This window comes from Hyperoodon ampullatus, assembly GCF_949752795.1.
Source record: "Hyperoodon ampullatus genome assembly, chromosome: 5".
NCBI lineage: Eukaryota > Metazoa > Chordata > Mammalia > Artiodactyla > Ziphiidae > Hyperoodon > Hyperoodon ampullatus.
The window spans coordinates 143,392,177-143,535,163 of NC_136918.1; the positions used below are offsets into that span (position 1 = coordinate 143,392,177).

At 50.3% G+C, this 142,987-nt stretch overlaps 1 protein-coding gene across 1 annotated transcript; it reads left to right on the forward strand.

Moving 5' to 3' along the window:
• Positions 1-3,288: 3,288 nt before the first annotated feature.
• PDE9A (phosphodiesterase 9A) lies at positions 3,289-101,924 on the forward strand (the record flags this gene model as incomplete). Its single annotated transcript, XM_079704369.1, has 19 exons — positions 3,289-3,357; positions 29,697-29,767; positions 31,051-31,128; positions 37,763-37,806; positions 63,898-63,952; positions 64,845-64,915; positions 72,383-72,467; positions 86,268-86,349; positions 87,881-87,955; positions 90,529-90,615; positions 91,213-91,317; positions 91,508-91,590; positions 92,773-92,929; positions 95,977-96,090; positions 97,057-97,161; positions 97,622-97,750; positions 99,134-99,229; positions 100,909-100,981; positions 101,709-101,924. 19 exons carry the CDS (start codon positions 3,289-3,291, stop codon positions 101,717-101,719), a joined length of 1,590 nt encoding a protein of 529 aa, XP_079560495.1. The 3' UTR covers positions 101,720-101,924.
• Between the last annotated feature and the right edge of the window lie 41,063 nt (positions 101,925-142,987).

Below are 142,987 nucleotides of genomic sequence, written 5' to 3' on the forward strand. Positions count from 1 at the left end.
CTGAGCTCCTTCACCTCCGCCCCGTCCCTGCGAGATTCAGGCAGGGTTTCACACCCTGACACCCCAGACAGCTGGAAACTTCGCCCCCTGGACCCCCTCAGGGCTCTGAACTCAGTGGCCAAGTTGCCACAAGGCCCCAGGCCTCCTGCCCCACCCGGGCTCGTCAGTCACCCGGACCCAGCCCTCCTGGCAGAGGCAGGCAGTTTCCTTCCGCTTTATCTTGGCTCTGGGAACTTACACTGGCTGCAGTCCTGGTGGCCAAGCCAGGATCAGGAATGCAGGTCAAGGACGCCAGGGAGCCTCTGGGTTGATGTGGTGCAGGCAGAGGGGAGGGGTGGCTGCTGGAGCCTAACCCCAGGGCCCGTCCAGGATGGAGGAGCACGAATTTAGGCAGAACCCCACTCCGCGGAAGGGAAGAGGAGCAAAACGCAGAAACACTGTCACCGTAAGCACTGAGCCTTCATGAAAGAGCCGAACGATCTCCAAATCAGATGCAGAATCCAACCACTCCGCACCCCAGTAGCCCAAACCACTGTGGTTCTTTGCAAAGATTACGGAGGCAGCTCCTCCTGGACTCCCACCACCCCTCCCGTTACGGCGTCCCCACCCAGCAGCGGCTGGACCCGAGGGGGCCGCGTCTCTCCTCTGCTCAGCCCTCTGCACGGCTCCATCTGAAAGAGTGGAACCACGTCCCTGGTACGGCCCTGCCACCCCTCACCTCTCTGACCCACAGCCCCTGCAGGCCCCCACCCCCCCGTACCACCCCCGCCCTCCTCTCCTGTGGGAGGGGCCTCGGCCTGAGGCTGCTCCCTTTGCTGGAAGGCTCTCTCCTCCGATGGACACGGGGCCCCCTGCTCCCTCTCCACCCCTGCGTGTTCCTACCCAGCCACCCCGCCGACGTCAGCACTGCACACTCCATGGCGCACCCCTTTCCCCACGTGACTTTTCTCCTTGGCACTAATTATTATCCAACATGCTACATGTTGCATTTATTTACACCATCTCATCTGGTTCCCACTAAAATGCCGGCTCCTCCAGACGAGGGATTTCTGTTTATGCTCCACTTAATTCCCCGGGGCCTAGAACAGCACCGACACACAGCAAGGGCGGCCCTGATGAAGGATGGAACCTCGGCTCCTGGGGGCAGGGTCTGCTGGCTCAGGGATGGAGAACTGGACAGCAGCCTAGCTGGGCAAATACTTATGGGGCGATTATTATTCTGAATGCAGAATGAGCCAGACAGCCTAAGGGCCACCCTCAACACACAGTGGTACGGAATGCACCGTCACAGAGCCTCACCCTCTGATCGGTGGTAAACGGCCCTGAAGAGTTGCATTCGGTGTTCAGGCGCTCGAAAGAGACGGTCTGAGCGAGCAAGGTCAGATGACAACGAGACACGGAGAATAAATACGCACCAAGCTAATGAGCCATCTGCCGGGCGGTGAAGTTTCCATGCCAGGCAGCACAATAGCTCTGCAGATTGGTCACCAGATGAGCCCCCAAAACATCGGAACGTTCGACAACAAAAGTGAGCTGTAATAACAGGGCTCCTTCCAATTTTCTGGGGATACATTTTCACAACTGTGAGTCCAGTGGCCAGCTGTGCCCACCCAGCAGGGTTGACCCTCCACCCCAAAGGCCTTCTGGTGCCTCTTCTCGCCTCCAGCCACGTGTAAAGCAAATCTCGTGGTGCCCAGGTTCTGACGTGGTCCCGTCACCACGCTGGATGCCAGAGCAAAACCATCATCATTCTTTGAGGGCCCATCGGCCCCCACCCCACCCCAGAGCAGGCAGGGGACATGAAGCGACACGGGCTGCACCGTCCAAAGGCTGAGGGAGACCACTTCACCTAAAGACGATGACCCCACGTTCCCCAGGGCTCCAGCCTGGCCAACTCTCCAGGCAGCTGGGAAGAGTCTGGAAAGCCAGTGACTATCCACCAGGTGGAGGCCAGATGGCCAGGGAAGGAAAAGCAAAGACCATTGGCCGTGGCCGTGGTCAGCCAAGCCTGGGCGGACCGGCAGGGAGGAGGGAGCCTGTGTGCTCCAGCCACTCTCTCAGTAAGCAAGCCCCAGACATTCAACAGATGAAAAGCAGTGGCTTGGAATTCTCTTAGAACGAAACAATAAGTGCATTCTCTGTCTGGTTTCTCGACACCAGCTTCCAAAAGCAACAGGCCCCGAGAGCCATTCAGCATCACCGCCCTCCCCAAACTTGTTCCCGCCCCCTGAGAGAGCTGGGGAGCTGCAAAGGCAGCCCGCGCTGTGATCTGCAGGTCAAGAGCTGCCTGCAGTCCCTCCCTTTTTTCCCACACTCCCTGTGGCAATTAACAAGGCGGGTGGGGACCAGAACAGTGCTGAAACCAGCAAATAACTGGTGCCTGGGTAATCCTCACTCTGGCTACATCAAGGACAGAAATAAAATTGCCATTTCAGCTCTGGGTGCAGCGGGAAAAAGCTTCCACTCTCGAGGATGTACAGAAAACTTAGGGGAAGGAGGTACACGGAGAAGAAACTTTTCCCATCTCCTGTTGAAATTAAATGAGAACGGCACTCACAGCAGGGAAAGCAGGAACCCAGGGGGATTCTCCTAGCCTTAAGTGGTGCTTGGGTTTAGGTCATGACCACAAATAGCTTACGGCCCCATGCCAGCCAGGTGCTTGCTGATGATGGAGTATCCACCTGCGGCAAAGGAGTCCCAGCTGGCAACTGTCCACTTGGGGAGGTGACCAGCCCTGTGGCCAGAGGGGGTTGCTATGGGAATCTGGTCCCATGGGGAGGTGACCAGCCCCCTGCAGCCAGAGGGGGTCGCTATGGGAATCCGGTCACATGGGGAGGTGACCAGCCCTGCAGCCAGAGGGGGTCGCTATGGGAATCTGGTCACATGGGAAGGTGACCAGCTTTGCAGCCACAGGGTGTCGCTCGCTATGAGCACCTGTCCAGAGGGCACTTGGAGACAGGCTGCTTGGCCCTGTCCCCAGGGCGGCTGGACTCAAAGGGAAGATGAGGGGGTGTTCCTTAATGTGGGAGGGGGAGAAAAGGGAGTGAAGATAAGGGAGAGAGGAGAAACGGGGAGGGAAGGGGAAGGAGGGAGGAAGGCGGAGTGGGGCAGAGGAGGACGGGGCGGGGAGAGGAGGGGCCGAGCCGGCGGCACGGGCCACGGCGGCGCGCTGGTTGGCTGGTCCCCGCGTCCTCCCGCTACCCGCCCCCTCCTCCCACTCCCCGCCCTCCCCGCGGCGGCTGGCGTCGAGAAAGTACAGTAAAAAGTCCAAGTGCAGCGCTCGTCAAGATGGGAACGGGCTCCTCCAGCTACCGGCCCAAGGCCATCTATTTGGACATCGATGGACGCATTCAGAAGGTAGCCCCCTCCCCAAGCTTCCCAGCCCGGCGCGGGCGCCCTCCCGGCGCGCGCCCTGCGGTGCCAGCCCGGCGGCGGCCCCTCCCCAGTGACAGCGCGGGGTCCCGGAGGCGGGTGGGGGCCGGCCAGGGGGTGCCGGCGGGGGAGGGGACCGCGGTCCAGCGAACCGGCATCCGTGGAGCCTGCTGCGGCCCTCGACAACTCGGGCCGGGGGTTGGTGGGGCTCTGCGGGGCAGGTGTCCCCACGCGCGGCCCCGTGGAAAGGCGCGACTGCAAGGGGGTATTTTTTCCATTTCGTGGGCAGAGCTTTCTTTGTAACAGATATGATTAGGCTGAGTTCCTTCGTTCAGAGGCTGGTCCGTTAAGCCTTTTACTTCCGGTGGAACACTCCCCGGGAGCCGGTGGGCAGACCTGCCGGGCAGAGTCCTCAGACAGGGAGGGTGCCTGGAGCTCGCAGCCCCTGTGGGGACCGGGCACTGCTTCCCGGCCAGCAGGGAGCAGGTTGGTGGCGGTGGGGGGGTGGGGTGTTGGTAGAGGCTGGCTCAGCAGGGGCTGCTCATCCCCCCACCTCCTTCAGTTACCCATCCCAGCAGGTGGTCGGCTCTGACCGTCAGGGGTGACCCCGGGGCTGCGCTACCTCCTGGGCCTGCGGAGAGACTGGGTGACCCTCTGGACCAGCTTTACATTCAGAGCATCTCCTGCTTCTCACTGGCAGAGAGGGACAATAAGAAAGCTGGCTTGGAGCGGGCTTCTCTAAGCTCCCCCTAAGGTCCTGGGTGCAGGGGGCAGGAAAGGCCACAGTGAGGGAAACGCTCCCAGATCTCAGCTGGACGTTTCAGGGAAACCCTGCAGCTGCTGCGGCTCACTTTGCTCTTCTCAAGGTGGCGCACCCAGAGCTGGGAAGCAGGGGGGGGTGCCCCAGCCAGGCACGGAGAAGCCTCGGGGGCTCGGGTGTCTCCAGTTCTCACACAAGCCTCTGCCAGCTGCTTCACTCTCAGCCCATCCCCTGCTTGATCCCAGGAAAGGAGAAGTATGGGCTCCCCTTGTCCCACTATAGCCCGCTTCATTGGAACCATATAACGGGGAACAGGAAGCAGCTGAGACAAGGGCAGGTGGTCCACCCCTCTTATTTCATCAGCACAGGGCAGGTGGTGACCTGATGCAGTACTTCCCCCAGGTCCCCTGACTGCCAGGGCTGGGCACCTGTGACTGCACAGGAATTTAACAGCCTCCCCAAAGGAAGAAAGTGCCCTCCGCTGAGTACTTCCCTGCTCCAGCATGGACACACATGCACAAACATGCACACACCTGGGCACATTCGTGTGCACATGCATTCACACACAGCATGCACATAAAAATATGTGCACGCACCACATGTAAACACACACAAGCACAAACACACACGCATGCACACACACAGACAAACATGCACACATGTACACAAGCACACACGCTCTTTCTACCCCAGCAGAGGAGAATTATCAAAGATTGGCCCTTTTTTTCTTTGGAAAGAGGCGCGATGAGATGCTGTCACCATCAGAAGTGACAGTTCCTTCCCAGGAACTTCCCAAAGGTTTCCCGGAGAAATTCAGTGGGATGTGGGTGAACAGTGGAAGGGGGAGGTGACGGTGAGTGGCGAGCTCGGCTCAGCTGTCATTGTGGGCATTTTGCGGCTGAGATGCTCAAGGTTTGGGTGACCTCCACGAAAGCAGCCCTGCAGCTGGCCCTGGGAGACCGCGGGCACCTGCGCTCAGGGGTGCCAGATCTGATGTTGAGTGCTGGTTCCACCACTTTCTGTGATCCTGGGCATCTAACCCTTGGCTCTTCTGAGCTGGCCTCCTGGTCAGTAAAGTGGAACAAAAACATCTGCTTCATAGACTCTCGTGCACAGTGAAGGAGGCCATGCAGACAGAGTGCCTGGCACACTCTGGAACACCGCGGGCGTGATGCTCTCTCTCTGTTTCGTCCATGCCTTTAACTGATACAAAACGGGGGAGGCGGGCTGTGGTCCCCAGACCTCTGCCGTCTCGGTCAGTGCTTGTTGACCTCGCTCTGTGCCCTCTGCCTTTGCTGCCGGCCCTGCTGGGGGCTCCTGGCTGCACCTTTAGCCCTGGGGGAGAACCGGATCATTTGGGCTTCCAGGCGTGTGCTAGAAAGTCATAGCCCCGCGCTCACCTCACGCTCGATACCCAGCAGCACTGCCGGGACTTTCATCCTGGGTTGAGAGCTCCTGCAGCAGTGCTTCCAGCAGCTGCGGTTTCTCTTCTTAAAGTCCCAGGCACCGGATTAATTCCTAAAGTTCCCAGCATGCAGTCGTGTTCTCTCTCCCTTTTATCCCCATCCCACCTCCTTTCCGGGGAAGGTCACTCTTGAGGGGAGAGCCCCGCGGAGTCTGAGTCAGGGGGTGAGGCAGGTACCGCCTCTGGCGCGTGTGCTGTTCTGTCTGCCCATCGTCCCTCCTGTGGGCCCCACGTTGTTTCTGCTCCCTGTCCATCCAGTGCCCCGGCTCCTGGTCCTTCCGTGCTCCAGAGAGGGCCCCAGCGGGGAAGAAGAAGGTAACAGTCAAAACAGTGGCTTCTGCAGATGGTGTCTGCTCCAGCAAAGCTTGGGGTACAGACGTAACGTCGTCCGTAGGGACAGCCAGCCAGCGTCCCCGTCTGAGGACGTACCGTAGTGATCGTACCGTAGGTGTTCCAGGTTCCTAGAGAAACCGTGGCGGCCCTCGGGAGGCTGGTTCACTGCTTCCTTGGTGTGAAGGAGACTCCAGCACACACGGTCACTTCACCTGCTCAGGTATCCAGTGGGAGGCCACCACGGGGATCTGGGGTCCACTTGAGGGATCCGTGTTCCATCCGCCGGATTCTCCTGCAGAAGCTGTGCAGCGGAGGCTCAGAGGGCAGACGTGGCTTATCTTCCCGGGTCTGGCTCCTTCCTGGGTCTACACAGAAGCAGCATCCCAGGCGGCTGGCAGCCATGCCAGGAGCCAGACGGCGGTCCTGTCCTAAGCGCCTCCACTACCATCCCCATGGCCTCGGGTTAGTTACCTAACCTCTCTCTGCCGTGGATTTCTCCACTGTCATGCGGGGATGCCAGTCATGCTGCTTGTTGTAGGAGTCAAAGCAGACAGGACAAATAGCTTAGTTATCCAAACGAGTTTACTGAGCAGCTGCTGTGTGCTGAGAGCTGGGATCCAGCTTGGTGAGTCCCCCTGAGCCATGGCCCCTCTGCCCCCTGCTTCCCCTGGGAGGGACAGATAGTAAACTGCCGCTGTTGCAGGGTGCCTGGTGCCGGGCAGGACACCGCGGGATTCGGCTGGCGGGAAGGGGCTGTGATGCCGGCCGTACATGGGGCCCAATGAAGAGGTTTCCTTCCTCAGAGAAGACTGGCGTTGTGGGGAAGGAGCCCTTCTCGCAGACTGGGTGGCCTCAGGAAGACCCAGGCCGGGAACTGCCGTATGGCCAGGGCTGCGGCCTCACGCAGCCAGCAACACCTCTGCACACCTGTCCCCGTCGCCTGCGCCTCCACCTGCCAGGGGGGCAGGTGGGACCTGGCACCTGCCAGCCCCAAGTGAAGGAGGAGGGAGTGGGAGCCCCCAAGCCCAGAGAGCCGGAGCCGCAGCTCCGAGGACTCTGCTCCAGGAGCTGATGCGTCCTGTCCCTACCCAGAGGGCTTGCTGTTTCTCTCCGCAGCTTCCCTGACCTCAGCAACTGCTCCTTTCTCCCACCCGTGTCCGGAGCAAGGATAAGCTCGGCTGGGTTGCCCGGGGCATGACGGGACGATGCCCTTGGCATCAGGGAGCTTGAGGGGTCCTGCCTGGTGGCACGTCCGGGCGTGGGTTTGCCCACCTCCTGAATGAGGCAGAGAGAGGCCTTTGTGGGACCCCCGGACCTGGCCTTGGGCTTGGGTCTGGTGAGAGGCCTCATGTGGGCAAGACTGACCATCCTGGAGACCAGGATAAGTGCCGTTGAAAGGGACCGCCTGTTGGTGCATCACCCTGGTCTAGCGGCCCCCCCGGGGCACAGCCCCTTGTCAGGGGGACCACCTGGCTCTGCTGGGACCACCCTCGGCCTCTCTGAGTTGCCACGTCCTTGTTCCCGCCTCGCTCTGCAGCTGGAACTCAGGTCTTAATGGGCGATCAGCCACTTGAGTTCTACTAAGTTGTTTCTGCTCTAAAATAATGGAACAAATGAGAAAAATCCAAAAGGAAGAGCAGTTAGAGCATTGGAACGTTGTTAACATGTCAACAGAAGGCTGTTCCCAGGTCCAACGCCTTGTCGTGGTTGGTTCTCCCCGCCCTGTGACTGTGCCCCCTTCCCCGCTGGGGCTAAGCCCCCCTCTGCCGGGCCTTCTCTCCACCCTGCTGCCCTCCCCCCAGCCTGGCCCTGTTGACACCTGGGACCCCGGGCCACGAAGCCGGCATTCAGCCCCCGTGGAGCTGCAGGGCCGGGCCTGCCATCCCCTCCCCAGAGGTTCCCCCGGGGCTCAGGCCCTCCCTCCTCCCTGCGCTGGGAGCCCGGCTCTGCCCGCTCTGCCGCAGTCTCCCTGTGCCCCCCTGCCCTGCTCTGGCTCTGTGCCCTCCGAGGACGGCAGCCTCCGCTGCCTCTGGCACAGACACGAACCAGCGCTTCAAGCTGGCTGCTCGTCTTCAGCCTGTTTGTTGCAGGGTGCACCTGCCCCCGTCTGGTCCAGCGCGGTCTGCATGGCGGGGCCTGGAGTCCCTCCCTGGCTCATGGAATGTCTTTCCCCTCCTGGAATGTCTGGCTGGCTGCCTGGTGAAGCCTAGTGGAGATTCCCTTCTGCCCGCAGATGTGTGCCCCTGCTTTGCCCCACGCTCAGAACATCCCTGGCCTGCCGACCGGAAGGGTCTATGCCCGTCTGTACAGGGATGCACTCCCTGGCCAGGCAGACCCAGCGAGTCCTCTGGGCTTCTGCGCTGCCAGGTGGACAGCGACTCCCCTTGGTCGCCCTCCGCAGTCCCAGCCAAGTCGTTTATCCTCCTTTTAATGTTCATAATATAAGAGCTTTAAAAAGATATTGAAATGGTAATAAGCTAATTGCAGCCAAGGGAAGGTGGAGAAAGGGGGTCATTCCATGCCCTTTCAGGGATTCCGGTGCAAATGGAGGTATAGGGCTGGTCGTGATGGGGAGAAGACCCAGCCCCTGCCTGTGATGACCCTCTGTCTGCAGCTGTGCCAGAGCTGGGCTGTGAACATTGACGTCTCCATTTTCAGTCTCTTTTTCAACAAGTAGATCAGCCACTACAGTAAGTCAGCCTGACTCCTGAGATGCCGTATCAGATGCTTCCAAATAACACCTCTTGGAAACTCAGTCTCTCAAATTTTAGCCCGAGGTCGTGGAGAACTCAGGAGGCTGCTGGACTCCCTCCTTCCCACTAGCTACGGTCGGAAGACCTCTTAAACCAGACGCTTTCTGACATCCGGACGCCCCAGCACGGGGTTGGCTGGAGGCCCGAACCTCACTTATGTCATCAGCGTTGACGGATAATGACACGGAGACCTTGCCGGCCAAGTGCAGGGGGGCCGGAGCTGCTCTCGGCGGACACGTGGAGGGGCAGAGGCCGTGGTGCTGGACAGACAGCCTCTCAGTGCCCGGCTCTGCCACGGAAAGGTCACCTTCTCCTCGGTGAGGTGGGTGCAGTGCTGACGCCCCACACGGGGTGATGCAGATGGCGCTCAGTAGTGCTCATGCAGAGCCCAGGGCAGAGCCGGCCACCCGGGGGGGCTCAGTAAGCATGTCCTGTCCCCCAGCCCCCTCCGTCTGCCCTGTCCACTCGGAGACTCTGGAAGAAGACTTGGCAGTGCCTTGGTGTCCCCGGTTTCATATCTGTGAGCCAGCCCACTGTGACAGACAGCCACAAAGAGGGGGGCAGTGCCAAGGCCCCGAGACCCCGGGCCACTGCCCAGGGCACCTCCCTCTCCGACCCGGCAGAGGCGAATCTCTTGCCCTGAGCAAGAGGGCCAGTGGCCTCACCAGAGCCCTTGTGGGCTGAGCGGCTGCTTGGCCTCAGAAACGTGCAGAGTACGGCTCTGAGTGTCAGGGAGGAAAAGCAAGGGCAGGGCGCCCCGTCAGCTTCTGGGAACCCTCATTTGCACACTCAGCCAGGAGGCTGAGCCCTGTGCCAGCCACGGGGACCCCAACACAAGCCCAGCAGTGGGCAGCAGGGGCTGGGCAGACAGGCAGCCTTGGGTCACTGCAGGCTGGGTTTGTGGTTTGCAGGTGGCAGGCTGCACTCCTGGGGACTGGGGGAGGTCTTTGGCAAGAAGAGCTGAGAGGGTCCCCAGAGGACACAGAAGGACCTCAGGTGTCCTTGTCAAGACAGCTGCAGCCCAACCCTGCCCCAGTGAAGGATTCCTCCATGTTCCCATCCCCTCCCCTTCGGCCGGACAGGCCATGAGATGGGAGCGGGGGCCCCGGCAGCCCCCGCCCAGGTGTGGCAGAGGATGGGCTCCAGCCTGGAGGACGGCTCGCGGCCAGTGCAGGAGGCATGTCAGCCGCCCAGCTCGAAAGACGTTGAGATGGAGCCATAGCCTCTAGGTCAGCTCATTGGGCTAATTCCTCCCACTTCTGTGGTTAAGTGTTTGCGTTTCCAGGGTTCTGAACCTTTTTGAGAAAAAAGTATTCTAAGGTAGTGCACGCTTAAAGATCCAGCCGTGGGAGTATAAAAAGTGCACCCGTCTCTCCCTGGGCACCGGGTTTACAGCCGTGCTGTGGGTCACTGTACAGTGCATTCAGGTGCCTTGGAAATGGCACCAAACATTTTCAAAAACATAACCTCTGCAGTCGATGGTGTGGTTATTTGCCTTGGCCGCAGCCCTGCCTAGCTGTCCCCCACCCCATCAGCCCACCAGGCACCACATCTCCTTCTCAATTCCCAAAGCTGATCGCCCGATGGGGACTTCTGCCTGAACAGAAACTCACAGCACCTCTGAAAACCTGGTCTTGACACAATTAAAGAAGAGCCAGAACGTTCTGTTCAGTTGGCTTTAGATGCCCTGCCTAACACTTTTTTGAATTTTTTGTTTGTTTGTTTGTTTTGCGGTACGCGGGCCTCTCACTGCTGTGGCCTCTCCCGTTGCGGAGCACAGGCTCCGGACGCGCAGGCTCAGCAGCCATGGCTCACGGGCCCAGCCGCTCCACGGCATGTGGGATCCTCCCGGACCGGGGCACGAACCCGTGTCCCCTGCATCGGCAGGCGGACTCTCAACCACTGCGCCACCAGGGAAGCCCATTTTTTTTTTAATTTTTAAAAATTGTAGTAAAATACACGTAGCATAAAAGTTTACCGCCTTCGCCATTTTCAGTGTACAGTTAGTGGCGTGGATACATTCACATTGTTGTGCAGCCATCACCACCATCCGTCTCCAGAACTTTCTCATTTTCCCAACTGAAACTCTGTCCCCACTAAACACTGACTCCCCGTCCCCCCTCCCCAGCCGCCCGGCAGCCACCGCTCTACTTTCTGTCTCTGTGAATCTGAGTCCCTTAGGGACCTCCTATAGGTGGGATCATACAGGATTTGTCTTTTTGTGACTGGCTTATTCCACTGAGCCTAATGCCCTCAAGGTTCATCCGTGTTGTAGCAGGTGTCAGAATGTCCTTCCTCTTTAAGGCTGAATAAGATTGCATTGTGTGGTTGGACCACATTCCATTTATTCGTCAACGAATTTGCCTGCTATCTTTTAAACCTGAATCATTTCCGCTCTTATCACCTCAGTCTGCAAAGTGTAGGTCTGTCGCAATAGTGAATTATTGTGTCTTCTGGAAAACTTTGTGTTCCCAAAGCCCTCCCCCATTTACTGGTCCTGGTCGTGCTCATCTAGGGCGGTTGTGTGCGGTGTGGTCGATGAAGTGAAATGTTACAGGCGGGGACGGGAGTCCACTGTTCAGGGGAGACAGATGCTTTTCAGATTCAATTACACTCAGTCCATTTACCAGCAACATGACATCACAGTCGAGAGCACCGATTCTGGGGCGGGTTTGTCTGCGTTTGCACCCGCGAGCGTGTGGGCAAGTTACATGCCTCGGCGTCTCCGTCTGTGAGGTGGGGGGAAGCCAGGGTCCACTCCACAGGGCCGCTGTGATTAAATTCAAGCATGTGTGCTGAAGCGGGGTGGCATGTGGTGTATGCTTAGGAAGGTCGTGTTATTTTTACTTGTTGTTTATTATTTACGCACGTCATGGATTCAAGCCGCCATATCCCCGTGTCTGGCTGGGGGAACCTTCCCGAGACGTGTGGCCCCGTGTGTCCTGCCGTCGTTCCAGGCACAGGGTCGTGTGTCCAGGAGTGCTCTGTGGAATGAGGGGGCCGGCCCAGCCCCTCGGGTGTATCCAGCTCTGTGATACCCGGTGACTGTGTTCCCCAGGTCGGCCCCCAAACCTCCCTCCTTCCCCCATTCTTCCCAGCAAAGAAAAGGCTGCCAATGCCTTTCATTTCTCCTCCGACTGTTTCGGAGGTGGCGCTCCATCAGGACAGCGGTGAGGAGGGAGGGCAGGGGAGGGGGACGTGACCACCCAGTGCAGACTCTCGGCTTGGATGCACTAGGACCACCAGTCCCGATGGTGACGTGGGGCAGCCTGCATGCCCGCATGCTCTCCCGCTGCATTAGGATTTCCAGGCTTCTGGTTCGTTTGTTTTGCTGAAGGGGATGGTAGCGGTACCCACAAGCACTTAACAATAATTTTACAGGCGAAATCAGCCTTGCTGTGGAAAGGAGCGGTGTTTGGAGAGTGCTCGGCTGGTCGCTGTCCCCTGTGGCCCCAGGAGCACTCTGCTGTCTCTGTCCCTTGGATGCTGGCTGTGCTCCCCCAGCCCCCATGTGCAGCCTGGGAGAGCTGCTCGGCCCTGGGCGATCTGTCACAGGCAGACCCTCCTCGGTTTAGCCGAGAGGGAACACGGCCGCAAGGAAAAGCGGCCACTGCCCTGCAGTCACCACCGCCCAGCTGCAGGCTCCGGGAACCAGGGTGCTGTCCAGGTGGGGTCAGGCATCCCCGAGGCCAGCTGCAAGGTGCATTGATTCATTCTGTAGGCGGAACGGTTAGCAGACCCAGTGATTCAGGCTGGCTTTATCCCCGCAGCTTCTGCCTTGGGGATTTTTTTGTTTTTACATTTATAGCCTTACAAATAACAGAAAAAGAGGCAGTACATTTGACATCATCATCTAGAGATCTTCAATAATCTCTCCACCTGCAATTCCCATTTGCAAGAACAGCTAACCCAGAGCATCGTTCCTTGTTACGCAAAGGCTGACTGCCGGCAGAAGCAGCCGGGCGTGGCTGGCGGCTCGTCTGGAGCCCGTCTGCCATGCGCACCGGTTCCAGAGCGCTTTGGGGAGCAGCCCCCAAAATGTTTGCGCTCAGAGTTGTGTTATATAAGCTTCACGGGGGAAAAGTCAAGATGTGGGCAGTGCTTAAAGGCTCTAAATTCATGGTCACACATACTCTGAGATCTCTCAATGAAGCTTCTTACGTAAGCCTCAGATGCCTTACCATCACTATTAATAACAGAAAAAGAGCAAACACAAGAAGCAGTGGAACACGTGACTCAGAGGTGGCTTAAGACGCCCCCCTGGAGCTGACAGGATGTGCAGCGGTGGTCCCGCATGTATTTGAGACCCATTTTGCAGGGGGTGTTTTGAAGGCTGAGCCCCAAAGAGCAGAGATGAGAGATGGCACCTGTGCCCTCCTGGCAAAGACGGCCCAGAATATTCCAAGGGGTGAGGGTCGGAGAGGCACTTCCTGTGGCAGAGAGTTATAAAGGGGCACATGTAGGAGCAGTGAGTTTTCTCCGGGAGTATTTCTTGAAGCAGTGCTGCTGGCACCAGGCAGAAAAGGTGGATGAGATGGGTCCCAGCCTCAGGGACAGAGAGGACACTCCCGTGCAGGTGATGCCTGGGTGATGCCCGAGGGTGCTGAGGTGGGTGGGCAGAGGGTGAGGGCGGCCCTTCTCAGAGTCAGACTCGCCGGCCTGTCCTGGGCACCTAAGACGTTAAGCCTGATCGTCAGGGCCCGATTCTCAGGGCTCCCGTGAGTGAGCCTGGAGGGTGCGGGCTGCGTGCACCGGCGGATGTGGCTGATATTCTGAGCCATGGACACGTCCAGACCCCGTTCCACCTGCTTCCCTCGCCCTGCACCCCATATTCCCCCCCCGGAACGTGACAGCATGCCAAGCCCTGCACCCTATTTTTTCCGACTCGTCCTGTGCACGGCATCTCCCCTCCCAGGCCTTTCCCTGAAGCCCAGCGCCTCTCCAGGGATGGGGGACTCTGGGCCTCTTGGGCACTGGTGCTGGAGCAGCGGGGCCCCCTCTACGTCTGGGGTTTCTGACTCGGTCTGTGGCCCTGTGGTGACCCCTCCCCACACGCTCCAGAGGGACAGCTCAGGCAGCTCCCAGCGGACGCAGGTTGGGTCCAGACACCACAGGGCCCCCCTCGAAGCCTCCAGCTCCCACCCCCCCGCCCTTGGACGTGCCAGGCTTGGCTTCTGGAAGAAGAAGCCAGGGTTTCATGGCTTTAGGCCAACCGCTGTGAGCCCCAGGCATCAAAGTAAAACTAGTGAGCCCCAGAGGGATTGTTTGGTTCGGTGCAGAGGCTGCACGGGTGACACGGCCTCCACATGCTGGGTGGCACGGGTGCCGCACGATGTGGGACAGTGGGCGTCTCGGTGTGGCCCAGGAGACATTGTGCCCGGTTGACGTTACATCAGGGATGAGCACCCCCGAAAGTGCACCCTCACTGAGCAGAAACCCCGATCTTTGGAGGCGCTTGTAGCAGCCGTAGAGGATGCCCGGGGGGGGTTTCTCCCAGCGGTGGACGCCAGCCTCCGCCTGGATAAGACGCAGGACGGTGGGGCTTGGACCCGCTCAGGGCCCCCAGCGTCACCCATGCCCAGAGACATTTCTTTTCTGGCAGAAAAACTGTGCTCAATTTTTCTAATGAAATTTCAAGCAATAAAAAGAAAAGGAAGGGCTTCCCTGGTGGCGCAGTGGTTGGGAGTCCGCCTGCCGATTCAGGGGACACGGGTTCATGCCCCGGTCCGGGAAGATCCCACATGCCGTGGAGCAGCTGGGCCCGTGAGCCATGGCCGCTGAGCCTGCGTGTCCGGAGCCTGTGCTCTGCGACGGGAGAGGCCACAACAGTGAGAGGCCCGAGTACCGCAAAAAAAAAAAAAAAAAGAAAGAAAAAGAGAAGGAAATACAGGAGGTGATGGAGGGAGGTAGGAAGGCCGCCCCCACTGCAGATGGAAGCCTCTCGGCTCCCCCGCGCCCCACGGCCAGCTCAGCTCACTGGACTTTCTCCCCGAGTTCCCATCTCAGTGCACACGCCACTGTTCGCCAGGGCGCCCGCGTGACGTCCCCAGGTGCCTCTGGCAGGTTCCCGCCTGCCTGCGTTGTCACCTCGTCCTGTCTTTGTTCCCGTGGGTCCCCACTGTTTGGGGTGAATTGTGTCCCCCCCCAAAAGATATGCCCACGTCCTAACCCCCAGTACCTGTGAATGGGACTGTGCTTGGAAACAGGGTCTTTGCAGATGTAACCAAGGTGAGACGAGGTCATGCCGGTCGAGGAGGGGCCTTTATCCCACGTGACTGTGTCCTTTAAGAAGAGGGAAATGAATGTGCACATACAGAGAACAGAAGGTGGAGGTGGAGACCGGGGTCATGTGTCCACAAGCCAGGGAGCCCCAGGGGTTGCTTGCCGCCACCAGAGCTTGAGAGAGACGAGGATGGACTCTCCCTGAGAGCCTCCAGAAGGACCCAAGCCCGCCCTCACCTTGACTGCAGACTCCCGGCCTGCATAAACTTCTGTGGTTTTAAGCTGCCCGTTTGTGGCACTTTGTTCCGGTAGCCCCAGAAAACTCATATAATTGCCTCATTTTAACTTCATTACCTCTTTAAAGACTTTCTCCAAATACAGCCCTCCCCCGAAAGCCTTGATCGTTCTCTGGAAAGGGCTGAAAGGCGCAGCTTCCCTAGAACCCTCGGATTCCCGGTTCATTCCCACTGGGACTGACAGTGGGACGTGGACGCTTGCTTTGCAGGACAGCCGAGCCCTCTGGCCTGAGCTGGAGAGAGGGGCCCTTCCCGCCTCCTGGTCACAGGTCTCGCTTTCCCGCGGTTTCTTCTACACCTTGTCTTTTCGCCCTTCCCCGATCCCCGCCACACTCACATTCTACCTTGAAACAGGGCCAGAGGGACTGCATGTTGGGGGAAGGCTCCCCATGGGTGGTCCCCGAGGGGCTTCGGCGCCAGGTCCTCTCCACCTGCCCCCTCCCAGCCGGGGCACCCAGGAGCCCTGACCCCAGGATGGGTCCCCCGGGACCACACTCGGAGTCCTGATGCAGCAGAGCTGAGACAGGCCTGGGAGACGCAGGCAGGGTAGCAGGACGAGGGCCCATCGAGGGGAAGTGCAAGGCTCGTGGACCACGAGCCACCTCTTACTGGGGTTAGATCTCAAGAAGTAAAGCAAATTTGAAGCAGACAGACGCCCTCAGCCACGTCCTAGCGTCAAGCAGCCCTCCGAGTCGAGCTCCGCCTCAGGACATTTCTTGTTCTTCTGGCTCCTAGCTTTGTGCATTTTCAGTCCCCTGGGATCCATTATTTATAACAATGGAGCTTGGCCTCAGACACTAGAAGCGAGAAAAAACAGAAACAAAGCAACCCCAAAAGATGACAAGAGCGGTGAGTGGACCAGCCATGACAGATGGATTCAGGGTGGAGGCTGCTGCAGACCTGAGCGGGAAAGTGGGCCCTGAAATCCCACTGAGCCTCAGGGCAGCCCAGAGTCTGAGCAAGTGGGGGTTTACAGAGTCCGGGTGGCCGCGTCCTGCTAGGGAACATGCACACATCCAGGACAGTTCCCACGACTGGACAGTTCCCGGGCTGTTTCCTTCCAGCCTCCCCGCCTCACCGTCCCCCAGGCCCACAGCAGCTCTTAGGGGCTGAATCACAGCTTTTGACCCGCTCCCGAGCTTCCAGTGTCTCCGCCCTCTAATCCGTGCTTCCCTGGCCCCGTCCTGCAGTTTGGTCCGAATCCTACAGACACTCCATGCCTCATGCAGCTTCAACGACTCCCGTCACCTGCAATAAAAGATTCCAGCCTTCTCAGAATGGAGGCCAGGGGTTTGTTAGCTCCCTGGGACTGCTGTAACAAATTGCCATGAACAGCGTGACTGAAAACAACAGAAATGTATTCTTTCACTGTTTCGGAGGCCAAAAGTTCTAAATCAGTATGACGGGGGTGGGAATCAAGTTGTTGGCAGAGGCCCTGGGGGAGAATCCGTCCCTGCCTCTTCGGCCTCCTGCGGCTGCCATCATACCTTGGCTTGCGGCCTCATCCCTCGAGTCCTCAAGGCCAGCCTCTTCCAATCTCTCTCGTGGACCTGGAGCACAAGAACCGGGGGCCAGACTGAAATACTCTTTGAGGGTAGACAAAGCCCTATACAAGCTTCACAGTTTATAAAAGCTATTAAAAAATGAATCATGGTCTGATAGACAAAGGAAAAAGAATTTGGATTGGTTTATTTTCTTCCAAGTGTGGGATCCAAATCAATATTCATTCCAGTATGCAATCAGAAATATCAGTCATTTGAGAACAAGGCAAACAGAGGATGCATACAGTGTTATGGGAGAGTGACAGTGGCAGAGAGGCCAAGAGACCACCTCTCGTTCCCATGTGGGCCACCACTCAAAAGGCTGATTTCAGGCACTGCACGCGTCTCTGGGCTTGGAGCCGGGCAGGCCGAGTTTGTATCCAGGACCACAGGGACCCGGCCAGGCCAGGTTCTCTCTCTGTGACTCAGAGTCCTCCTCTGTGAGGAGGAGGAGGATACCCCAAGCTTATGAGGTCCTTCCAAGGACCCAGGGTCATAGGGTATAAGATGCTTGGCTCAGGTTCTGGACCAAGCATGAGTTCAACCTCACTAGTTGGTGGTGGTGGTGATGGTGATCGTAGAGGTGATGGTGGTGGTGATAGTGGAGGTGGTGGTGATGGTGGTGATGGTGGTGGTGACAGTGGGGTGGTAGTGGTGGTGATGGTGATGGTGGTGGTGGTGGTGACAGTGGAGGTGGTGGTGGTGATCGTAGAGGTGGTGGTGATGGTGATGGTGGTGGTGCAGTGGTGGTGATGGTGATCATAGAGGTGATGGTGGTGGTGACAGTGGAGGTGATGGTGATGGTGGTAGTGCGGTGGTGGTGATGGTGATCATAGAGGTGATGGTGGTGGTGACAGTGGAGGTGGTGGTGATGGTGATCGTAGAGGTGATGGTGGTGGTGACAGTGGAGGTGGTGGTGATGGTGATCATAGAGGTGATGGTGGTGGTGACAGTGGAGGTGGTGGTGGTGGTGGTGATGGTGATGGTGGTAGTCCTGGTGGTGATGGTGGAGGTGATGGTGGTGGTGACAGTGGAGGTGGTGGTGGTGGTGGTGATGGTGATGGTGGTAGTCCTGGTGGTGACAGTGGTGATGGTGATGGTGGTAGTGCTGGCAGTCTTGGTGGTGATGGTGATGGTGATGGTGGTAGTCCTGATGGTGATGGTGGAGGTGATGGTGGTGGTGACAGTGGTGGTGGTGGTGGTGCTGGTAGTCATGGTGGTGACACTAGAGGCAATGGTGGAGGTGGTGGTGGAATTGGCATCCTTAGTGGTGTAACCTAAAACCAGCAGATGCAAAATTCAGCCTCAGCCTGTTCACACAGGAGGATACTTGGGCACCGGTGTCCCGTGATCAGATGCACAGGCCCTGTGCTCCCAGACGGAATACAGAGGAGCTGAGCAGGGTCCTGCCCACAGGGACCTCGCTTTCCAAAGACTGTCCTCCGTGTTTACCAGAAGAAAACTGACATTAACCACAGTGAGGTCGAATTGATCATTTAACCCATCAGAGTCTTTTAAATCCCATGTGGTGATCCTGTTGACTAACACACATTGGTATTGACACCATCCTGGTCTTCACTGCATTTTGGTCGTGGCTGGGTGTGGTTGGTAACACAGGGAGGTCAGTTAGCGCGTCAGAGCGTGCTTTGTGGTGGCCTTCCCAAGTTAAGTTATCCTCATGTCCTGACGTATGAACCACCCAGAGATGCCAACATGTTGAAGTTAAGACTGTGCGTCCTGAGCGCCTCTTGCTTGTGAAATGGCCTTGGAGGGGTCAAGGAGGAGCCTCTCTGTCTCTAGCGAAGACATCCATAAGTTTCAAGGGGCCCCCCTGTCATCACAACTGCCGCTTAACTGAGCTTACTATGTGCCAGGCCCTCTGTATGTCATGATGAAACCTTCTCTGGGGTATGATAATCCTCACTCTGCAGATGAAGAATCAGAGTCTCAAAAAGGTGAGGAAACTTGCCCTGGGTCAAGCTGGTAGGAAGAGGAACTGGAAGTGGACTCACGTCCCTGACTCCTCCCTTCCCACCCCTCTGCCCTGCACGTGCCTGGAGCAGTGGGCGACTCTGGCCCCAGCCGAGGGCAGTCCTGGGATGTGAGACAGCGGGAGATGCATGGGCTCCAGCCAACCCAGCGCCTACCCGTCAGCCGTAGCCCGCTAAGGGCAGTCACTCACTGACTGTCCTCGCTGCCAGGCGCCCCTTCTGCCTGGATGGCCAAAGAAGTAGTGCAGTGATTGCATAACTTGAGCAAGTGAACTGTTTTCTTTCTCAAAAAATTGGACATACAGTCCTACTATATAAAGCTTGGATAAACAGTTAAGTGCCATGTATTAGTACCCATTTATTCTGTAAGTTCAAATCTACGGCACCCACCGGAGAATTACTGGGAACAGAGCGGGTCCCTGTGTGAGCACCGCGTTTGGAATTAGGGTTCAGAATGGCAGCCGCAGGCTTGCATTGGCCTCAGCATCAGTTACCCTCAGCTCGTTTTACTGGCCCCCAGAACGCTGCCTGAGGAGGGCCCTGACCTGCACGGTCCTGAGGCCGTGGAGAGGCCCGAAGGCCCGGGCAGTGCGGCCCTGCCACTCGCCGGCCAGGAGGCATGTACAAGACACTCAGGTCTCAGGACAGCAGTCGGGGGCAGCCTCGTGGGTACCGACCCCAAAGATGACATGTCCCTCCTCAGCTGCGTTGATATTTATGTTATTACAGCCGAGTACTCGCTTTATCATTAGTGTCTAAAGGAGCCTTTACGTGAGGAAAGCTGAGCCCAGTGCTGGCAGGCCTCCACCACCTGCCCCTGCTCCTGCCCCAGGGCAGTGCTGGTCAACCAGATGCCCCCTTCCCATGTCTGGGGCGTGGCTCCCCCGCCCAGGCCGGTCTCACCCCACCTGCTGGTCTGGACCCCTTGGGGTTTCTGCCCAGGCTCACTACAGCCCCCTAGGAGGACGCCACGCGCATCCTGATCACTGAAAGCCTCACTGGGGTGAGTATGGAAGATGCATGATGTGAGGCACAGCAGGTTAGGGTCTGAAGCCGTAGAACTCCTTTAACGGGAAGTTCCAGCGCGTGGGCCGTGAGTCCCGGGTGGGCGGGACGGCGGGAGGGGGAGGAGGATGGGGGATGCGGCTTCTCTGTGGCCCCTTCTGTCTGCACGGCCTCGGGTCCCCTGGGGGCCACGGCCAATCCCTCCAGCCCCGAGTCAGCTGTGTCCCTGCAGCTGGCACAGACCCGTGGGACCTGCTTTCTTGTCTGTCCCGGGAGGCACCCAGCTTGCCCTTCGCTTCCCATCCGCAGGGTCCCTGCCTCTCCGTCGCCTCTGATTTTCTCCCGGTGCCTCCGGCTCCGCACCAGCTCCCCCTCCTCCTAGCCAAATGCTATTTAAATTCTGATTTTTGTCCTCTGGTTAACTTGTCATTTAATTTTCTCATCCGCTTGGCTTAAAGCCAATGAGTATTCGTTCCAAATAAAAATGGTAAAGACCTTTTTTTCCTCTCCTAAGAATCTTATGTAAATGCAGCGCAGCCCGCTGTTAGGAAGAGATATCCACAAGCCAGTTCTCTTATCAGTTATTAACCTCAGCTTCCAGATCTAGGTAACCTTTCTCTTGGTTATAAAAGCCCTGCGCATGGGCTTCCCTGGTGGCGCAGTGGTTGAGAGTCCGCCTGCCGATGCAGGGGAAGCGGGTTCGTGCCCCGGTCTGGGAAGATCCCACATGCCGCGGAGCGGCTGGGCCCGTGAGCCATGGCCGCTGAGCCTGCGCGTCCGGAGCCTGTGCTCCGCAATGGGAGAGGCCACAACAGTGAGAGGCCCGCGTACCACAAAAAAAATAAAAATAAAAAAAAAATAAATAAATAAAAGCCCTGTGTACTCATCGTAGAATATTTGAAAAATACAGAGCAGCATAAAAAAGAAAAGAAAAGAACCCGTTATTCCACCAGACAGTGCGAACATTTCAGGACCTCTCCTTGCTGGTGTTTTCTTTTCGGAGAGACGGAGGGAGAGAGAATCGCTTTCTTTCACATAATTTTTTATTTTGATCATTGTCACTCAGCATTACATTAGCGGTATTCAAAAACATGATTTTAATGCTTATGTAATGTTCCATCGTTGAGACTTACTAAGATGTAATCATTTCATTGCTTTGAGATATTCATCTTAATCCCATTTCTCTGCAATAACTAACGCACAAGGAACAACCCCACTAGCTCTTTGCTTGCAAAGGGGCCATGCAGGGCAGTGGTTTGGGCCTAAGCCTGGGAGGTGACTAGAACACTGCCTGGCACTTCATAAATGCTCTCTTTATTATGTTTGCTGTTATTTTCTCTTTTTTTAATTTATTTATTTATTTTTGGCTGTGTTGTGTCTTCGTTTCCGCGCGAGGGCTTTCTCTTGTTGCAGCAAGCGGGGGCCACTCTTCATCGCGGTGCGTGGGCCTCTCACTGTCGCAGCCTCTCTTGTTGCGGAGCACAGGCTTCAGACGCACAGGCTCAGTAGTTGTGGCTCACGGGCCCAGTTGCTCCGTGGCATGTGAGATCTTCCCAGACCGGGGCTCGAACCCGTGTCCCCTGCATTTGCAGGCAGATTCTCAACCACTGCGCCACCAGGGAAGCCCCGTTTGCTGTTATTTTCTTAAGAGCAGTTCCTGGAAATGGGATTCCAGGTCAAAGGGCACACATATGGCCACACTGTTTCCCAGCAGCACTATCTGGACACACATTCCTGGAAGGGCATCCCTCTCCCCACTGCCAGCCAGAGTTGGTGCCTTCACTTGATTCAGATAAGCTCTTGGGGACAATGGGAGATTAGCGTGCAGTTGTGAGCAATACTGCAGAATGATCTGTGTACCCTTCACCCCGTTTCCCCCAGTGTAACGTCTTGCAAAATCACGGTACAGGGTCACTGCCAGGATGTAACCGTGAGACAGTCCCCGCCTTATGCAGACTTTCCCCGTTTTGTTGTGCTCATCTGAGTGTGTATGTTGAGTTCTGTACAATTCAATCACATATGTAGGGTCTCTTATCCACCACCACAGTCACGGTAGAGGACAGTCCTGGCCCTTTTGTGACCACGCCCACCTCCATCCTCCCCCCGGAGCCCCACCCTCCTACCCCCCACCCCCATCCCTGACACTGTTCTCCATCGCTATATTTTGTCGTTTCAGGAATGTCATGTAAGTGGAATCATACAGCATGTAGCACTGTTCTCCATCTCTATAATTTTGTCATTTCAGGAATGTCGTATAAGTGGAATCATACAGCATGTAACCTCTTAGGGTTGGCTTTCATTCATGCAGCATAAGTCCCTTGGAATCCGTCTCAGTTGTGTAGATCAGTAATTCATCCACAGTATGGACAGACCAGAGTTTGTTTAACATTCACCTGTTAAAGGGCACCTGGGTTGCTTCCAGATTCGGGCTCTCCATCACTTTTTCGTTCCTACCAACGTGGTGGTTTGCCTTCCATTTCTTGGAGGCCAATGTGGCTATTTTTAGAAGTCAGTACCCTAGTTTGGCTGGGTGGAGATTTCTGATGCCGTGTGACGCATAAAATTCATCATCATCAAGTAAATACGAGTATGATGAAGTGTCAGTGCTGAGGTTTAAGATGCCGGGGGGCTGAGATCAATAGCCGACGTGGATGGAGCGAGGAGGGGCCAGAGTGCACGTCGCTGGAAGAGGCGTCGAGTTCTCATTAACAGAGGAAGGAACCGGAGCCGGGTGCCGCGTGGAGGAACAGAGCTCGCCATGTGCCCTCAGGAAGGACAACTTGCTGGGAAAGGAGGAGTGCCTTTCTTCCCTGCCCGCTTCAGGACCTCGGCGTCCTGGTGTCTACGCACCCCGGCTCTCAGCTTCAGCTGTAGCCATTTAAAATCACTTCGGGGAAAAACTGCAGAAGAATTAGAATGAGGAAAATTTTGCTCGAGATTCATTACTCCCAAGTTCAAAGACGCTCTGTGAAAATTGTTGCTAATGCAGTCGAATGAAAAATTTCACGTGCGGTGTGAGCGTAACAGCAAGACGAACGTAATTGCATGTTTTACAGCAGCCAACCCCAAAAGCACAACTTCCCTGACATGGATAGCTTTTAATGATTTTGAAAGGGAACTAATACCATCCTGGTTTACGAGCTCCGTGAGCTGTCTCCCTGGTGAAGAAGATTGTAGCCGGCCTGGCCGAGAAAATTCCCGGGGACACACTGCAGTCTCAGGAGGCCTCTGACCGTCCCCCTCCCTGCCTGGTCCCTGGTCCCCTTCCAGCATCCACAAACTGAACTTCTCTTTTGTGATAGTGGTGGGTTTTGTCTTTCTCAACCCAAACCTAAATTGCCGTTTGGTTATCTTATTTGTCCAGGACTGGAAGCATTTCGCAATATACAGCCACAGATGTCTGAGTGAGAAACCCACAGCTTCCAGTGGTCACTGACTCCATGCCAGTCCAAACCAAAATTTGACAAACCCAGCAAGAAATGTTCTCAGCAGCTGCAAGGAAGTGCCTCAGATAGAAATAGGAAACCAAAGTCAGGTTCCCCTCTCCGAGCGCAGGCACAAAGGGTGCTCATCCCAGCCCCCGAGGGTGCTTAGAGGTGCGGGGTCCGGGGACCGGGGAGCGGTGCTGTCTCTCTGCTTTCTGGTTATCTCTGCTCTGTTATCACTGCCCCTCCGGGGCGGGCTCCCCATTACTCAGCAGAGGAAATTGTGTGCTCAGCAGCCACTGCCGACAACATTTGCGCTGAACAGATGCCTAAATGACCAGCGTAAATGGGGCAGGGACAGTGACAAGTCGCTTTCACCTGTGGAGCCCAAATGAAAGGATGCTTTACTCGAAATCTTTCTCGTGCCTGAGCACCGCCCCCAGGGTGGCCTTCCCCCACCTCCACCCACTTCCAGCAGCCAGGCTCATCCTTTGCCTAGACTGCGGATGCCCAGCACCGGCAGCCAGCCCCCCACGACTTCTCCTCCATCCACCGCCTTAAAGCGGGGAGGCAGGAAGGCAGAGGACAGCGGGTGATGGACATCAACACCAGCACTTTTTTGCAACTTTCTTTTAAGAAGCTTCACCTGCATGAATCCATACGTGGATTTTAAGTCCTGTGCGTCAGGGGTCATAATCCTCAAATGCATGCTGCAAAAATCAGAGCTAATATCTGGCAAAGATGGAATACAGCATCTTTGCGCCACCTGGGCACCCACCCGGGCCAGCAGCCCCAGGCTCTGGGCCCACGGATAGAGCGGGGCTCAGCCTCCAGGTCTGAAAACCCACCAGCATGGCAGCCACAACCATCGTGGGGCAGACATGGAAGCAGGTGCTGGTCAGCCACGTGCCACAGTTGCGGACACATGGACGGGGGCTGGGAGTGGAGCCGGGAGCAAGGGAAACGGAGCCTGAGCCGGTGAAACCGTGTGTGTCACGGTCCGGGCAGCCTCCCCGTGGCGGAGTCCGCTGCTGAACTGACGGACTGGTCACCAGAGGTATCTTGCTGAACCAGCCCCTCCAAACTAGAGAATGGGACACATCGGGCTTAATTCTGCACCTTTTAGATTCGCAAAAACACGGCAGGTGAGCCAGAGCACAGCCTGAAAGGAGAGGCAGACTGGAAGGAACCCTGGAAGCTTCTAGGGCCGAAGGTGGGGAAGCCGGATGCAGGGCCCTCACAAGAGGTGGAAGACCCTCCCGGGAAAGGTCCAGCAGAGGCGGGGCTGCCCCCATCCGTGGATGAACATCTCAGGGCTTCTGCGGGTCTCGTTGAAGCCTGGGGCCCCAGTCCCGCCCCCGTCATTGCTGGATTGCCTGTGTCCTGTCTCCCGTCCAGTGTACAGCCCATCGGGATTGGTTTCCAATCCAGAACATCTCAGCCGCTCCCTGCACGCTGTCCTCATGCTGAAACACGAAGCTGCGTTTCCCAGTGAAAGGTCCTGGTTGGAATCTCTCCCGAGGAATGTGGAAACCCTTTCATGCTGGGTTGGTTTGCAGAAGACCAGAGAGTGCCCTCCAGGAGCCCCGGCTGGGCGATGATCGAATCTCCATCTTCCTAACCTCATAATGGGAAACTCGGTGATCGATTACCTGAGCTGCCTGGCAGCCTGGAGACCATCTGTCCTCCTGCTTTTCGACAGGCAAACAGCAGCGTGTGGCTGGAACACGGGAACTCAGCGGCTGCTTCCTGCATTCTCCCCTCCATGAGCCTCTGAATGGGGGGGTCCAGGGGGAGAGAGGAAAACACAATAGAATCCCGTCCCGGGAAGAGGCCTCTGGACTCAGAACGGACAAGTCACCCCCAGGCCTTTAGAAAGTGCCGTCCTGTCTCTTTAAGCCTGGACGCGAGCTGGCAGTGCTCTGACCATCTGCTCCACGGTTACCAGCCCTGGGTTCTAAGTATGTTGATGCAGGTGCTTTTGATACCAAGAAACAGAACCGTGCGTATCTGGCAACTCAAGACACTGGGCTCTCCTGCCCCCAGCCCCTCCCCTCTGCCCGCTGTGATCCCGCCTCCCTCCCCCACTTCTCCGGGGGCTGCGCCTCCTTAGTGATCTCGTGGGTGGCCTGGTGTGGTCAGCCCAGGTCAGACTCCCCGTGACCCTGTGACTCACCCCAATTGCCACCAGCTCCGGATCGCTTAGTGAAGTCCTCCCGAGGAAAGGAGACTGTGTGCTGGCCCGACAGTTGTAGGTCAGGCTGCAGGCAGGGGCAGGGTCCCCAGGGGCCAGGGCTGCCCAGCCAGGGCTCTAGGGAGGCGCCCTGTGCTTTGAGGGCTGTGGCTGGGCCACGGCAGTCCCCTGGCTCTCGCTCCCAAGTCCCGACCTGTAAGGACAGGCCTGCAGGATGTCTTCAGAAAGGTCCCCACCCAGCAACCCGCCTGGGAGGGCAAAGCCCTGACCAGAGCCCTGGGCCCATTTCCTGGGCTGCCCGATTGGGATGGCTCAAGGCCAGTCCCAACCATGCACTGAGCCAGAAAGCCCAGTCAACCCGTGTGTGCCCCGGGACACTCACGTCTCTTCCTCGTCTGCACTGACTGTTGGTCGCTCCCCACAAAGCCCCAGCACCGTCCTGCTGAGAGCCTGCGGCCTGGAGCTCCCACCCGGGCTCCATCCCTGCCTTTCTGGAGCCAAGGGTCCCCCGCCTACCAAGAAACAGTGGAAACGGAGGAGCTGGGTTACATGTCCTTTCTTCACGCTCTGGAAATCCTGCAGTCATACATTTGAGGTCCTCCTGAAATAAAATTGGGTGCCAGACAAAGGAGGGCCACAGGCCACTTTGGGTGCGGTTGGCAACTTGAACAGCCCCGGAGACTTCCATCCACAGTCAGGATTTTAGAGCCAGTGGGGACCAGGAGATTCACAGCAGCAGAGCTGTTGCGCAGCTGAATCTTGTGTCAGAGCGGCAGCGTCCTGAGGGCTCTGTTCAAGCACGTTCCCCCACATGTTGCCCACTCAGCCCTGAGAGGCAGGTGCAGCTGGTGTGATGGACCCCATTCGCAGAAAGGCAAACTGAGGCTATGGGGTGGTGGCGGTCTTGCCCACGACGCGGAGGGGTGGGCAGGGCACTGGGAGGGAGCCGATGGATAGAAGAATAACCGACGGGGAGCGCAGGACCCCCTGCTCTTGCCAGGACACCATCGCTGGGTGGGCGGGGGGTGAATACAGATATTTCACGCCACGCAGAGCCTGCGAGTCAGAGCTGTTTGGGTCACGTGTGTCTGCTGGACAGAGGGAAGCCTGGACTGTGATCCTGACCCCCTGACCCCCTGACCCCCTGACCCCTCGCGGGCTGGGCCCAGGGGAGTTTCGTCCAGCTCTGTGTGCTGCTTCCTCTGGGGACCCCTCAGAACACAGCTTGGCGGGTGGCTGGTTTCCATGAGTATCTGTTACCCAGTTCTGCAGGCAGCAGGAAGGTTCCAGATGCCGAAGTGCCCTCTGGCATTCACAGGTCCCAGCTGGATATGAGGGAGCACCAGCATCCAGCAGAAGGGAGGCCTCTGGGCTCGCCTTGTTTTCTCTTGTCCTGTTTTAACATCGCGGTGCTGCCGACCAAGCCATATGAAAGGGTCTGGGGTGACCTGCCGTGCTTACTGATTAGCCGCAGCCCCGGGACAACATAAGACCCTTATTTCTCTGTTAATCATGCTGCCTCCACTTTTCACGTTTAAATTTCATGTCACCAGCGCTTTTTTCCCCCGCTGTTTATTTCTGGATAGAGGATAAAGGATTTGCAGAATGATTCAGCCTGGGAACAGAAAGCCTTGTGCCCTCCTGACCAGGCTGCCTGGTGACAGGGTTGGGGGAGGGCTTCTTCTCAGGCCAGCCAAGCCTTTGTGCTACAGGGGCTGGTTTCCCACACCAGAAACAACCCATCTAGGCTGGGAGCTTCTCCTGACACCCGGCCGAGAACTAGGCTGTCCAAGCACTTCCGATGTTAGGGTTCACAGGATGCTTCACCCCAGCCTCTCACCTGCGTTGGCCCTGCTAAAGGCTCATTGACTAACTAACTAAATAAGGCAGAAGCCTGACTCTCGCACAGATGTGAAATGGCCACGCGTCAAACTAACTTGTTAGCTGAACAAGGGAAACGGCAACATGTTACAACCAGTTCAGAAGTGCAAGCAGAGAACCCTGCATTTCTATACAGTAGAGCAATGTTGAAATGGATTTACAGATGGACACGGCATGGTTTTCCATTGTAATGGAAGACACCCGATGCAATCTTTTCTGCTTATTTCTGATTTCCTTCCATCCCCCCGTCCCCCGGTCAAAAATAATCTCAAAGACTCTTCTGGACCCAGAAGAAGGCCAGCCTCCCTCACTAGGTTGGGCTGGATTGCTTACAAAGGGGCAGCGAGAATGTCAGGGCGCCCTGTGGGCCCTTCTGGGTTTGTTTTGCTGCTTCATAACCGGACTTTTTAAAGCTTCTATTATTTGCTATCCCGAGGCTAAGAAGCCATCACAAAAGACTCGCTCCTCCAGATTTCATCTGCAGTGCTTATAAAGTTGGGCAAACTCACCTCTTGTCAAGACCCCCAGGATATTCCAAGCTCCTGGTCTTTCTTCCCACCTCCCTCCCTGGGGAGGGCCTTGTCAGCACTGACTTGCTGGGGTCACGCTCATCTCCTGACCAGCATCTGGTCGTGACCTGCCAGCCACCTCGCCCTGTGCCGGGATCTCCGGGCAAATCGAATGTTCACAGACAGAGCTGTCTTGTCCTCTGCCTCGGCCCACCCTTGCCTTTTACTGGGGTCTGGAATAAACCCACGCAGTCAGCCTGCACCAGGTAGACACGAACTTCACAAAGGCTTGAGTGGGAAAGTCAGAAATGGTCCCGTGTCAGTGGGCGAACGGCCAGGACCCCGCACCTCACCTGTCTTGGGCACAGCTGCAAAGGTCGAGGCGTGAGCTAAGGCCTGTGCTGGGGGCACTGGGACGCACTGTCGTAAAAACGCGGGGGAACGAAGGCGCAAGACTCCTCTGGCGGTGGGGTCGGGGGGCCGTGTGGAGAAGCTGCCCCTGAGTCCCGAGGGCTGGGAGGAGGGAGAGCAGAGGAGGGTCTCTAGGAAGGGGGGACCCAGAGCAGAGGGCGAGGGAGAGGCACCCGTGGACCGGAGTGAGGCAGGGGCGGGAGCTTGGCGAGGGCACAGCCTCGAGGGACACACCCCAGAGCCTCAGGTGCCCAGCGAGGAGGTGGACCTTCTCCGGTGGGCGTGCGGGGCAGCAGAGGTGTCTGCACAGAAAAGCGGTACAACCGGGTTTGAGTTCTAGAAACCAGGGGTGGGTGCTGGGCTGAGACCCAGCAGGGCCAGTGCAGGGGCTGCTGCAGGGGTCCAGGCAGGACCAGCTCCGAGCCAGGCCGGTGGCCGTGGGGTGGACAGTGCTGAACAAAGGTCCTGTCACCAAGGGTGCGAATACCACGTCGGGGGACAAGCGGGCAGCCCGGACAGTGGTGTTGGCTGAGTCTCAGCGTAGCCAGGCCAGTAGCACACAGGAGGCCGTGGTAGTCAGGGAACAGCTACGTTTGCGGGGAAAAATCTCTGCTTACTCTGTTTTACTGTTTCCAGTAAAAAAAGATGCAAACTGATCTGGCTGAAAAAAATAGCGCTCTGGGCACTGAAAAATACCCACTCTCCTCAGCTTGGCTCTCCGCATGCCCACAGGCTCCTGGTGAGCAAGAGGGGCCTTACAGCAATTAGCCAGGGGAAATGGTGAAGGAAAACCTCTGTTATGGTGAAAACGGGAGCCTTGGCGTGGACTGTCCCGTGCGCCGTCCAGCCTTGGAGAGCAACCCCCCTCTCTGTACGTGAAGCACCCTCTCCCAGGGAGGGGTTCCGGAGCCCAGATTCACAATCGGGGCCCCTCGGACGAAAGATGCTGATGTGACGTGTTTCTCTCCTGTCCAGCAGGGACTGGACACCCAGGCCGTGTGTAAGATTGCCTCCGGTGAAATTTGTTCACTATGCAGACCGACGGTTCCAATCGGACCCTTTCTCAGGGTGATTCCCTCTTGGATTTGGTCCTGCACCTCAGCCCCCAAATCCTAGAAGGCAATCTTTTGTTTTTCAGCTAATGATCTTAAATTTCTTTTGCATAATGGCCCCGGAGGTCGTTGGAGACCCCCTGTGGTGTGATATCACTAAGCCGAGGTTGTCGATGGTGCGTCGGACATCGCCATGAGGGGCACGAGGCAGCGCGTCAGCGCAGGTGTCCTTACATGGGTGATAGCGTTGTTTTTCACAACTCTTTTCAGCGAACAGAAGAGTGACGTTTTTCTCAACCTGTATAAATGGACTCAGTGAAGAGACGTGCGTGTAACATTCCAGTGCCCATGGTTATTTCGTTTTTTCTTTGTAAAATTAACCTGCAGGTCGGGACCAGAGAGAAAGCTCTGGCATCTGACGTCACCACGGAAACCAGCTGCCCTGGTCCCGCCTGTCCCTCACGGCCTTCTGCTTCTGTTTTGCAGGTGGTCTTCAGCAAGTATTGCAACTCCAGCGACATTATGGACCTGTTCTGCATCGCCACCGGCCTGCCTCGGTGAGTGACCCGGAGTTGCCCCTGCCAGAGGGACGCCTTTAAATTCACCTGGAGGGACAGGTACCTGGGAGGGCGAGTGGCCGAGTCTAGGGGACAAGAGGTGTGGTAGGGCCCGTGGGCTCACCTTGTACCTTGCACTCGGGACCTTTCGAGTCAGTGGATGAGTCCCTGGAGGTTTTTTCAGCCACCGCTGGGCTACACAGAAGGAACCTTTGGGAGGAATTAGGCAGAAACTACTGTCTTAAGAGTTTCTTTCATTTATTCCTTTGCTTTGGGAGAAAGGGTAAAGGACAGCGGTAGTGTTTGGACTTTGGTCCCCCAGCCCCAAATGATCCAGCAAGGGGGAGAGAGAGGCTCATCACAGATCAAGGTTTAGGGAAAGACTGATGTCAGAAATAAGTTGAAAAGACCAGAAATCTACCTTATAGAACCATAAGAATTCCAGAAGAATTCTTTTCCCCAAATCAACAGTTTGTTCCAGCAAGTGGATTTTCTGTCCTAACTTCCCAACTATAGAGAGTGACGAGGAGCAGCTCTGGCCTGCAGTTAACTAAAGTTATGACCCAGGTCAAGGAGGGTGAGAGAGGAGGACAGTGGGAGCCTTTCAGAGTCAGGTGAGAAAAAGGAGAGTCAGGGATGAGATCACACACCTGAAGTTACAGCAAGTAGCGGTTTGTAGCAGCAAGAAATAGCCCACAGTTCGGGGCATCTTTTAGTAAGTAATGTGCTAAGAAATCAATAAATGTTATTCTTTAGAACAACCTGGGTTTCGGGTGTCACCCCCATTGTACAGATTTTGATATACGACTGAAGGCCAGAGAGTTAAGTCTCGTGGTTAAGGCAACACCTCGCGTGAAAGACCCCACAGATGAGAAGTGAGAGGAAGATTCAATGTATCCACTTAAAACTGGTAGGAGAGCTTTTTGCCCGTTTAGATAAACTCCCACAGGAAATGAAGTAGAAAGGCAAACCCTGAATTCATCCCTGGCTGATACAAATGTTCATTTCTACTTTACCACAATTTAATCTCCCAACTCAACCAATGACACTTTCTCCAATTCCCATTTCAAATTACTTACACATCTACTGAGCATTTAGAAGTACACACACAGCCCGTAACGTGGTTTGCAAGCTGAGGGCCAGTGTCCTGAGGCCAACTCCTCATGGCCCCTTGGGCAGGACGGGCCTGCTACCCAGGCTCCTACCTCATGGGAGGCCCAGATTCAAGTGTGCACCCAGGGGACAACAGCGGGGTGAAGACACTGGCTTCTGCTGTCTTCCAGGAACACGACCATCTCCCTCCTGACCACGGACGACGCCATGGTCTCCATCGACCCCACCATGCCTACCAATTCGGAACGGTAAGCGGCTGGTGGGCTACGTCAGCTCCTTCTCGTGGTGTGTCTGACAGCTCTCTGCATGCACGGCAGGGTCTCCATGGTTGTTTTTTAACTTACTGCTGCAGGAAAATCTGAATTTAAACCAAAGATGGGAGGGTCTGGGAAGGAGGCTGCTTGTTCCTTTGCAGAACTTGTCACTTTCCAAGAAAGTAGCAGCTCTAAGTGTGACCTTTCCGAGGCTCCACCAGAGCCCTCTGAGGGGGCATTTACAGATGGGGAAACCGAGGCACTGAGTGGCAGTAGCAGAGCTGCCCCCAGTCCATCCGGGCAGGAGATTCCCCGCCCAGATTCCCTGGGCAGTGCTGGGCGTTGACCCCCTGGGGCAAGTCCTGGAGTTGTCAAGCACTGTCCACCGGCTACTCTGCCCAAGACGGCAGACGTTGGGGAGTGGGAAGCCTGGGGGCCAGAGGACCGAAACCAGGAGAGACCTAGAGAGGAAAAGGCTTGGGCAGTAAACGCACCTGTGAACATCTGTAAAACAGCCCGGCTGCATGTGGCCAGAGGGAGGACAGGGGCTCAAAGCAGAGCCTCTCCCCTTCACGCCCACCCCTCTGCCCAGTGGCTGGCGAGGTCCCCAGTGGTCCACACTTTGTATTTGCAGCCGGGCCAGGCAGAATCCAGCCCACGTGCCCTGCAAGGCCAGAAGCAGGAGCATGATTGGGAGTGGGGTGCCCCTCGGGACCCCTGGTACCCCTGCCCCTCGCTGCATCCCCTTGCGAGGGACACGTGTCAATCCGGCCATCAGGGTGTGCCCCCCCGACTGAACCAGGCCAGCTGCTCCAGCCGCAGGCGAGAGCATGCCCAGGCAGACCCTCGAAGTTCCCGGCCACTGGAGGGCCCTGGCCCCCTGATGGCAGCCTGGGAATATTTGGGCTCCCATGATGGGGTCCCTGGGACCTCCGCTGTAGATGCCCAGAAGGTTCCCCCGACCAAAGGTGTGTGCACACCTGAGCGCCCAGGGATGGGCACCAGCTCTTCTTCCTCTGTCCCCCGAAGCCACCTGTCAGCCATCCACGCTGGCCTGGGTGCAGGATGCCTGGCCCCAGGCAAGGGCTCAAGACCTCGCAAAGACTGCCAGGCTTTGGTGCAGGAAGCCCGGCAAGTAGCAAACCCTTGGGAGGTACAAAGTCCTAGAACATTTGAACAGCCTCCAGTGTCCTCCAAGCTGTGTGGTGAGCGGCCAGCACTGTCCTTCCCCGAGCATCTGGGTGCTTCCGCCCGGTCTCCCCTCCCCCTCCACTGCATCCATCAATCTCCTGAATTTTTTTTTCTCCTGAATTTTTAATTTCATCATCAGGAGCTTCTGGCCCCACGCATTCTGGCTCTGATTACGCTCTGATTATCGGTTCCGGGCTCCCCGGAAGGAGCGATGCTAATTGAATCCCCAGAGGCTCCAGGAAGATTGTCGTAAATTGTGGCATAAGCTCCAGCCTGACCCAGATGTGTACTCATAAGGAAAGTCACGAGTGACCTGTCACCCCTGACGTCCACAAGATACCACAATGTTGTCAGGGGGAAGCGCCCTGTCCGCGCAAGCCGGTGTCTGATGGGGCAAAGCTGCGTTTTTCCCGAATTAATTTCAAGCAGTTTGTAGTTTGTCGATTCTGTTCTGTCACCTCATCGTATCTCCTTTGGCTCTTTATTCTGTGCCAGCCCTTCTCAACGGGGGGCAGTTTGGTTCCCCAGGAGACACTTGGCGAAGTCTGGAGCATTTTGGCTGCCACGCCAGGGGATGGGGTCTCTGGCATCCAGCGGGCAGAGACCAGGGCTGCTGCTCTACGTCCCGCAGTGCCCAGGACTGGTTCCACCCCAGACTCACCTGCCCAAACGTCAGTGGTGGCGAGGCTGAGAACCGGTGGATGTGGTCCCCACTGCTTTCTCGTCGCAGAGCTGCCCGGTGTCCCCCAGGCCACCAGCCTCACGCACACCCCGTGGGGCTGGCTGAAGCAGAGCCCCCTCCCTCCCTCTCCCCACCCCCTCGGGGCCCCAGAACTGGCACTTCTTCAGGTTCCCAGGTGGCGATGCTGTGGGCCGGGACCTCCTTAATCACTGTTCTCAGCACTGGGCATCCCCTCCCCTGTCTCTGTCTGCTCCCCGCATTTGAGATCATGGATTTCTCCTTTTACCAGCTGCCTCCATCACCTTCCCCCACTCTGCGTCTGCTTCCCACTCTGCCCCTGAAAGGCGGCGTTCCCCAAGGTCCCCTTCCCGCCTGCTCACCTCCTTCTCCCGGGTCACGCACGAGCCCCAGCACGGCCTCCGATCTGTTCCGTTTGCTTCTAATTCTCCGGTCCCACGGTTCCAGCTGCCGTCGGGGGTCCCGCCCCCTCTAAACATGCGTGGTATAACCTAGTCCAACCAAACCAGTGACCGTCAGCCCTGCCTGCAGGTTCAAACCACCAGGGATCATCAAAAAGACTCTGGTGACCAGAGCCCCACTAGGACCCAGGAAATGTGGATTTTTGAGGGATTTTTTTTTAAAGCTCACCGGGTGATTCCAACATGCAGCAAGGGTGAGAATCACTGGTGTAAAGTGGACAAAACCTAAGAAACTACTCTTGACCCCCAGGTGGGTGCTCGGCCTGCCAGTGACCAGAAGGTCACCTCTACCAGACACAGGGTTTCCCCTTCTCGGAAAGCGCTGGATGAATTTTGTTTCCTCCCGGAAGATGGTCAAGTCAGGTCATGTCCCTCCAGCTTCCTCCACCACTGAAGACCCTGCAGCCCTTCGGTCCAGCCTTGTCAACACCTGTACCCTGCCCCCAGCCTCGGATTCAGGAACCGCCTCCCGGGAGAGGCTCTCCTGCAGGTGCCAGCTCGTCCACCTTGCCTGCTTCCTGCCCAGTTCACACTCGCAGGGGCCACTTTTCACAGCCTCTTCTCCAAATTACAAGGGCTCTTGACTGTGACCACCTGGTTACTGATCAGAAGTCGGGGTCCTGGGCTTCCCTGGTGGCACAGTGGTTGAGAGTCCACCTGCCGATGCAGGGGACATGGGTTCATGCCCCGGTCCGGGAGGATCCCACATGCCGCGGAACGGCTGGACCTGTGAGCCACAGCCGCTGAGCCTGCGCGTCCGGAGCCTGTGCTCCGCAACGGGAGAGGCCACAACAGTGAGAGGCCCGCGTACAGCAAAAAAAAAAAAAAAAGAGAGAGAGAGAAAGAAGTCGGGGTTCCAGTTTTCCCATCTCTTACACTAAACTTTTCGGCTCATTTCAAACCAAATCTCATGACCTTCTGACTCTTCCTTCAAAATGCTTCCTCCCTTAAGGATCAGAGAATGTTCAGACCAGCATTTTAAATAACCTGGTACATATTTACCTAAGTCAGAGAGGCTCTAACCTAGCAATGGGCTGAGTAGCTTCCTCTCTCTTTTGGAGCTGATAAGAAAGGTGATTGATTGCTAATCACCCTCATTCCTAAAGACTAACAAACACAAGTAGACACATCCCAGCTTCGTTCATGTCACGCTCGGCGGTACTGAGTGTCTGGTCCCAGTGCTCCTTTCTGGACAAGGGGACATTGTGGATCCCATGGTGTCCCGCTGACCAGCGTGTTGCTTCTTGACCACCCTTCCGTCTCTGCCTCTGCTGCTTCAAGATCCTTGTTGAAGGAGAGACACAGACCCTTAAGTAGTATGAGGAAAAATGGGGTGTGTGGAGAGAGGGGAGAGCCAGGACGGCACGGCACACACGTGATACAAATGCTCCTTTATTTCCAGTTTTAGCCAAGTTATGATATGTGAAGCTGTCCACCAGATGAAATGGCTGAGCACTTACAAGGATGGTGTGTGTGCCCATCCCCTCAGCTGGGGAGAAATGCTTCCTGGATTCCGGCGCAGCTCCCACTAAACGTGTTTGAAAAGAGGCATTTTGGAAAAAGACACATACAGGTTCAAGGCAAATGAAAAGTGGTTTATCTCAATTCTGTTGTTGAGGAAGAAATGATGAAGCTGCAACTCAATTTAGGCTGAGGCAGGAGTTTATTCAATCGTGGAAGCAACATAACTGGTTCTGAGAACATTCCTGCTGCTGAGTGAAGAGGATTAAGGAACCAAAGGCCAAGAGTGACCCTGGGGAGCCTGCTGTGGTCAGCGCCTCTGACACGGGGAGCGGGGGCGTTTCGGGACGCGCGGCTCCATCTCTCCCCATCCACACCTCCGGCACCTCCTCTGTGCCGTCACTGTCACCTCCCGGCCAGCGCAGGCCTGTGGGGAGCAGGGGAAGACAGTCCTTGTGGCTGCAGGGGAGGGAGAGAGAAGAGAAAGAGGGGAAGGGAAGGCCCCTTTCTGTGCCCCTCGGGCCTGGGATCCCTTCTCTCCACCCACTGCCCCAGCATCAGTGCTGCTCATGGGGCTGAGGGAGGAGGAGAGACGAGAGGTGACGCCCACCTCGCCTTGGTTCTCCGCGCCCCTCACCCCATCGCCGCAGCCCTGGCCCCCCAGGCAGCACCGACACGTGCTCTGGATACGCCCCTGTTTCAAAGTCAGCCCCACACACGCAGTGGGCTTCAGGGAGGTCCCCCGCTTCCCTGAGCGGTGGCTCCTGGAAACCTGCAAGCTGGCGAGGCTGACGGCCGCTGAGAGGGCCCGGGGAGGGTGGACTCGCCCTGCTCGCCCCCAGTGTGAGGACAGAGGCAGCTAGTGCCGCCTGGGCCAAGCCCCGCCCCAGCCGGGCATCTCACCTGCTCTACAGGTGGAGCCACACTTCAAACCGCGTGGATTCCGAGCAGGATGTTCTGTGATCTCCCAGGACCCAAACACCATTACGATGAAACCTCTGTAGGGAATGTTCCCCAAGTCCCAAATAGCCAACTTCCGGGGACCTTTCCCCAAGCAAGGTGCATGCTCCTGTGGGAGAGATGGGTGGGGGTGACTTGCCCCTCACGGGCTCCAGCAGGAGGAAACCCTTGTGGGAGGCGGGACTCGAGACCACCGTGGGCTTGTCCGTGCCACGCAGTTGTTATTTTTATACTTTATTGGCATTTTAAATGTAAACAATCTTCCGTGTGCCCTATAACTGTTAAACCTCAGGTAGGATGCCCAGTTAGCCACTGTTAAGAGCCTGGTGTTTGATGTAACTCCTTCCAGAGTCTCTGTACTTTCTTTCCCCATCGCTGAGCTGATCTCCGTCTGTGACCCTGTAACTGGCCGTGTCTCCCTAACGAGATGCTGTGGGCCTCCCTCCCCATCAGTTCTTGATCACTCATCTCCATCTTTTGGACAACTGAATGACACTCCACAGTTCAGCTAATGTGTCATCCGGCCCTGGCGGAGGGGGGCCCGGATATTTCTTAGCCATTCAGACGGCAGCATTCATGTCCTTTCCACGTGTGCTTGACCATGGAACGTGGGATCTGTGAGGGCAGAGTGTTCTTGTCTGATTCACTCTTTTTTTAAAAAAATTAATTTATTTATTTCTGGGTGCATTGGGTCTTCATTGCAGCGCGTAGTCTTCTCACTGCGGTGGCTTCCCTTGTTGCGGAGCATGGGCTCTAGGCGCACAGGCTTCAGTAGTTGTGGCACGAGGGCTCAGTAGTTGTGGCTCACAGGCTCTAGAGCGCAGGCTCAGTAGTTGTGGCGCTCGGGCTTAGTTGCTACACAGCATGTGGGATCTCCCCGGGCTGGGGCTCAAACCCATGCATTGGCAGGCGGATTCTTAACCACTGCACCACCAGGGAAGCCCTGATTCACTCTTATATCACCAGAACCTGACCACACTGAGCACTCAGTGTAAAATGTGTTGAATGAATGAGTGTCATATGAAGGTATCCCTGTGTAAGATAACCAGAAGAGTTAATACTTTCATTCCTAGGTTCACATGCTGAGACAAAGGATTTTACATTTGAATCAGCGCTGCTGGGTTGCTTTCCCCTAGGTGATGGCAATCCGTACTCCCACTAGCAATACCTGTGAGACCCTGAGTCCCTGTGCCCTCGTAGCATTCATGTTACCAGGTTCTAAAATTTGGGTAAAAAACTAGCCTCTTTCTTGAGGTCCCTCTTTCTATTTTTATTAACTGTTATCAATGATGGCCTGTTCCTATTCTTTGCCTATTTTCCATTGACTTGTCTCCCCGCCACCTTTGCCAGAGGTCCTTGTATGTCAGGGACAGTGACCTTTACTCTGTCTTTCCTATCACCAGTATCCTCTCCCCACCCTCTTTGGGTCTCATGATTACTGGTGGTGACATCACCAAGGTGCCAGTACATTTTCGACTGAGTTATTGACATCATCCTCTCTTGTGCACTTGGGCGATGCAGTCTCCAGGAGCTCAAAGCAAAAGAGGGAGAGCCTCCTGCATCAGTCAGGTGTCAGGACAGACCAGGACAATTCTGTGCCTTCCCAGCTGCATTCAACATGTTTATTTTATTAACCAAATATGAACATTATAGAGGAGGTCCATTGTTTAAATGCTATATTTAAAGTATTTAGATTTCTTCTGAATGAGAAAGCTCAGACCTGCCAAAGAAATTCATTGTAAAAAGACCTAATTCACTGAATTCTAATTCAGCCCCAGTGCTTCTCTCGAACCAGATGTACATGAACATCTTTGACAGCATCTTACAGTGGAACTAACTGCCTTCTCTCTTGCAGGACTCCCTACAAAGTGAGACCTGTGGCCATCAAGCAGCTCTCTGGTAAGGCCTTGCTATCATTTTTTAAATTCAAAGAAAAAAAAAAAAAGCTCCAGGCTGAGCCTGTGATTGACTATGTATGAGTTAGGCGTTGAATCTGAAGCCCAGTACTGTTACAGAATCTAAAGCCGCGTACTGCTGCAGAGACAGCCATGCTCTGCCCTCCACAAACCCCCAGGATGCCCAGCCCCACCCCCTCCCACCCGGTCCTGACGACTTAGCAGACACTGGGTGACACCCCACTCTTGTCTCCCTGGGCCCAGTATCTGTCCTGACCATTCAGACTGTGAGGCAAAAGGCCAGCCCCCAGGATGCCTCATACAGTCAGGTGTGTTGTTTTCTTAAAATCCCATTTCCTTTTGGATCTTTGATCACTCTTATTTATGTATGATTTGTGCATAATAAAATGCTCCCATTTAAGTGTATATTTTGATAAGCTTTGAACGTTCTATACATCCTTGTTAACTACCACCAAAACCAAGACCGGGAACATTTACATCACCTAAAAAAGTTCTCTTGTGCCTCTTCCCGCTTAACCCCTGTCCCTCTGCTCCTGGTCTCTGTCAGCCACCAACCGCTCTTTGACACCATGGATTAGATTTGTCTTTTTGAGAGTTTCATAGAACATGAAATTACGTAACATGTGTACTCTTTTTTTGACTCGACCTGATGTTTTTGAGACTCGTCCATGTGTTGTGTGTGTATCAGCGATTCTCTCCTTTTTATTGGTGAGTAACGTTCCAGGTATGGCTGGACCACAGTTTGTTTATCCATTCACCTGTTGAAGGACATCTGGGTTTTTTCAGGTTGGGGACTTTTATGAATAAGGCAGCTGTGAGCATCCAAGTACAAGCATTTATAGGGACATATATTTTTATTTCCCTTGGAGTCAATGGGATTGAATGGGATTGGTGGATCACATGGTTAAGTGTATATTTCACTTTATAAAAAGTACTGCCAAGCAATTTCCCTGCACATCTTGCATCCCCACCCATAAGGTGCGAGCGCTCCCGTTGCTTCACAGTCTCAGCGGCACTTGACATTGTCAGTCCTTTTTGTGTTAATCAATTCTACTGGGTGTGGAGTGGCACTGCATTTGGTTTTAGTTTGTGTTTCCCTAGTGATTAATGATGGTGAGTATCTTTAACGTATTTACTGGCCATTCTTAAATCTTCTTTTATGAAGTATTTGTTCAAATCTTTTCTGATTTGTTCGTTGTGGTGGTGGTGGGTAGTTTTCCTTCTTACTCTTGAATTGAAAGCATTCCTGGTATATTTGGGATACACACCTTTTGTCAGGTAGATATTGTAAATATTTTCTCCTGGTCTGCAACTTGCTTCTTCATTTTCTTATGAGTGTCTTTCAATAGCCAGAATTAAATTTTGATTAGGCCCAATTTATCAATTGTTCTTTTATGGTTTGTACTTTTTGTGTCCAAAGAAATCTTATTTTATCCCATAGTTGTGAAGTTTTCTCCTCTGTTTTCTTCTACAAGTTTTATAGTTTTAGCTTTTGCATTTAGGTCAGTGATCCATTTTGAGTTAATTTTTGTGTATGGCCTGAGGCAAAAGTTGAGGTTTATTTTTCTTTTTAAAATTTAATATTAATTTAATTTTTTCAAAATTGATGTCTACAGAATAGAATTTTGATGCCACCCATACTGCACTGGATGGTGTGTGAGTGAGGCCCTGATGTTTCTGTGTCTCAGGGTCTCATCTTTCAAGTGACAATGTTTACATAGGAGCGTTGCTTTAAATATTTTTATGCCTGAGTAGCTCTTTATGAAAACTCTTAATTCAGTTCTTTTGATAGTAGATGCTAGAATAAAATCTGAGTTCTAACTTTTTTTCATATGAAAATAACTTTCTTTTTTTAAAATATATTTATTTATTTATTTTTGGCTGTGTTGGGTCTTTGTTGATGCACACAGGCTTTCTCTAGTTGCAGTGAGCAGGGGCTACTCTTCATTGCGGTGTGTGGGCTTCTCATTGCGGTGGCTTCTCTTGTTGCAGAGCACGAGCTCTAGGCACGTGGGCTTCAGTAGCTGTGGCACACAGGCTCAGTAGTTGTGGCTCGCGGGCTCTAGAGCACGGGCTCAGGAGTTGTGGCGCACGGGCTTAGTTGCTCCACAGCATGTGGGATCTTCCCAGATCAGGGCTTGAACCCGTGTCCCCTGCACTGGCAGGCAGATTCTTAACCCCTGCGCCACCAGGGAAGCCCAATAACTTTTTATTAACATAAAAAGCACTTATCAAGCCCTTGACTTAGCAATAAACTTTTTATTATTGTTTTTTGTTGTTGTTATTAACTAGATCCTCGACTTTATTCAGGCTTCACTAGTTTTTTTCCTGATGTCCCTTTCCTGATCCAGGATCCAATCCACACTTAGTCGTTATGCCTTCCAGTCTTCTCTGGTCTGACAGTGTCTCGGACATTCCTTGTTTGTCATGACCTTGGCAGTCTTTAAGAGTCTGTAGAATGCCCTTCAATCTGGGCTTGTCTGATGCTTTTCTCATGATCAGCCTGGGGATGTGGGTTTTTGGAAAGAATACAAGGAGGCCATAGTACCCACATGAATCACTGGCTTCTTCGCTGTAAAGTCACTATTTTCCCCTTTCCTTGCTCGATTCTTTGGAAGCAAGTCCCTAAGTATAGCCCGCCTTCAAGGGAGGGAGAAAAGAATTGAGGTTCACTTTCTCAGATATCCATTTGTTCCAGCACCATTTGTTGAAAAAAACGATCCTTCCCCGCCATTGAATTATCATGGCACCTTTGTCAAAAATCAATGGACCATAAATGTGTGAGTCTTACTGTCATGCTCCATTAATATCCATGTCCATCCTTACCCGATGCCTCACTGTCTTGGTTTCCTAGGTTCATAGTAAGTCTTGAAATCTGGGAGTGCAAGTCCTTGTGTTTCATTCTTATCTTTCAAAAATGTTTTGTTTACTCCAGGTTCATTTTATTTTCAAATAAATTTTAGAATCACTCTGTCAGTTGCTACCCAAAAAAGTCTGCTGGGATTTTGATTGAAATGATGTTAAATATATTGACGATTTGGAAAGAACTACTGTCTTAGTAATGTTGAGTGTTCTGATTCGTGAATATGGTCTCTCTCAATTTATTTGGGTTTCCTTTAATGTCTCTCACTAATGTATTATAGTTGTCAGTGTAAAGTTCTTGAATGTATGTTGATAAATTTATCATGAAATATTTCATATTTTTAATGCCACTGTCAGTGGATTTTTTTAAATTTCAATTTCCAGTAGTTTTTACTTTATAGAAATACAGTTGGCTTTTGTGTATTGACCTGGCTAAACTCACTTATTAAGTCTAGTATCTTTTTGTAGATTTCCTATGATTTTCTACATATGCAAAGGTAGAATTGCTTCTTCCTTTCAAATCTGATGCCATTTATCAGATTCTTTTTCTTGCTTTATTATACTAACTAGGATATCTAGTACAATAGAAGAATAAAAGGTGTGAGTGAAGATTCTTGCTTTGTTCTCAATCTCAGAGGGAATGTATGAAGTTTTTCAACATCAATTTTGATGTTAGCTATAGGGTTTTTGGTGAATACCCTTTATCAAGTTGAGGGTTTATTTGTTGTTGTTTTTTAATTTCTCATCCTAATGTGTTGAGATTTTTAATCATAAATTGGTGTTGGAATTTGGAATGTTGTCAAATGCATTTTCTGGCTATATTGAGATCATCATGTTTTTTTCCTCTCTCCAGTTAGTAGTGAATTTTACTGATTGATTTTAAAACATTAAACTAAGCTTGCATTCCTAGTATAAACTCCATTTGGCCATGGCATATTTTCTTTTTGCTTTGGATTAAATTTACAAATATTTTGTGAAGGATTTTTGCATCTATATTAATGAGGGACTTTGGTCCATAGTTTTCTTTTCTTATAATATATACATCTAGCCTCATAAAATGAGTTGGGAAGTGTTCCACCCTCCTCTATTTTGTGGAAGAGTTTGTATAGAGTTGGCATTATTTCTACCTTAAATGTCTAATAGAATTCACCAATGAATCCATCTGTGTTTGGAGTTTCTTTTGGGAAGGTTTCAGATTATGAATTCAATGTAATAGGTACATTCAAGTTTTCTATTTATTTGGGTATTAATTTTAGGAAGTTGTGTCCATTTCACCTAAGTTTTATCTAAGAATATACTGGTATGATGTAATTTGAAATATGTCTTTGTTATCCTCTTTAGGGGATTGTAGTGAAATTTGCCCTTTCATTCAAGATATTAATAATTTATATATTCTCCCTTTTTAAGTTGATCAGTCTAACTAGAGATTTATAAATTGTATTGATTTCTTTTTCCAAAGAAATAGGTTTCGTTGGTTTTCTCTATTGTTTGTCTGCTTCCTATTTCATTGATTTCTTCTCTTATGTTTATTATTTCTGTCCTTCTACTCATCTAGATCTATTGTGTTCTTCTTTTTCTAGCTTCTGAAGGTGGAAGCTTGGATCATTGATTTTAGATCTTTCTTTTTTTATATAATAATATAAAGCTAGAGATTTCCCTCGAAGCATACTTTAGCTGTATCTCATAAATTTTGATGTGTTGTGTTTTCATTTTTATTCACCTTCAAATAATGTCTAATTTACCTTGTGATTCCTTTTCTGATCCATTTGTTATTTAGAAGTATATTATCTAATTTTCAAATATTTGGGTATTTTCCAGTTATCTTTCTGTTACTGATTTCTGTTCATTCCATTGTGACTATGTAACTTAAGTCTTTTTTGATTTATTGAGATACATGGTGTATCTTGGCGACTGGTCCGTGTACACATAAAAAAGAACACGTACTGTCATTACTGGATGAAAGATTCTATAAATGTCAATTAGGTCAAGTTAGTCAATAGTGTAGTTCAAGTTTTCTGTATCTTTACATATTTTTTGTCTGCTCGTTCTATTGATTACTGAAGGATGAGTATTAAAATATGTAACTCTGTTGTGGATGTGTTGTTTCATTTCTCAGTTCTCTCAGGTTTTGCTTCATGATTTTCAATTTCTGTTATTGGACACATACTTATTTAGGATTGTTGTGTCTTCTTGATGGATCAACCCCTTTATTCTTATGAAAATTTGCCATTTATCCTTGGTACTATTCCTTGTTTTCAAGTCTTCTTTATCTCATGTTACTATAACCACTCCAGCTTGCTTATACTTAGTGCTCCTATGCTATATCCCTTTCCATCTTTTTACTTTTAATGTCTTTATATTTGAAGAGGATTTTTTTATAGGTTGCATTATCAATTCTGGCAAATTAAGCTTTTTAATTAAGTTTTTAAGCCATTTACATTAAATGTAATTATTGATATGGTTGGGTTTAAATCTACTACGTTGTTAATCATTTTCTATTTTTCTCATTATTCTTTTTGATATTTTCCACTCTTTCTGCATCTTTTGGATACTGAGCATTTTTTAATTCCATTTTTTCCCTCCACTCTTGATTTATGAAGTGTACTTCTGTGTCTTTTATCTCCTTGTGGCTGCTCTTGGTGTTCCAATATGTACCATCGACTCATCACAGTCTGCCTTTCAGTTCCATTACCCCACTTCACAATAATGCAAGACTCTCAGAATAGCATGATTCCATTTCTCCTACCTCATTCTTTATGCTTTATGTCATACATTTTACTCCTACATATGTTTTAAACCCCATGATACACTGTTATCAATTTTTGCTTTCAACAATTATATTTTTTTCTTCATGTCTTTGTATATTCATGTTTGCCTCTTTGTTGTGTTGTGGATCATCTGGATTTTGTTTTCTTCCATTAAAGAGCATAGGCTCTGTCCTGGCAGACAGTTAAGCTACTTACAAATCAGTTTGATGCCTTTGAGACCTGTCTTTTAGCTTTGGTAGGACGGTTCTAGAGAACCCCTACTCCAGGGAGAGTTCCATCCTGCAGCTGAGGCGCCATCCCTGTGGGGTCTCCACTGACGTCCTGGTGACCACCAAGCATTCCTGACTCCAGCTCTTTGGAGCTCAGACATTTGGAAATGAGGTTTGAGGTTGCTGGGGGCAGGTCATGTGGGACCTTGAAGGTCCATGAGGAGCTGGTGCCGTGATTCCCATGTGGGAAGGGCAGGGGAGGTGGTGAGGAGTGATCAGATCCTGGCGTGTTCTGAAGGAAGAACCAGACTTATTTCCTGACTGAGTGGAAGTGGGATGTAGAAGAAAGAGCAGTCAGAGAAGACTCGGGGGTCCAGCCTGAGCCACAGAAAGGATGGAACAGCAGCCCCGTGAGGATGTGAGCTGAGGGTGATGTGGGCTCAGGGCGGCAGCGGGGCTGGGGGTGCGTGGTTTGCCTGTTGGACATCAATGTTGGGTAGATGGGTCTGGGGGAGCCGTCACACCTGAGCTGGGGAGGTGATAACATGACACTGGACTGTCAGTGTGGGTGGTGTTTGCAGCCATGGGCCTGATGAGCTCCCCAGTGAGGGAGGGACCGAGGACTGAGCCCTAAGACGCCACACTGGGGGACAGCATTCCCTGCAACGGCCGCTGACGACTTCGCACCATCCAGAAGAGGGTCCCTTTGAAGAACAAAGGGGAAAAAAACAAGCCGAGCAGGTGGACAGGACAGGGATGAGCTTCCAGAGAGGAAGACTGGGGGACGTGGCTGCGTGATCAAATGTTTGCACGGTCCTTGCTAGAGGAAGAAGAAAGAGGGTTTTGTGTGACTCTCTGCCCTTTGGGAATTGCTCGTAGGAGTCTTTAACTCTTTGAGCTTCTCTCTCTGGAAATAGCCTTCCGTCTCCCATCCATCAACACCTGGCCTGGCTTCCTGGAGCCTCTCGGCCTTCACCCCCGCTCAGTAACCGGTTCTGGCCATGCAGCCCTGAGTCAGGGCCTGTAAGGAGCCCCACCGGCCCTGCAGTCGCCAGGCCGCATTCACAATGGCGGGAAAAACAACCTCAGGAGAGGACTCAGGAACCTTGTGTCCAGACTTACATGCAGCTGCCGGGGCCCGTGGGCCTGGCCTTTCCTGGGGGCCCCACCGTCTCTGCTGATTCTCTGAGCCTCACGTGTCAATAAATGCCCCTAGAGGTCCTGGTGGGGCCGGGCAGTGCAGAAATGCCCCAGTCTTCCTGTTTTGCTGTTTAAATATTAGGAAACAGGGGAAAGAAGAGTATTGTGAAAAACATGACTTTTCATAGAAGAGAAGGACGGGCCAGTCCTGACCCAGCCACCACATGTATAAGAAGGCCAGCCACCGTCCAGCTGCAGATGTAAATGCAAAATACACACTGAATTTTGAAGACTCAGCATGGAGAAAAGGAATGTAAGATATCTCATGAATAATGTTTATATTTCATGTTTTCTTGTTGAGATGTAATTCACACAGCATAAAACCCACCATTTTAAAGTGCACAAATTCAGTCATTTGTAGCGTATGCAACTTGTTGTGCAGTCATCACCATTCTCCAATGCCAGAAGGTCTCCATATCCCCAACAGAAGCTTCCAGCACCTACTCCCATCCCCTCACTCTGTTCCCTGGCAACCCCTTGTCCGCCTTCCGTCCCCGTGGGTAGGCCTGTCATGGACGTGTCGTGTCACAGGGTACATGGCCCTTTGTGCCTGGCTTCGTTTGCTTGGCCTGATGTAGGCAGGGTTCCTCTGTGTTGTAGCGAAGGTCAACGCTCGTCCTGTTGTGTGGAAGAGCCACGTGGTGTTTTCCACTCATCAGCTCGTGGACAGTTTGGGGGTTTCCACTTTTTGGCTAATGTAAATGATGCAGTTGTGGACAGGTGTGGGCGAGTTTTCCTAGGAATGATACATGTTGAAATGAGATATTTTTGAGATAAGTTGGGTTAGATAAGATATTTCAGTTAAAAAAACAAGAGCCCAGCCACCTTGGAGGAAGGGTCTAAGAAAAGAGCACATGCAGACTAAGGGCTTCCTCCTCTGAGTCCCCTGCCTGTGGGCTCCCTCTGCACGGGAAGCTCTGAGGGCTGACGCCCCGAGAACAGTCCTCCTGCCAGAGAGGGAGCCGCGGGCAAGTGTTTGGCTTCCTTGCCCCTGGGTGGAGCGGTGGGGACCGTTCACGCATCGAATATGCAGTTGCCCAAAGGGACGCCAGAACGATCAGCCTAGATGCCCCTGCTCATCGGCTCACACTTCCCTGCTTTTCCTCCGCTCCCCGCGCCCCCCAGCTTTCCTGGGACCACCTCCACGTGCCCTGCTGGCCCCTGATTCCTTGTCTCCAGGTTGGCTTTGGAAGATCCAAACCTAAGAAGCAGGGACCGTCCAGCTGCCTTCGTTCAGGTGTCAGTTGGGTGAGTGGTCTCAGGAAAGCGACTGACCACGCTACACTGCAGTTACCCTGCGAAGTAGGAATTAGGATGCACACCCGCATGGTTCTTACGAGGATAAATGAAATAATTCATACAAAATGCTTAGCACGGGGCGTGCCGCTTGGGGAGTGCTCGCTAAATGGTTCTATCATTTACAATGACCTAGAGGACACGTTTGCATGGCTGAAGCTGCGTCTCTCTGGAATTGCTGAATTTTCATGGAGCCAGGACTGCTTCCTAAGGTCTGAGCCTGCACGTGGAGGGCTGGCTCCCTTTTTCACTTGCCAGTCGAGTTAATGCTTGACATTTGAGCACAAGCATGGTGCTTAGGAGAAATAATAATGCTTCTTAATAATATTTTCTATTTTTAGTGCAGTTTCATTGCCCACAGCTTGGTCATCGTAGCCTTAGTCATCTTTACTTGTATTCTTTTGAAAACAAAAAGGGTTCAGTGTACAAAATGAAAGCTCCTATTCTCCTGTGATGTCTCTTAGGGGCTTAGCACACTTTTGTTTTCTTTAGCTTTATGGAATTGCGTGTTCACCTGCTACTTGGGGTGGTCTAGGCGACAGCAGGAACACTGAGCACATCACTGTCAGGGAGGCGGGTGGCAAACGGTAATACCGGACACAGAATCACCATGTGATGACTACAGAATCTGGTCCAGTCGGCCCTTGGTGTCCGCGGTCCCACATCCACAGATACGGAGGGCCGACTAAGGGTACCAAAATCATCAGCAGATTTTGCTGTCCTTGGGGGCAGGGGTCTTGGAACCAATCCCCTGCAGATACTGAGGACTGACCATACCTCTAGGAAGCAAAGCAAACGCTCTCCGCCGCTAGGCATCTGCAAAAACCAGGCACACACATATTCATGTCCCCTCTAACTGTGCAGTGAGGTGCACAGACATAAAGGGTACCATCTGATGAACTTCCATAAAAGAGCACACGCGTGTAGCCACCACACCAGTCAAGACAAAGAACGTTTCCATCGCCCCAGAAAAATTCCCTTGTGCTTGTCTTCGAATCTGTTCCCACGCACCATGAGAAACCACTGCTTCTTTTGCCGCAGGCAGATTGCTTTTTCCTGTTCTTAGATTTCATGAGAATGGAATCACACAGAGTGAGCTCTTTTGTGTCTGCATTCTCTCGCTCAGGATCATGTTTTTAAGGTTCATGCATGTCGTTTATTTACTTTGTATCACTGAATAGTATTCTATTTCATGAGCACTCCACCACTGGTCATTAATTCTCCTGTGGATGGACATTTCCTGTTTAGGGTTAAGCTACGGTAAGCATTGTACACGTCTTATCATGGACATATTTGTCAGTATCTTGGGTAATATCTAGGAGTGATGTTGCTGGTTCGTATGCCAACTGTCTTCCCAGGTGGCTGTACCATTTATGTTCCCACCAGTAATGTATGAGTGATCCCGTTGTCACATCCAACCCAACACTAAGCATTCTCAATGTTTTTAATTTTAGGCACTCAAGTAGGCGTAGAATCATATTTCACTATGGTTTTAATTTTACATTTCTCGGATGACTTAATAATTGTTGAGCATGGTTTCCTGTGCTTATTGGGTACTTGAATATCTTACCTCGTGAAGTGTCTGTTCCAAGTATTTTTGTGCAGTTTTTAGACTGTTGTATTAGTGTTTATCACTGGTTTATAAGAAACCATATATTCTGCATATAATTCATTTGTGAGATGTATATATAGCAAGTATCTTTTCCCAGCTTGTGACTTACCTTTTTCATTTTCTTAAAGAGGTCATTTGATGAGCAGAAGTTTTTAACTTGATGAAGTTAATTGAACAAGTTTTCTTTTATGTGTAGTACCTTCTGTGTCTTCTTTAAGAATCCTTTCTCTACCGCAAGGTCATGAAGATACATTTTCAGGAAATTTAGGGTTATAGCTGTTATATTTCAATCTGTGATCCATTTCAAATTAATCTTGTGTATGGTGTGAGGTAGGAGTTGATGGTCTTTTTTTTTTTTTCCCATACATATACCCAGTTGTCACAGTATCCCTTGTTAAAAAAGAGTTTCCTTTTGCATTGAACCATTCTGGAATGTTTATTGAAAATTAATTGACTCTCTATGTGTGAGTCCCTTTCTGGACTCCATGTTCTGTTTCATGGATCTGTTTGTCTGTCCTGACACCAAGACCACACTGGCTTAATTGCTAGAGCTTGGAATCCGGTAATCTTCCACATTTGTACTTCCTTTTCGGTTGCTTTGGTTCTATGGGTCCTTTTTTTTTCCCTACAAATGTTAGAATAAAGAATCAACTTGTTAATTTCTTTCAAAAAGGCTTCTTTACTTGAACTGGGATTGCATTCAATATACAGATTAATTTGGGAATAATAAAATCTAAACAATATTTGAGTCTTCCAACCATGAGCATGATACATCCCTCCACTCAGCAACGCTTATAGCTTTCAGAATAGAGGTCCTGCATATCTTTTGTTAAATCTGTTCCTCAGCATTCTCTGTCTTCTGGTGTTATTGTAAATGGGATCTTCATGTAATTTTCCATTTGTTTGCTCCTCATTTATAAAAATACAACCGATATTTGTGTATTGACATAGTATCTTATGACTTTGCTTATTAATTCATGTGTTAGTTCTGGTAGTTGTTTCATAGAATCTTAAGATTTTCCATAGAGACAATCATATCTTCTAAAAATAAAGACAGTTTTACTTTGTACATTCCAATCTTTTTGGATTTTATTTCTTTTACTTGTCTTGTTGCATTGGTTGAAACTGCAATACAATTAAATAAGACTGAGAGCAGACATCCTTACCTCATTCCAACCTCAGGGGAAATATATTCACTCTTTCACCATTGGGTGTGACGTGAGCTGCAGGTTTTTTTGTAGATGCCCTCTATCAGATTGAGGATGCCTTCTTCTCCCAGTTTACAAAGAGGTTTTTTTTTTGTCAAATCTTCTTTGACAAAATTCTGTGTTAAGTTTTATCAGATGTTCTTTGTGCATCGACTGAAATGGTTTGATGGAGTTTCCTTTTATTCTTAGTTTTCTAATGTTTTTTTCCATCATAAATAGGTGTTAGATTTTTGTCACATGTTCTTTCTGCATCTACTGGGATAACATATGATTTTTCTCCTTTATTCTGTTAAGACAGTGAATTATACCGACTGATTTTCGAATGTTAAAACAACTTTGCATTTCTGGGATAACCCCACTTGTATTCCCAGGAAGTGTTCCTAGGAAAATACTTAGGAATAAATTTAACAAAGGGTATACAGGACCTCTACCCTGATGTAAGATGTAGTCCCTTTTTATATATTGCTAGATTTTATTTTTTAATAATATGCTAAGGAGTTTTGTGTCCATGCTCATGTAGGATGTTGACTTATAACTTTTTTCTTGTAATGTCTTTGTCATGCTTTGACTGTGGGGTTATGGTGGCCTTATAAAACATATTGGGGGATTTACTTTCTTCTCTGTTTTCTGAAAGATTTTATGTAGTTTTGGGGTTACTTCTTCCTATATTCATTTACATGTAATGTATTTCTTGATATGCTTGAGGTTAGATCTACCATGTTGCCATTTGTTTTTTTATTGATCTTGGGTTTGGTTTCCTGGTTCCTCCTCTTCTGCCTTCTCTTGGGTTCATTGGATAAACTTTTGTATTCTATTTTATTTCTTCTGTTGACTCTTTTTTTTTTAACGGAAGAAATTAGCTCTTTTTTAAAAAGTCTTTATTGAATTTGTTATAATATTGCTCCTGTTTTATGTTTTGGTTTTTTGGCCACAAGGCATGTGGGATCTTAGTTTCCCAACCAGGGATCAAACCCATACCCGGTGCACTGGAAGGCAGAGTCTCAACCACTGGACCACCCTCTTCTATTGACTCTTTTTTTTTTTTTTTTTTTTTTTTTTTTTTGCGGTATGCGGGCCCCTCACCACTGAGGCCTCTCCCATTGCAGAGCACAGGCTCCGGATGTGCAGGCCCAGCAGCCATGGCCCACGGGCCCAGCCGCTGTGCGGCATGTGGGATCCTCCCGGACCGGGGCACGAACCCGTGTCCCCTGCATCGGCAGGCGGACTCTCAACCACTGCGCCACCAGGGAAGCCCTCTATTGACTCTTTACCTCTGCTTTTTGCATTATTTTTAGTTGGTTGTTATATTTCACCATGCATCCTTAACCTTTTTTCTTAATTGCAGGCTTTATTTCTTGGAGATCAATAAAAACACAAAATTCAGTGAAAAGTACAGAGTTCCCACATATTCCCTCCTTATACACTCGCTCAGTCTCTCCCACCATCTGCATCCTGCCTCCGAGCTTTACATTTGTCCCAGTCAGTCAGCCAACACTGACACGTCATTGTCAACCAAAGTCCATAGTTTACATCAGGGTTCACTCTTTGTGTTATACAGTCTGTGGGTTTTCAGATGCATAATGACCTGCATCCACCACTACAGGGTCATACAGAGTAGTTTCTCTGCCCTAAAAATCCTCTGTGCTCCACCTGTTCATCCATCCCTCCCCCTAGACCCCTGGCAACCACGGATCTTTTTACTGTCTCCATAGTGGTGCCTTTTCCAGAATGTCCGTAGTTGGAATCATACAGTCTACAGCCCTTTCAGATTGGCTCCCTTCACTAGGTACTATACATTTCAGCTTCCTCTATGCCTTTTCATAGCTTCATAGCTCATTTCTTCTTAGGGCTGATTTATTCCTTCCCCTACTGAAGGATGTCTTGGGTGCTTCAAAGTCTGGGCAGTTATGAACAGAGCTGCTGTAAACATTTGTGGGAAAATTTTGTGCGGACATAACTTTTCAGCTCCTTTAGGTAACTACCCAGGAGTGCAACTGCTGAATCATACATTTAATTTTGTAAGAAACCACCAAACTGGGACTTCCCTGGTGGTCCAGTGGTAAAGAAGCCGCCTTCCAATGCAGGGGACATGGGTTCGATCTCTGATCGGAGAACTAAGATCCCACATGTCGCGGGGCAACTAAGGCCACATGCCACAACTACTGAGCTCACGCACCTCAACTAGAGAGCCTGCGTGCTACAAACTACAGAGCCCACGTGCTCTGGAGCCCCCATGCCACAACTAGAGAAGAGAAAACCCACACGCCACAACTAGAGAGAAGCCCATGCGCTGCAACGAAAGATCGTTTGTGCCGCAACTAAGACCCAATACACCCTAAATAAATAAATAAATAAATATTTTTAAAAATGTTTTAAAAAGAAAAAAAGAAACCACCAAAATACCTTCCAAAGTGGCTGCACCATTCTGCATTCCCACCAGCAGTGAATGAGAGTTCCTGTTGCTCCACATCCTCACCAGCATTTGGTGTTGTCAGTGTTTTGGATTTTTGCCATACTAATAGGTGTGGAGTGATATGTCATTATGGTTTCCATTTGAAGTTTGCTAACGATATTCAGCATCTTTTCATGTTTATTTGACATCTGTATATCTTTTTTTTTTCTCAAAGTGTCTTTTCAGATCTTTGCCCATTTTTAAATCATCCTTAACTTTTTAGCCTAGTTAAAATTAATGTTGTGCCACTTCACATAAAAAGTAAGGACTCTGCAGTGGTAAAATCCTCCCCACAACCTTTGAGCTATTGCTGCAATACACTTTACATCTATGCTTCACACTGAATGTTTGCGTCCCCAACCCCCGCAAAAAAATTCACATGCTGAGATCCTAACCGCCAATGTGATGGCGTGTGGAGGTGGAGCCTTTGAATGGTGAGTAGGTCATGAGAGCAGATCCCTCATGAATGGGATTAGGGCCCTAATAAAAGAGACCCCAGAGGGCTCCCTCGCTCCTTCTGTCCTGTGAAGACACTGAAAAGATGGCCATCTAGGTACCAGGCAGTGGGCTCTCACCAGACCCCGAATCTGCTGGCGCTTTGATCTTGGACGTCCAGCCTCCAGAATTGTGAGAAGTAAATTTCTGTTGTTTACAAGCCCCCGAGTCTCTGGTAGTCTCTTAGAGCAGGTGGAGCAACCAAGATCATCTACATCCAGTATAAACTCCATAATACAGTATTAAATTTTTTACTTTAAACAGCCAGCTGTCTTTTGGAGAAATAATGAAAAGAAACTTAAAGATAAAATTTTTGTAGTTACCAACCTATTTGCCATCTCTGGTGCTTTTATTATTTTTTCCCGTAGATTCCAACTCCTGAGTGGTGTTACAGCCCTTCAGCCTGAAAATTTTCTTTTTTCTCTGAGCATCTCTTGAAGCGCAGAACAGCTAGTGACTAATTCTCTCAGCTGTTGCTTCTCTGAACATGTCTCTGTTTGCCCTCGTTTGGAAACATATTTCAGGGTGTAGAATGCTGCATTCAGAGCTTTGTTTTGTGTTTGTTTTTTAAAAGAGGTCTAAAGATGTCCTTTTTTTTTTTTTTTTCCTGGCTTCCATTGTTTCTGCTGAGAAGTCAGCGTTTATGGTCTCTTTCCCCTGCAAATGAATCATTTCATTATGAATCATATCATTCCCTTTTTTCCCTCTGGATGCTTTCAAGGTGTTTTTCCTTTATATCTGGGCTTCAGCACTTTGACCATGTCGTGCCCTGGTTTTCTTTTTGTTTATCCTGCTTGGTGTCCTTTGTTGAGCTTCCATGGTATATAAATGTGTTTTCATCAAATTTGTAAAATTTTCCACTATTATTTCACTAAGTGTATTTTATGCACCATTCTCACCCCTTTCCTTCTGAGACTAATTACATGCATGTTAGAAAGTTTGCTCTTATCCCTCATGTGACTGGCTCTGTTGTTTTTTAAAACTTTTTTTCTTGTTGCTCTTCAGATTGGAGAATTCCTAATGATCTGCCCTCAATTCCCCTGGCTCTGCTGCTCACTCCAAACTGCTATAAACCCATCTGTGAATTTTTTGTTCCAGATACATTTTTAAATTCAACAATTTCATTCTGTTCTTATTCATGGATTCCTCTTTTAAGATCCCCTGTCTGTTTACTACTTACTAACATCTTTTTTCTTTAGTTTTTGGATGTACTTATATTTGCCACATAAAAAGCAATCATAAGGACACACTCATTTTAACTTCTGTGTCATGTGGGGTTTTTTGTTTTGAGTTTATCTTGTGCAGCCTCTGCAATTGTGCAACATTAACGTCCACAGATGGTTCTCAGAAAGGGTTCAGTCTCTTAATAGAGCTTTACAGGCGCCCTCCTGTCGTGTGAGCCACCTTTGATCATCTTATTGGATCGGAGTTGATCCTGACAGAATTTTCCCTGACACCGGTCTTCTGGGGTCATGTGACACACCGTCAAAGCCCAGACGCAGTGAACCAGGCTTGACTCCCTTTGGTTTCACCGTAATTAAATGTTCCCACAGAGTGTCCCCTCACTGAGACATTCAAGGTTATCACCTAATGGACAGAGTCCCTCCAGCTTGTACAGTCAATCAGCTGCTAGATCTCAAATTCAGATTCCTCTGAGGGCATCCTCAAGAGAACGTCACACCCGCATCCTCCTCCCTGAAAAGTCCACCCCCCGACCACACCATGGAGGAGGGGTGGCTCTCAGGGAGGGGGCCAGTGTGCAGAATATCTTTGCCCCCTGGGCTCAGTGCGACACTGCCCATCTTGGCAGTCCTACGTGGGAACATGCCTGGTGGGGGGCGGGGGCAAGGTGGGTTTGGCCGGGTCATGCCATGGCTGTCTCTCTGCAGCCACTTCGAGCTCTTAGGAGGCTTACCTGATCAACATGGGCAAACCACTCAGAACAGTGCCTAGCACCTAGAAAGTGCTCCATAAAGATTGTTTTGGTTGTTGCAATCCATAGAACAATAAAGAAAAATTGCATCGCTAGCTGTCCCAGAAGCTTCTCCCTCTGAGGCATTTTTCTCAAAACTAAGCCTAAGCGGACAGGAGGGCATAGGGAGGAATTGTATCCAACACCTGAGATCAAACTCAACTGTGCAGAGTACAAATCCCAGCTCCAAAAGCGAAAGGGGAAAAGAAAACAATCCAATCCCCGCCGCAGAGGTCCGGCGAGTCTGCGGTGATCCTGCGAGGACTCGGCCAAGACAGTTATGAGACATTCTCCAAATGTCAGATGTGGTCGCCAGGGCCCTTTGGTCCACTTGGCTTTCTCTGTCACATCTGAATGGCTAACAGGAGGCGAAAACATCTAGTCAGAGTCACACACCGTGGGTCACCTGGGACGTCCCTTTGGCCGCTGATAAACAAGGGTGATTTCTCGACAGGACAGACCGTGGAAAGGGCACCTGTTCCTTTAAGGAGCGAGGCCAGGTCACTGTTAATCATATCATTTTATTGTGCTCCTGGGTTGTAAAGGAAACGTCCTCCTTCTGCACATCTACTTTATGACATCCATAAACAGTGAATTGCCGATGACTGTGCCCAGGGCTGGAACATCCTCTCTGGCTGCAGAGGCCCGGAGAGCACAAGTGGGGCAGAGGTGAGTTCTCCGCTTCTTCCCTGGAGAGGGGCAGTGCCACCTCCCACAAGGAGGCGCAGGAGGGGACAGAGAGGGAGTCCCCTCTAAGCCCTTCCCACACAGCCCTGGAAATAAACGCACCCCCAATCTTCAGGGCCTTGGGGTGTCTCTTTGGGCCAAGTAAAGGGGGTGATTTTCCCTAATGCAAAGCAAAACACCCCTTTCTGAAGGGATATCCATTAAAAAAAAAAAAAAAAAAAAAGCTTTGGGCTTCCCTGGTGGCGCAGTGGTTGGGAGTCCGCCTGCTGATGCAGGGGACACGGGTTCGTGCCCTGGTCTGGGAAGATCCCACATGCCGCGGAGCGGCTGGGCCCGTGAGCCATGGCCGCTGAGCCTGCGCGTCCGGAGCCTGTGCTCCTCAGGAGAGGCTGCAGCAGTGAGAGGCCCGTGTACCGCAAAAAAAAAAAAAAGCTTTGGGAGGGTGTCTGTTAAGTATGTATTTTTTGAAGGATGCTCAGGGCTTCAGGTGAGGTGGATCAGGTCGGACAGCTCACACATCACATTCACAGCATGGAGACACAATAGCAATATTGTGCAACAGTTGCAGACGTATCAGGAGAGATCAGGACCCACCGTGGACTCCAGGCGGTCCACTCATTGCACCACTGGGGGCTGGGCTTCAGGTGCCCATGCCAGTGTCCCCATGCAGGGTGTCCCCTCCCTGCATGCACAGGTGTGGAGCCAGCATATTACTAGGGCTGCGTTTGCTTCCATTTGCACCGGCAGAGGAAGGTATGCGTGTGCAGAGGAGAGAGGAATGGCCATGGCTGTCATTGTCTTGTCCAGCACGGGGTGGGAAGAGAGGTGCCCATCAGCTGGCTGGCCTAGCCAATCAGGGCATCACCTTCAAGCGGACCTTCAGGGATGAGAGGGCCGGGCTGTCCTGTCGATCAGTTAAACCAGATTTTTATGTCCTTCTGTGCTGCAGAGACTCAGGATTTGTCTGAAACAAGGAAACAGTTCCTGGAAGGGTTGGGAGAGGTGGAGGCGGGTTCCTCGAAGCGTCTGCAGCAGGCCAGCACGGAGTCAGGGAACAGCCGCGGGCATCGGGGAAGGGCACGACGGGGCTGAGGGGGTGGGTGCTGTCCCGCCAGCCCACGGGCGGCATCCTGCCCACAAACCCCAGTAGGCGGCTCTGCATCCGTCTCCACAGGGTGGGCTGCTCCAGACCCCTTGGTTCTGTTCCAGGGGAAGCTCCTGGCGCCACCCTGGTGCAGATCCACGGCCAGAAGCTGGACTGATCTGGCAGCATCCTTACAACAGGACTCGGATTCTGCCAGACTCCAAGATTGTCCTGGAACTAAATTAAACGCTTCTGTAATGTGTGGGAGACCCTGCCAGCCCCAGCCTTTACCCGTCGGGGCCTGTCACCTGAGAGGCCAGCCAGGTAAGGCCCCCAGAATATCTAGGCTAGACCCATCCAGGTGGAAGCAGGGAAAAAGCAGCCCAGACCTGAAGAGGCTGATGATAAGCCTACGGAGACCTCTGTGCTTACGACTGACCATTTGGCCTTTATTAAATCTTTTGCTTTTATGAAATCTGTGGGTGCCTAGGAGCAAATCACGGTGAGCTTGGAGCAGTGTCCCAGATGTTCGCTAGCACGTGCTAGGTTCAGGGATGCTTCTGATGGTACGTCAGCTGTTCTCATGGAGCGGAGTTTTCTCTGGAGAGCTCATGAGTCACCCATGACCGGCTGGCTCCCTCTCAGCCTCCATCCTGTGGCCCGGCAACCATTCTGCTGACTCCCATTCTTTCAGTCGTACTTCCTGTCTCCCAATTTTCTCAAAAACTTCGAGATCCAGAGAGACCCCAGAGACCCAATCATGTCCAACCCTGAATTGCCAGCATCCCTGGCTGTGGCTGGTTACTCTTAAAGCTATTTTAAAATTTGCAAAGCAAAAACACTTGAATATGCTTCGATTTTTAAAATTCGATATATGCCACGTAGCATCTAGGAAATAGATGGGTTTCCCACATGCTGTCAGACTTTTCTGATAGGGTGTGGTTTGGCCACCAAGGTTGGGCATGACTAATATTTGTGACTGAAAACTGTTTGTTGCCCCCAGATCCAGGGGTTTAGGGCTATCTGAGGCTTCTAGGGGAATGAAGAGCACCTCCGGGACAGTGCAGGAAGGATGCGGCTGCTTCTCAGCCTGGACCTGGTCCCCGCCAGAGCTCTGCCTGTGACCCCAGGGACAGTGCACGCACCGGGGAAGACACTCAAAGCAAGAGAAGGTGTCAGAGAGCCTGTGGCTGCCAGCGACCCTTAGTGATGTAATAACAACTGCTATGGCTGTTGGCAACCCTTAGTGATGTAATAACAACACCTGGGTCTGTTGGTGACCCGTAGTGATGTAATAACAACACCTGTGTCTGTTGGTGACCTGTAGTGATGTAATAACAACACCTGTGGATGTCAGGGACCCTTAGTGATGTAATAACAACACCTGTGGGTGTCAGGGACCCTTAGAGATGTAATAACAACACCTGTGGGTGTCAGGGACCCTTAGTGTTGTAAAAACACTTGCAACATAATAGCAGCAGCAACAACCAACAGCCAACATAGGAGCACTCGCCACGGGCTAGGGACTGTCCTGAGTACTTTACACACATTAAGTCAATTAATTTTAAATTCGGAACTCCCCTGGGAGGAAACAGTGGCCTGCGACAGGAATGCCAGTGCTCTGGGGTGCAGGGGGTGGAGGCACCCACTTCCTGACCAGGCTCTGTTTGTGGTTGTGTGGGTGTGGCTGGCCTTTCGCATAGAGGCATTTTTTCGCTCTTTTCCCCTTGCAAAAGAATGCAGATGGTGCAGTGTCTAAAGAGGCGGCTCAGGGTGAAATTACATACATGGCAGGGGTGTGAGCCCCGCAGCCTGGGCAGTGGCGCTCCGAGGCTTTCTGGCCGCCAGCTCACCTCTGTGCCTGTGCCCTTTCGGAGGACATCGGATTTGTTGTCACGGGTGGCACATGGGCTGAGGTGTAGCTATTACGTGGACCGGAATATGAGTGTCCACGCCTTGGACTGAGCTGGGAGCAGGAAGGTATGGGATGAAGTAGCGAGAAGCATTATTACTGCTTGGGCTGGAAATTAAATTTCAGCATCAAAATCCTATAATGCTCAAAGGAGCCCACCTCAAAAGTCCAAGGGAAAATTCCCCCTTAAATTTTTCTTTCCATTCTATCTATTAAATTTTTTATTAAACCATTTAAAATGATTACAGAGTCACATACAGTTGTAAGAAAAAAGGCAGAGAGACCCAGGCACCCTTTACCCTTTTTCCCCCAGTGGTAACATCTTTCAAACTGTAGTAAGATATCACCCCTGGGCTGTTGACACTGATGCAGTCCAGATACAGAGCATTCCATCCCCCCAACGCACGAGCCCTCCTTCTATAGCCTCCCCCAGATCCTTCCCTTCTATTCCCCACCCCTCCTTAACCCCTGGCACTCACTAATCTGTTCTCCATCTCTATATACTTTTGTCATTTCAAGAATGTTCTATAAATGCATTCATCCAGTGGGTGAGTTTTGGGATTGACTTTCTTCACTCAGCATAATTCTCTGGAAATGCATCCAGGTTGTTACGTGTATCACAAGTTCAATCCTTTTTATTACTGGGTAATATTTCATGGTGTGGCCGGAATACAGTCTGTTTATCCATTCACCTATTGAAGGGCATCTGGGTTGTTTCTGGTTTGGAGCAATTAAAAATAAAAGCTGCTCTGAACATCACAAAAGCTGTGAGAACATAACTTGTCATTCTCTGCCCCAGAGGGCAATTGCTAGGTCATACGTACAGTAGTTACATATTTAGTTTTTTTTAAGGAATTGCCAAACCATTTTCCAGAATAGCTGTACCGTTTTACATTCCCACCAGCAATGTGTGAGTAATCCAGTTTCTCCACATCTTTTCCAGCATTTGGGGTTGTCACTTTTTGTTTATTTTAGCTTTTTTGATAAGTGTGCAGTGATATTTCAGTGTGGTTCTAATTTGCATTTCCCAGTGACTCATGTAGCTCAGCATCTTGTCATGTGCTTGTCATCCATCTATATATGCTCTCAGTAAAATGCTCGTGTGTTCTGCCCATTTTTAAATTGGGTTGTTCTGTTTTTCACTGTAGGGCTTTGACAGTTCTTTTCATCGTCTATATTCAAGTCTTTGTCAGATACGTGGTTTGCAAATATCTTTTTCCCAGACTGTAGCTTTTCATCCTCTTAACAGGATTTTTCTCAGAGGAAAAGTTTTACTTTTGATGAAGCCCAGTTTATCAATTTTCCCTTTTCTGGATTGTGTTTTTGGTGTGAAGTCTGAGAACTCTCTGCCTAGCCCAAGAACCTGAACATTTTCCCCTATTTTTTTTCCTAAAAGTTTTATAGTTTTCTATTTTACATCCAGGGTCCACTTTGCATTAATTTTTATATAAACAGTGAGGTTTAATTCGAGGCTTATTTTTTCTGCCTGTGAAAGTTCAGTTACTCCAGCCCCATTCATTGGAAAAACAGTCTTTCCACCATTGAATTGCTTTTGCTCATTGGTCAAGCATCAGTTGGGCGTATTTGTGTGGGTATCATTCTGGGTCCTCTGTTCTGTTATCTGTGTCTAACATTCCACGAACGTCACAGTCTTGATTATTAGCTATGTAATAGGTCTTAAAATCAGATAGACTGATTTGTCCCATTTTATCTTCTTTTTCAAGATTGTTTTAGCTTTCCTAGTTCCTTTGCATTTTCATGGGAATGTTAGAATAATCTTGTCTATTTCTACAAAAAATCTTGATGGGGTTTTGATAGGAATTGTGCTAAATCTATATATTAATCTGGGGAGAAATGACATCTTTACTATGTTGAGTCTTTCAAACCATGAAAATGGTAGGTCTCACCATTTGTATATCTTTTTTTCTTTCAGCACACAGCTTCTGCATATGTTTTGTTATATTTACACTTAAGTTGTCTGAGCTTTTGTAAGTGTTTGTAAATGGTGTTGTGATTTTAATTTCAGTGTCTCCATGGTCATTGCTAGTATATAATCAATTTTGTATATTTATCTTGTATCCTGTGACCTTGCTGAACTCCCTTATCAGTTTTACTTTTATATTTTGCTGAATTCTAACGGCTAATATTTTGTTAAGGATTTTTGCATCCACATTAACGAGGGATATTGATTTGTAGTTTTCTTTTTTTGTTGTCTTTGTTGGATTTGGTATCAGGTTAATACTAGCTTCATAAAATGAATCGGGAAGTGTACCCTCCTCTCCTGTTTCCTAGAAAAAATTGTTCAGAATTGTATTACTTCTTCTTTAAATGTTTGGTAGAATTCTCCAGTGAAACCATTTGCACCTGGAATTTCCGTGGGGGTGGGGGGAGTTTTTAAATTAGAAATTCAGTTTCCTTAATAGATACAGACTGTTCAAATTACCTATTTCATACTGGATGAGTGTAGTAGTTCATACTTTTCTAGAAACTGGTCCATTTTCATCTAGGATGTCAAAGTTCTGTGTTTAGAGTTGTTTGTAGTGTTCCCTTGTTATCCTATTGATGTCTGCAGGGTCTGTAGTGCTATCCCCCTTTTCATTCCAAATATTAGTGATCTGTGTTTGTCACTTTATTGATAATTTTAAATAACCAGCCCTTTGTTTCATTGATTTTCTACTTGTTTTTCTGTTTTCTATTTCATAATTTCTGCTTTTTATCATCTCCTTCCTTCTGCTATTGTTTTAGGTTTATTTTGCTCGTCTTTTTCTAGGTTCTTAGATTACTGTGTTGAGGGTTTTCCTCTCTGCTAATGCAAGCATGTAGTGCTATAAATATTCCTCTCAGCACTGCTTTAGTTGTGTCCCACAGCTAAATTTTGATGTGTTGTATTTTCATTTTCATTCAGCTCAAAGTCTGTTTTTGTATCCCTTGAGACTTCCTCTTTGACCCATGTATTACTTAGAAGTGTGTTGTTTAGCTTCACAGTGTTTGGAGATTTTCCTGCTATCTTTCTGTTACTGATTTCTAGTTTGATTCTCTTAAAGGTCAGAGACCATACTCTATATGGTTGCAGTTCCTTTAAATTTGTTGCAGGTTTTTGTGTCTGTGTGTGGACAGCATGTGGTCTATTTTGGTATACGCTTCGTAGGCACCTGAAAAGAATCTGTGTTCTGCAGTGATTGACAGACTTTTTTTTTAACATTTTTATTTAAATGTATTTATTTATTAATCTATTTATTTTTGGCTGCATTGGGTCTTCGTTGCTGCGTGTGGGCTTTTCTCTAGTTGCAGCGAGCAGGGGCTGCTCTTCGTTGCAGTGCGCAGGCTTCTCATTACAGTGGCTTCTCTTGTTGTGGAGCATGGGCTCTAGGTGCATGGGCTTCAGTAGTTGTGGCACACAGGCTCAGTAGTTGTGGCTTGCAGGCTCTAGAGCGCAGGCTCAGTAGTTGTGGCGCACGGGCTTAGTTGCTCTGTGGCATGTGGGATCTTCCCGGACCAGGCCTCAAACCCATGTCTCCTGCATTGGCAGGCAGATTCTTAACCACTGCGCCACCAGGGAAGCCCCCGTTGATAGACTTTTAAATATATCTCAAGACTTTGAGACAGATTACTAACTCTTGAAGGTTATGTGATACATTACTTTTTTAAACTTTTATTTATTTATATATTTTTTTATTGGAGCATAGTTGCTTTACAATGCTGTTAGTTTCTGCTGTAGAACAAAGTGAATCAGCTCTATGTATAGCTATATCCCCTCCCTCTTGGACTTCCCTCCCCTCCTCCCCCCATCCCACCCATCTAGGTCATCACAGAGCACCGAGCTGAGCTCGCTGTGCTCTACAGCAGGTTCCCACTGGCTATCTATTTTACACATGGTCGTGTATTTACGTCAAACCTAATCTCCCAATTCATCCCACCCTCCCCTTCCCCCACCCGTGTCCACACATCCATTCTCTACATCTACGTCTCTATTCCTGCCCCATAAATAGGTTCATCTGTACCATTTTTCTAGATTCCACATATATGTGTTAACATACGATATTTGTTTTCTGCTTCTGACTTATTTCATTCTGTATGACAGACTCTAGGTCCATCCACATCTCTACAAATGACCCAATTTCTTTCCTTTTTATGGCCAAGTAATATTCCATTGTATATATGGAATATATGTACATCTTCTTTATCCATTCATCCGTTGATGGACACTTAGGTTGCTTCCATGTCCTGGCTGTTGTAAGTAGTGCTGCAGTGAACATTGGGGTGCATGTGTCTTTTTGAATTATGGTTTTCTCAGGGTATATGCCCAGTAGTGGGATTGCTGGGTCGTACGGTAGTTCTGTTTCTAATTTTTTGAGGAACCTCCATACTGTTCTCCATAGTGGCTGTATCAATTTACATTCCCACCAACAGTGCAAGAGGGTTCCCTTTTCTCCATACCCTCCAACATTTGTCTCTAGATTTTTTGATAATGACCATTCTGACCAGTGTGAGGTGATACCTCATTGTAGTTTTGATTTGCATTTCTCTGATGGTTAGTGATGTTGAGCATCTTTTCCCATGCCTCTTGTCCATCTGTATGTCTTCTTTGCTGAAATGTCTATTTAGGTCTTCCGCCCATTTTTTGATTGGGTTGTTTGTTTTTTTGATATTGAGCTGCATGAGCTGTTTGTATACTTTGGAGATTAATCCTTTGTCAGTTGCTTCATTTGCAAATGTTTTCTCCCATTCTGACGGTTATCTTTTCATCTTGTTTATGGTTTCCTTTGCTGTGCAAAAGACTTCAGAATAAGTGATCTAAAATCCTGCTGAGTTCACCGAGGAGGGCTGTGAAACCTTCTCTCTGGTGATTCTTGTCAGTGGAGTCACCACCTTTCTTCCCTGATAGGTGTGGGCCTCTCTGAAGGATAGAACTTGGATCAGCTCAACATACGGCTCAATGAAGTTTCCTGGCTGAGATTTTTACTCTTATATTTCCAAGAGATACAACAAGACATTGTTTCCCTTCTTCTCGTGAAGTTATAGACTGCTAAAGCCAGAGGAAACCTTGGGTCATCTGGTCCACCCTTTCACTTGGCAAGTGAAGGAATAAAGTCCAAGAGGTTAATTTAGATTAAGTATTAAAACACTTTTATGAAATTAACATATGTTTATTATAGAAATGTATTAGATATAGAGAAACAAAAATAAGGGAAAAAAGTGTATATATAATCTTCCAACCAAAAAGTAACCACAATTATTATTTTGGAATGTATCCTCCCAAGTTTTCAGAAATGGGATCACACTGTACTACAATTTTTTTTTCTTTAACAATAGACATGAACATTTTCCAAGATGTTTTTCCTAATAGCAGAATATGTTTCCACAGTACAGATAAACCATCATTTATATGCTGTAAGTGATGTGCATTTGATGGGCATATAGGCTGTTACAGTTTTCACTGTGTTAAATAACCTTGGGATGAACATCTTTCTCCTAGAAACGAAGACACTGGATCATTTTTAGCTTTTCAGCCCTGTTGCCAAATTGGATTATCAAGGTTTTTTGTTTGTCTGGACAGGCTTGGTTTGGTTTTGACTTGTGCTGGTTTTAGAGTCAATATAGAAGATGACATGAGTTCAGGAGGAGGCCTTGTTTAGGTCCCCAACCTTTCAGGGCGTGAACTAAATGGCCATCTGGATCCAGGAGGAGAACCCTCCCTTCCTCAGAGGGTGGAGTTGCTGGAACAGTGCCATGCAATCGACACCGTCCTATGAGGCATCCCGCCTTGGGCCCGGTCAGGAAACAGGAAAACAGTCAGGTTATATTCAGCCTGGGACCTGAACCTTGTAAAACCAGCCACCCAGCCCGGTTTTATGTGCCAGGCAACAAAGGGACAAACTTGCTCACCCCGGCCTGCTTCCTCTCTCTGGGACCTGCCGTGAGAACACTGTTTTGCACTCAAAATATGCCTTGAACTCGCTTTGTCATACTAATTGCCCCCATAAAATGGACCAGGGCACCACATGAAAATGTCCCGTATTTAGAGACCCAGTCCTGCCTGCTTTTTATGGCTGGTGCTGACCGCGGGAGGACCTCAGCCCCGGTCACTCTGCCCAGGCACTGCTGAGAGCAGTCCAGGAGGGAAAGAGCATCTGAAGGTGGACAGGAAACCCCGGGCCCAGGAGAGGCCCTGCTGCTGAGAGGCGGCCAGAGCAGCCCTCCAGGTATCCGGGTGGCTCCCTGGCACGGTGTCAGCGCCACTGCCCACAACGTGCGGGTTCAGCCCGTGGTCCGCACAGCGTGCCCTTTTCCATCAGTCTTTCTTTCTTTGTCTGCAGAGAAAGAAGAATTGATCCAGAGCGTGCTGACCCAGGTGGCAGAGCAGTTCTCAAGGTACAGAATCTTCTAGATACATCATCTCCAGAGCTGGGTGCTTTTTCTCTTCGTGGCTGGGGTGGGCCACTTGCTCTGAGGCTGTCTTGGCCGGCAGGCTCTGATACATCACTTGCCCCCAGAAGCTGCCTCCCCAGTGGAATCCTTTGGGGACTTACGTACCTAAGCCAGCTTGGATGGGGTCCAGGAAACGCTCGCCAGGTGCCACAGACCATGTCAAGTGGGTGTTTTCAGAACGAGAGCCCGTGTTGCTGGTAATCTTCCCAGCTGGCTCTTCTGGGGCTAGGACTTCAACCTACAAGAACTGACAGCTTTCACAGAGATCCTGTGTCGCTGTGCGGCTTCCTCTCCATTCTGAGTTATCCTGCCGGCTCTGGGTCAGTGCTTTCCATTTCTCAGTTACCTCGCGGTGGCCTCTTACTGCCCGAGGGTAGTTAAAATGGGGAAAGCCCGTAGGGTATTTTCTTAAAGCCCAAGAGTTGTTGAACTGAATGGGTTGGAGCCCGGAGAAGGGCACCTCAGGTCCCCTGAGGTGGTCTGTGCCCAGCAGGGAAGGGTGTGGGGCTGGACCATGCCCTGTGTGAGCAGAGGGCCCGGTCCTCCCCGGAGGGCATCTGCTCACTGCCCACGTATGGGGAAGTAAGCATACGTGCTCTACGTTCCCATCTTGGAAAATACACCTTTGAGATAATTCAAGGGTGTGTCTTTCTCCTCCTCCCCCTCACCACCCCTCCCCAACTTCCCTGAATTCCTTCAAAGCAACTCCTCTGTTCGAGCCCCTCACCAGCCCACCTGTAGGCCTCACCACGGCAGGGAGTCAGCAGATGTTGGCCGAACCCATTTTAACTTGGAGAATTTGATGAGTTATGTTGTTTTGTTTTTTCCTTCCTAGAGCGTTTAAAATCAACGAACTGAAAGCTGAAGTTGCACATCACTTGGCAGTGCTCGAGAAGCGCGTTGAATGTGAGTGGCATGTTGATTCCCTTTGGCTGGTTTGTCTTTTACCTCTGCTTAAAGTAACCACTTAAAACCGGGGCGCTTGGTGATGGCAACCGAGGTGAGGCTGACAGCACATGTCTTTTCTTTGGGAAATGCGCGAAAGTTACCTTTGAAGTTAACAAGGGCTAGAACAGTGATGAATCTTAAGTGTTTTATTTCTATTTTAAAAGTAACTCAGTAACATGTGACGTGTTATAAGTGCCATCTTATAAGTATGCAGTAACTTGCAACATGGTACTTATCGTAGCACAGCCCCTGGAATAGGGTCTCTTCAGTGCAGGAGAGAACAGAAGGAAACCGTGAGGCCCCCCAGACGTAGCCCCCTCCAGAGAAGAACTTCTGCAGAATAACTTGTGTGTGTGTCTTTTTACAAAAATGAGAATGCACCGACCCGTACTCTGCGGTTTCACAATTTTGGGGGAGGATGTCTACTAAGTCATTACCGAGTCTTGATTCAGTGACCAAATAGCTGAAACTCTGGGAGGAAAACAGCTTCCAGTCACTCACCCTTTGTGTTCCCATCCATCAAATAAGGAACAAAGCTTGAATTCCACGTGACCCACAATTCCCCATTCAATGCACAACGGGAAGGCTCTTTGTCAGTGTCAAGGCCAAGGTTAATGGCTCATAGGCACCACATTTACTGACTTCCGGAATGAGTAAACAAACTCCAAACCTGAGGCCATCAGGGTCGTGGCATCACAGCCTCTACCTGGCTGACTCACTGAATGTCACTTTTCATATCTTGTATAAATTGCTTGGACTTTTTACGAGAAAAAAAATTCAGGATCATGTCCAAAACCAATTCACCTAAATAACTTGAATCATGATTTATATAGTTACCCTTTTCAAAGTATGGCAACATTTAAAAAATCCATTTGGTCGTATCACCCTGGGAGCTTTGTTTTTCTCCCCCAAAAATCGTGGTACCCAGAAACTGCTGTGAACTTAGCTTTCTGGGAGTGGTACTGATACTCTAAAATTAAAGGGGTCGGAATATAGCACATTGTTTCTGCTGGATGTTTTTTCAAAAGAGAGAGCTTCATAATAAAGAAACTTTGGCTTGGGTAAAAAAATAAAATCCATTTGGTCATTAGAGCTTCAGAACAGCTTTCTTTTCCCCGTTGGTGATGAAGGAGCCACCAGGAGATTAAGTGACCTGCTCAAGTTCATTCAGCAAATTGGAAAAGTAAATGAAACTGGGACCAGCCCCGGGGTCCTGGTGGGGCCGCTCTCACCACCCCTTTTCCCCATGGGCAGCCAGCGCCACAGCGAGGCGGGGAAGGCCTGAGGATGTAGGCTAGAAAGCAGCTGTGACAGCTGACCTCACGGCTACAGCCGCAAACACTGGTCATGGCTGCACTGAGCAGAAAAGAGGTTTTGTCCTAAGGGATTGGGGGAGCTCCCCTGGGTGTCAGGAGGGCTCAGGACCAGGGCTCAGTAGCTCTGCAGCAGGAGCGATGCTCCAAACCCCACGTAGAGCTGATGCTGTGAGGATGCTGACGGGCGGATCTGAGCCGCAGATGTACAGTACCCACCCGGCACCCCTAGATATGTGCTTGGACCCCCGTAGCCCCTGTGGCCACTGCTGCATACATCAGGCTGCTTCTCTGTACACGAGCTACAGATCCAGAGTCTGGACAGAGCTGGATCAGGTGCCCACACCCTCGCTGCAAGGACGGCCAAAGAAAGCAAGTGTTAGTGTCCTGTGGCTCTCATGACAAAGCACCACAAACTGGGGGGCTTAAAACAACAGAAATGAATTCTCCCACTGTCTCGAGGCCAGAAGTCTGAGATCAAGGTGTCGGCAGGGTCAGTTCCTTCTGGAGGGGAATCTGTCCCAGGCCTGCTCCAGCTTCCAGGGCGCCCACGGGCCGTGGCGTGTGGCCTCATCTCTCCAGGCTGCCACCGCCTGCACATGGCCTCCTCCCCCTGCATCTGCATTCAGGTCGTCCTTCTATCAGGACACCTGTCTGTGGATTTAGGGCCCAGAATGATCTCATCTCGAGACGCTTTTTCTAAACAAGGTCACACTCTCATTCCCTGGGGGTCAGGATGTGAGCCTGTTCTTTACAGGGGCGCAGTTCAACCCACTGCCGTGAGCGATTGGGGTTTCCATCTTCTGCCGTGGGCGGCAAGCTCAGCTTCCCACCAAGCCCCATGGAGTAGGGAGCTCTCTGGACGTGGGAAGAGGTTCAGCCAAAGAACACAAAAAACGTTCACTGCCGAGTCACCACCTACAGTCACAGAGATGAACAGTCATACAGTCCCCACCTGGAGAGCAGACGCCCGGGGGTGGGGGAGGCTGGGGGGTGACAGGCGCCTCCTGCTTCCTCCTCCTCTCCCTCGGCGCCACGGACCACTTTCCCCCGCCCCACACGGAAGCCAGCTCCAGTGCCGCCGTTCCTTGGAAACAGGCAAGTTGAAGAGGCCATTGATTAATTCTCAGAACTCCTACAGGGAGCTGTGTTGACTTCAACTTGAGAGGCTTCCGGTATCTGGCCGAGGGGACACCAATCGGGCCGAGAAGTGTTTTTATTTTGCCTTCAAGTGGCTTGTGGATTGAGGACCATTAAAGGATGGATCCCCGATGACGTTCTCCCCAGCACGTCCTTGCCTGGAATCCTCCGGAACCAGCTCGCATCTCCTCCTGGGGCTCTTGTGTAAAGCAGATAATTCATGCACATGCGCATAAATTACCTGGAGGATGGCATCACCCCTTCATCCCCCAGCTCAGGCTCAGTGCACAGACCAAAATTACTAGTGTTTTTACCAGTGGTGTTAATTTCTAGCACCAGAGACCTGGGCACTGAAGGAGTGGGATGGAGAGAGCTTGCATTTCTCAGGAGGAAGAGGACGTTAGGGTTAGGGTTCCAGGGGCTGCGGTCAGGTGGCCAGGTGTGGGCAGCGGTCAGCCCCTGGCCTCCCCACCTCCTCCTGGCTGCCCGCTGCCCACAGGAACGTGGCTGTGGGGACCCACACACCCCCGGAGGTGGCCCTCATCCTCCCTAACCTCCACCTGGCTTTGGGCACATCCTTTCCTGGCGCTTGTGGCTGACCGCTCCCCGGGCTCCACCAGCCTCTGCGTTAGTGCGAAGTGCTGAGCCCCGGGGGGTGTGAGTTCCTAAGAGCCACCCAGACACAGCAATCAGGGCCTCCCCCGAAGACATCGCAGGGACCTTGGAAATGGACAGGGGAGGCCTTTTGAGTTCAGGGGTTCTGCAGCTGGACCTCTCCCGCAGGTCACTTGGGGAACTGGTCATCCCAGCCACTCAGAAGGTCAGCCCTGACCCTGCAGAGCTGCCAGAAGCAAGCCGGCCTGCGCTGCTGGCCTGGGAAGGCTGCCGGGAATATGACTGCCAGGCTGCTCCGCTGGGCCCAGCCAGATATGGACACACACACACACACACACACACACACACACGTAAGCACACACAGAAACGTAGGCACATACACTCGCACACATACACGAACCCCCATGTACACTACACACAGAAACACACACACACATACCATGCTCATGCACACACACTTTGTCTGGTATGTGTTAGCTGTTCGGAGCTGTTCTCTGCTTCTTGAATTCAAAGAGGCACCAGCTAGAACTGCCCATCTGTAAATCACATTACATTGATTTGACTTGTTTTAAATGGAATTTCCTGCCTTTTTTTTTTCTACCCTCTCAAGTGTATAATTCTTTGGAATCAAATGTAAATTTTGCCTTAGCTCTTAATTCACCTTAAAAGCTTTCCTTCCTTTTCTACGAAATGTTTTCCTTCTTCGGGAGGCTGGGGTCTCGCTTAGGTGAGAAGTCGTTTCCTAAACACAGGCCGTCCAGGGCCTCCCCTCATCTCCCGGTTGGGGATGGACCATCCCGGGGAGCCCCTCCCTCCCTTCCTTCCTTGTTTGCGGGAAGGGCCCAGGCACCCTGCGGTGGGCACAGGGCAGTCCTGCCCCTGTTCAGCCTTTATCCCTGCCGGGGCCTGGCCCAGAACCTACAGACTAGAGAGCTGGCCCCATGGGGCAAAGTTTACAGCCAGGTCATGCAAACAACCCCAAAGACTGAAACCAAAACTTGCTTTTCTTTCTGTCACTGGGGAAATGTGCTTTATGCAAATTCTTTACCAAAGTCCTTGGAGGAAGTGCTGAAACCCGAGGCTCTATTCCTACGTGGCTATAAACAAGTTTCAAAGCTCTGCAGCCTAACTAGGGCCCCGCCTGCCCACAGCCGGCCTCTCGGGAGAGCCCAGCGGGTCAGGGGGAGAAGAGAGTGGGACCGAGCTGCCCTCGTGGCCTGACCGTGACCGTGCTGTTACTCCTGCCTGCTGAGGCCCCGTCCCCGAAGCCAGCGTCCCTCTTAGAAAATCATTCTTCAAAGTCCTCTAGGGTGGCCCTGACCTACGGAGGCCCGCAGAACCCCTTCTAAAGTCTGAGAGAACAGCGGTGCCAGGTGGCGCTCACACTGCCAGTCAGCCTGGGGCTGCGGAGCCTGTGCTTTAGTTTGGGGTTCTGGTCTGCACCCGCCTGTGTTTAAAGTTTGAGACTGACAAGTGGGAAACTGACATCCGTCTCAACCCTGAGTCCTCCCTGGTGTCAGTGCAGGACCTGGGGGTGGCCCAGCTCGGACGGCCTTCTCCCTCCCCCAGGATCTTCCACAAGGCAGCCTGGTGTCCAGCAAGGCCTGGGAGCGGCAGCCCTGGGTCTGCTGGTGCCTGAATCCGCCGAGCGCCCTCACTGCCTCCTGGCTTCCTCCCGGCGGTCTGGCTCTTCAATCCCGAGACGCATTGTTTTTCTCTTCCATTGATTAATGCACTTTTGCCATCTCATTACTCATTATCAATCTCCTTGGCAACGAGGCTCTATTTCCTAAACATCGCTGCTGTAAATTCTATCATCCCGTGTTGCCCAAAAGGCTTAATCTTAACATCACCCCCAATAAATGGCCAAGGAACCTGATCTACATCAATTTCAATATCCACACCATGAAACATCAGGCAACCACCAAAAACCATGAGCTAGGAGGCAGCTGCTAACAGGAGCATCCTTGACTTGTTGATGATGGAGAAAAGCAAATGAGAAAACATGATCCCAATTCTGCCTTTTTTAAATTAAGAAAGATAATAGATATTTAGATTGCATGGGGGTGGGAGAAAAATGCCTGGAAGGATACACACCAATATATACAATATTAAATGAGTTCTCTGGGCCAATAGGATCATGGATAAATTTTTTTTTTTTTTTTTGGCTGCGTTGGGTCTTTGTTGCTGCAAGCGGGCTTTCTCTAGTTGCGGCAAGCAGGGGCTACTGTTGGTTGCGGTGCGCAGGCTTCTCACTGCGGTGGCTTCTCTTGCTGCAGAGCACGGGCTCTAGGCGCACGGGCTTCAGTAGTTGTGGCACGCGGGCTCAGTAGTTGTGGCTCATGGGATCTAGAGCGCAGGCTCAGTAGTTGTGGCGCACGGGCTTAGTTGCTCTGCGGCATGTGGGATCTTCCCGGACCAGAGCTCGAACCCGTGTCCCCTGCATTGGCAGACGGAATCTTAACCACTGTGCCACCAGGGAAGTCCCATGGATAAATTTTTAAATACCCTTCTTTGAGATACTCTGTATTTCCTCCATTTTCTACAATGATCATAGGTTATTTTGTATTCAGAGAGGTGATGCTGGAAACGTAATGAATGGTACCCGTGGACCCTGACAGGCAGGGCACCGCTACCCTGTTTGGACTCTATACTGTGTGCTCCATCTCTTCCCCAGCTGGATCCACTCTTTGGATCCAAGTCTATGCCACATGCCAGGTCTCTTCTCCAGATCTATTCAACTTTCCAAGATTTTCTGCCCTTTACGTGTTAACAGCCCCTTCCTGGGCCCCTTCCTGACACTGATGTTGAATCTACCATCTGTGCCATTAGCAGACCCGCAGACACAGCTCCGCGGTGGGCCTCTCCTCCTCGGGGTAAGCATCCTGCAATGGGACGGAGGCCGAGAAATGCCTGGGAGGCCGTGCACGCCTGGTCCAAATGCAAACTGTAAAGGGTGTGTGCTGATGTGCTTTTTCTTGGAAGAGGACCCATGGTTTCATCCACCTCCTAACGGGGTCCGTGATGCAAGAAAGTGCTGAAAGCACCCCACCCGAAAGGAGGGTGTGGGCTCTTGGTGGGAGCACAAAGTACCGATGTCCAGTTCCCTGGCGTCCCCACCTCGCTGGTCCCGCGTCCTGGTACGGGAGGGTGGAGATGGTGTTTGAGCCTCTCCCTTGGTATCCCGCACGGCACAGAAGCAGGTCACTGGGACCAGATCCTCCAGATTCCTGCCACTGGGCGGAAAGAAGCAGTGGTTTCACATAGTCTTGCCCCCGCCTGGCCCCTGACACTGAAATGCTTAGAAAACCCACCCTGAGAGGTTGTGGTTCCTGGCGGGCTGCCCGGGGGCTCGGCGCTGGGAGAGTTCCCCCAGCCGCGAGCTCCAGAACTGCTGACAGTTCCTCCGGATGGGAGATGGATGGAAGCCCGCGGAAGTCGCTGAGTTGCTTTGTTTTTCTTTTAGAAATCACCTGCATTTTATTTTTAGCCATATCCCGAGCCGCCTGATGGAAAGGGGAATGAATGGCATCGTGGGTAGTATCTTTCTGCATAAAAATCAAGGTGTGATTACCAAGTAACAAAGCTAATCTTTTTTTATTTCTTATGAACTGACTCTAATCTGAAAGCCATCCCAAAACTGGCAGCATTTCTGAGCTAAATATGCACCTGCCAGAGTGAACGTCTTGAAGTTGAATGCTCACTGGCAGGCATAAGCGCCAGTTCATCCTTTGATGAAAACAAAAATAGTGTTCTGACTTAGGGGACCCCGAGCTGCAGGACCCTGGGAATGTGACCAAGCGCAGGTTCCGCCCGTCCTTCACCTGGCCCGATCATTTCTCATCCATTTCAAGTCAACGCTTGTCCCGGTTAACTGCTCTACCCAGGACCTTCAAATGCAAAGCTTTTACCTTAACGAAACTTTCATCCTTGCTGGGAAGGCTGTGGTTTTGCTCCCCGAGCCCTTCATTGCATTTTACTACCCTGGGAACACGTACCCCCTTTTTCTTTGGGGGATAAAAGATCCGCTGTCCCGTGCCCTCAGCTGGCGCTTAGGGGTACAGAGAAGAAGCAAGAAGTAGGTGCGGGAACAGTGGAGATTCTGGAAGCGGGGAGGGGGAGGGGCTTCTGTCCTCGAGGGCCCGTGTGGATGAACGTGATGCACAGGCTGTGGCTGAGCTACGTGAGGGGGGAGGCCTGAGAAGCAGCGGCATGGGCGGGAGTGGGAGCCAGTGTCTGAGCCAGCTTCCACCCCCCGCCCCCGGGGACATGGGAGCCACGGGCGAGCCCCCAGTCACCAGCCTCCCCAGCCTCCATGTGTATCCATGGTAACCCCCTTGTTTCTCTTGGTCTCCAGTGGAAGGACTGAAAGTGGTGGAGGTTGAGAAATGCAAGAGTGACATTAAAAAGATGAGGGAAGAGCTGGCAGCCAGAAGCAACAGGTAAGGTCTGCGCTGGGAGAGCGCGGCAGACGGCCAGGGGCGAGCGCGGCAGATGGCCAGGGGCGAGCGCGGCAGATGGCCAGGGGCGAGCGCGGCAGATGACCAGGGGCGAGCGCGGCAGACGGCCAGGGGCGAACGCGGCAGACGGCCAGGGGCGAACGCGGCAGACGGCCAGGGGCGAGTGCAGCAGATGGCCAGGGGCGGGCCCTGCGCAGCCGTGCAGAGCTGAGGGGGGCCCTGGGGGATTTTTTCCCCAAAAGCAAAGCTGGAGAATCCCAGCTCTGGCTGGGGTGGGCACCGTCTGGGATTTGCTTTTCAGTTACACAGCTTTCTGATCATAAAAGAGACTTTATGGCGGAGGGAGGTTGGGAGGATGACTTCACAGAAAAGGAGAGTAATCTGCTTGCAGATCTAAGTGTTAGGATTCACGGCCCCGACTTCAACAAAGTTGGCATCGATTGTTTGAAAAGGGGAACAATAAAAGGAGAAAGGCCTTTGGCTTCCAGGGGACAAGCGTCCTGGTGTCCCGGAGGCCCCAATCCCGTGCGGACGTCCCCATAGCACAGAGCGGCCCGTCAGGGGAGCGATGCACGTTCTGGACACAGAAATCACTTGTCCCGCGGAATAAGGGTCCCTCCACACACGCCCCTGGGGAGCCAGGGTGAGGTGGCCCAGGCTGCCGAAATCCAGGAAAAACATGCCCCAGGCATTTTTTGGAAAGTGGGGTTTGGGCTACAGCCAGACCCTTGGCCGAAAGCGTGGTTAAAGCAGATGTTCAGGTCAAGGGCAGAGATGCAGCATGTCCGCCAAGGTGATGCTGGATGTTGCACACACTGGGCGCTTGCTGTGTGCGGGGCTGTGCCGAGTGCCCTGCTGACAGGACCGGCTTGCACCTGTCTGCTCTCCCGCGTTGCTGCACACCCGTGGTCACCTGTCCAGAGACCGCGTGGTGACGGTGTGGCCTGTCACCCCCAGAACGCCACTCCACTAAGGAGGCTGAGGTTACAGCTGGGGCTCAACAGGATTTAACGGGACTAACGAACCTGCGAACGGCCCGGTGCAAGCGCACCAAACTGGCTTACGAGGCCACCCGACATCTTGAAGATCATTTCCTAACTTTTCAAAATTGAGGACAACCTGCTTACTGCAGAGCGTGGCTGCATGCAAGGGCCTTCGGTGCAGGAGGCGAAGGGGAAGGTGGTGATCGCAGGGTTGGGGCAGGGCTGACGGCCTCAGGGCAGCTCGGGGACTAGCCTGACGGGCTCCAAGCCTGTTGGTGCGTGTCTTCCGGGGACCACGCCACTTTCGTGGCCTGCTCACTTGTCAAGTGTTTTGGACTTCAGGATGTCTCATCCCATTGGATTTGGGGGAAGTCGGGCAAAGGAGTTCGTGACGACAGAAAATTGTGAGTGAATAATTCGTCCTCACCGTCCCTGAAGCGGAAGGTTCTACGGGGTCAGGAGGCAGATCCCTCACGTGACCCAGTAAGAGCCCTGGAGTTGCCCGTGCAGCCCCACGGCGGGGCCCTGGCTCAGCAGCTGGAAGGAGGCCCCTGGTCACGGTGTCGTCCTCGGGCTCAGGATCTGGATGGCTCAGCTTAGCCCTCTGGCTGCCACGTGCTGGACCTCCGTCCTGTGGCCAGTCCTAACGCCCAGGGGAGAAAAGCTAATTAGCCAGGCCCTCTCCCGGCCGCTCTGCGAGCAGCCTCAGACTGGCGGCCCGTGGCTGAGTGCCGTGTCTGCTGTGGCGAGCGGGTGGTGCCCCTGGGCCCCGTCCCCCATGTTCCCTCTGTAGGGTCACCTCACCCATAAACATGCTGCAGCCACACAGCCCACAGAGCACTTGCAGGAGGCGGGGTTTGGGTTTGGGTTTTGTTTTGAGGTATAGTTGATTTTCAGTGTTAGGTTAGTTTCAGGGGCATGACATAGTGATTCAAAAGCAGAAGGTGTTTTATAATGAGGCCTCTCATCCCTTCTCAAATGATTCAATCCTGCCACCTGCCCAGAGCAGCCGGGGTGAGTCAGGAGCCCCCGCCTGCTGGTCCTGTCCCGCCGGCCGTGTCGCAGGCACCCTCCGCCGCCCCTTCTGTAAGAGCCAGGCTGGGGCAGGGGCACCGTGATGCTCCTGCTGTGCTTTCTGGCGTGCACTGCCCTGCGGGTCAGGTTGCAAGAGAAAAAACAAAATTTCGTCCAAGTGGTATTAGTTTCCTGTGGCTGCTATAACAAAGCACCACAAACTGCAGGGCTGAAAACAATAGGAATTTATTTTCCCCCAGTTCTGGGGGCTAAAAGTCTGGAATGAAGGTGTCAGGATGGCCAGGCTCCCTCTGAAGGCTCTCGGGGAGAAACTGTTCCATGCCTCTCTCCCAGCTTCTAGGGGTTGTCAGCAATTCCTGGGGCCCCTTGGCTTGTAGAGCATCACTCCAGTCTCTACCTCTGTCTCCACATGGCCTGTTTTTTTGTATGTGTCTGTCTCTGTGTCCAAATGGCCCTTTTTAAAAAAGACACCAGGGCTTCCCTGGTGGCGCAGTGGTTGAGAGTCCGCCTGCCGATGCAGGGGACACGGGTTCGTGCCCTGGTCTGGGAAGATCCCACATGCCGCAGAGCGGCTGGGCCCGTGAGCCATGGCCGCTGAGCCTGCGCGTCCAGAGCCTGTGCTCCGCAACGGGAGAGGCCACAACAGTGAGAAGCCCGCGTACCGCAAAAAAAAAAAAAAAAAAAAAAAGACACCAGTCGTATTGGATGAGGGGCCAGCCTACGTGGTGTGACCAATCTTAACTCATTACATCTGTTACAGCCCTATTTCCAAATGAGGTCACATTCACAGGTACTGGGGGTTAGAACATCAACATATGATTCTTGGGGGACACAACAGACCACGTGGAGAAGACCTGCCCGATTTCAGAGCACAAGGGAAGCAAGATGTCACCTGCAGGCACCCGTCGGGGGCAAAGTGGGCAGAGCCCGGGCTCATCCAAGTAATGAAGCCTCTTCCACGCCCCACGCCCCCCGCAAGAAGTATCAATACATTTTTGGAACTCACAGTGCTGTGATCCAAAGAGGAGCCTTCCCTGTGCCCCAGCCGCTTCTAGAGCCATGTCTTCTCAGCAGGCAGTTTTCACAGCAGCCCGTGTAGGTGAGAGACAGGTAATTGTGACTCTTCAATCAAAAACAGAATGGGGTAAAGTCTCAAACAGTGCTGACACATTGCGAAAAAAGAAATGCAGCCTCCTGGGCTCAGGGCTACTCCACAGCAGCATCACCCACCTGGGACCCTGGCAGGAGCCTAGCAGCCCTTTGCGCCCCGTACAAGCAGCCCTGCCCTTTTCTTTATGGAGAAATTAACTCAGATGAAGGATAAGCTGCTTGCGCCGCCCCTCGTCTCTGTTGGCGGCTGGGTTCCATCTTTTTTTTTTTTTTTTTTTTTTTTTTTTTTTTTTTAATTAGTTTCTGCTTTATAACAAAGTGAATCAGTCATACATATACATCTGTTCCCACATCCCTTCCCTCATGCATCTCCCTCCCTCCCACCCTCCCCATCCCACCCCTCCAGGCGGTCACAAAGCACCGAGCTGATCTCCCTGTGCTCTGCGGCTGCTTCCCACTATCTATCTACCTTACGTTTGGTAGTGTATATATGTCCATGCCTCTCTTTCCCTTTGTCACAGCTTACCCTTCCCCTTCCCCATATCCTCAAGTCCATTCTCAAGTAGGTCTGTGTCTTTATTCCCGTTTTACCCCTAGGTTCTTCATGACATTTTTTTTTTTTTTTAAATTCCATATATATGTGTTAGCATACGGTATTTGTCTTTCTCTTTCTGACTTACTTCACTCTGTATGACAGACTCTAGGTCTATCCACCTCATTACAAATAGCTCAGTTTCGTTTCTTTTTATGGCTGAGTAATATTCCATTGTATATATGTGCCACATCTTCTTTATCCATTCATCCGATGATGGACACTTAGGTTGTTTCCAGCTCCGGGCTATTGTGAATAGAGCTGCAATGAACATTTTGGTACATGTCTCTTTTTGAATTATGGTTTTCTCAGGGTATATGCCTAGTAGTGGGATTGCTGGGTCATATGGTAGTTCTATTTTTAGTTTTTTAAGGAACCTCCATACTGTTCTCCATAGTGGCTGTAGCAATTCACATTCCCACCAGCAGTGCAAGAGTGTTCCCTTTTCTCCACACCCTCTCCGGCATTTATTGTTTCTAGATTTTTTGATGATGGCCATTCTGACTGGTGTGAGATGATATCTCATTGTAGTTTTGATTTGCATTTCTCTAATGATTAATGATGTTGAGCATTCTTTCATGTGTTTGTTGGCAGTCTGTATATCTTCTTTGGAGAAATGCCTATTTAAGTCTTCTGCCCATTTTTGGATTGGGTTGTTTGTTTTTTTGCTATTGAGCTGCATGAGCTGTTTATAAATTTTGGAGATTAATCCTTTGTCAGTTGCTTCATTTGCAAATATTTTCTCCCATTCTGAGGGTTGTCTTTTGGTCTTGTTTATGGTTTCCTTTGCTGTGCAAAAGCTTTGAAGTTTCATTAGGTCCCATTTGTTTATCTTTGTTTTTAGTTCCATTTCTCTAGGAGGTGGGTCCAAAAGGATCTTGCTGTGATTTATGTCATAGAGTGTTCTACCTATGTTTTCCTCTAAGAGTTTGATAGTTTCTGGCCTTACACTTAGGTCTTTAATCCATTTTGAGCTTATTTTTGTGTATGGTGTTAGGGAATGATCTAATCTCATACTTTTACATGTCCCTGTCCAGTTTTCCCAGCACCACTTATTGAAGAGGCTGTCCTTTCTCCACTGTACATTCCTGCCTCCTTTATCAAAGATAAGTTGGCCATATGTGCGTGGGTTTATCTCTGGGCTTTCTATCCTGATCCACTGATCTATCTTTCTGTTTTTATGCCAGTACCACACTGTCTTAATTACTGTAGCTTTGTAGTATAGTCTGAAGTCAGGCAGCCTGATTCCTCCAGCTCCGTTTTTCGTTCTCAAGATTGCTTTGGCTATTCGAGGTCTTTTGTTTTTCCAAACAAATTTTGAAATTTTTTGTTCTACTTCTGTGAAAAATGCCAGTGGTAGTTTGATAGGGATTGCATTGAATCTGTAGATTGCTTTGGGTAGTAGAGTCATTTTCACAATATTGATTCTTCCAATCCAGGAGCATGGTATATCTCTCCATCTATTTATATCATCTTTAATTTCTTTCATCAGTGTCTTATAATTTTCTGCATACAGGTCTTTTGTCTCCTTAGGTAGGTTTATTCCTAGATATTTTATTCTTTTTGTTGCAATGGTAAATGGGAGTGTTTTCTTGATTTCATTTTCAGATTTTTCATCATTAGTGTACAGGAATGCCAGAGATTTCTGTGCATTAATTTTGTATCCTGCAACTTTACCAAATTCATTGATTAGCTCTAGTAGTTTTTCGGTAGCATCTTTAGGATTCTCTATGTATAGTATCATGTCATCTGCAAACAGTGACAGCTTTACTTCTTCTTTTCCAATTTGGATTCCTTTTATTTCCTTTTCTTCTCTGATTGCTGTGGCTAAAACTTCCAAAACTATGTTGAATAAGAGTGGTGAGAGTGGGCAGCCTTGTCTTGTTCCTGATCTTAGTGGAAATGGTTTCAGTTTTTCACCATTGAGGACAATGTTGGCTGTGGGTTTGTCATATATGGCCTTTATTATGTTGAGGAAAGTTCCCTCTATGCCTACTTTCTGCAGGGTTTTTATCATAAATGGGTGTTGAATTTTGTCGAAAGCTTTCTCTGCATCTATTGAGATGATCATATGGTTTTTCTCCTTCAACTTGTTAATATGGTGTATCACATTGATTGATTTGCGTATATTGAAGAATCCTTGCATTCCTGGAATAAACCCCACTTGATCATGGTGTATGATCCTTTTAATGTGCTGTTGGATTCTGTTTGCTAGTATTTTGTTGAGGATTTTTGCATCTATGTTCATCAGTGATATTGGCCTGTAGTTTTCTTTCTTTGTGACATCCTTGCCTGGTTTTGGTATCAAGGTGATGGTGGCCTCGTAGAATGAGTTTGGGAGTGTTCCTTCCTCTGATATTGTTTGGAAGAGTTTGAGAAGGATGGGTGTTAGCTCTTCTCTAAATGTTTGATAGAATTCACCTGTGAAGCCATCTGGTCCTGGGCTTTTGTTTGATGGAAGATTTTTAATCACAGTTTCAATTTCAGTGCTTGTGATTGGTCTATTCATATTTTCTATTTCTTCCTGAGTCAGTCTTGGTAGGTTGTGCATTTCTAAGAATTTGTCCATTTCTTCCAGGTTGTCCATTTTATTGGCATAGAGTTGCTTATAGTAATCTCTCATGATCTTTTGTATTTCTGCAGTGTCAGTTGTTACTTCTCCTTTTTCATTTCTAATTCTGTTGATTTGAGTCTTCTCCCTTCTTTTCTTGATGAGTCTGGCTAATGGTTTGTCAATTTTGTTTATCTTCTCAAAGAACCAGCTTTTAGTTTGGTTGATCTTTGCTATCGTTTCCTTCATTTCTTTTTCATTTATTTCTGATCTGATCTTTATGATTTCTTTCCTTCTGCTAACTTTGGGGGTTTTTTGTTCTTCTTTCTCTAATTGCTTTAGGTGCAGGGTCAGGTTGTTTACTCGAAATGTTTCCTGTTTCTTAAGGTGGGATTGTATTGCTATAAACTTCCCCCTTAGAACTGCTTTTGCTGCGTCCCATAGGTTTTGGGTCGTCGTGTCTCCATTGTCATTTGTTTCTAAGTATTTCTTAATTTCCTCTTTGATTTCTTCAGTGATCACTTCATTATTGAGTAGTGTATTGTTTAGCCTCCATGTGTTTGTATTTTTTACAGATCTTTTCCTGTAATTGATGTCTAGTCTCATAGCATTGTGGTCGGAAAAGATACTTGATACAATTTCAATTTTCTTAAATTTACCAAGGCTTGATTTGTGACCCAAGATATGATCTATCCTGGAGAATGTTCCATGAGCACTTGAGAAAAATGTGTATTCTGTTGTTTTTGGGTGGAATGTCCTATAAATATCAATTAAGTCCATCTTGTTTAATGTATCATTTAAAGCTTGTGTTTCCTTATTTATTTTCATTTTGGATGATCTGTCCATTGGTGAAAGTGGGGTGTTAAAGTCCCCTACTATGATTGTGTTACTGTCGATTTCCCCTTTTATGGCTGTTAGTATTTGCCTTATGTATTGAGGTGCTCCTATGTTGGGTGCATAAATATTTACAATTGTTATATCTTCTTCTTGGATCGATCCCTTTATCGTTATGTAGTGTCCTTCTTTGTCTCTTCTAATAGTCTTTATTTTAAAGTCTATTTTGTCTGATATAAGAATTGCTACTCCAGCTTTCTTTTGATTTCCATTTGCATGGAATATCTTTTTCCATCCCCTTACTTTCAATCTGTATGTGTCTCTAGGTCTGAAGTGGGTCTCTTGTAGACAGCATATATATGGGTCTTGTTTTTGTATCCATTCAGCCACTCTGTGTCTTTTGGTGGGAGCATTTAGTCCATTTACATTTAAGGTAATTATTGATATGTATGTTCCTATTCCCATTTCCTTAATGGCTTTGGGTTCGTTATTGTAGGTATAGTCCTTCTGTTGTGTTTCTTGCCTAGAGAAGTTCCTTTAGCATTTGTTGTAAAGCTGGTTTGGTGGTGCTGAACTCTCTCAGCTTTTGCTTGTCTGTAAACGTTTTAATTTCTCCATCAAATCTGAATGAGATCCTTGCTGGGTAGAGTAATCTTGGTTGCAGGTTTCTCTCCTTCATCACTTTAATTATGTCCTGCCACTCCCTTCTGGCTTGTAGAGTTTCTGCTGAGAGATCAGCTGTTAACCTGATGGGGATTCCCTTGTGTGTTATTTGTTGTTTTTCCCTTGCTGCTTTTAATAGGATTTCTTTGTGTTTAATTTTTGACAGTTTGATTAATATGTGTCTTGGCGTATTTCTCCTTGGATTTATTCTGTATGGGACTCTCTGTGCCTCCTGGACTTGATTAACTATTTCCTTTCCCATATTAGGGAAGTTTTCAACTATAATCTCTTCAAATATTTTCTCAGTCCCTTTCTTTTTCTCTTCTTCTTCTGGAACCCCTATAATTCGAATGTTGGTGCGTTTAATGTTGTCCCAGAGGTCTCTGAGACTGTCCTCTGTTCTTTTCATTCTTTTTTCTTTATTTTTCTCTGCCTCAGTTATTTCCACTATTTTATCTTCCACCTCACTTATCCGTTCTTCTGCCTCAGTTATTCTGCTATTGATCCCATCTAGAGTATTTTTCATTTCATTTATTGTGTTTTTAATCGATGCTTGATTCATCTTTAGTTCTTCTAGGTCCTTGTTAACTGTTTCTTGCATATTGTCTATTCTATTTCCAAGATTTTGGATCTGGGAAATGGAATCTTGGATCAGCTTTACTATCATTATTCTGAATTCTTTTTCAGGTAGACTGCCTATTACCTCTTCATTTGTTAGGTCTGGTAGGTTTTTATCTTGCTCCTTCACCTGCTGTGTGTTTTTCTGCTTTCTCATTTTGCTTATGTTACTGTGTTTGGGGTCTCCTTTTTGCAGGCTGCAGATTCGTAGTTCCCGTTGTTTTTGGTGTCTGTCCCCCGTGGCTAAGGTTGTTTCAGTAGGTTGTGTAGGCTTCCTGGTGGGGGGGGACTAATGCCTGTGTTCTGGTGGTTGAAGCTCGATCTTGTCTTTCTGGTGGACAGGTCCACGTCTGGTGGTGTGTTTTGGGGTGCCTGTGGCCTTATTATGTTTTTAGGTATCCTCTCTGCTAATGGGTGGGGTTGTGTTCCTGCCTTGCTAGTTGCTTGGCATAGGGTGACCAGCACTGTAGCTTGCTGGTCGTTGACTGAAGCTGGGTGCTGGTGTTGAGATGGAGATCCCTGGGAGATTTTCGCTGCTTGATATTATGTGGAGCTGGGAGGTCTCTTGTGGACCCGTGTCCTGAAGTTGGCTCTCCCACTTCAGAGGCACAGCACTAACTCCTGGCTGCAGCACCAAGAGCCTTTCATCCACCCGGCTCAGAATAACAGTGAGAAAAAGTAGAAAGAAATAATTAGTAGAAGAAAGAAAGAGAGATTGAAAGAAAGGAAGAAGGGAAGTAAGGAAGGAAGGAAGGAAGAAAGAAAGAAAGGAGGGAGGGAGGAAGGATGGAAAGAAAGGAAAGAAAGGAGGGAGGGAGGGAGGAATGAAAGCAAAAGGAAGAGTGAATGGAAGAAGAGAGGGAGGGAGGGAGGAAGGAAAGAAAGAAAGAAAGACAGGAGGGAGGGAGGGAGGGAGGAAGGAAAGAAAAAGAAAGTGGAAAGAAGAAGGGTGGGAGGGAGGGAGGGATGGAGGAAAGAAAAAGAAAGAAGGAAAGGAGGAGCGGAGGGAGGGAGGGAGGAAGGGAAGGGAGGAAAAAAAGAAAGAGCAGGTAAAGTAAAATAGAATAAAGTATGAAATATAGTAGCGTTATTAAAATTAAAAAGTAATTATTGAAAAAAAACACGGACCGAAAGAACCCTGGGACATATGGTGGAAGCAAAGCTATACAGAGAGAATCTTACACAGAAGATTACACATACACATTCACAAAAAGAGAGCAGGGGGAAAAATCAAAAATCTTGCTCTCCAAGTCCACCTCCTCGATTTGGGATAATTCGTTGTAAAAAGAGGAAAAGGGCGAAAAGTCTGAAATCTTGCTAAGTCCACCTCCTTAATTTGAGATAATTCGTTGTAAAAAGAGGGGAAAAAAAGGGGGGGAAAGTCTTAAATCTTGTCCTCAAGGTCCACTTCCTCAATTTGGGATGATTCGCTGTCTATTCATGCACTCCACAGACGCAGGGCACATCAAATGGACCGTGGAGCTTTAATCCGCTGCCTCGGAGGCTGCACAGAGAGATTTCCCTGTCTCTGCTCTCACAGCTCCCGGGTCTCAGCCTTGGACCTGGCCCCGCCTCTGCGCGTAGGTCGCCGGAGGGCGTCCGTTCTTCGCTCAGACAGGACGGGTTTAAAGGAGCCGCTGATTCGGGGGCTCTGGCTCACTCAGGCAGAGGGGAGGGAGGGGAATGCCCTCTCCTCGCGCACCAAGCAACAAAAGGGAAAAAAGTCTCTTGCCTCTCCGGTAGCTCCAGACCCTTTCCCCGGACTCCCTCCGGGCTAGCACTAACCCCTTCAGGGTCTCTTCCTGCCGCCAGCCCCAGACCTCTCCCTGCGCTCCGACTGAAAGCCGATACCCGAGCCTCAGCTCCCAGCCCCGCCCGCTCTGGCGGCCGAGCAGACAAGTCTCTCGGGCTGGTGTGTGCCTGAGGGCACCGATCCTCTGTGCCAAAATCTCTCTGCTTTGCCCTCCACACCCCTGTTGCTGTGCTCTCCTCCGCTACTCCGAAGCTTTCCCCCTCTGCCACCTGCAGTCTCCGCCCGCGAAGGGGCTTGTAGTGTGTAGAAACCTTCCCTCCTTCACGGCTCCCTCCCACTGGTGCAGGTCCCGTCCATATCCTATTGTCTCTGTTTATTCTTTTTTTCTTTTGACCTACCCAGGTATGTGGGGAGTTTCTTGCCTTTTGGGGGGTCTGAGGTCTTCTGTCAGCGTTCAGTAGGTGTTCTGTTGGAGTTGTTCCACGTGTAGACCAATTTCTGATGTATCTGTGGGGAGGAAGGTGATCTCCGCGTCTTACTCTTCCGCCATCTTCCTCCGGCTCTCTGGGTTCCATCTTAATCGCGCAAGGGGGCCGTGCAGTCATCAGCATCCTGGGACCAGGCTCGTTACCTAGTGGGGAAGTTGCACAGCTGAGCAGCTCTCTCTGAGGATGTCCACCCAGCCGGGCAGTGATCCTGCCTCTCGGGGGCGGAGAGGGAAACAAAGGCACCAGCCCGGCTGAGCTCAGGTCTGCACCCGCTTGGGTGGCCAGTGAGCCCGAAGCGATGAGCACCTTCACCCCCCACAGGCACACCCCACCGTGGCCTGGAGCCGGGGGTCTGCGTGGACCAGAGCCGCCTTTCCCTAGGGAATAGTGATGGCAGTTGGGTCAGATGAGACGCAGGCCCACAGACACCCTTGGAACAGGCCGCACTCCCCTGAGACACAGGCCTTGGGTTTCTCTTGGCTTTTTCCCCAAGAGGAAACAGGGAGGATTGCCCGCCCGCATTCAGGGCAGGGCCCGGCCCCGCCGAGCACATGGGGGCTGCAGGAACACGGGGCGGCATCTGAGGGCTCTGGGGTCTGTCATCTCCGCTTTCATCCCAAACAAATGGCCTTGACCACTGGACTGAGCCCCAGGATGGGGGGAGGCTGGGAGCGCAGAAAATGAAAGTCAAAACCAGCCCCAAACAGAAAGAAAAGAAAAGGCACCATGCCAGCTGCTCTGTCAGCTGGAGGATGCTGGTTCCCATGGCGGCGGGGCAAAGAGGGAGCAGGCAGGGCTGCCTGGCTGAGGCCGGACCCCCCAACGCTGGGATTTTCAAGGAAGCAGTGGATTCCAGCAGTCAAATCATCTTCGGTGGTGGAAGCTTACGCAGCCCTCCTGGGAAAGGCGCGGGACTGACCTGCACGGCACGTGTGTGGATGTTTGTACAAAAGAGGTTAAAAGCAGAAAAGAAATAATGACGACGCTACCTGTGCTCTTAAGTCACAGACCAGGTTCTCACGGCTCAGACATCTGTGTGTACATGGGAGCTCTCGTTGACAAGGGCGACCACGGGAAGTGTTTGGTTGGCGCGTTTTCTTGGTTCATTTTGTTACCCTTTTGCTAAATCTGTCTTAAAATCCCACTCCATACACGAAGCTGTCTTAAGCAGCTCGGATGATTTTCGCTAGCATGGGGTGGAGGGAAGGAATAGCAGCACGCCAAGAAAGTAATACTGAGGCTCTTTTTCCAAAAAGGAAGCAGGCGTATTACTCTGAGTTTGCAAGTGGCATAGGCACCTTGTCAAACCTCCAGACTATACTGATGAGGGGGGCAAGTCAGTAAAAATAACAGCAACCTCGCTGCTCCCAGTCAAAACCCAGTCCTGAGCTTCCCAGCTGTTCTTCTACGCACAGATAGCCAGTTGTGAAAAACAGCTACGAAATACTGTTGTAATTTTTTTTCATTTACAACATTGTAAACAGTCAGTAGAAGAAAGTGCAGCCTCAGACATTTTTCCAGAAGGCCGCGGTCCAGCACTCCTTTTCACCCACCCACTGAGTTCTTTTCTCCTCATTCCGTGGTCGATTGTCTTGCAGTACCTTTCAGGACATACTGTAGGCAACGTTTCTTTTTCCCTTTTCACCCAAAATTCCCTCGCTTCACATAATACTCATAATTAAAGATGACATAATAGCCCTCCCTGTTGAAGTACCATAATGGTTTAAATTATTTCCCATTGGGGGCCATTCCGATGGGTTCTAGTTTGGTTTTGTGTTTTTGCAGCAACAGATGACACTGTGATGAATACCTTCAAGCTGTTTGTTTACGGCTAATTCTTTCCTTATGATAACTTCTCCAGAGGAGCCTTGCAGCTTAAAGGATGTGAATTTCTTTACGGCTCTTACAATACAGTATAAATTGCTCTCCTGGAAGATGGAAGTTTATTTCCAAAATGCATGAGCTTCTGTGCTGGCCCCATCCCCAGCCTGGGAATCTCACGCAAGGCAGGATCAGGGCGAGGACTGGGGTGTTAGACTCTCCCGCCACCCCCGCTGTGCTCCCTATTCGAGGTGGGGGGACTTCAAGTTCCTTCCAGAGGAGTTAAGGTGCCCCTGTGGGCTGGGAGCCCAGGTGCTGCCGGCTCTCCTGGAGCAGCCCCGACCTGCAGTCCCTGGCTGTGACCCCCTCGGGCCAGCACACTCGCCCCTGATGTCGGAAGGGGGCTTCCCTCCAAAACCACCAGGCTCCTTTTGTTCTGTTCTTTTGTTTTGTTTTGCTTTTGTTGCCGCAACCCGAGGCATGTGGGATCTTAGTTCCCCGACCAGGGATAGAACCCGGGCCCCCTGCATCGGAAGCGCAAGTCTTAACCACTGGACCGCCAGGGAAGTCCCTGTTCTGTTCTTGATGCCTTGATGTTAAGGAATGCAAAGCAGAGTCAGAGATCAAACTCGCCTCTCGACGTGTGTGTAAGGGGAACAGTTGGGGACATCCAGAAAGTCTATCACAGGAGGCGGGATTGATGACCTTACGAGGTCCATCACGACCGAGGTCCCGAGGAGGTCTCGCTTTTTGATGAGGTCGAGCTCTTTGAAGCAGCAGCAGTGCATTTGTGACATGGTAGTGGGAAAAGCAAGTTGCCAGAGAGCAAGCTTGGTACAATTCCATCCTTACTTAAAAGGACCAGGGGCTGTCCGTGTGTGTCCATACCTAGGAACGTTCTGGAAAGGTACCCCAAACTTAACAGAAGGCATTGCCAGGTGTGAGATTTAGAGGAAAGAAGTGGGTGAAAGGGGACTTAACTTTTTTTTACTTTGCTTCTATGTTTTTTGAATTTTTAGAAGAAACGTATTTTGCTCGCATCATTTAAAAGAGATTTGCAGGAGCTTCTCTAAAATGAAGATGCCATGTTTGCTGAGAGCTCAGTATTATCTCAGGAGGTCCAGGCAGGGTCTTCGGGGTTTAGCAACGAGGCGTCACTGGTTTTATGACTTATTCTTCTGTAACAAATAAGACCAAAGGGGTTTGTGGCATGCGGATTGGGTTGGGTTTGGCGTTTTTCGGTATTTCTCCCATGAGGTCCCCGCAATCCACCGCCCGAGTGACACCAAGACCAAGGCGGCAGCGCCGGAAACAATCTTTGCTTTTCCCTTCAGGACCAGCTGTCCCTGTAAGTACAGTTTTTTGGATAACAGCAAGAAGTTGACATCTCAACGCGATGTCCCCGCTTATCCCAAGGTAAGGTGACATCCTGTCCCTGAAGAAACCACAGTCAGAGTCCACAGCCTCCCACCCTCGGCCCCCCTGGCCTCCCAACCCGGCCGCTGCCATCTGCACAGCTGCAAAACCAGCTCCCGCCCGGGCCCTGGGCTGTGGAACGCTCCCATTTTTCTTAGGCAGGATATATTTTCTCTTTGATGTTTGTTTAGCCACAGTGGTCCCAGACCAAGCTCCAAGAGATCGGAGCTCCCCCTGCAGTGTCCAGCCAGCCCCCATCGACGACTCAGTGAACAAACGGTTCTTACGTGCAAATGTTACTTGAAAGAACTTTCATTTTTAACTAAATTACTTAAAATCTGCTTCGCTGCATCTCCTGTCCCTGAACAACATGTAGCTGTTGTGAGAAGTTTTGCTTTTTGGTCACAAAGGATTTCTCCATTACAAGAGAACCTCAGCCCTTTTTAGAGCAGCAGTGCCCTGGGAACGGGGGTTAGGGTTCTTCAGACAGCTGCAAAAGAGGGGTCCGGTGATGGTGGTCCCCCATCTCACAATGCCTGCAGCTGGTGACTGAGCAGGATCCTGGCCCAGCTGTTCTTTGCATGCTCTCCCACTAAGATTTGGGCTTCGCAGTGGCCGGGATCCTGCAGACAGGGCGCCTGGCCGTGCCCAAGGCCACCCCCTGACTGTTCCCACAGCAGCAAAGAACCTCCCAGAGCCTCCCTGCCAGGGGGTTCCCCAGCTCGGATATGAAAGACAAGCTAAATACTGTCGAAGGTTTTCACACGGACACGAGTGCCCTGCCCCACAGGAATACGTGACCCACACCCCACGATCTACCCCAGGGAGTCACAAGGCCCAGCTTAGGCCCAGAACAAATGGTGCCAGTCCTCCACAGTGGTTCCTTTTAAAAAACAAACGGAAGGACCTAGGAGACGACTATATCTAATTCCAAACCACCGTGACTGTCTTAGGTCTAAAATCTTCTGTTTCCTCTGACAATGTAACCTAAACTCCGGTCTTCCGTAGAACCAGCACCTGCCCCAGCAAGCTGGGCTGTTGTAGCCCACGGCTAAACCAGTGACAGCGTCCGAAAGCAAACCTCAAAGTAGCTTCTTAGGCACTATTTGAATTTATGCCAAGTAAAAATTATTTCCCTTGATTTCACTTTATTGTATTTTTTAGTCAGGTTTCTCGGGATGTCGTTAGCATGCAGTAAAGGTCACCTTCTGCAGGGCAGAGCGCTGTCAAGTGGGACAGGCTTACGTGGTCACGTACCCTCCACCACGGTCAAGGGGTGAACGTTCTGTCTCCCCCAAGCGCCCCCTCGTCCCCTGTGCGGTCATTCCTGGTGCTCGGCCCCCGACCACCACTGGTGGGTTGTCCGTCCCTATAGTTTTGACCCCTCCAGAATTCTCGCGGGTGTAGCCTTTGAGAAGGTACCCAGGTGTCCTGAGAGGGGGGCGAGAGGAGAGTGGAGAAGGCACGGCCAGCCTTCGTCTCCACCCAGAGGCCCCCGTGCGTGCTCACAGTGCTCTCCTGTCCCCGCCAGTACCTGCTGTCCCCCGAGACCGTAGACGCCCTGCGGAAGCCCACCTTCGACGTCTGGCTCTGGGAACCCAACGAGGTGAGTGCAGGAGCCGCCCGGGACCGGGACCGGCCTCCGGGGACCAGACGGGAGCGGCCCCATCGCTCTTCTCCTCGGCTTCTCCTCCGTCTTGTTTGTCTTTCAACTTGATTCTCCAGGTTGGCAGCCAAACTGCCCCTTGGTGGGCTCGGGAAGGGGCGTCAGAGCCAAGGAGCAGGTGAGAGGCGGGGCCTCGAACCCGGGCTCTGGCTGCTCGTGCACCGCCTCCGCCCAGCAGCCCCCCGCCTGCGTCCTGATCCCCGGGCCTGCAGAGTGCAGGCCTCCCGGGCTTGGGGAGTATTTCAGGAAGGAGCTTCCCCTGGACGTGCTGCTGAGAGTAGACGACCCGGGCCGCTGTGAGGCCTCGGGGACCCAGAGTGACTTTTTGCAGCAGCAATACACTTCTTTAAAATTCCCCTTTTGCTGAGAAAACACAAACATGGGGATCGTTTTGTTGTTGTTTAGTCTATAATATCAGTTATACCTTCCTCTCTCTGAACCCGGAGAAAACAAAAAGGCCCTGCACGTGGACATGAGGCCACCAGAATCCACAGACTCTTGCCAGCTTTTTGGTAACATGGAAGCCCAGAAAGGCTGCCCGGAAGGGGCTCACCCACTCGGACGAGATCAACAGAGCGACTTCCCTGCGCTCCAGGAAAGGAACGGTGCGCGCTGAACGTTCACCATCCAGGTCGTCCCCGCCTGGGCCTGGAATCTCCTGTGTGAACCGCCTTCCCTGGCTGGTCTCCCAGGATGAGAAAAGCCCCAGCAAGAGGGGCCAGGAAAGTGCAGATCCCGCCTCCACCCCGCCTGGTCCACCCTGAGAAGAGCTGCGTGCTGGCCGGCGCCTGAGAAAAGGAACTAGGTGACACGTGTGCTCCAAACCATCCAACCAGTCAGCATGCAGGGCTGGAGCTGCAAGTTCAGGGGTGGGGGAGGCATTCTAAGTGTGCAGCTGTCAACTGCCAGACCGATGCGTGATCAGAAATGGACGTGGTGGAGGGGGACAATGGCAGGAGGAGAAGAGTCAGATCTTCCAGGAGAAGCATTAGGACCTCTTGTCCCAAAAGCTCCCGCTGAACAGGGGACCCTGCTGGCCTGGACGCACAGGAGCTCAGAACACGCAGCCCTGCTTCCAGCAGGTGGATGACCGCTGCTACCGAGCACATCTCACTCTCCCCAAAGTCGTTTTGACCTCAGCAGCCCACAGGGAGGAAGAGCAAAGCTGGGGCCCTGATGGCGGAACCCCCACCATTCCTGTCTCCTTGGAGCACCGGCTGCTCATGGCCAGAGAGGGAACGCCACCCTCCCTTTCAGAGGTGGAAGGGTCCACGCATCCGGGATGCGAAGGCGGTCCTCCACACTCGGGATGTATGTGCAGCCGCCCTCAGGGCGGGGATGAAAGGAGGGACCAGCCCCCTGCCAGTGGGCTCGGCCCGTGTGGGCATCTGCCGGCCCAGGCCCTCACCAGCACACCTCCGTGACCCCGGGCAGCCTGGGAGGGGTCCCAGTGCTTCCGAAAAGCACCTAGCTGCCCACAGTGGCAAACCAGAGGTGCTCAAAGACGGGAGCCCTGGCCTCTGGGGATGCCATGAACTTTGGAGTGTGGACGGCAAATGTGAACAGCTACAGGGACACGCCTGAAAGCTTCAACAGTCCGCCTGGCCCCCAAAACTGCATCTGGCCACCCAAGCAGCAGCTCACACCCCAAGAACATCAGGGCTCCCGGGTGGTGGTGGTTCACCTCTCTCCCTTCAAGGGGGTTGACACACCCTGCCTCACCCAGGGGCCCAGCATTCTCCGATCGCAAACCAGGCGGGGAGGAGACTTCCCGCTGCTCCCCTCTCGCGGGCTGACCTCTGAGTGCTCCCCCCGACGCCGCGTCTGCCGAGCGCGGGCTCGAAGGCTGCGGGGCCTCTCAGTCACCTCGTGCATCCTCCACACTCAGCATCATCCAGCTGCCCAGCCCAGGGCCCGCCGCAGTGTCAGCGCGCGAGCAGATGCACAGACGCGTCACTCCTGCTCCGAAGCTGCCACATAAGTGGCACCAGATGGTTTTGTCTGCCGATCACCTCCGCCTCTTGACTCTGATTTCACAGCAAATATTTCAGCTCTTTGGGGTTGCCCGCAGCTGCAAATAGGCTGGTGGGACGGGGAGCGGGGCTGTCGAATCCACAGCCCCTCTGGACAGCAAAACCCTGGCTGGGCGCTCGTGCTGCTGGCAAAGCTGGGGTGATCCGGGCAGCAGCCGGCCAGCAGCCTGGACTCCAGCCCTCCCGCTCTCACCCGGGACCCTGCAGTCCCAGCGCTCTACCAGGGGCTCCTTCAAGGCCCCCGTTTCCAAACTCTGGCACCTGGTCTGCATGTGTGCCGTGCCCTCGAGAAAGAGCCATGTGTGGTGGCCATCAAGGACTTTCCATCTGGGACATCATCCCAGTTCTGGGATGGGCTGGGGGTGGCTTCCAGTTTCCCCGGCAGACTCTCTGTGCGACTGGAGAAGCCACCCGGCCTGCCCTGAGCGCGTCTCCTGGCCGCTCTGGCTGCTGACCGTCCTTCTGCTCCTGTGCCTGCAGATGCTGAGCTGCTTAGAGCACATGTACCACGACCTCGGCCTGGTCAGGGAGTTTGGCATCAACCCCATCACCCTCAAGAGGTGGCTGGTGAGTGTCAGGCCCCCCGTCCCCCCAGCACAGTTTCATGGGAATGGACTGTGGGCTCAGTAGTTGTGGCACACAGGCTCAGTAGTTGTGGCTCACGGGCTCTAGAGCACAGGCTCCGTAGTTGTGGCACACGGGCTTAGTTGCTCCACGGCATGTGGGATCTTCCCAGACCAGGACTCGAACCCATGTCCCCTGCATTGGCAGGCAGATTCTTAACCACTGTGCCACCAGGGAGGCCCCAGATCTTTCTTTTTAATAAAATACTGCTCACAACCAGATGTTAAAAGCCTGTGGAAGGTTTGATGGTGGCTGGGGACCCAGCGCCCCGCATGTAGATCCCCGGCTCTCCCCCCAAGCTTCACGCCCCAGCGTGGCTCCCCTGGGGACAGCTTCCCCAGGGTGGGATCGTGGGGGCCATGCCATGGCCCCCGGACATCCTCAGGCCCCAGGGCCCCCTGGTGCTCACCCTCGGGAAACGGGAGGGCAGTTGGATGAGGACCAGGTGGGGAGCAGGCAGTTGGCACCGGGACAAAGGTGCCAGGAGCTGGGGGGAGGGGTGGGCACCTGGCCACAGGGCGGACCCTCTCGTCTCCGCAGCTCTGCGTGCACGACAACTACCGTAACAACCCTTTCCACAACTTCCGTCACTGCTTCTGTGTCACCCAGATGATGTACAGCATGACCTGGCTCTGCGGGCTGCAGGTGGGTCTGGGGGAGCCCCCTGCCCAGCTTTGTCAGTGAGCAAATGGGCGCCCACCCCCTCCCCGCCCCGGGAGAGGCAGGTCCTCCCGCACCAGGCCAGCAGCTGGAGGGGCTTCATCCACCCGTATCACCCGCTTCCCACCCCACTCCAGCCCCCTCCTCACCCCATCCCACTCTCTCTCTGATCCAGGAGAAATTTTCCCAAATGGATATCTTGATCTTAATGACAGCGGCCATCTGCCATGATCTGGATCATCCAGGCTACAACAACACGTACGTACGCGGTCTTTTTCTCTGTCTCTCTCTCCCTTGTAAAGGGGCCTCTGGGTACCAGAGGTGAACTTTTCAGCTCAACCCTCTGCCAGTTCCAAGCTGGAGATGTCGGCCAAGGCCTCCTAAGCCCCCAGCTCCACCCCACCTCTTAGGACATGGCTCGCCGCTTGAGACTTTGTCCGGGGCCTGGGCCTCCCGGGGCGGGACCCTTGGAGGTTACCAAACCCGGAGGGGCTGCCATAGCCCTCTGCGTCTGCACCGGCAGAGCCCCGACGGCAGCAGGACCTCCCTCCCCCGAAGCAGGCAGGGACGCCCGCACACGCGTGGACAGGGAGGGGCAGCCCTCCCCCCGGTCTCTGGATCTCACTCCCCCGTGGGCAGCCTCCCCAGCCCGTTTCCAACAGGAGCAAGGCAGAGGCAGGGGCTGTGACAGCAAGAGCAGGGTTGTGGACGAGCGGGAGGGGGGAGTGTCCAGGGAAGGCGTGCAGCCAGGCGGACGGGCCAGGCTTTGCTGGAACGTCGGTCCACTCCAGCCTCTGGGGCGAAGGCTCCCGAGTGCCACCCCACGCACCTGCCAGAGTCCAGGCCGGGTGGCGCTGGTTTGTGTTCCTAGTGACACATTGGTGGTTCTATCGAATTCGTGTATTTGCGTATCGAGTATCACTGGGTGGGTGATGATGCCAGGTCTTCCCGAGAAGCGTGCCGTCGTTTGTCAGGACCAGAGCAGATTCCAAGGTGTGGACGTTTGTGCCCCTCAGAGGAGGCGTCCCCGTGGACATCCATCCCCTCAATTCACACTCGGATGACGTGCCCGAGCGCAGGCCAGCCAAGGGCCGTGCCCACAGCAGCCGACGTGAAAATGCACCCTGGTCCTCCTCCACATACTGAAAATGTCTGCAGGGTGTCTCACCATTTTGAGGGCACGTGATGGGGAGGCGCTGAGGCTTCTTGGTGACCTCCACTGGTAGGACTACAGCAACGTAGAGGTATCCAGCTGGAGGGGCAGCGGAGACCCAGGAGAGCCAGGAGAAGGGGGCTCGTGGCACGAGCAGAGTGCGGTCCCCTCCATCCCTTCCAGCCTCCATACACCTCCCCACCCCCCGCCAGCGCTGCTGCCCTGACTCGAAGGTGCCTCTGAGTGCGGGTGCCCGAGGGCCCTTCTGCTCTCTCCTCCAACCCCAGGTACCAGATCAACGCCCGCACGGAGCTGGCCATCCGCTACAATGACATCTCGCCCCTGGAGAACCACCACTGTGCCGTGGCCTTCCAGATCCTCAGCCAGCCCGAGTGCAACATCTTCTCCAGCGTGTCGGCGGAGGGCTTCAAGCAGATCAGACAGGTGTGCGGGGTGAGGGCATGCCCACCGCAGAGTGGGAGGTACCGGGGGGACAGTGAGCCCGACCAGACAGTAGGAGCCCTCTCTCCCCGTGCCTGAGGCTCCCAAGATCTCCCAGTCCCCCACTGGGGATCCGGGGGGACCGGCCCTCCTCCCCAACCTCCTCCAAGGCCAAGTGGCGCCCCGGGAAGAGGTATGTGTTTGGCACGCATGCACGGTGTTCCGTGGACCTGCAGATCACGGCCACCATTTAATTGAACCCTTTGAGATCGGTCCTTTCTCATCTCACAGCCCAGGAAAGTGAGGCTGACACAGGCAGTCACTCGCTCAAGGGAGCAAGCCCTGGACAGGCACGTCTGCATCCAGCCCAGCAGAACCCTGACCACTGTCCCCTGCAGCCCCACCACCCACTTCAGAAGAGACATTTCTGCTGCTTGGGGCACTTTGGGAAGAGGATGAGGGAGACCAGCTGTCTGGGGTCAGATGCTTCCAACTCACCAAAAGTGATGCCCCTACACACACAGGAGTTCCCACTGCACGCAGCCCTGTGCCCCATCCTCTGGCGCGTTCGGGGGAGGGGCGATGTCAGAGAGATCTTGGAGGAGTGAGGTGGGTTGAATGATAGCCACCCCCCAACCAAAAAAAAACAAAAAAAAAAGGTATGTCCTCTTCCTGACTCCCCAGGACCTGTGAACAAGTCTTTACAGACATAATTAAATTAGGAGCTTTAGATAAGGTTACCCCGGATTATCCATGTGGATGTGAAATCCAATGACAAGTGTCCTGTAAGAGACACACAGAGGAGAGATACAGAGAGGCCGTGTGACAACAGGGGCAGAGACAGGAGTGATGTGGACACAAGCCAAGGAGCGTTGGGGCCACCAGAAACAGGAAGAGGTAGGGAATGGACCATCCCCGGAGCCTTCAGAGGGGACACCTTGGTTTCAAGACTTGCGGCCTCCAGAACTGTGAGAGGATGCCTTCCTGCTGTTCTGTCCCCCAGCATGTGGCACTTAGCACGGCAGCCCTGGGACTCGAATGGGAGCCGTGTCCACAGCGTAGAAGGAGCCACACGCTGTGTCTGTTCGGTGTCTCGGTGGCCTTGCTCCAAGATGCACTAGAGCCCAGGGCCGGGACACACTCCCCTCCCTCCAGGAGAACTGATAGCTTCACCTTATCAGACAACAGCAGCCTCATTCCCCATCCTTCCAGCTTCCAGGAAGTCAGAGCTCAATCAGGGCTTAATTACCGCCCTTGTTGAATCACCGATTCCTGGTACGGTTATCTCCCCTTTATCTGCTGGCTTTCTGGCCTCCCTTCCACGTTTATGGAGCCACCCAGCAGGCACATGCTACACGTTGTTCCACTAGCTGTAGTGAGTCTTTCTGTGAAGCAGGTAAAGGGGCAAATCCTGAAGAAAGGACCCTGCCTTTGTGCTGCCCCTGATGGCTGCCGGGTGAGGAACGCTGCCAGGTTCTCGGCCCAGAGAATTCAAGCAGCTGAGCCCCTTTGTGCGTGGAGTCGTCAGAGCAGCACCCCGCTCCTGCTGGAGGAGCCGCACCCCAGTGGACGGGGCCCTCCTCATGCCGCCCGCCACGGGGACACAGGGTGATCTTGCCCCAAACACCTTACTGACATTAACACTTTCTAAGGGTAAAATCCGTTGTCCCAATTTTTAATAATATTTCGTCCTTGAATATTTTGAGGGATAACTCATCATAGGAATAGATCCTTCACTAATAATACAATTAAATCGTTACTGAGAAATGGCACAATTCAAAAGGCCAGTGATGCCCCCCCATTTTTTATCTGTCTTGTCTGATTTGAGTTCTGTATTTGATGTTTGTGGTGGTGTTTTCTTGGAAAAGTAGAACACCATACTCAGCACAGAGGTGTGTTCTGTAAATGTCTGTAGGATGGATGGATGGATGGATGGATGGATGGATGGATGGATGGATGACTGAATAGATGGATGGATGGATGGACAAGTGGGTGGGTGGATGGATGGGTGGATGAGTGGACAAGTGAATGGTTGGATGGACGGACGGACGGGTGGGTGGATGGATGGATGGACGGACGGACGGGTGGGTGGGTGGATGGATGGACGGACGGACGGGTGGGTGGGTGGATGGATGGACGGACGGACGGACGGACGGACGGACGGGTGGATGGATGGATGGATGGATGGATGGATGGGTGAGTGGACAAGTGGATGGATGGGTAGACAGATAAATTGATGGGTGGATGAGTGGGTTGATGGATGATCATGGTTTCAAATTATGTTATTTCTACTAAACCAATACTGGGTTAACAAGGTCAAAATATTTGTATTAAAAAACTTATTTGGGGACTTCCCTAGCGGTCCAGTGGTTAAGACTCTGCACTTCCAGTGCAGGGGGTGCGGGTTCGATCCCTGGTCGGGGAACTAAGATCCCACATGCTACATGGCGCGGCCAAAAAAAGCAAAACAAAACAACCTTTATTTCATCCTTACCTACAAATTCGTTAACAGAAGAATGCTATTATATGATCAGACTTTGATCACTCCCAAGCAAGATGAGCACATATAATCCCATACAGATTAGATAACAGGAAAAAAAATACTCTTGGAAAATAGGTCACTGACCTCCAACAACAAGCTCTGGGAGGAACAAACCATATATCTAAATTACTAAATCAGCGGGAAGCATTTGTCCTTGGCTGAAAGCGTCTGGACTTTGCAAGGAGACACATGCTGAGCCTGCCCTCTGCAGGTGAATGGTCTTGGCGGGCCCGATGCGCTGCCTTCTCCAGGGACACAGCCTGTGCCCGGCAGCCCTAGGCTCACCCCTCAGCCTTCCACTCGCCAGCTGAGGCCTGGGCAGGCTCCCCAGCCTCTCCGGCTCTCAGTTTCTTTATAAAAATGAGGACAGTGGTTCTTAGACACGCCCGTGGCGTTGGCGTGAGGCCTAGATGAAGTGGTGTGAGCAGAAGGCTCCGCATACAGCAGGCGCTCACTGAGGAATTGTTGGGATCGTGCCCCGCGTTCACACTTCGCCTTCACTTCTCAGGGGATGATCACACTGATCTTGGCCACTGACATGGCGAGGCACGCGGAAATTATGGATTCTTTCAAGGAAAAAATGGAGAATTTTGACTACAGCAACGACGAGCACATGACCCTGGTGAGCGGCTTGTCTTCCCTCTCTGGGGGGCCGGTGAGTGAGCGCCACCCTCCAGCTCAGACTGGAAACCAGTACACCAAAGGAAAACGTGTAACCTCACCTTGGAGCGAGGTGGCGGTAAAGCCGGTTTTCCAAGTCACAGCACTTAATGGGGAAAACGCCCCCGTCACCCCAGCAGGACCCCCTTTCCTAGTTAAAGTCACCCCTTTTCCATTCCCCCATCTCATTCCGATTTGAAGGTTATAAGTAGGTGAAGGTAAGCCGGCGTACAGAGGCCCGGCCAACGCAGGGGAGTGCCAGGCTTGGGAGAAGAGGGCAGAGGGCAGAAGCCAGGGCCGCCTTGACAGTTGTGTGAATGCTCCCCCCGTGCTGGGGGCGGCAGAGGTGGAGTCCTGTCCTGGATGCCCCTTGGACCAGCCGGCAGGACTGTGGTTCCCACCCCTGCATCCCTCCCCGGTGTTCAGGCGGTGGGCGCCGAGGCCAGTGGGCGCCCTCCTTGCTGTTACATGAGGACCCCCTGCACGCTGTGTCTCTAACACACCCTTCAGTGCTCTGGGGTCCCAGCACTCTCCACTTGCTGTTTTTTTTTTTTCGTTATCTGTTAAACCTCTGCCTCCAGACAATACCGTCTGTCTACATTTTTTACATATTCTCAACATCAAGAAGATACTTCTGAGCTTTGCAGTGTATAGTTTGTATGACAAAACGTCCGTGTGTTAAAGGGGCTTTCCTACTACTCAGGCCCCTCCAGGAAAGGTTCTGACCCTCGGGGGTGCGGGGATGCCCCGTTTTCGCCCTGCAGTGGGAAGTATGCCCTTGCGGGGGGCAGGGGGCAACAACGCTGGCTTCCCCTCCGCCAGCATCACCCACCCTCCTTCCCCGCCGGCCGGTGATGGTGAGTCCAGACGCACAGCACTGTGGGATGTGTCCCGTGTTGCACAGCTGATTCCAGATCTCTTCTTTCAGCTGAAGATGATCCTGATAAAATGCTGTGACATCTCTAACGAGGTCCGTCCGATGGAGGTGGCGGAACCCTGGGTGGACTGTTTATTAGAGGAGTATTTCATGCAGGTAGGAGCATCACTCAGCGTCACGCAGCATCACGCCTCCTGGGCTCGTTAGCCCCTTAACTAGGTTCCTGTTGGCAGTGTGATGGACGGGCCAAGGTGGCTGCCAGCATCACCGCCTCCGGAAGCCTTCCCAGCAGGCACACGTGTAATTTGAGACACGAAAGACAGGGACCAACAGGAAAAGCTAATGTCAAACTGTTACCACATTAGTGCCCCTGTTACCACTAGTTAAACCCCCTCCCTGGGCTCCCCCCGCCCCGCACGACCCTGCAGGCCCAGCAGGCACCTAGTTCGCACTTACGGCGTCCCCATCTTCCCACGTGGTCACTAATGTGCATGATGCGGGTGGTTCCGTTGGCGTATTAGCTGTTTCTCTCTTCTTCTCAGACAATGATCCTGGAAGCTCCCAGATTCTACAGGTGTTTCTTTCTTTAACGTTGTGTTCTCTGCCTTCCCCGCAGAGCGACCGCGAGAAGTCGGAGGGCCTTCCCGTGGCCCCTTTCATGGACCGGGACAAAGTGACCAAGGCCACGGCCCAAACTGGGTTCATCAACTTTGTCCTGATCCCGATGTTCGAAACGGTGACCAAGGTGAGTGACCATCACCACGAGCTGGTGACCCAGCCGTGATAAATACATGTGTGCACACACATGTGCGCGTACACTCACATGCTCACACGACACACACATGTGCACTGGCCGCCTGCCCGACGCCCACCTGAAGCCCCGCATCCATCTTAACACCCGTGTGTTCAAAACAGACTCCCGCCTCCTGGCCTTCTGCCCCGCCCCCCCCGGGCAGCGACCCAGCAGCAAAGCTGCCCCATCCTTGGCCACCCTCCTCCATGGTGTCTCTGGGACCCCCCAGGGCTCCGCTTCCCAGGGCACCCGCCAAGGCCCTGTCAGCCTTTCAACTCCGCCTACAGAAGCCCCTCTAACCTGCCCCCCACCCCACCCAGCACACAGCTGACACCAGGTTAATCCTCAGCAAGGAGACGGCCTCCGCCTCTCTCCCGAACCTTCCATGGCTCCGCACTGCCCCCAGCACAGGGCACACAGCCCCCCCACCCCGCCCTCCCAGGCCCTCCTGGTCCTGCCTTTCTTCAAGCCTCCACCTCTGAGCCCACCCTCCTTGGCCTGGGCGCCCCATGCCCTGCTCAGCACCCTTCCAGAACTCCCTCAGCACACCTCCCGTGGCTCCGTTCCTCCTAGAATTTGTCTCCCTGCCTGCAGCTTCCTTCCTCAGGCTGGGGGGGTCTTCCCCATGGGCACCGGGTGCCAGTGCACAGCAGGGTGATGGTGGCTCCCACAGGTGGCAGGAGCCGGGCTGGGGAAGGACAGGAAGCACGAGGGGCTGAGGGCTGTGTGCACGGGGCTCCCTGGGGCTTGCCGGCGGTCTCGGAGTGGGAGGCGAGCCCCTCAGAGCTGAGTCTCAAAGGTAAAGATGCTCAGCAGGTGGACCCGGGGCGGCGGGAGCCGCAGGGCCAGGCCTGAGCACGGAGTGGGCGGAGGGGTCCTGGGCCACGCGGCGGTGGGACGGGGGGAAACAACCTCACCCCTCCCACCCCGGGGCTGCCAGGGCTCTAGTGGGCGAGGTTGGCGTTCGGAAGATGAGAGTCTGCAGGGTGGACAGTCGGGGGTTCCTTCAAGCAGAGGGCAGGGGGTGGCTTCTGCCAGGTCCGCGAGGACAGTGTGAGAGCGGGAAGCGGGGACCTGGAAGGGGTGGGTGGGCAGCGATCAGGGGCTCTCCCTCCCCGAGGGCTCCCCGGACTCATTGACCAGACGACTTCAAACCTTGGGCACCTTGGATTCCGCCGCAGCCGAGACCCAAGAGGGTCCAAAAGTGCCCCTTGGACAGAAGCACGTTTCCTGTGCGGCTTTTCTCCCGGGACGCGCGGGACCTGGCACGGTTTTGCTCCTGCGTTCTCTGCGAGGGTGACCAGCTGTTGAGAGAGCCCGTTTGTTCCCTCGCAGCTCTTCCCTGCAGTGGAGGAGCTCATGCTGCAGCCCCTGTGGGAATCCAGAGACCGCTACGAGGAGCTGAAGCAAATGGACGACGCCAGGAAGGAGGTGAGCCGGGCTGCTGCAGGCGCGGGGGCCGCGGGGCCCGCACGGCCTGGCCACGCGACCTGGGGGGCCCTCCAGACGGGAGCTCGTGCGTCCCACGGAGGAGAGGGGTCAGTCCTCGGGGAACTCACGGCATGGAACGCACAGAACCTCGGGCGGAGTCGGTGCCCCGTGGTCGTGATTGCCCATGGGAAATCCAGAGCATCACAGCGCCTCGGCTGCCTGCATCCCCTCAGAGCAGCGCCCTGGCCCCGTGCAGGTCCCTCACCTCCTCCTGGGGCTGACTTTGTGCAGAGGGAGGGCGGCGGAAGAGACGCTCCCCCTGGCCCGGGAAAAGCCACCACCACGAGCCGGCCACAGGGCTGCCATGTGGCAGCGTGGCACCTTGAGGAGGGTCTGGGTCTGGCTCTAGGCTGCGGTTGGGATTGGTCCTGTGTTTCAGGGAGGCCCAGTTCATAGGCTCAGAGCCGGGGTAGAGGTTTTCAGAAAAGCCCCAGAAGCTGGTCTGGCCAAGGCAGGACCCCAGTGTGTGCAGATCTGCTTCAGGTCCCCCTGCTGCTTGGGACCCCTGGGACCTCCCCCCGTGACGTCCAGCCACTTGGGTGTGGCCTCCCTTCCGTCCACCCTCCCAACCCCTCTCTCCGGGGCCCGTCCCTGCCGCCTCGGGCTTGGTCCCCCCTCTGGCCTTGGCCGGTGTCCCCCCCACACCCCCCCAAGGGCCCCCTTCTGTGCCATTTGTCCCCACTGCGGGCAGGGCCCCACCCCGTCTTTGCAGCCAGGAACTCCCACTGTGCCCCGCTGAGCCTCAGTGCAGCTCTTGACCAACTTCGTGTACAATGCCGCACGCGTTGTGGTGCTCGGTAAATGCTTATGGGTCGATGGGCAATCCAGGCTGGCAGCCGATTCCTCTACTTGGATTCTTCTCCCAAGAAGTCACAGACAGGGCTTCCATGGTGGCGCAGTGGTTGAGAGTCTGCCTGCCGGTGCAGGGGATACGGGTTCGTGCCCCGGTCCGGGAAGATCCCACATGCCGTGGAGCGGCTGGGCCCGTGAGCCATGGCTGCTGAGCCTGCCCGTCCGGAGCCTGTGCTCCACAACGGGAGAGGCCACAACAGTGAGAGGCCCGCGTACCGCAAAAAAAAAAAAAAAAAAAGTCACAGACGGGTCCTGAAGCTCCAAGAACCTAAGAGCAAATGATGCAGAGAACAGATGGAAGAGGCGGTGTCCCCCTGCCGAGCCCCCTGACGGGAGGGCTAAAGGGGCCTGACTCCCCAGGGTCAACTGAGAGCCATCGCTGCGAAGGCCTCAGTCTCCAGGTCCCAGGCCAGCCGCCTAGAAGGGCCGCTAGGACCCTCCAGGGCCCCTTCCTGTTCCCAGAAAGAACAGACCCACAAAAGAGGTGAAAGGGCCTCGGACTTCGCACCCGCATCCACCAGTGCGCTGGTGCCGCATCTGCGGCCAGCATGAGTGAGAGGACAGTGGCCGCGTGCAGTGAGGCCTCTGACCGCAGGGAAGGTGGCCCGTGCAGAGCTGTTGTCCGGGAAGCTCCCCCAGGCTGTAGACCCCAGTCTCACGTCTTAGCATCTGCAGCCCCGGGAAGGTCTTGAGCAAACAAGCAGTCACTCACTCACTGGCTCCCGGAGCCTGATTTCTGCCTTCCGTACACTCTGTCCTGGTTACAGCAGAGGGCTGAGAGTCTGACACCTGAGAGCACCACGTCAAGAGAGAAAAGCCGAGACGGGGGGAAAAGTGAAGGTAATGCTGTTCTGAATGATGTCTCAGTGTGTACGGTAGTTCAGACTGAAGTGGGGACGGCGTGGAAATCTGGGAAGGAAGGAGGGACGGAGGGAAGGAAGGGAGAGAATCTGTATGTATGAGTGTTTTTAAATGAAACGTTTCTTCCTTGCGTATAATCTTTACAATTAGGCTCAGAAAGAAGGAGCCATGCCTTAGAAAAAGATCAATGATTATCGTAGGTACTACTTACAAGGAAAAGCACTTTTTCAAAGCTTTTCAAAAATCAAGTCTTTGCTTATGTTGCCGCGAGCACTTCCCGCGCACTTGCATTTAGTCCAGGTAGAAGTCGAGCCAGCCCATTCGGCCTCTGCGTGGTAGGGTCACACCACACACGTGTATGAGGGTCACTTGGGAGACCCTCGCTTATAGAGCAGTCCGGGTACAGGGCATGAGGACTGGGTTGGTTTTATAGAGGAGAGGTGCCAGGCCCTGGCATCCAACAATCCTTGTTCTGAGTCCGGGCTTTGCTAATTACAAGCGTCGCAACCTCTCTGAGCTGCAGAGCCCCAGTCTCTAAACTAGAGGCAATAATCCCATGCTTCTTGCTTTAGTGATTAAACGAGCAGAGTGCTGGCACAGAACAAGTGCTCATTGTTCGTGTGTGAGCCTGTGACATTTGTGGCATTGCCCGCACATTTCCGATCCCACAATCACAAACCAGCCGTCTTTTTCCTTTTCCAAGCAGATCATGCCTGAAGAAAGCAGAGTGCCGTGGGCTGCTGTTCTGGACCCGGCCGGCTGGGCTTTGCAGGATCATCCCTGCAGGGAGAAGTGGTCCTGAGCGTCTGCCACCATGAGATCATGTTTTCTAGAACCATTTTGTTCACTGATACAAAAAAAAGGACTTCACGATGCTGTACAGAATTTTTATTTTTCAACTGTCTTTTAAATAATATATTCTTATACAGAAATGGGTACTGTCCTTTTTCTTTGGTAGTGTTGTGTATCCCGGGCTGCTTTTGATAAACCACAGGAATCTCCCCCCGCTTCCCACGGGGAGACAAAGGACACTGTGCTTTCCTTGCCCGTGTGTCTCAGAGTGATGGCCTGGGTGACGTGCTGTGTGCCTCCGTGTAATTCAGCGTTAAACGTCAGACCAGTGCCCGGAGCGCGGGGCTGTGCGTGTCCTGTTTGTGAGCTGCGAGGGGGATGTTGGGGGCTGTGTCCAGGGACATGAGGCCGGAGGCAGCTCGGTCAGACTGCAGGCAGCATAAGCCCAAGAAATCCACGCGGAGTACCACCTACCACACGCTGGAGCCCCTTTCCAGCACAGGAGTTCCACGTTTAAGTGGGCAGACAGGCAAAGGAGCCGCGTTTACTCAGCACATTTCAGGGCCCCCGTTTCACGGGACGAAGCTGTCCTTCTCTTCCTGCCTTTGTTTTAGGGGCAAGCACTGGGGACGTCCTGGGTGGCCCTGCGCCCACAAGGGGAGACCCAGCCCCAGGCTAGTTCACAATCGGGCTTCGCCAGGTTGCACACGCCCGAGCTCTCGCCCAGAACCCCCTCCCCGTGTGCGTTTAGACTCCTCAGTGCTTCCCGGGGCTGTGAGCTCCATCTCTGTCCCCCCAAAAGCATCTGCTCTAAAAACTGACTTTAAAGGCCGTCAGCATAATCTGAGCTCTGTGGACATTTCATTTGCATGTTGGTTCAGTTTCCTCGGAGCATCTATTCCCTCTTGATGAATTCCAGAATATTACTTCCCATCTTTGAATAATTCATTTTTGAGTTGTGAAATGTTCCATCTCTTCTTGAATTCACTTCAATATGGAGAGGGGGCTTGGGTTCCGCCTCTCTTCTTATTTTTGTTTTTCATTTTCATCCTGCTAAAGCCAGTACATACCGCAGCTTTGGCTGAAATACAACCCAAACTTAGTAGGTGTTTAGATATTGATGCCTTCAACCTGCACGTCATCCTATACAGACACTTCATCACCCGCCCTCCCAATCGGTGAGGGAATGCGCTGAATGGTGCCTTCTGTCTGCTGGGTTGCGCTGAATGCCTACCTCACCAAACTCTGCCCCGATCAAACTTCATACAATGATTACTGAATTTAACACTCATGCACACACATGCACAAACACACATGCACATATACACACAGTCACAGGTCCACACACGTGTCCACACAGGCATACGCATACACATATATCCACACATGCGTACACACATGCTTACATATACGCACAACCACCCGTAGGTAATACACATGCCGGCACACATACATACACATGTGCAATCACACATATGCACAGGTGTCCACACACATAATGCTTCTGTGCACTGTACACATATCATAATACACATGCATACACATACATGAGCATGCGATGATACATAGGCACATGTGTACACACATACTTATATTGCATATACACACACGTGTGTCCACATACACATATACACAATCACACGTGTACATGCATGTATACACATGTACATACTTATATAGGCAATCGCATGTACACGTGTGTGTACACATACACTAACACACTTCATCTGCATGATTAGGTTAGGTTATACCAAGTCCTGGGACAATGAGATCAACAAACGAAGAGAGACCGTCCTGGCAACACCTGTGACAGTCCGGGTCCTTGTGAAGCCAGCCTAGTCCCTTTAACGGGATCTCTTAGAGCATCAGGATCCCATGAAAGCTGTCCTGAACCTTCTGCTTCAAAAGGGTTTCCACACTGCAGGCAGTTCCTCCCCCATCAGCTGGGCCCGGGGATCATGAGGCCCCATCCCGAGTCGCCTCTCACACGGGACGTCCCTCCCTGTGAGTGGCAGAAAAACTGCCAGCCGCCCCCTTGCTGCACAGACCAGCCCCAGAGCCCATGGACAGGGGTCGGGTCAGCCTGCACACCAGCACCTGGAACGCCTCCTGCCCTGGGACACCACACATGCTGGCTGAGTGACCGCGTAGGAAACAGAGGGTGGGGAGGCGGCGGCGGCCCCCATCAACCTCAGTGTAAAGTCACAGTGAAGGATAAAAGGCTCAGGGCCGAGCCTCGTGGTGGGAGACCTGCGCGCAGCGCGCTACAGCGGGACTCGGCCCCACCCTGCAGCCCGGCCGCGCCTCCATCACCTGGTGTTCATACAAGGGGACAAGACAGCGCCATTTTCTGTGGTTTTTCTCCCCCAAGAACTTCTCTGAGCCGTCAAGGAATGACGCACGTGTCAGACAAAGACTGGATCTCATAAACCCTGACAAATCCGCTTCCTAAACGTCATCCTGGGAGCTCAGCTCTGAGGGCGCGCTGCCCTGGGAACACAGCTACGGCCGCCCGCTTCTCCACCGCAGTCAGAAAGGCCGTGCAGCCGCTTGTGATTTCAGCTCTGACCTCACAGCTAAGAAGGAAGAAAGGAGAGCTTCATCTGTCTAGATGGTGTCCCCACGGCCAAATGCCCCTACCCCACTGTGTCATGCTGCCCGCCGTGTCTCAGACCACGGGCACCTCCCGTGGACCCCTCCATCCATGATTTCTGAGACCAGCGTGACATCTTTAACCAAATCACGTGGGAAAATCAATTCAGTGTGAGGGTTGAACAAGCACCACACACACTAAGTACTTAACCCTGGATAAGCAGGCATCGGTGGGAACTGTCAGCTTGCAGGTCGCTTCCGGCAGAGAAGAGCCAGGCGCCACAGAGCTGCCCCACCGGGTCGGGGTGGCAGCAGGAAATGCCGCCTCCATCCTGACCCCAAGGGCAGCAGTGACGCTGGTTCCCTCCCCAACCCAGGAACGGGCCCCAGACAAGAGGCTCCTTTCGCTCTCACTGCTCCTCCAGTGTTACCGTGAGGGGAGTGTTTAAAACTTAAGTCAAAAGAAGTTAAATGGAGGGCTTCCCTGGTGGCGCAGTGGTTGAGAGTCCGCCTGCCGATGCAGGGGACACGGGTTCGTGCCCCGGTCCAGGAAGATCCCACAGGCCGCGGAGCAGCTGGGCCCGTGAGCCATGGCCGCTGAGCCTGCGCGTCCGGAGCCCGTGCTCCGCAACGGGAGAGGCCACAGCAGTGAGAGGCCCGCGTGCCGCAAAAAAAAAAAAAAAAAAAATTTAACTGTAATCTGTCTGAAGGGCAGATAAAACCGTCGCTGCGGATTTGGAGGGGACCGTTCTCCGCTGGTAGCTGAGAGGGCCCGGTGAGGGTGGTGGGGGTTTGAGGTGTCTTCAGGCAGCTTTTCCCAGCTTCAGGCTGGGCTTCCAACCCGTACCAGGGGAGATGGAGGGGCAGCGGGTACCACAGTCTCGGAGCTTGGGGGCGGGCGCCTCAGGTGGGAGCCAGGTCCTGGGGGGTGAGGTCCCTTGTCATGGACTGAATTATGTCCCCAAAATGTATACTCGGAAGTCCTCACCCCCAGCACCTCAGAACGTGACTGCGTTTGGAGGTCAGATCTTTAGAGGTGATTACCTTAAAATAAGGTCATTGGGGTGGGTCCTAATCCGGAGGGCTGTGTCCATATAAGAAGAGAGATGAGGACACACATGCACACAGAGGGACGCACGTGAGGACACAGGAGGGGACGGCCGTCCTCACGCCCAGGAGAGAGCCCTCGGGAGGGACAGGCCTGCAACCCCTTGATCTCGGACTTCTGGCCTCCAGACTGCACGAGAATAAATGTCGGCGGTGCTTTGTTACGGCCGCCCCAGGACCTCACACAGCCTCATCACTGTGTTCAGGGACGGCCAGCATGGGGCCAGCACCGCGGGGTGCTCAGGAGTGAAGCCGGGTCCCCCAGACGACACCACGACCTGCAGCCCGGCAGCTGCCGCTCCTCTCTCGGGGACGCTGCTTGTCCCGGCGGAGAGGCCTTTCCAGCACCCAGGGCCTCCTCACGGGCATCCCCCGGGGCACACATCCCATGGGAACACCCCACCGCGTTCCCCCAGTGCTCAGGGGCCCTGTGAGCTGGGAGAGAGGCCTGAGAAACGTCAGGACCATCGCCTGAGACACGAGCGGGCGTGCTGAGAGGAGGACGCCCTTCGGAGGTGCCCAGACGTCAAGGCCACGTCCACCCGGCCGGGCCTTCTCACCCAAGGACCGCTGACTCGGCTGCAGCCAGAGGACCCAAACCAAAGCCCAGCCTCAGTTCCTCGGCTGCAGAAGCGGAGCTAGCATTCCAGCTGAAACAGGCAGGCAGTGGGGTGGGGGAATCTTCTGATTTTTCCTGTAGTTTCCAAATTTTCTGCAGTGACTGGTTTCACTTTTCTAAGTAGAATAAATAAATAAATGTTATTTTATTCTTAAAATGGGACACGGAAAAGGCATGACTCTCTGGGGGGTGGGGGAAATGTTGGTGCCCAAGGTGGAAGGTGTCGGGGGGCAGACAGGCTTTACCAGCCCCAAATCCCCGCACACACGCCCAGGGCCTCGCAGCCCCGTGACTCTCAACAAGCCTGATTCCAAATAGGGGCCCATGATCACCGTCACAGACGTGCCCAGGGTCTGCAGAGCCAAACCGCAGTTCCTAAACTGTCACATTCAGAAGGAGGAAAATATCCCTTCCCGGATCACATGCCAGCTTTCTTTTGAAACAACATGATGCCCTCCTGCCCAAACTAGTCCCTTTCCCAAAGCGTGTGCGTTGGTGCCACTCTGGATGTCCACCCCGTCGGAGCTCCGGGCCAGTGGGAAAACCAAAGAGGATCGTCGGGAAGCAACGGGTCCTGTGCACTGCTTGTGGTGCACGCAGGGTGCCCAGAAACTTCAGAAGGAAGCAAGTGTCACCTCCTGAAAGACCAGTGGGCAGGAGAGGGAGAAGGGAGGACCCTCCAAGCAGACAGCCCGGTGGGCGGGGAGCTGCAGCCCTCGCTGTGTGCTTTCTGGAGCAAAGAGCCCTATGTCCTGCTGGGTGATAAACGCGGTGAACCAGGCAAAGATCCAAGGAAGCAGCTTCCACACGAGGGGGCAGCACGACAGAGGCCCCAAGGCAGGGAGGAGCCCATGGGCTTGGAAGCCCAGGGTGTGCGGCGAGAGGACCAACAGGTGTCCGGGTGAGGCAGGGGCCTGGGCCACCGGTGCCCTGGGGCTTGTGGGGAAGGACCGGGCTCTGCCAGGGGTGCAAGCTGGGGCTGCATCGTCCAGGGAGAGATGCAGCTGGGGTCTGAGGGGCCATTTGGACCTAAGTCCAGCTGGACTGGCGGTCAGTTGTAAGAAAGGGGCGGTGTCCAGCTGCGAACACCACCGAGTGGACTTGAGGCTGTCTGGGCCCTGCTGAGCATCAACCCTCCTGGCTGCAAGCCTGCCCCACGGCCCCGCTGCTCCTGGTGATTTGGGGTGACTCGCATTGTTTATAAAGGATAGGCGCCCTGCGAAAAATGATTTCCCTGGGCCCCATACACCCTGGGGGTGACGCTGGTGCCCACCACCCATTAGGGGCTCAGACATTTACCCATCGAAGGAATGAATTTGAGTTTGTGGTCACTAACTTAGAGAATCACTAAGAGGAAAAGTCATCCTGCACAATGTGTGTGTGTGAGTGTGTGTGCACATCTGTGAGCATATGTGCACCGCACTCCCAGCTGAGAGGAAGGACGCTCAAAAGATATCAAGCATCCATCCTTGGCACGGTTTTCAGACTTGGCAGTGAACGGGGTAAAAATAAGAACATTTGGGCTTCGTTAAGGAACAAAGGGACAGGGGTGAGGAGAGGCGGCAGAGGCAGACACGGTCCCTCACGGGGCAGCGAGACGCGTGTTGAACCTGCAGCATCCCACGATGACTCGTGGCCGTGAGAACTCTGGACTCATTTCTGCCGTTTTCCTTAAAATTAACTCTACAAGGAATTCAGAATGTGTTGGACGTGCCGATTAGAATGTAACAGGAGATGTTCGGTGACTGCAGCCGCTGACCGATCTGCCTGTTCCCACCGCTGCTGTGATGTCCAGGGGCACCTGCCCTTACATAGCCCGTGTGTGTCCCACAGATGCTAATCGACCCCAGGGCTGCAGTGGGCAGCATGGCACGCAGCTCCCACCTCCATGGAAATGCCTGCTGACTGCATGGGCCGAGGATGCCTGCCAGTCTGGTATATGCACCGTGCCGACCACAGTGTACTGGTTGGGAAGGAACTTGGCAGAAATGTGCATCTGTTTAAGTATCACCCTCTCCCCTCGGACAAGCCCATCCATCCTGAATAGAAACTCTGGGAGACTTCCAGAAGCCCAGGCCGGCTCCTCCAGTGGCAGCCCCTCCACTGACGTCCAGGCCCGGCTGCTCCTTCCCTCCTTTTCCTGCGCTGGTCCAGCTTCTGCCATCGGGACGGGGCGTTGTCTAGAGGCTGCCTGTTCTGCAAAGAATCTGGCAGGACTGGGCTTCAGCCCTTCTGGAATCCTCTTCTCACTGATGGTGTGGACTGCCCACCTCCTATACTCGTGTCCTGGGGCTGCTGTGACAAAGTACCCCAAGCTTGGTGGCTTAAAACAAGAGAAATGTATTCTCTCACGGTTCAGGAGGCCAGAAGTCCAAAATCAAGGTGTTGTCAGGGCCGAGCTCCCTCTATAGACTCTAGGGGAGAATCCTTCCTCACCTCTTCCCAGCTCTGGCGGCTGCTAGCCATCCCTGGTGGTCCCTGGCTCTTGGAGACATCACATGGCCTTCCCCCCTCGTCTCTGGGCCCAAATTTCCTTCTTCTTATGAGCACACCAGTCGCTGGACGACAGCCCAGCCCGATCCAGTGAGCTCACCTTGACTTATGACATCTGCAAAGAGCCCATTTCCAAATATGGTCACACTCACAGGCACAGGTGGTTACAATCTTTGGGGGGTGGGACACAGTGCCACCCCCTACACGCTCGCCATCTTAGCTTCCCCATCTGTCAATTTCCACCTCTCTGGCTTGTTGTGAGGATTAACTCACTAGCGTGTGCCGAGTGCTCAGCACAGTGTCTGGCACCCAGTTCTCCATCAACATCAGGTACCCTAAGGAGCCTGCCTGCATCTCTCTGTGGGTTAAGGCATCACTGCAGGAGGCCATCAGCGATGTACATCCCCTAGGCAGGGAGGTAGCTCTGTTGTTTGGGGGCGTCTTCTCTTGGTCAGGCTTCCTCAAACGAGACAGGTTCTGAAGAAAGCAAAAGGCAGGTACCTGGAGGAAAAGAGAGTAGCAGGCTCAGGTCAGACGCAGAGGCAGGAATGGCCAGCGGGGTCTCTTTGAGAGGACTGGGCACTGAGCACAGAGTGGCTCAACAGGGAGAACTGGTAGACATAGGACAGAAGGAGAAGGATGGTCTGGAGGTAAGAATCCAGGAGAACAAATGAGGACCCTCTGCTGGGCCAAGTCAAACCTGAAATGGCGCCTTCAACCAGCTGGGTACGAATGGGGAGTGTGTCAGTCAGCTCTTGCTCTGTAACAAACACCCTAAAACTCAGTGACTTGAAACAACAACGTGTATTATTTCTCAGGGCTTCGTGGGCTGACGGGGCAGGATGGTTGGTCTGGCCCAGTTCAGCTGGAGCTGGTTGGTCTACATGGCCTCGCCAACACATCTGGCAGTGCCTGGTGTCAGATGCAGTTGCAGCCACACGTGTGTCTGTCACCGTGTGGCAGGTTAATAAAATGTGGTTTATTCATGTGGGGGCAAAATGGTCCCAGCAGCAAGAAAGCATAAGCCCCCGGGGCCCAGGCACTTTTCAAGTCTGATCAGGTACCACAGTCACTGTGTCCCATCCGCCACAACAAGTCCCTTGGCCAAGCCTAGATTTAAGGGGTGGAAAATAGGCCCCACTTCATGACAGACAGAGCTGCAAAGAACGTACGGCCATTTGCCGTCTACGAGAGTGGGTATGAGCGTGGTGTAAACCACAGCTGGCATCGTTCTCCAGTCCCCTCTCAATGCCCGTTTCCTCCCTGACCTCCAAGCCCCCCACGTCGTTAGTTTTTCTAACCCACCCAAGAGTTACTTGATTTCAGATGTGAAGGCACAAGGCCAACCCTATGAAGAGCAGCTGAGAAGTTATCTTCACGTCCCGGTGCTGTGATCCTAGAAAGCCTATTGAAGGGCTTCAACCTATAAAGCTCTTGAAAGCTTCCCCGAGGTCCTTGGAGCAACTGCCGCAGGCCCACTGTGGGCTCTGTTATCAGCACCCGCCCCCCCAGTACTGATGGGTCTGCTTGTCTCAACCACAGGAATCAGGTAAGAATCACACCCAGCTGGCCAAGCCTTGTGAGCAGGCAAAAGAAGACTTTCCTGCATCTGGTATTATTTCGCCTCACCAGATTTTATACATGGTTATTTACTGTACCTAGTCATCAGAGGCATCTAATTAAAGTGTAAAGAATTTTTAGACATTATCCTTGCAGCAGAAGCATGTAATTAAGGGATTCTTAAAAATGAGTGCAAGGTTTTATTCTGAGCCCCTAAGGGCTCACAGAAACTGTCATATTTGGCCTTTCAAATGGTTGGAGGGCAGGGTCATTCCATTTTCTGAGAAATTCAAATATTTGGTGTTTTCAGGCAACTGTAAGGCAGGCAGATAACAGTGTCTTACGAGTGGGAGAAACTTCACGTAAACCAGGAAACATGCATAGGATTTGACACGCTGCAGCCACAACAACCGTGTGTTTCCAGGGCATTTTAATTTTATTGGAAAGTGTTCCTTAAATAATGTTAGATTGGGCAAGGCGGATGCAAATGGTTTGTTCTTTACGATCCTGATTTTGTTGAAGAAAAATGTTAACAGGTATTTCACAGGTTATTCCTGGGTGAAATTACAAGTGATGTTTTTCCAGCACATTTTCCGCAATTCCTATAGTGAACGGGTATCACTTTTTCATCAGCAGATAGCCATGAACAATATTATATTCTGACGAGGTAGCTTGGCCATAAAAGCGGCACCAATAACCGAGGCTCAGAGGCTGGACGGGTGGCAGATGAGAAGTTGAGAGTATTGGACCACAGCCCCTGTACACAGCGCCCTAGCTGGTCTGACAAACACATCTCTAAGCCTCCAAGTAGGTGATAATGGTTTTCTTTATATTTATTGTCAGAGAAACCCTACCCCCATAAAGATAAAAGCAGCCATCCTCTTGAGTCATCGGTAGCCCCGCCATGGAGACCCCCGGGGGGCTCTGGAGTCCTAATGCTCTCCACTGGGACTGCAGACATGGGGGCTCCCTCAGGGCTCCCTGAATGAGACGGTGATTAGGAAGTGGGTGTTCAGGGCTAAATGCGATTGGGAATTACTGGAGCATAATTAGGTGTTTAATTACCCAGAATCAATCTTGCAACTTGAACCGAGTGAGGGAAGTGTGGAGTTTGTGGAAATAAGCATGGTGGTTGAGTTTGTTTATTAACGAACTGCCTTATGTTTTCATTCTCTTGGGCACATGGAAATCTAACCTTGCCCATAACCTTGCGAGCCTCCAGGGCACCTGCCTGATACGAGCAAATGTGTCAGACCCCGCGTTCCACCAGGGACCTCCAGGTCAGGTCACGTCAGCACATTCATTAGAATTGTGAAAAAATCCCATAAGCATTAGGAAAAAAAATTTTTTTACATCTTTATTGGAGTATAATTGCTTTGCAATGGAGTGTTAGTTTCTGCTTTATAACAAAGTGAATCAGTTATACATATACATATATCCCCATATCTCCTCCCTCTTGTGTCTCCCTCCCTCCCACCCTTCCTATCCCACCCCTCTAGGTGGTCACAAAGCACTGAGCTGTGCTATGCGGCTGCTTCCTACTAGCTATCTACCTTACGTTTGGTACTGTATATATGTCCATGCCTCTCTCTCGCTTAAAAAACTACAAATAGAACTACCATATGACCCAGCAATCCCACTACTGGGCATATACCCTGAGAAAACCATAATTCAAAAACAGTCATGCACCACAATGTTCATTGCAGCTCTATTCACAATAGCCTGGAGGTGGAAACAACCTAAGTGTCCATCATCAGATGAATGGATAAAGGAATCTTTTTTTAAAATCTTGTTCTCATTCTCTCTCATTCACCACATGAATAAGCTAAGTTAATCTCCGACAAGTGAGCTGCCCTCACTGGCACCTGAAGAAAACACCTGAGCGCACTGGGGTGGGTGAGGATGGGCGCCCAGAAATGCAAGGGAGGCACATTCTCTGCCTTCTTGATGGTACCCAGCCTAGCGAGCAAGGTGCTCAAGGATGCTTGATGAACACATGAGTGAGTGAAGGAAGGAAGAACAGTTAAAAGGCAGGTACTTGGAATGTGGTTTATGCCGCTAACCTAGTGGAATCATTGGGTCTGCTGCTCAAGTTTTCAGCGGAAAGGGTTACTAGCATTGCATTCAAATTGACTTCAAGGAAGCTTGGAAGAGTGAATGAGAAGGGAAATGCACGGGTCTCCCCACAGATCAGACCACTCATTTCTGATAGGATTTCACAAAAGCCCCTGGGAAAAAGCTTGTGGTATTTTCTCCATCCTCTGTAACGAGCCGCTGTCCACCACTTCAGTTAAGTAGATTCTCCAAGCGTTTGTCTTTAGGAAGAATACGTCTTCTTTTGTGCAGAAATGAAGGGGCATGAGGAAGGCACGTGATTGCAGAAAGACCAAAAAGGATATTTGTCTCCTGTTTATAAAGGGAGATTGTTCTCCTGTTATGAAGGGTATTTTTTTCTCCCGTTATAAAGGGTATTCTTCTCCTGTTATAAAGCTGCAAAAGCAGCTTCGCCACTATAGGCAGTCAGGCCGCCACCCTTGTATAGCTGTTACCCGCCTGCTATGAATGAGGGGCCGCGAGGTCAGGCAGCCCCCGGGGAGAGGGGCGAGAACGCTAACCCACGAGGCCTGCGATTCTTCATTTATTAGCCGTGCCGTCCTCGCTGACCGCAGCCTGGCCTGTGAGTCACCGTTTATCACCTGCTGTGCCCACAAGGCGGGTGGGCAATATCCGTGCTGCCCGTGCAGTTGGTCCCTTCCAACAAGCGCTGCTTCCTGGGGAGCTGAAGGGAGCCCCCATCTCAAGGCGAGGCACCTGGGTCTCACCCTTCCTGGGTCCAGCTGAGGCTGTGCACACAGCACCGTAGTTCTCGGGGCCTCCACGGCGTGGGCCCCTCCCAGTCCCTCCAGCAGGATCTTCTGTGGTTCCTTTAAATTCCCCACAAGGAGACCCTCGTCATCACAGCCGGGGCGGGGCAGGGTGTGGGTCACTCAGTGCCCCACCAGTCCACAGGCTGCATCCAAACCCCCAGGACACTTTCCAGCTCAGGGCCTGCACCCACCCTGGGACACCCTCCAAGCCCACAGCCTGCCCTCACCCCATTCCCACATCTCGGGAGGCATCGTTCAAAGCCAACAAGTGAACTGTTTTCTCTGCAGGGAGACTTGTCTGGCTTCAGGCTGATCCGGCCTGAATTGCTGAGGGCCCGACTGGACCAGCAGGTGTCTGAAGAGGCCACAGGGATCCAGAAGAGGTCTTCCTCACAAAGAGAGTTCTCCCAGCACCGGGATGCTCAGGAACCACGTGGGCTCCGTGAAATTAGCTTCTCTTTGATGTTATAACCAAGAAAAATGATCTCTTTTTTTTTGGCCATGCCACACAGCTTGTGGAAGGAACCTTAGTTCCCCAACCAGAGACTGAACCCGGGTCCTCGGCAGTGAAAGCGCCGAGTCCTAATCTCTGGACCACCAGGGAGTTCCCAAAATGATCATTTTTTAAATTAAACATTTTATTTTGAGATAATTGTAGGTTCCCCTGCTGTTGTAAGAAAGAACACAGAGGGATCCCATGTGGACTTACCCAGGTCCCCCCCGCCATGGTAACACCTCACAGAACTCTGTACCGAATCACCACCGAGCTGTTGACTAATGCAGTCCAGACACGGACTATTCCATTCGCACAAGGAGCCCTCTGCTGCCCTTTTATAGCCTCCTCCTCTTTCCTTGCACCCCACCCCCTCCTTAACCCCTGACAATCACCGGTCTGTCCCCCATCTCTAAAAGTGTGCCACTTCATGGATGTTCTATGAATGGAATCACACAGCATGTGACCTTTGGAGTTGGCTTATTTAATCCATCACCATATTCTCTGGAGGGTCATCCAGGTCCTTGTGTGCCTCAGGAATTTGTTCCTTTTTATGGCTGAGTAGTGCTCCACGGTTGCATGGATCACTTGTAGGGCAGGTTTGTTTACCTGTTCACCTCTTGTAGGGCATCTGGGCTGATTCCAGTTTTTGGCTATCACGAATAAAACTGCTACATACGTTCACCAACAGGTTTTGCATGAGTCTGATGTTTCACCTCTCTGGGATGAATGCCCGGGAGTGTATTTATTAGGTCATATGCCAGGGTTTGCTTGCTTTTATAAGAAACAGTCAAACCGTTTTCCAGAATGGCTATACCTATACTTTCCCACTAGCAATGTCCAAGTGATCCAGTTTCTCCACACTTTCTTTAGTATTTGGTGTTGTCACTGTTTTATTTTACTTTAGTGAGAGCCCATTGTAGCTCTAATTTGCATGTCCATGATGGCTAAGGTGTTGAACATCTGAAAAGATGTGCTCTATAGATGCTCATTGGTAAAATGTGTGCTCGTGTCTTTGGCTCACTTTCAAATCTGTTTGGGGATTGTTGTTGTTTCATTGTTTTATTTTTCATTGCAGTCTAGTTGATTTACAATGTTGTGTTAGTTTCAGGTGTACAGCAAAGTGAATCAGTTATACAAATATTGATACATATATCCACCCTTTTTTTTTTTTTAGATTCTTTTCCTATATAGGCCATTACAGAGTATTGAGCGGCATTCCCTGTGCTTGTCTGACTGTTTTTAGTGTTGTTTTGGAAGTCCTTTGTACATTCTAGACACTAGTCTTCTGTCAGATATGCAGTTTACAAACATTCTCGCCCAGTCTTCTGCTTGTCTTTTCATCCTAACAGCATCTTTCACAGAGCAAATATTTTTAATTTTTTTTTTTTGCTGTACGCGGGCCTCTCACTGTTGTGGCCTCTCCCGCTGCGGAGCACAGGCTCCGGACGCGCAGGCTCAGCGGCCATGGCTCACGGGCCCAGCTGCTCCGCGGCATGTGGGATCTTCCCAGACCGGGGCACGAACCCGTGTCCCCTGCATCGGCAGGCGGACTCTCAACCACTGCGCCACCAGGGAAGCCCCCAACATTTTTAATTTTGATGAAGTCCAATTTATCAACATTTCCTTCTGCCAATCTCGTTTTTGACATCAATTCTAGGAACTCTCTGCCTAGCCCTAAATCCTGAAGGTTTTCTTCTGTTTTTCCTCTAGGAGTCTTATAGTTTTACATTTTAATCCCGGGTCCATTTTGAGTTAACCTTTATATGAAGTGTGAGGTTTAGGTTGAGGTTCACTTTTCTCCCCTGTGGATGCCCAGCACCCTTTGTTGACAAGGCTGTCCTCCTCCATGGAATTGCTTCTGCACTATTGTCAAAAATCAGTTTGGCATATTTGTGTGGGTCTATTTCTGGGTTCTCTCTTCTGTTCCACTGATCTCTGTGTCTATCCCTCCCCCAATACCACAGTCTCAATATAATAAGTCTTAAAATCAGATAGACTGATTCCTCTCATTTTATATTTCTTCAAAAATATTTAGGAGTTTTTTTACCTTACCATATAAATTTTAGAATAATCTTTTCTGTATCTATAAAATATTGCTCAGATTTTGATAGGAATTGCATTAAACGTGTTTTTCAATTTGGGGAGAACTGACATCTTTACTTTGTAGCTCACCTCCTGCAGGCCTTGGTGCGGGGCATTGGACCATCTGGTCAGGAGCCTGGCTGGTTTGGGTTTGTTGTTGCCATGGTTATCTCAGTGCTACACTGATTTCCTGGCCCAGGAAATCATGTCTACTTGTTCTACTGATTACTGAGAAACCAGCGCAGAAATCTCCAGGTGTAATTGTGGTTAGTTTATTTCAGTTCTTTCAGGTTTTTCTTCATGTATTTTGAAGCTCTGTTATTAGGACTGTGATGTTTTCCTGATAGTCTGACCCCTGCATCTTTATGTAATGTCTTTATCTCTCGTAACAATTCCTGTACTGAAATTGACATCCACACACCAGCATTTTTTTCACCTGTGTCTGCACAGTATATCTTTTTCCATCCTTTTAATCTGTCTTTATACTTAAAATGGCTTCTTCTAGACAGCATATAGAGAATAGCACTAATAACACTTGAAACAGAATATTTTTTTAAGCAGAATTTTTTAAAAAGCAAAAAAAATTTGAGATCTATTTGTTATGATTCATTGAAATAAAAAATTAACACAATAATTATACAGTAGACCAGATACAGCTGAAGAGAGAATTAATGAACTGGAAGCTTGACCTGTAACACAAGCAAATAAAGTCTGAAAAATACTAAAGAAAACTTTAGACAAGGAAGATACAATGAGACACTGTAATAGATATTTTCTAAGAAGGACAGAATAGAAGGCATGGAAGAGGCAATATTCAAAGATAAGAGAATTTTCCAGACTTGAAAAAAATGTACAAAACTGTGCTTTTGTGGGATATTGCGTTTCAAGCTAGTTATAAATAAGAGTGGTTTAAAGACGATAGAGGCTGGTTTTCTGTTATGTTAAGAAGTCTGGAGATCAGCAGTTGTGGGTCAAATGTGAAATAAGCCTCTTGCCAGGCTCACAACTCCTCAAGGACCCAGGAGTGTCTCTTTGAAATGCAATCACCGAGGAGGTTAATACCCCATCTCCCAGTTTCCTAGGAGGAGAGAAACTTCAGCTGGCACCCAACTCCATGATACAAACCCTACCTCCAGTCATAAAGGTAGAAGAAATTGAGCAGTTTCATCTTAGAAATGTGAATATAATGGGTTATAGTTACTTAGCTACATACAAGAGAAAGATTCCTGCCTTTGCAGTCTCTGTAACAGATTATCTGGGATGCACATCACATTGTAGCTAAATGCTTGTTCAATAATAAAACCGCTTTCTTTTTCTCCTACCTGCATGGAGATGGTTTCTGGATTGGGAGGAGATTTTGTCTTTCTTTCTACTTCCCCAGCATAGTTCTGAGCTAGTAGAGCAGCTGCTCCTCTGATCAGAGCTCCAGGTCCTTTTGTGCTTCTTCTTCACCATCCTTAATATGTGGCATCATGGAAATAAATGAAACCCACTCAAATGAGAAAGCAAAGGCTATTTATTCAGAGCTGGCTGTAGCAAGGGGGTCAGAACTCCCAGGCAGATAGAGGTGGGGGAAAGCTTCACAGTGGAGAAAAAGGAAGGCTCCAGGTGTGCCCTGATGGAGGCTCTTGGTGTGGGAAGCTGTAGGCAGGCTCACTAGAAGTGGGGGTCCTATGTGATTCCTTAGGGGTGCGTATTTGGCTTTCTCTGGTTGGTCCCAGGTTGCAAGCAGGAACAAAATTTAGGGAAGCTGTCAGTTATTAATCAAGTCCTAGACATTTTGGGCCAATTGTTGCAAGTGTTATTATTTGGCTTCCTGAACCATTTACTAGAGATAGCAGTCTGAATTCATACATGTCTGACTTACAGCAATCTGGCTGTCAGATGAAGGGTTGGTTTCCTCTACAGGTCCCTACAGTTTGTGGGTCAGCATTCTTTTTTTATATATGATCTGGCCATTGTCCACTTATACATTTAGTCTCTCAGCATTCATCATCAAGGTCACCTCACAGTCCCAATATGGCCACAGTAGATCCAGCCATTGTGACTACATTCCAGGCAGAAAGAAGGTAAGCAGAAGGGCAAAGAGTATGCCTCCCAGGTGAGTCCCCTTGCAGGACTTTTTGTTTTGAGGTTCCTTCCAAATACATTTGCTTAGATTTTTCCAGTCCTCCCTACATTCAGGGAGGCAGGGAAATGTGATTGTTTACTAGGCATAAGGGTGCTCCCCCAAAAGGAGACCTTGTGCTAAAGGAAAAAAACGGAGAACGGATACAGAACAGGCAACCGGCAACCTCTTTTATACCTTCAGATTGAAAAAATGGAAGAATAAATCCATCTAAAAACATATTTATGAAAAATACATCACTGAGCATAGTCTTGAATGTACTTTTCAATATGAAATATTTGTTTTATGACAATTATTTCATGTTAATAAAGAGCTGGTTGATCAGAACTCTTCCTAGTCAAGTCACAGCCTTAAAACATACTCCCCGTTGCCTTCTCAAAAGGCCCCTTTCTACATCCCTCCATCCCCAGGGCACTGAGGCAGAGAAAGAAGAACAGTCTGAATATGCTGATATGAACACACATTGAAAACTGCTCAACTACAATGGATTAGTTCAAAGAAACCATAAATTCAGGGAATTGGTCATTCGGCAAATTGGCTCTTAAGAGAATTGGCTTTTAGCAATTGCCGGAGAGCGAAGCGCGAGTTCAAGCAGAAGAGCATATCGTGATGGGTGGGGTGGGGGGGAGTTGTCTGTCAAAGGCTCCCAGGGGCTTTCCTACAGCTTGGAGGGTCCTCCCCATGCTCAGGGGAGGTACCAAGGGCTGGAACGTTGACTCCACTGCACGGCAATCACTGCCTCTGACGTGGGTAATTTATGTCCTCTGGAAGCAAGGAAATGAAATTCAAGCTGAAAAATCTGAGCTCAGGAGAGAGATCAAATTCTGAAGAAATGCAAGGAAATGAGTCCTTTGCACATTTGAGACCGAGTGTGCTTTTAAGACAGGGCCCCTTGGCAGCCAGGGAAGCAGGACAAGGCTCGCTGGGGAGAACACTGTCACAGGAGGAAATGGGCCAAAACAGGGGGCATCACAGCCTCCCCTGCGGCTCCCCGGGGAAGGCAGCTTTCCAGCCAATGCAACCAAAGTTCTCAGGACACAAGAGCGACCCTTATGTGCCTTTCCCTCCCCTGCAAAGGGTCCAGATGCTGCAAATACCCACGTGCACATACACACACACACGCGCGTGCACCCACCCACAGGCGTACACGTGCCCGCACACACGCACACGTACGCCGCGCGTGCCTGTCCTTCCCTGGGGTTTTCCATTTTCTCCGCTGTTAGGAATGGACTAGGAGGGGCTTTCCATTTCTGCTCGGTGTGATTTGCCCTGCACTTTCCCCAGCTGCAGTGCCATCGGCACAGCCTGTCCCTCCCAGGTGAGGTGCAGTTTCCCACCTGACTCGGGGAACACAAAGGGTCCCCCTGCCACCAAGTCTCCCACAGAAAGAATTTTTTTCAGTTCCTCCATCAGAAATGTATTTTTTTCCATTAAGGAAGTGTCCCTCATTAAAATGCAAAATGGGAAGCAGGAGGACGTTTCAAGTGGTAACTTCCAATCTACAAAGAAAAAAATCTAAAGTTCTTTATAATCCTGGGAAAACAGGGAAAATGGAAAACCTCAGGGGGAAAAGGAAAGTCTTGCCTGGTCCTGCTTTGATTGAAGGGTTGGGAGCAAGAATATTTAGAAGGCAAAATAGGAAATTAATGGATTGGAAGCTTTTTAAGGGTAAAAAAAAAAAAGTTGATGAGTTGATGCATCATTGACAGTTCAGTGGGGATTAGTCCTCTGATCACACCTGACTGCACTCAACAAGAGGGGGATTTGGAAGGAAGAGATCCCATCATTGTGCAACCTGGAAAGGGCCAGAAAGCACGTTTCTTCGAGTGCCCCTGTGGGGATTTCATTGGGAAACCGCTGGCTCGCTGTGAGGAGGGGCCTCGGGGGTGGTGATAAGGAGGGTGCTTGCATGGAAGATGGCGAAGATGGGCTCCCATGGCACCAGCCACAGGCTTTCCAATGCCCAGGCGGCCATGGGGCAGCAATTTCCGCTAGACCAGCAGGGACCATGGGCTTTGCCTTGGAAGCCAGGCAGCCAGGTCCAAATTCAGGATGGATTATTGCTAACCTCTGGGGCCTCAGCTGCCCTGCTTTAAAGGAGGGGTCAGCATGACATTCATCTGGTCGTGAGGATTAAATAAGAGTTCATGAAACCCCACTGAAGGAGTTCAAAGAGTCCCAGGTTGAACCCACCCACACACCAGAAGGTGATGTGCCTCAGCTCCATGGGGACAGAAGCTCCTGGGCTCAGGGCCCCTCTGGACCCTGCCCTGGCTACCTCTTCATCTGGCTACCTCTTCATCTGGCTGTTCATCTGCATCCCTTCTGATAAATGGGCAAATGTAGGTAAAGTGTTTCCCTGAGTTCTGTGAACTGTCCTTGCAAATGATCAAACCAAGAAGGGGGTTGCAGGACCCCCTGGTTTGTAGCCAAGCCAGACAAAGTGTGGGAACCTGGGGACCCACTCCTTGGGGTCCGCATCCACAGTGGGGGCCGTCTCGTGGGGCTGAGCCCTCAGCCTGTCTGCACTAACTCTGGATACTTAGCATCAGGACTGAGTTGAATTACAGGACAGCTGGTGTCAGCTGGAGAACTGGTTGGAGTGGGGAATAAACCCACACATTCGGTGTCAGAGTAAAGAGTAGCGAGCTGAAAACAGAAGTTTCCTTTTACGTAGAGACTGCAAGCAGCCTGGTGGTTGCCAGGGGCTGGGGGTTTGGGGACGGGGAGTGACTGCGTAGGGGGTGTGAGGGTCTCTTTTGGGTGATGAAATATTTGGAACTAGAGGAGGTGGTGATTGCTCAGCACTGTGAATGCACTAAATGTCACTGAATTGTACTCTTTCAACTGGTTAATGAATATATATATTTTTAATGAGTCGTGGTCTCTGCTCTCAAGACTCAATCTAGTTGAGAAGAAAAAGCATAGATTCATCACAGTTTGTCACTGCAGGAAGCAAGAGGGAAGAACACCAATTCCAGCCCATTCTCAGCTGCAACCTCCGTCCCTCCTCTTGACCCGACCTCCCCCATCACTTGGTCCTAAGATTAGCCTAGAACAGAACATTCCGAGGTGCCCACAGAGCTTCCCAGGCAATAACCCCCTCACCCTGACTCACCCCATTCCCGACACCTGCTTGCAGATATGTGTTGTTCCTCATCTTCTGGATTAAGATTTTTTTATTCCATTTTTTTCTCTCTACTCTTTGAGAGTTACGTACTTACTCTATGTCTAGTCTTTCAGTGGCGCCATTATGTTTTTAACCGTATACTCAGATTAACGAAATCTAAAGTGACTAACTCTACCCTCCTGCAAAAGGCAAACAACTCAGGATCTTTCACTCCGATTGCCCCTTTTGTTTGTGTGTCATTTTTGCCCAGTGTTTTGGGGTCTACCTGGGTGTTTTAACAGCCCAAAGTAGACTTTGACCATTATCGTTACTTTTCAAAGTCAATACTTGTGTATATTTACCAAATCCCCTGCTCACTTCTGTATCTGGCTGTCTAGCTCCTTTCATGGTAAACTCCCGTTGTTTTCTCTTGTTTGAAAATGTCTTTATTTCCTGCAAGTTTGTGAAGGATAACTTAGCCAAGTGTACAGTCCTAGGTTGGCAGTTATTTCCTTTTCTCAGCACTTTGTTCTGCTACGTTCTCGCTATATACGTTGCTGTTGAGATGTCCGCTGTTAGTCCATCACCATCCAGGTTATTTAGCTTTTCTCTCGGCGTGCTTTAAGATTGGTACATGGGCGAAGTGGGAAAGCCACAGAGGAGTGAGGCAGAGATCAGGCAAGAGACGTTTAAGATGAACACAAGTGTAAATGAACTTAAATTTCACATCTGAAGATGGGCTGGAGCAGAAAAAAAAGACAGAAGGTGGTACGGGAAGAGACAGCATGATGAGCGGAGAGCTGGTGTGGGGTGAATTTTTCATTGCTTCTGCCTGTCACATTCCTCCTATCGGTGGCTTGCTGAGCTACTTTGGAGCTGGGGCAAGTGGACCTGAGTACAGCAGACCTTGTGTGGTTGCTAGGAGGACAAAACAAGCTAATATTTGTAAAACATTAGAGCAAGGCTTGACATACAATTTTTTTATAAGAACCAAATTTTTTAATTAATTTATTTATTTATTTGGCTGTGCCGGATCTTCATTTGGCATGCAGGATCTTTTTTAGTTGCAGCATGCAGGCTCTTTTTTAGTTGTGGCATGTGGGATCTAGCTCCCTGACTGGGGATCGAACTGGGGCTCCCTGCATTGGGAGTGCAGAGTCTTAACCACTGGACCACTAGGGAAGTCCCTAACATACAATTTTTTAAAATTAATTAATTTATTTATTTTGGGCTGTGTTGGGTGTTCGTTTCTGTGCGAGGGCTTTCTCTAGTTGTGGTAAGCAGGGGCCACTCTTCATCGAGGTGCGCAGGCCTCTCACTATTGTGGCCTCTCTTGTTGCGGAGCACAGGCTCCAGACACGCAGGCTCAGTAGTTGTGGCGCACGGGCCTAGTTGCTCCATGGCATGTGGGATCCTCCCAGACCAGGGCTCAAACCTGTGTCCCCTGCATTAGCAGGCAGATTCTCAACCACTGCACCACCAGGGAAGCCCCCCTAACATGTAATTTTTATATATGTTTATTAAATAAGCATCTTCCTGCTCTGCCATTCTTGGTGCAGTGCCTCATGGACCAGAATAGCTGCTGAAGCACCAGCCATCATGACTGCATGCCAGGAGGGAGGATAGGACACAACACTTCCTCTCACTTTTGGGAAATGCAGTCCTCTGACTAGGCAGCAACGTGTCCAGCTAAATCAGGATTCCATCACCGAGGAGAAACATTCATTTTACTACATGCTGCTGGGCATTCATCTCACTAAATAATGCCATTTTTCTTTAATGACAAATTCCCATCTTCATTTTATCAGGATCTTGCCACCTGAGCCATTTGTTCCTTCTCCCCCAGGGAGGTTATGCCAGAGAAACAATCATCAAGTACTGTATGTTCATACACATCCCACACACTGTCTCAGGCTCCCCAGACAAGCCCATCTCACCTGCAGCAGCTCAGTTTCCAGGGCTGACTTTAGGGGAAGCAGAAGAAACACTTCCCCAGCCCCCGCCCATGTGGAGGGGGCACACCTGGAGGGAGAGGCTGGTCGAGGCTGAGCCCTGCCACACCTGTCTACCTCATCTTTGAGTGAGTGATGACTCATTGCCAGGAAGAGGTAGTTATTCCACCACAGTTTTCCTTCTGTAATGAATATCCTTTGTTTTATCACATTGTTGCACTGAAAGAAGAGAAATAGAATGTATGACTTGCAAAAGAGTGGAGTGGGCAAAAGTGTGTGTGTGCAGGGTTGGGGGAGATGGGGAAAAAAGCCAATCAAGCTAAAGGAAAGAGAGTGAGAGGAGGCAGCAATGAAAAAGGATGCAGTAAGTGGAAAACACCAAGCAAGATGGATAACCTCAGTGCAGAGGAACCAGTAATTACATTTCTTACGAATATATTAGGCTTGTCAGTTACAGGACAGACTTCTTAGGGTAGGAAAAACATACAGCTATCTGCTATTTACGAGATTTACCTAAAATATAATGAAGCAAAAGGATTAAGGAAAGGGTTGAGGGAAATATACCAAGAAAGGATTCACCAAAAGAAAGCTGATGCTGTAATGTTGATACCAAGTAAAAATGCCTTTGTGGCAGAGAGCATTACTAGGGAGATAATGAAGGTCCTTGGTTGGTAGTAAAAAGAACAATTCCTTAGGAAAGACAGACAAACCTTGAACTTGCGAGCCACTAAGTAAATGTTTTCAAAGTGTAAAAAGCCAAAATATAGGACAAAATTAATAAATCCTCAGGGACTTCCCTGGCCGTGCAGTGGCTAAGACTTCACCTTCCAATGCAAGGGGTGCAGGTTCAATCCCTGGTCAGGGAGCTAAGATCCCACGTGTCTTGCTGCCAAAACCCCACAACGTAAAACAGAAGCAATATTGTAACAAATTCAGTAAGGACTTTAAAAATGGTCCACATCAAAAAAAAAAAAAAAAATCCTCAGCTACTTCCCCTCCCTTCCTTAATAATGAAGTCTGAAAGCCATTTGACTGGACAAGGCAGTGGTGCAGCCCAGTGTGTAAGGGAGTCTGCAGGAGGGGCACAGGATGGCAGGAGGGTGCCCGGGAACCAGCTGGGGAGAGGAGGGGTCTGTGCTGGTGAGCCCATGGTGTCAGCAACATGGCACAGGGTTTGGGAGCCCAAGCCAGACAAGGAGGCAGCCACGGGGTCCAGCCCCTGCAGGAGCCTGGTGCAGAGTTCCAGACCCCGACAGGAGTGAGGAGGGTTTACTTACGGTGGTGGAGACAGCAATTGTGGTGGCCCACGGGGTGTCAGGGCCGGAGTGGGATGAGCAGGGCGTCCACGCTGGAGGTGGTGCCATCCATGGGAGATCCAGTAGGGACAGGGGACTGATCCAATAGTTAATATATGTAGCATAATGGGAGCCAGATTTCTTCCTGTTGGAAAAGGGAGTCGCAAACGTGGAAAGGGAAGAAAGGAGAATGAACTCTGTGGCACCGGACTGGAGGAATCCGTGTGAGCTAGTGGTCTGCAATATGTACAGACTGATGTAGAAATACATCCATGTAGAAGTGTGTGTATTCATGCACCTACTTTCTCTCTCTGTCTCCTGAGAGGGCCTAGCTGCTAGAGCAGTGAGCACACCCAGTGCCCAGATCTTGGTTTCTAAGTGCCATTCTCCAATAAATGAAACCAGGGCTCCTTGGAGAAATGGTTGATGCTAGGGCTTGGGAGGGAAGGCACAAGATAAGCCTGAAATCTTTTTGTACCAGAAAGTGAGAGAGTACTCAAAGAATGATGGGATGTGACCAAAAAAAAAAGACACAGGAGCCAGGTCGAAGCCTCTCTCTTTGGCCAAATCAGGGACAATTTAAATTTCTCCACATCTTCACCAACACTTGTTTTGTTTGTTCACTTTGTTTTGTCTATAATAGCCATCCTGATGGGTGTGTGGTGGTATCTTACTGCAATTTTGATGTGCATTTCCTTAATGATTAGTGATGTTGAACATGTTTTCGAGTGCTTGTTAACCATTACATATCTTTAGAGAACTGTCTATTCAAGTCCTTCACCTATTTTTGAATCATATTGTTTGCTTTATAGTAATCCCTGATCAGATATATGATTTGCAAATATTTTCTCCCATTCTGTAATTGCCTTTTTACTCTGTTGCCTTTTTACTCTTTTTACTCTGTGTCTTTTGATGCACAAATTTTTAAAATTTTCATGAAGTCAAGTGTGTCTATTTTCTTTTGTTGCCTGTGCCTTGTTTCTTATTGCTGGTGTCATATTCAAGAGATCATTGCCAAATCTAAAGTCATGAAACTTTACCCCTATTCCTTCTAAGAGTTTAATTATTTTAGGTCTTACATCTAGATCTTTGATTCATCTTGGGTTAATTTTTATATATGGTTTAGGTAAGGGTCCAACTTCATTCTTTTGCACGTGGATATCTAGTTTTTCCGAATCCACTTGCTGAAAGAACTGTCCTTTCCCCATTAAATAGTCTTGGCACCCTTATCAAAATCATTTGACCATATATGCAAGTGTTTATTTCTGGGTTATTCTATTCCATTAGTCCATATGTCTGTATTTATGCTTGTACCATAATCTTTTGATTCCTGTAGCTTTGTAATAAGAGTAATAAGAGTGTGAGTCCTCTGGCTCTGTTCTTTGAGATTCTTTCAGCTAATCAGAGTCCCCTGAGATTCCATGTGAATTTCACAATGAGTTTTTCTATTTCTGCAAAAAAATGCCATTGGGATTTTAATAGTTATTGACTCTATCACTTTAGTTAGTTACTGACATTTTAACAATATTCATGGTTCCAATCCATGAACATGGAATGTGTTTCCATTTATTTATGTCTTCTTTAATTTCTTTCAAAAATGTTTTGTACTTTTCATTGTACAAGGCTCTCACCTTCTGGGTTATGCTAATTCCTAAGTATTTTATTCTTTCTGATGCTATTGTAAATAGAATTGTTTTTGTAATTTCCTTTTCAGGTTGTTCATTGTTAGTGTATAGAAATGCAGCTGATTTTTGTGTGTTGACTTTGTACCCTGCTACTTTGCTGAATTCATTTATTAGTTCCAACAGTTGTTGTAGGGTTTGGGGTTTTTTTGTGGAATCTTTAGGGTTTTCTACATATAATACAGTACCGTATATCTGCAAATAGAGACAATTTTACTTCTTCCTTTCCAATTTGAATACCTTCTATTTCTTTTTCTTGTCTAATTGCTCTGTTTAGAACTTCCAGTACTAGTCCAATAACAGTGGCAAAAGCGGGCACACTTGCCTGTTTCTGATCTTAGTGGAAAAGCTTTTAGTCTTTCACCATTGAGTACAATGTTCCCCGTGGGTTTTTTATATATGGCTTTTATTATGTTGAGGTAGTTTCCCTCCATACCTAGTTTGTTGAGTGTTTTATCATAAAAGGCTGTTTAATTTTATCGCATGTTTTTTCTGCATTGAGGTGATTGGGGGGGGTGTCCTTCATTCTGTTAATGTAGTGTATTACATTGATCAATTTTGATATGTTGAACAATCTTGCATTCCAAGAATAAATCCCACTTGGTCATGATGTATAATCCTTTTAATATGCTGCTGGATTCAGTGTGCTAGCAGTTTGTGGAGGATTTTTGCATCAATGTTCAAAAGGGATATTGGTCTGTGGTTTTCTTTGCTTATAGTTTCCTTTCCTGGCTTTGCCATCAGGGTAATCCTGGCCTCATAGAATGAGTTAGGAAGTGTTCCTTCCTCTTCAGTTTTTTTTTTTTGGGAAAGCTTGAGAAGGACTGACATTATTTCTTTGAATGTTTAGTAGAATTTGCCAGTTAAGCCATCAGGTCCAGGGTTTTCCACTATTGGGAGATTTTTGATTACTGATTCAACCTCCTTACTAGTTATAGTTCTATTCAGATTTTCTATTTTTGTGTGTGATTTAGTCTTGGTGGGTTTTGTGTTTCTAGGAATTTTTCGATTTCCTCTAAGTTATCCAATTTGTTGGCATACAGTTATTCACAGTACTCTCTTATAATGTTTTTTATTTCTGCAGAACTGGTAGTTAGGTCCACACTTTCATTTCTGATTTTAGTAATTTGAGTCGTCTCTCTATTTTTCTTCATCTATCAAGCTAAAGGTTTGTCAATTTTGTTGATCTTTTTGAAGAACCAACTCTTGGTATAATGAATTTTCTACTGTTTTTCTATTCTCTATTTTGTTTATCCCTGCTCTAATCTTTACTAGTTTCTTCCTTCTGGCAGCTTTGGGTTTAGTTTGTTCTTTTTCTAGTTCCTTAAGTTAGAAAGTTAGGTTGTTGGCTTGAGATCTTTCTTGCTGTTTAATGTAAGCATTTTAGCTATAAATTTCTCCCTTAGCTTTCGCCACGTCCCATAAGTTTTAGTATGTTGTGGTTTTGTTTTCATTCACCTCTAGTTATATACTAATTTCCCTTGTGACTTCTTCTTTGATCCATTGATTAAGAGCGTGTTGTTTAATTTCCAAAATTTTGTGTTGTTTAACAGTTTTTCTTCTGTTACTAATTTCTAACATCATCCCATTGTAGTCAGAGAAGAGACTTTGTATGATATTTATCTTTTCATATCTATTTTTAAAATAAATTTGTTTATTTATTTATTTTTGGCTGTGTTGGGTCTTCGTTGTGGTCTGCGGGCTTCTCATTGTGGTGGCTTCTCATTGCAGAGCACGGGCTCTAGGCGCATGGGCTTCAGTAGTTGTGGCATGGGGGCTCAGTAGTTGCAGTTCACGGGCTCTAGAGCACAGGCTCAGTAGTTGTGGCTCACGGGCTTAGTTGCTCTGCAGCATGTGGGATCTTCCCGGACCATGGCTCGAACCCACGTCCCCTGCATTGGCAGGTGGATTCTTAACCACTGCACCACCAAGGAAGTCCCTATCTTTTCATATCTATTGAGACAATTTGTGGGCTAACATGTGGTCTGTCCTGGAGAATGTCCCACGTGCACTTGAGAAGAATGTGCATTCTGTTGTTGGGTGGCGGGTTCTGTATAGGTCTGTTAGATCTAGTTGGTTATTGCGTTAAGTCCTCTATTTCCTTACTTATCTTCTATCTAGTTTTTCCATACAGTATTGAGAGTGGGGGTTTGAAGTCTATTACTGTAGAACTGTCTATTTCGTCCTTCAGTTCTGTCAGTTTTTGTTTCATTTGCTGGTCTGTTATTAGGTGTACAAATGTTTACAACAGTTATAGCTCCTTGCTGTATTAAACATGTTGCTAATACATAATGTCCTTCTTTAACTCTTGTGATCTTTTTTATTTAAAGTTTATTTTTTCTGATATTAGTACAGCCACCCTGCTGTCTTTTGGTTACTATTTGCATGGAATATCTCCTTCCACCCTTTTACTTTCAATCTATTTGTATCTTTGGATCTAAAGTGAGTCTCCTGTAGACAGCATATAGCTGGATTGTGTATTTTCGTCTATTCTGCTAAGCTCTGTCTTTTGACTGCAGAGTTAATCCATCTACATTAAAAGCAACTATTGGGGCTTCCCTGGTGGCGCAGTGGTTGAGAGTCCGCCTGCCGATGCAGGGGACACGGGTTCGTGCCCCAGTCCAGGAAGATCCCACATGCCGCGGAGCGGCTAGGCCTGTGAGCCATGGCAGCTGAGCCTGTGTGTCCGGAGCCTGTGCTCCACAACGGGAGGGGCCACAGCAGTGAGAGGCCCACATAGAGCAAAAAAAAAAAAAAAAAAAAAAAATCAATTATTGATAAGGAGGGACTTACTTCTGTCATTTTGCTATTTGTTTTCTATATGCCCTATAGCTTTTTTGTCCCTGATTTCCTGCATTACTGTCGTCTTTCGTGTTTAGTTGATTTCTTGTCATGAAATGTTTAAATTCCTTTCTCATCTCCTTTGGTGTATATCCTATAGCTATTTTCTTTGTGATTACCATGAGGATTACACTTAGCATCCTAAAGTTATAACACTCTAATTTGAATTTGTAGCAGCTTAACTCCAGTAACATACAAAAATTCTGCTCCCTTACAGCTCCACCCCCACTCCTTTTCCTTGTCAATTTCACAAAAACTACATCTTTATACATTGTGTCTCACAGGGCCCTCAGGCTCTGTTCACTTTTCTTCAAGCTTTTTTTTTTTCCTGTTCATCAGACTTGATAATTTTAACTGTCTTATCTACAATAGCACTGATTCTTTCTTCTGCTCAAATCTGCCTTTGAATTCATCTAGTGAACCTTTCATTTCAGTTGTAAGCTCCAGAATTTATTTTTGGCTTCTTTTTGGGTTTTCTTTATTGGTCTCTATTTAGGTCTATTTATTGATATTTCCATGTTGTTTGCGTGTCATTTTCTTGACTCTCTCCACATCCTCCTCTAGTCCTTTGAGCCATCTTTAAGGCAGTTGCTTTAAAGTCTTTGTTTAGTAGATCTGCCCTCAGGTCTCTCCGAGACAGTTCCTGTTGATTTTTTTTTTCCTTTGAATGGACCCTGTGTCCCTGTTTCTTTGAATGCCTTGTAATTTTTTGTTGAAAACTGGACATTTGGATCTAATAATGTGGTAGCTCTGAAAATCAGATTCTGCCCTCTTTCCCAGTGTTTGCTGGGTTTTGTTGTTGATTTGTTTATTGTTGTTGTTGTTGTTTTTTGGAGTATAGTTTCTTTACAATGTTGTGTTACTTTCTGCTGTACAGCAAAGTGAATCAGCCACACGTATACATACATCCCCTCTAAAAATATGGAACGCTTCACGAATTTGCTTGTCATCCTTGCTCAGGGGCAATGCTAATCTTCTCTGTACCATTCCAATTTTAGTATATGTGCTGCCGAAGCAAGCACTGTTTGTGTGTGTGTGTGTGTGTGTGTGTGTGTTTAATTGCTGTAGGCTGTCTCTATGCTGTGCCTGAGGTGTAAACTTAGTCTTCTCAGGTCTTTTCTGAGCCCTTCCCTGGGTACATACAGTTACTTTCTAGTTTTCCCCATATATGCAGTTGTTTTTGGATGTTCTAATCTTTAATGTCTGGCTCCAAAAGAGGAAAAAGCAAAAAACGAAGGACGATTAAAACAAAACAAACGCCAGCCCTTTAAGTGCTCTGGCAGTCACTTCGGCCTGAGGGGGAGGGACTGGCGGCGATGGGGGAGGTACAACTATGGCTGCCCCCCCTCTGTGGGCCCCTCTGGGATCGGAAGCAGCAACCTGCCGTCGGATCACAGTCCCCCGTATTTGAGGGCAGAGTCCTGTTTCCCACCCTAACTCCCACAATCTATGCAGGTGGCTGCAAGGGCGCAGCTGCCTGCCCTGGGCTGGTGATGGGGGTTGAGTAGCCACTGCTGTGCAAGAGCTGGATTTTACCAAAATTAACCACAATTTACAACCCAGCCCTTCCCCCTTGAAGTTGCAAGGCTTCAACAGACTCCAGATTTCGAGAACAGTTCCACCATTCAGATGCTGCCAGTGCAATGGTCCAGGTGGGGAGACAGATTCTGCCGCTTCCTACTCTGCCGTCTTCCCAGAATCCTCCCACACAACTCTGGGTGCCTCCTGCGTGGGGGAGAGATGAGGCTCAGGGACATAAAGACGAAGAAAACTGTGTCTCGTCTCCAGGAGACAACAGCTGCACGTGGGAGAGGTTGGACTTTGCAGCCAGAAAAACCAGTGCAACCCCTGGCTCTGGCGCTGGCAGCTGTGTAACCCTGGCCACATCCCAAGTCTCAGGCTCCTGACCCAGAAAGGGTGATAACAGTAACTGCTGTGAAAATTCAGCAAAATGGCCCATGAGAGCACCTCCCGTGGTGGTCAACAAGTCAGCAGGTCAGCACTCAGGAAATCATTTTCTTCCCATCTCCATGGAAACAGCCCTCAAAGTCCCCAGGCTTGCTCTCCTGCCAAATCTGAAGATCTCAGAGGGGAAACCATTTTCAAACTCAAGAGTGACCACTCACAGCTGATTGCCCCAGCCTGCTGTGGTCCCATGGATAGGTGTGCCCTGTGCCTGCCAGGGGACAAGCCAGACCTGTCCAACAATAGGTAAAACTTCGGAACTAAATAGGAGTTCCAAAACATTTAAACCTGAAAATGTAATCCCGGGTCTCCATCCATCCGATCCATCCATCCAATCCATCCATGTGATCAATCCATCCAATCAGTCCTCCAGTTGTGCTGTGACCACACTCACACACCAGGAGGGACATGCACAGGCATGCATCAGGCGGGGCACACACAAGGACCGTCACAGCGGCTCAGATGCCGTGGCCCAAGGCTCCAGCCAGCACAGCTGTAAGGCAGGGCATCCTCCCAACAACGTGATGAATCGAACGCCATGATGCAAAATGAAAAAGCCAGACACCATGGAAAACATAATAAAGGATTCCATGCAGATCAATTTCAAAAAAGACAAAACAATATATGATGTCAGAAATCAGGGTTGTGGTTACAGGGGAGTGGAGGGGAATGAGCCCAAGAAGACTTGAGGGGTGAGGGTCTTCTCCTGCTGCTGGCGCCCTGTCTCCTGATGTGGGAGTGGACTACACATGGTCTGGACAACGAGAAGTCAAGCTTGGCGTGTGCTGCAACAGACGGGCCAACTTACATTTCCAGGTTAAAAAATAAAAATAGAAAGGGCTGGGGAGCAGGATTCAACAGGAACAGGCTGTTTGTTCTGGACCAGAAGCAAAGAGCGGAGCATTTGGCCCAGTGTGCAGTGTCAGATCCCAGCAAAGCACTCCTGGTGGACACCCGCCGCGGCATTGAGGGCAAACCTTGCTGCCCCAGTGGGGTCTGGGAGGGACATCCGTGGATGCCCGCTGGCTCTGCAATTAGAGGGGACAGGCAGCTGGCGCACGGACGTGGGAAGTCCCGAGGGCTCAGGTGGCTGATCCAGACACAAATCATATGGGCATGACACGCTTTACAACAGATGCAGACCAGACATCCAGCCCTTGCATGAGAATGCATTCCAGACTGCTGCATAGTCTCAATAAAATGACATCTGAGCTCTGCATCACCGCCCTCCCCCACTGCAGGTTACCTCTGGTTACCTGGGCATCCCCCAACCTGGCTCCCCAGCCTGACACTCAGTAAGAGAAGGTCAGAGAAAGAGGCAGGACAGTCTGTCCATATGGGGTTCCATAGCTGCAGGTCTGTGGCACCTCTTGACAACTTCCTATGACCTACACTTCCCTTCCCTCAATACATGTAGATTAAGAATGGGCTTAGAATTGCAATAACGATCCAAAAGCTTGTATCACTGACCAGCTTTCTATCCTCAGTGCTGGCACACAGTGGGAGCTCAGTGATTATTTTTTCAGTGATTTAATATAGTTTTCTCCAGTTTGCAATTTTACATATAGCAATATATACAACACACATATTTCTTAGTCTATATCTAATGAGCTAACATTTATTAAGAGCTTATTATGTGCCAAGCCCTGTTCTAAGCAAGACACAGATGAATATATGTAGTTTCTTCTACATGTAATTTTCATGACTCTAGCAAGTGGGTATTCCTTTTGCCCTCCCCGTATGGATGAGACACTGGCAGAGGTGAGTTAGGTATCTCACCCACGATCATAGTTGGTTCTCTCGTCTAAGCTTTTTCTGCTGCAAACTGTGTCTCCCCACAATTCACGTTGACATCTTTCTTCTTATAAATTAATTAATTTATTTCTTTATTTTTGGCTGCGTTGGGTCTTTGTTGATGTGCACGGGCTTTCTCTAGTTGCGGCGAGCGGGGGCTACTCTTCATTGCGGTGCACAGGCTTCTCATTGTGGTGGCTTCTCTTGTTGCGGAGCACAGGCTCTAGGTGCATTGGCTCTAGGTGCGCGGGCTTCAATAGTTATGGCATGTGGGCTCAGTAGTCGTGGCTTGCAGGCTCTAGAGTGCAGGCTCAGTAGCTGTGGCGCATGGACTTAGTTGCTCTGCGGCCTGTGGGATCTTCCCAGACCAGGGATCAAACCTGTGTCCCCTGTATTGGCAGGCGGATTCTTAACCACTGCGCCACCAGTCAAGTCCCATACACTGACATCTTAATGCCTGATGTGATGGTGTTAGGAGGTGGGGCCTTTGGGGTGATGAGGTCATGAGGGTGCAGCCCCCGTGAACGGGATCAGTGCCCTCATTACTCACAGTGCAGTGGCTCTTGGGAACCTGTTTTCATGGAAACAATCTAGGTCTTCCTGCTGCCCCATTCCCTAAGACCACTTATTTCATGCTGGTTCCCCCAGCACTTGGGTTGCTGTACCACCCATCTTGCTGCCCTGAATAGCAGTTTCCAATGGCTTTCCAACGTGTTGTTAATGGTGACCGCAAATGCAAATGTGAACGACAGTTCCTTTTCTGGCCATGTTGGATTTACTGTTGGAAATTTCATGTAGGACAAGGCGTCTTCCAGTCTTGTCTCCCACCAGCCTCCCCAGCTGTGATCGTTACACTCCCAGAACTCTCTCAATGTTGCCACACCCATGCCCTCCACACTGCCACCAGTGGGAGGCCAGGAGAGGGGCCAGGGTGGAGCCAGAAGAGATGGCCCATTTGCACAAGGAAGGTCCATGACTTTTCCCACAGGGTGAGCCTGACATAATTGCCTGGATTGGAGACCAGAAAGGATAAAGGTATGGGAGCAAGGGTCTCACGGCCCTCAGGGGAGATGGGTGTGGCCACACCCAGGACTGCCTGCTGACAGCCAGGGGGGCCACACAGGGCAAAGGAGGCCCCCCACCATCTTGCTGCCCTTGGGTGCTTTACCTGAGCAGTGGAACATGGAAGGGCAAGCAGAAGTTGGGCATGCAGACACACACAGACACACACAGACACACACACACACACACACACACACACACATAGGGCTGCAGCCCATGAGCGAGGGACGCACTGGTCAATCCCCGGAGGTAGAGTATAGAGGATCACGAAGTGCCCCAAAAGGGAAAGATGGGGATCGGCCACTCCCAAGCATGAGAAGTACTTGAAAAATTCAGAGGAAGGCACTTCAAGGTGTGGGGCCCCGGGAGGGTTCCCAAACCACTTTTATTTGCTGAACCCATCAACCTACGCCTGAGGCACAGGGTTCCACTTGCCCTGGTCCAAGCATGGTCCTGGGGAGGTACTGGGGTCAGGGGCCCAAGGAAAGTCTCCAGGGATGGAAGCCCTCAGCTTGGTTTGAATGATGGTGTATGGTGTGCACGCCTGTCAGTGCCCACCCAACAGTGTCACAGAGCTCTCCGTCTTTCCGTGTGTAAATTAACCCCCGCCCCAAAATGCAACCAACCCCACAAAGGCAGGACAGGCAGCCACTGGTCCGACCCGGCCCCCCTTCCCGTGGACTCCCCTGTGGCCCTCCCCTCTGTCCTCCTTATCAACTGCCCCGCCTCCGCCAGTCCATTCCCATAAACACACACCAGGCCAGGTACCTCCTGTGTTTAATAAGTGTCCCACTGACGTCCTCTTCCTGTTCCAGGATCCAAGCCAGGCTCCCACACTCCCCCGGGTTGCCGGGTCCCCACTCACCTCCACACTGACGCTGTCCCCAGTCCACCTGTCCATCATGGCCGTGACGCCTTGGAAGGGTGAGCCCTGGAGACTGTCCCTCCAAGAGGGCTTGTCTGACATTGTTTCATGGGTGACTCATGTTGGCCGGAGCTCCACAGCCATGATGTCAGGTCCTGCTCAGTGCATCAGGCAGGTCAGGGGGTATGTGGTGTCCACAAGCCTGATTACAGGGGAGGCTGACCTTGATCACCAGGCTAGGGGGTGTCTGCTGGGGGTTTCCATTGTAAAGGTATAGTTTCCCTTTGTAATGAATAAATATCTTGGAGGAAGTACTTTAAAACTGTGTGACTCTCCTGATGCTCCCCAAACTTTTGCCCTCTGAATTGAGCATCCATCAGTGGGTCTTGCTGGCAATGATTATCATGGTGGCGTGTGCCTAGTGGTGATTTTGAATTTCAGTCCTCCCTTTTACATTTTAATTGGAACTCTTCTGCAATGAAGAACTGTCTCTCCTCCACCATTTATTTATTTATTCAATACTTTATATGAGTTTGTGGATACCTCCTTCATGCTAGGGTTATAATACAACTGAATCACCATTTATTTAGTTGCCCAGATTATCCTAGATTTGGCCATTGGGAACTCCTGCAGGTTGGTTCCTGTGTACTTTCAACAAATACCCCTCTTTTTCAAGCAATTCCTTATTTTCTCGTTCCACAAGATGCTTCAGGCTCAGCTTGTATTTCCCTACCACAGTCCTGGAATCAACCAATTCTCCAAGGATCCTCGGTTCCTTACATTGGAGAATGGTGCTTAAACACCAAGATTTGGGCGCCAGGTGAGCTCACTGTGACTGAGGTGTCATTGTCTTTGAGCAACAACAGCTAGAAAATATGTATATATGCTAACCCAAGCATATGCATACTCTGTATTAATTTCTGTGTCTACATGTCTACATACCCATATATCAAAAACCATAGATTCACACTGATTTCTCAGATACAATCCAATACCACCAGGTTCCTTGCAGCTCTCCCCTTTCCTTATTTGTAACGTCTTTCTCCAACAGTAAGAATCCTGGCCTCCTTCTCCACTGTGTATTTACTTATTTTTTCAGTCCTACTGTGCACACAGAGTAATTTTTTTACAAGATATTGAATATAATTCCCTGTGCTATACAATATATCCTTGTTGTGTATCTATTTCATGTATAGTAGTTTGTATTTGTTAATCCCCTGCTCCTCATTCGTCCCTCTCCCCACCCTCTCCCCTTTGGTAACCATAAATTTGTTTTCTATGTGATTTTGTTTCTGTTTTGTATATACATTTATTTGTATTATTTTTTAGATTCCACATACAAATGCTATCATATAGTATTTATCTTTCTCTGTCTGACTTACTTCACTAAGCATAATACTCTAGGTCCATCCATGTTGCTGCAAATGGCATTATTTCATTCTTTTTTATGGCTCAGTAATATTCCATTGTATAAATATACCACATCTTCTTTATCCATTCATCTGTCGGTGGACATTTAAGTTGCTTCCATGTCTTGGCTATTGTAAATAATGATGCTATGAACATTGGGGTGCCTGTATCTTTTTCAAAATAGTTTTCACTTTTTCCCAGGAGTGGAATTGCTGGCTCATATGACAGCTCTTTTTTTAGTTTCCTAAGGAAACTCCATACTGTTTTCCATAATGGCTGCACCAATTTACATTCCAACCAACAGTGTACAGGGGTCCTCTTTTCTGCACACCCTCTCCAGCTTTTATTATTTGTAGATTTTTTTTTTTTTTTTTTTGCAGTATGCGGGCCTCTCACTGTTGTGGCCTCTCCTGTTGCGGAGCACAGGCTCCGGATGCGCAGGCTCAGCAGTCATGGCTCACGGGCCCAGCCACTCCATGGCATGTGGGATCTTCCCGGACCGGGGCACGAACCTGTGTCCCCTGCATCGGCAGGCGGACTCTCAACCACTGCACCACCAGGGAAGCCCTATTTGTAGAAATTTTGATGATGGCCATTCTGACGGGTGTGAGGCGATACCTCATTGTGGTTTTGATTGCATTTCTATAATAATTAGCAATGTTGAGCATCTTTTCATGTTCCTGTTGGCCACCTGTATGTCTTCTTTGGGAAAAATGTCTATCTAGGTCTCATGCCCATTTTTTTGATTGGGTTATTTGTTTTTTCAATATTGAGTTGTATGAGGTGTTTGTATATTTTGGATATTAAACCCTTGTCAGTTTCACTGTTTGCAAATATTTTCTCCCATTCTGTAAGTTGTCTTTTCATTTTGTTGATGGTTTCCTTTGCTGTGTAAAAGCTTGTAAGTTTGCTTAGGTCCCATTTGTTTATTTTTACTTTTATTTCTTTTGCCTTGGAAGACTGATCTAAGAAAATATTGCTACAATTTTTGTTCAACAATATTTTGCCTATGTTCTCTTCTAGGAGTTTTATGGTGTCATGTTTTATATTTTAGGTCTTTAAACCATTTTGAGTTTATTGTTATATATGATGTGAAGAAATGTTCTAATTTCATTGATTTACATGTAGCTGTCCAGTTTTCCCAGCACCACTTGCTGAAGAGACTGTCTTTTCTCCATTGTATATTCTTGCCTCCTTTGTCATAGATTAGTTGACCATATGTGTGGGGGGTTATTTCTGGGCCCTCTATTCTGTTCCACTGATCTGTGTGTGTCTGTTTTTGTGCGAGTACCAGGCTGTTTTTGATTACTGTAGCTATGTAGTACTGTCTGAAGCCTGGAAGGATTATATCTCCTTTGTTCTTTTTCCTCATGATTGCTTCGGCAATTCTGGGTCTTTTGTGGTTCCATATAAACTTTAGGATTATTTTTTTCTAGTTCTGTGGAAAATGTCATGGGTATTTTCATAAGGATTGCATTAAATCTGTAGATTGCTTTGGGTAGTATGGCCATTTTAACCATTTTAATTCTCCTATTCCAAGACCATGGGATATCTTTCCATTTCTTTGAATCATCTTCAATTTCCTTTATCAATGTGTTTTTTGTTGTTGTTTTTGTTTGTTTTTGCCACGTGGCATGTGGGTTCTTAGTTCCCTGACCAGGGGTCAAACCCACACCCTGTGCATTGGAAGCATGGAGTCTTAACCACTGGACTGCCAGGGAAGTCACTCCTTTATCAATGTGTTAGAGTTTTCATCATATAGGTCTTTCACCTCAGTGGTTAAGTTTATTCCTAGGTATTTTTTTATGCAATTTTAAACAAGATTGCTTTTTTACTTTCTGTTTCTGATATTTCATTAATAGTGTAAAGAAGCACAATAGATTTCTGTGTATTAATCTTGTATTCTACTACCTTGCTGAATGCATTTATTAGTTATAATAGTTTTATGTGGAGACTTTAGGGTTTTCAATATAGAGTATCATGTCATCTGCAAATAAGTGACCTCTTCCCTTCCAATTTGGATACTTTCTTAAAAATTAATTTATTTATTTATCTTCGGCTGCGTTGGGTCTTTGTTGCTGCATGCGGGCTTTCTCTAGTTGCGGTGAGCGGGGGCTACTCTTTGTTGCAGCGCGCAGGCTTCTCATTGCGGCGGCTTCTCTTGCTGTGGAGCATGGGCTCTAGGCTCATGGGCTTCAGTAGTTGTGGCACGCGGGCTCAGTAGTTGTGGCTTGCGGGCTCTAGAGCACAGGCTCATTAGTTGTGGCACATGGGATTAGTTACTCTGCAGCATGTGGGATCCTCCGGAACCAGGGCTCAAACCTGTGTCCCCTGCATTGGCAGGCGGATTCTTAACCACTGTACCACCAGGGAAGTCCCTTGGATACCTTTCATTTGTTTTTCTTGTCTGATTGCTGTCACTAAGACTTCCGATACTATGTTGAATAGAAGTGGTGAGAGTGGGCATCCTTGTCTTGTTCCTGAATTTAGCAGGAATGTTTTCATCAAGTATTATGTTGCCTGTGGGTATATCATAAATGGGCTTTATCATGTTGAGATATGCTCCCTCTATACCCACTTTGGTGAGTTTTTATCATGAATGGATGTTGAATTTTGTCAAATGCTTTCTCTGCATCTATTGAGATGATCATGTGGTTTTTGTCTTTTCTTTTGTTAATGTGATGTATCTCATTGATTTTGCTTATATTGAACCATCCTTGTGACCTGAATGAATCCAACTTGATCATGGTGTACGATCCTTTTTATGTGTTGTTGGATTCAGTTTGCTAATATTTTGTTGAGGATTTTTGCTTCTATATTCATCAAAGATATTGGCCTGTAATTTTCTTTTTTTCGTAGTGTCTTTGTCTGGTTTTGGTATCAGGGTAACTGTGGCCACAAAGAATTGATTTGGGAGTGGTTCCCGCCTCTTCAATTTTTTGGAATAGTTTTAGAGGGACAGGTATAAATTCTTCTTTGTATGTTTGGTGGAATTCCTCAGTGAAACCATCAGGTCCTGGATTTTGTTTGCAGGGAGTTTTGGAGGGGTTTTTGTTTGTTTTGTTTTGTTTTTAACAGATTCTATTTCACTTCTAGTGATCAATCTGTTCAAATTATCTGTTTCTTCTTGACTCAGTTTTGGTGGGCTGTATGTTTCTAGAAACTTGTCCATTTCTTCTACGCTGTCCAATTTGTTGTTTATAGTGTTCTCTTATGATATTTTGTATTTCTGTGGTATTGTTATTTCTCCTCTTTCATTTCTTATTTTATTTGGGTCCTCTCTCTTTTCTTCTTGGTGAACCTTGCTAGAGGTTTGTCAATTTTGTTTACTTTTAAAAAAAAAACTGCTCTTAGTTTTATTGATCTTTTATATTATTTTCATCTCTCTTTATTTCCTCTCTGACATTTACTATTTTCTTCCTTCTGCTGACTCTGGGTTTTGTTTGTTCTTCTTTTTCTAATTCTTTTAGGTGGTAGGTTAGGTTGTTTATTTGACATTTTTCTTGTTTCTGGAGGAATACCTGTATCACTCTGAACTCCCCTCTTAGAACTGCTTTTGCAGCATCCCATAGGATTTGTACATTTGTTTTCGTTTTCCTGTCTCTAGGTATTTTCTGACACAGATTAGTTTCAGGATTACTAACCCATAGCCCTGTGTGAAACAAATTTACTATCTAAAGGACAGTATTTTGTCCAATTCTTTTTGTCTTTAGACTTAACGGTATCCTGTCAAAATACTGTTCTCCAAAGTGACAAGTTGGTTCTTTCCTTCCTGGCCTCCTTCACAGGGGTTCATCACTCACTGTAAGAGGGTTAGGTTCATTTGTTACTGTTTGTATTCATTTCTCCCCATATAGTGCTTGGTTTTCATCATTTATTTGGGGGTGCACTACTATGGTTCTAAGAATGGGAGCTTTAAAAAAAAAAAGTATCCAGTTCCCTGGCAGTCCAGTGGTTAGGACTCTGTGCTTCCACTGCAGGGGGCATGGGTTCAATCCCTGGTTGGGGAACTAAGGTCCCACATGCCACACCGTGAGGCCAAAACAAAACTAAACAAAGTCTCCTTAGACAATTTGCTCCCACTCCCCCCCACCCCCCACCCCCACAGGTAACCAACCACCCTCTTTAGTTGATGGTTTATCCTGTATTTCTTCTGCACAAATAAGCAGGTGCCTGTGTCTTTTCTTCTATCCCCATCTTTCTCACATGAAGGGATCATGCTACAGACACACTTGTGCATGGTGTCCTACACATAACAGTATGTCCTGGTAATCACTGTGTCTGTTCATATAGATCTTCTTCATTCATCACTACGGCTGCACAGGCTCCACTGTGTGGGTAAGCCCTGTTTATTTAACCCTCCCTATGTGGGCATTTGCACTGGTTCCTACATTTCACAGTGACAAATCATGTTCAATAAATAACCTTATGGGTGTGTATTTTCATATTGTTGACATGTATCCTCAGGGTAGATCCCAAGATGTGGGAGGAGAAGAACATAAGTGCATGTGTGGTTTTGCTAGTTATTGCCAAATTTCCCTCCAAAAGAGTTGTGCTGATTTGCATTCCTTCTAGCAATGTACAAGAGGGCTGTTCCCCAGAGCCTCACTGAGTATGTCATTTAAGTTTTTGGCAATCTGGTAAGTGAGAAACAGTATCTCATTGTCGTTTTAATTTGCATTTCTCTAGTTATGAGTCTGAACTCTTTTTTTCATGTTTGAGAGTCACTTTTATACCATTTTTGTAAATTATTTGGGCATGTCTTTTTCCCATTTCTCCCCGGTTTTTAATCTTTTTGTCACTCAATTTTTTAAAGAACTCTTTATATGTTAGAGATATTACAAAGAGATAACTCTTTGGTCTGTGTTGCATATATTTCCTCTCAGTTTATCAGTTCAGTTTTTATTTGGTTTATGGTGTTTTCTGTGATACAATTTTTTTTTATTTGTATGAAGTCAAATGTATCTTTTCTCATATTGTCTCTGGATTTGGGGTCATAGTTAGACCTTCCCTACCCTACACCAAAGTTAAGAAGAAATCCACCTATATTTTCTTCCATTACTTGTGTAGTTTCATTTTTTACTTCCTAATCTATTTGGATTTCATTCTTGTGTATGGAGTGAGATAAGGATCTAATTTTACCTTTTTCCAAATGGCAATCCAATTGTCCCAGGACATTTTCTAAAAAATTCATCTTTACCCAATGATATGAGACACTACCTTGTCACTCACTCAGCTTCCACATATACTTGTGGCTACTTCTGCATTTTCTTTCTTATTCTGAGTTCTATTTATTCATGTGCCTGCACCAAACAGTCTTGACTATGGAGGCTTGATGGTGTTAATGCTGGTTGGGTTGGTCCCCCTCATCATTTTTCCACGTTTTTCTGGCTGTTTTTGTTTTTCCATATGAACTTCAGGATCAACTTGCCTAACTCCATAAAAAAGCTAGTATTTTTAGTGGGACTGCTCTGAATTTGTAAAGTTAGGGAGACCTGGCATCTTTGTAAAGCTGTCATCCCATCCAAAAGGAGACACGTCTTTCCATTTCTTCAAGTCTACTTTTGTGTCTTTCAAGACTGCTTTAAAATGTTAATTGTAGAGGTTTCCCCACGTTTCTGGTGAAATTCATTCCTGAGCAAAGTTTGCTACAATTGTAAATGGAATTTTTCCGTATTGTTTCTTATTGTTCATATGTAGGCAGGCTATCGACTTTTTAATATTAACTTTGTATCCAGCTACTTCACTTTTTTTTTAAATCATTGATTCCCTAAGGGTTTTCCAGATATACCATTATGTCATCTGCAAATAGAGATGGTTTTACTTCTTTACCAGTTGTTATGCCTCTAATTGACTCCTCTTGTCTGATACGTGCAGGATAGTAGAAAAGGTAGTGAGCATTCGTGCCTTTTTCCTGATTTTAATGGAAATGCCTCTTCATAAAGTAAGGTACTGGCTTTAGGACTAAGGTGTATCGTGTCAGAAGGCTGTAAACAGTGTGACTGTACTTAATGCCACTGAACTGTACACTTAAAAATGGCTAAAACGGCATATTGTATGTATATTTTACCACGATTTTTTTCCCCTCAATTCCCATTCTTTTATCATGGTACTGAATTTTGTACAAGATGTATCCATGGAGAGAACTATGAATTTTTTTCTTAGATGTGTTAATGTGATAAGTGATACTAATATTGAACAAACCTTACATTCTTAAAATAAATCCCATTCAGTCATGATGTATTATTTTTGTAATGCTATTGTATTATTTTTATGTTAGATTCCAGCTGCTAATACTTAGTAATTTTGCACTGATAATTCATGAGTGATATTGGTATACAGGTTTTTCCCTTTATACCGTCTTTATCTGGTTTAAGTATCTGATATTATACTAGCTTCACAAGAGGAATTAGGAACTGCTTTCCTTCCTTTTCTACACTCTGGAACACTGTATGGTGCTCTGGGACTATCTGGTCCTTGAAGTTTGGTAGAATTCCCCTGGGAACGTCTGGGCCTGTGGTTTTTCTGGGGTAGTTCCTTAATAACTTTCTTATACTTATTTCTAACATGCTGCTGTCCTCACTTAACCACATACAGCGAAGAGCTTTCCAACACGCACCTACCAGAGAAAAGTCTGCTCTCACCTGTGCTGGTGGCTTCGGGGGTCTTTTGAATACTAAACTTTGTTAAGGTTCAAAGCAAGCTCCCCAGCAAGGCTCAACTGCAGAGCCCTGACCACATGGTGCTGTACAGTCAGACTTGACCTGGCAGGATTCACGGGTGCAAGGCCAGCAAGTGGGGGACCTGCTTTGTCTGCTCTTCGGGTCAGATTAAGAAAGCTGGAGAGTTGAGGTAGATCATCACGTGATCCTAAGCCAAGGGCGCTGTCTGCCCGCCTGCTGTGCAGAACAAGCCACTTCACTGGAATATTCACTGTCATCGGAATAGTTCACAAAAGGAGATGTTCCGAGCAGGGTCGCCGTGACAGATGTCTCATAGCCTTTTGATTTCTCTGGGTAATGGTCCGTCTGAGCCAGTAACCTCAAAGAACACTGACCTAAGAGATGCTTGGCCCGGAAGTGCAGGCTTCCAGGAACGCTGACCTCCTCCGTGGCCGTCCCTGCCCACCTGGCTACCGCCAGTGCCCTCTCAGCCGCGCTGGCTGCTCACAGGCTCTTCCCCCGCCAGACGCCTCCCCTCCCCATCAGGCCAGCAAAAATCAAAACACCCAGAGGAGCCATGAACACAGCTTTATTATTTTCTTTCATTTCTTT